The sequence below is a fragment of the Schistocerca americana genome, chromosome 2 (assembly GCF_021461395.2).
Source record: "Schistocerca americana isolate TAMUIC-IGC-003095 chromosome 2, iqSchAmer2.1, whole genome shotgun sequence".
Taxonomy (NCBI): domain Eukaryota; kingdom Metazoa; phylum Arthropoda; class Insecta; order Orthoptera; family Acrididae; genus Schistocerca; species Schistocerca americana.
Window position 1 is genome coordinate 382337362 of NC_060120.1, and position 144179 is coordinate 382481540.

Here is a 144179-nt window from a genome sequence, read left to right on the forward strand (position 1 = left end):
GCAATCCATTTGTCTCGTCTTCCATTAGGTCGATAACATTAATGTTCGTAGGTATTATGCCACAAAGGTTATCAAATGGTTCAAATGGCTCTGAGCACTATGGGACTCAACTGCTGAGGTCATTAGTCCCCTAGAACTTAGAACTAGTTAAACCTAACTAACCTAAGGACATCACAAACATCCATGCCCGAGGCAGGATTCGAACCTGCGACCGTAGCGGTCTTGCGGTTCCAGACTGCAGCGCCTTTAACCGCACGGCCACTTCGGCCGGCCAAAGGTTATCGGCCGTATATCCAGAAGTATCGATCGGTTTGAGTGGCACCTTATTACTTCATATGGATCACATCCATTCACTCAAAAGATAAAACCATCGGGGTCCATATAAAGTATCTTCGGATCTGAGACATGAGTGTTCCCATACTCGTAATGAAACTGGTAGATATGAAGTTTAAGTAAGTCCATTATACACATAAGGATAGACAGGTTTCGTGAAAACTACCGAAATGTTATGTATCTCCAGAGATATTGGCTCATTTAAATATGACCTGACGATCTAACCTCTTATCTCATAACGCCAATACCAGCCGTAAAGTTTGTGAATGTCTCCGTGGCTCCTCAGATTCTCTAGTTGTCCCCAAAATTACGTCATTCATTAATTTAAAAAAAAAAACTTTCTCAAAGTCACATGTTGTGGAAGCTCTCATGCCAACGTTAACATCGATAATTCCTCAAGTAGCGTGAGTGGTTGAAGGAGACAGTGTGCGTGACTATAACCAAATTTCATTCCCAAATTGAAAACTGCTAGAGGTTTCTGTATGGCCTTAGGTATCATTATTTAACCTCAAGCATCGTCATCAGCTTGAAGGTGGAACTACTGCACTCATCAAGTCGCTCCAGATATAGCGTCAAATCTCTGAGCAAAATGTCAGGATATACCCATTGTGCCTCCACGACATATCCTACACCAGACTCAGAATCCAAGAATTTACTAGTCATTCGCAGCCCGCAGTCGGCAGGGATTGTTTACATCCGGGTCTTGGATGTAACTCAAACAAACATTCAGATGTGTTTAACTCCTCACCTGTTTCCGGGTTGTTTGCCTCGGTGTGCCTATGCCCATATCGACAAAGTCCTCTGCATTCGAAAGACAACAGCATGTCAACATCGGTTAGTGGTTGTACGACGGTATGTGGCTTTCTCAACACTGCATGACAAAATCTACTGGCGTGGTGTAATAGGAGGTGCATCTAACATGTATGTTGTCATGCAGATACTGGAACTTCTCTAAAACATCCAAAAGTAAGCGTACATGGGTGTCCATGTAAAGCTGTGCATACTTCCCTAAATTGGAGAGTTGTATTCGTGCAAAAAATTCACCATATGCCCATACTCTGTATCTATTATGTCATCGCCTGTAAGTTTACCGGTGAATGCAGTTATTCTGGACAGTGTGTGGTTTCGTTTAGTCTTTCCATCGAATCCAGATATTGGGATGTGAAGCTCTAGTGAAGTGTGTGTCCTCCTGTGCGTTGTTTCGACAAGTTTCTGAAGCGGTGCATCCATAAATGCGAGTCTAGGAAGCAGAGAGTAAAGTTCTTGTGATTCACTTGGAAAGTAAGATGTATTTTTCAAACTATCCGACAGGGCACTAACCTCATCATTTTTCAAGCCGAAATCAACCAAGTGTTCAACAAGTAAGTGTCCATCATACCCCCACAAATTGTGGAAGAAAATTGGTATGTTCCACAGCAGTTGGTATTTCAAGTTGCACGCAGTGTGCACTGTACCGTGGAACTTCTCCGTTAGGTGACTATGGTCTCTACATGCAGTTTCTGTTGTACAGGATGAAATAATACTCGTCGGTACAGTGGCGGGTTAGCTTTACTGCGAGAGGGACGAAGATGATACTACAAAATATACTAGGGTTACCCAGAAAGAAATGCACCGCATTTTTTTCTCAGCCAAAAATAATGATACGAATGCGAAACGTTACGTACGTATTATTTGAAGTCTCCTGTGTGAGCACGCCAAGTTTCCGTCACTTCCGACAGATAGCGTAACTGCAGGACACTTTCAAAATGGCGTCTGTAGGTGATGTACATTACAAGCAACGTACCGTCATTGAATTTCTCACTGCAGAGAAAGCAACTGTGGGGAATATTCACAAATGCTTGTACAAAGTCTGTGGAGCACCTGCTGTCGACAGAAGTACAGTTAGTCGCTGGGGACGGAGGGTGAGGCCATCAGAAGGCGGTTCGGCGGAGACCATCCACGGCTGTCACACCTGACAGCCCTGAACTAGCTCCCTCGGTCTTCCGCTTGTTTGGGCCATTAAAGAATGCCGTTCTTGGACGACATTTTGAGGACGATGCGGAGGTAATTCACACAGTGAAGCACTGGCTCCGCCACGAGGACAAGGATTGGTACCGACAGGGCATACACGCCCTTGTTTCGCGCTGGAGGAAGGTCTTAGAACGGGATGGAGATTTCGTGGAAAAATAGGGTGTCTAGATAAAACCGTGTGTAATCCTCATTATGTTCAATAAAGACTTGTTGAAGCAAAAAATGCGGTGCATTACTTTCTGGGCAACCCTCGTGGAATACCAGATCACGTTATTACTACTTGAACAAGATGAAATACAGTACTTAACTTTGTGACAATCCTTGACCATAGGAATGTCATAGTATTCATTGCTGTCACTCAGCATTAATCCATCCCTTGATAGAGAACGAATTACTAGTCTCTTCTCACGGAGTACAATTGACGATAAACATTTGTGCTCAGTACAATTAAGGTATTGACACAAGGGGCGGGGGAGTAATTCAAAGAAAATCATTTTTCAGATTTTTTTATTGAAAAGGTAGCAAGACAGGTCGGCAGTGGCGTAGAAGTAGCAGAATGTAAAAGTTGAGAGTCCACGTTCTTACAGTCGACGCAAGATGGCACTTGTAGTAACATCATGTGAGCTGGCATGAATATGGGAATAAGTCAACTTGCAACCGAGTTGCCAACTTTTACTCCGTGGACAACCGTGCATTACTGCGTTTTTGATCCGGTAGTAGCCATATTACGAGTTGTTAGTACGACAAAATGCTTCTGAAACCTGCTCCATACAAACTCCATCTGCAATGAAATTTATTCGATTACATTCATTGGTAACCCGTAGTTTTGTTTTTTATTATGGCCTAACCGATACGTATTCTTCCTTTGTGGAGGCTTCATGTAAATGCAAATACGAGTATAACTGCCGTAGTTATGAGGGGAATGACGTACGAAAGCTGCACTCAGTGTTTTGGAACCAAAACTTGGTTAGCCGAGGTAATTTATTTTTTCGGTTTAATCAAAATTGTGCAGATAAATCAAAGGAGGCTGTGTAATATCGACGATTCTGCTTTGAGCAGAAGACAAATTTCTATCACGCACTGTTTGCTTTCAAAAGTGAGCACGTTCGGGTGTGTGTGAAGACATTCAAATATGTCTTAGCATTAGCACAAAAGCGTGTTTACACTTTTATTGCAAGAAAAAGAAAGGGAGGCATTGTGTTTCAGATCAGAGGGGTAAGAATCCGCGATCACATACCCACAAAATGAAATCACTGAACATCATAGAGAGCTTGTAAAGACTCACAATGCATCATTTCCTACGGAGGAAAGCCACTGTTCACTACACAGATCTTCAGAACTATATCTGAATCTCGATCTTAATGTCCAGAGAATGCCTCACACCTTTATGAAAGCATACCCAGGATCAGCGATTTTATCGAGGAGTTTTTAGGACATCGTTTCCTAAACTCTACCTCGAGCCCTCGAACTGACACTTGCTCGACATGTGAGGTTCTGAAAACTAAAACAAAATGTTCAGTGCGATCAGAAAAAACTGCTTCTTGTTTCTAAAAAAAGATACGTCTCAGGAAGGCTGAGAATGCTATGAAACTTTTAAATGATGATAATGCTGCTTCACGGATGCCATCAAATAATACATGCACCATCAGCATGGGCATGCAGCAGGTGTTATTTACGTCCACGCTCACACAATTCAACATGTTTTACACTCGTCAGCTGTCGAACTTTAACCTTTGCATTCATGCTGGAGATAGTAACAGGAGTTACACGTGCTTGTGGCATGAGGGCATTGCTGGTCGCCGAGGAAATGAGTTGGCCTCTTGTCTTCTGTAGGTGCTCAAGTATGATATAGCGCAAAAGAGAAATCTGGCTGTGGTGGTGTGGCAACTGCTCCGGCTGAAGTAAAAATCGCATGGTTTTAATGACTTTAATCTACATAATGGTAATCAGCATGGTAGATAATAGCAATTGGAAATTTCTAGTACCGGGGCGTTTTTATATACCTTGTGACCGGGATTTAGGCATAACAGAGAAGAGAAAGGAGGTTTTACAACCAGTGACGTCTGACGAAATAGCTGATATGATTAGAGAAACAAAGAATGTACAAACATTCAATGCTGTGAAGATGACAGGGGAAGATTTTTGTCATTATGTGTCATACGCGATAAATTGTTGCATAAAGCACCAGTGAAGATCAGTTCCACTTCTTGGTTTAGAATTATGATGGATAAGCTGCCCATCACAGAAATAGAAAATTCGTTCAAACTGCCAGTCATAGAAATAAAAGATTCTTTCAGTGACATAGAACCGTGGAGGGAGCACAATATCTTGAAAAAGGGTAGCTCTGCCACATAACTGCCACAAGCTGGACGATGGACCGCCATGTTGTTGTTGTTGTGGTCTTCAGTCCTGAGACTGAGCTCTCCATGCAACTCTCTCCTGTGCAAGCTCCTTCATCTCTCAGTACCTACTGCAACCTACAACCTTCTGAATCTGCTTAGTGTATTCATTTCTTGGTCTCCCTCTACGATTTTTACCCTTCACACTGCCCTCCAATACTAAATTTGTGATCCCCTGATGCCTCAGAACATGTCCTACCAACCGCTCCCTTCTTCTAGTCAAGTTGTGCCACAAACTCCTCTTCTCCCTAATTCTATTCAATACCTCCTCATTAGTTATGTGATCTACCCATCTAATCTTCAGCATTCTGCTGTAGCACCACATTTCGAAAGATTCTATTCTCTTCTTGTCCAAACTATTTATCGTCCACGTTTCACTTCCACACATAGCTACACTCCATACAAATACTTTCAGAAACGACTTCCTGACACTTAAATCTATACTCGATGTTAACAAATTTCTCTTCTTCAGAAACGCTTTCCTTGCTATTGCCAGTCTACATTTTATATCCTCTCTACTTCGACCATCATCAGTTATTTTGCCCCCCAAATAGCAAAACTGCTTTACTACTTTAAGTTTATCATTTCCTAATCTAATTCCCTCAGCATCACGCTACATAATTCGACTAGATTCCATTATCCTCGTTTTGCTTCAGTTGATGTTCATCTTATATCCTCCTTTCAAGACAACGTCCATTCCAATCAACTGCTCTTCGAAGTCCTTTGCTGTCTCTGACAATTATAATGTCATCGGCGAACCTCAAAGTTTTTATTTCTTCTCCATTCCTTTCTTTTGTTTCCTTTACTGCTTGCTACAACTCTGTCTCACTCCCTTCCCAACCACAGCTTCCCTTTCATACCCCTCGACTCTTATAACTGCCATCTGGTTTATGTACAAATTGTAAATAGCCTTTCGCTCCCTATATTTTACCCCTGCCACCTTCAGAATTTGAAAGAGAGTATCCCAGTCAACATTGTCAAAAGCTTTCTCTAAGTCTACAAGTGCTAGAAACGTAGGTTTGCCTTTCCTTAATCTAGCATCTAAGATAAGTGGCAGGGTCAGTATTGCCTCACGTGTTCCAATATTTCTACGGAATCGAAACTGATCTTCCCCAAGTTCGGCTTTTACCAGTTTTTCCATTCGTCTGTAAAGAATTCGCGTTAGTATTTTGCAGCTGTGACTTATTAAACTGATCTTCGGTAATTTTCACATCTGTCAACAACTGCTTTCTTTGGGATTGGAATTATTATACTCTTCTTGAAGTCTGAGGGTATTTCGCCTGTCTCATACATCTTGCTCACCAGATGGTAGAGTTTTGTCAAGACTGGCTCTCCCAAGGCTGTCAGTACTTCTAATGGAATGTTGTGTAGTCTCGGGGCCTTGTTTCGCCTCACGTCTTTCAGTGCTGTGTCAAGCTCTTCACGCAGTATCATATCTCCCATTTCATCTTCCTCTACACCCTCTTCCATTTCCATAAGATTGTCCTCAAGTATATCGCCCTTGTATAGACCCTCTATATAATCCTTCTACCTTTCTGCTTTCCCTTCTTTGGTTGGAACTGGGTTTCCATCTTAGCTCTTGATATTCGTACAAGTGGTTCTTTTTTCTCCAAAGGTCTCTTTAATTTTCCTGTAGGCACATCAGTTATGCTAAATAAGGCCTCCTGGCGATATTGGATTACATGGGCATCAAATATGATGCTTTTTACCGCAATCTTTGTACATCACTGTTATATTTCTTATACAGATGTAAAAGCTTGGTTCTGAGGTCATCAGTCCGCTGGAACTTAGAACTTCTTAAACCTAACTAACCTAAGAACATCACACACATCCATGCCCGAGGCAGGATTCGAACCTGCGACCGTAGCGGTCTCGCGGTTCTAGACTGCAGCGCCTAGAACCGCACGACCACTGCGGCCGGCTTATGATTGTTTCCTAGGGGTTAAAAAAGGAGGGAAATGATTCTTAATATGGTAGGTGATCGTCATTGTATGTGCCACCACGCTGGCCACAAGGGTGGTACGGAGTTGTTGTGGAAAGCTTTCCATCCCTCCACCAGCGTGGCTTACAACTGGCAGTCGGTGGATGTGTGGACTTGCTGCAATACATCTCTCCAACGCATCCCACAGGTGTTCGATGCGATTTAAGTCAGAGGAACGGCCAATGTTCGTGAATGCATTACGTGTTCCACTCCTTACCATATGAGGGCACTTCCAGTACTGTCGAAAATGGTAGCTTTGGTGGTCCATTATTATCGTATGGGTAGACATAATGTTGCATGGGCGTACCGACCTTCTAATCTTTGAACACGGTACACTCACGCGTCAATGTCATTGGGACACTATACTCCCTGCCCACGTGCACTTTTTAGGGTTTCATTTGGCCCTGATTTAAATTTTATGGATGACAATGCGCGACTACATCCAACTGCAGGCGGGGAGGAGCTCTTGGAACGAGAGGATATTCGACGAATGGACAGGCCTACCTGGTCTCTCGGATAAAATTCCATAGAACACATACGGGATGCATTGAATAGACGTATTTCAGCACGTCTACATGCAGCAACCACCATCCAGCAACTGTGAACCGTGCTGTTGGAGGAGTGGAACGCCCTATCACCAGAACTCATTACCAACCTTGTGGCCTGCATGGTAGCCCATTGCAGAGCATGCACTGATGTCCGTTGAGATCACACGCACTATCAGCAACCATGTTCCGTCTTTTGTAATGTTCAGCGGACCCTTACAAATTACTGTGACACCGGCGTCTTTGAATAATTTATTTCCGTTTGTCTCGTTGGGTATTTCTTTCAGTTAGCTTCTGTACTACATTGTAGCAACTCCCTCTAAGTATGGGTCATGTTTCACATAGCTATGTTACTCGGCAATGACACATCACGCAAAAATTAGTTTCGTCCTCAAGTTTTATATTGGTATATTTTTGCGGGGTAGTTATCACGAAGTTTCCTCAGTTTACCCAGTTTCAGCTTAGGTGTTTATACATCCTAAATACGGCCATTCTCGGTAAGTCAATGGCATAAAAGCTCTGGTAATGCGAGATAAAATGAATAGATTAATGAAAATTGATGATTACAGCCAGATACAGATTCTGAAAATACGTTTTATTTGTTATAGAGTAATTTATTTATTACCATCAGGTAATGGACAGACACACATGAGTTAACTACAGCATGGTCCATTTACCCAGAAATCTACTCTGGGTTTCCCACCGCAGCTCCTGCGCCGTTTGCTAATCTGCTGTGACAAGTGGCGGCCACAGCGCTGTCAGCCCCTGACGCGGCCTCCCAGGACTAATCCTGGCCAGAGGCTGACGCCGGCCGCAATCTACGTACTCGGGCGACCTGCGCGCAGTACAGGCGTCAGCCGGGCTCTGACACTCCCTCTGCGTCCCATCACTGCGTCATTTTCCTCCTGTCGTTCTGAACTAATCAAGCCACACCATTCCGAACCCCTCTCAGTTTTGTTTCTAGTTGTTTGTCTTTTGCTTTTCGTCTTTTTCCACTCTTCGTGTTAGCCAATATACTCCGACGAAACAATGTTTCGTGTCGACGTAATTTACTACAGTTTGTCTGTTTCTAAGTGTTAAAATTCATTTCCTGCTGTGAGTCCGAATACATTTTATATTTTATATTTCGTCCTTACGATAGTGAAGAAGACTTGAGATGTGCTTCCCTGTCTCTTTTAATGCCTATTCTCGAAAAGCTTCACTTCTACATTTTTACAGGTTCAGTAAATCAGGCGCGCTTGCCGTATCGTGATGTGTAGCCACAGAACTCAGAAATCACGCAGAAAAAGATAAAAAAATCACATAAGTAGTGTTAGGAGATATTTGCGGTCAGCACAAAAGCACAAAGTCTGCTTTCACAACGCGACTTGTCATTTGTGAAAGCAGAGCAATTCATCGAGAAATGAGGATGGAGCGTATAAATGAATGTGACTTCTTTGAGAAAAGCCTTAGTACGTATGCTGGTATCGAGGTTGGCCCCTGTGTGCAACAGCTGACACGCAACGAACGTGAGGAAGTTGGCTGAAAATGTGGCAGCTAACATCAAAAATTCGTAATACGACAGGGTCGGCAGAAGTGTGAAAACTTTGCTGCAGCATGTGATTACATACATGAAAGTTTATTTCATCCACATTAGTGATGCCTGTAGAAAAGAATTAGCATCGGATTCCAAAAGTCAGCATGTCTAATATGGTGCTGGTTTTAATACATGACGCACAGTAATTCTGTATGCAAAGATCTCATAACTATAACGATCATAAATGTATCTTAAGTTTTTCGTGTAGAAATGGGGTTCAATATCACTACCAACTAGTAAGACAGCATACCACTCCGCCTCCTTCTGTCTATTAAGCATGCATGAGAAGTCAAAACAACCATGTAAAGTGCATTATTTGTGGTTTACTTATTCTAGGATTGATGACAACTGTCTAAGTTGAAATGACATGTTTAATGTCGCAATATTAACACAGTAATAGACGCTTTTACACAGTATTCAATGTGACAACAAAAAACTGTTGTCAGGGTAACGCATCTCGCCAACATCATAAAGTGAAATAATCCTAAACACAACAATATTAAACCTTATCCTTCAGAAAGTTAAATAATTCTAAACACAACAATATTAACGTTTAACTAGAAGTTTCTTTACAAAATTGTTCCTACGCTTACGTTATGATGTTGGTCAGTAGGACGAAAATCGTCCGATTCCGGTTCAAAGTTCGATACCATTTATAGGATGACAATAAAATCTTCGATGGATGGTTAGTGATGTGACAAATTGAGCAACGGATTACCTAAGGTCGCTCGAGTTTACAGTGGACGCAAGCTGGTGGACCAACAGTTTTCTGTCTCTGCACGCGGTATTTACCTTAAGCTGCGATGAGCTGTCATCTGCTAGGCCGCTCTCTTCCGCTGAAATTCCAATAAAACTAATTAAACCTTCGCTGAATTTCCCAGCAGAAACTTTCCCTATGTTTCTCATTATGCGATAAAACATGTACTCGTTGTCTTAGAAAGTAGCGGTGTATACGGGCATGACTGGAGCAGTGTGCATATTATAACGCCCTCTCAGTTCTCGCAAGAACAATTAATTAATTTGCTGGTTAGTTTATCCACAGTTGGAGCTAAACGATGCTACAGCTAATATCTAGCTGTACGTCAGCTGCTTCGAATGCAGTGTTCACACAAATTACTCCTCTGCGTCGTACAGAGCATTATGCGCTCCGTTCTGCACTTGACGCCAGGTCAGAGAAGAGTCCTCCAAATTTCCATCTTGTCTTACTCATAGCCGAACTGTCTCCCACCCGGGTTCTTTCGTTCTTCATGTCACGGCTTTCTTCGACCAATAGGAAAGTTCCTCTTATACTGTGGAAAGTCTCTCTACCAATCGCAAGGTCCCTACCATTGCGTCGAAACTTTGGTTCTTTCCTCCTTCCTAGCGCGTTTCCGCCAATCGGACGTTTTGTGCCCGTTCCAGACGCCTAAATACGTACATTGACTAACTCACTTGTGTAGCACTCACTGGACATATGATCGAAAATGCGTCACCGGTTTTGTTCATATCCCTTTGGAATTCCGAAACGCAGTTTTTAAAACATTTATTTCCTGTCCTCCCTCATATGGGCCATTATACTCGTTCTCCCTACCTGAGTCATCTGGTCGGTCGTTGACCTTCTGCCTGGGACTCCCCTTTAAGTGGTTTCCATGGTACCCCCTGTAGTGCGGTCTTGCCTCTGCTCGCCCCTCTGAAATGCCAAACTAAAATGCTGTTGCACCTTCTGCTCACAGACATGCATTATATAGGAACAGTGTGTTAATTACCATCGATTGAGTGTCATCCCTGTTTTGCATTACATACTGACAGGCAAATTTCCTCATTACTGCCAAATTAAGTTAGGTGCAATATTCATCTTCCCATTGCGATGTATAAAGTTCTAATATAAGGTGCGAATCTGACCTCCATTTATTCTGCCACCTTACAACAAACCCCCCATTATAAGCGAACTTTGCCCTATCTCTCAGGGAAGTGAGAGAGATTATCCTGGGAAAATAGTACCATGTTGTTTTAATTAAACTGATAGTGTTGTGAGTGCCGTAGTGCGGGCTGTATGCATGGCAGGATGCTGAAACATCGTAGGTATGTTCATTAATAGGTGAGCTTGCAGAATATACTGAAAAATAATAGTTCTACTTTCAGCCGCCAGATGAAAATATGACACTGTAGGCAGTCAAAACGTGACATGTTTCCTGCTTTGACGTCAGCATGCTGTCTGTCGCTTGACGACGTGTGTCGATTTTTTTTTTTTTGTGAAGTGTCTGTTGGTGTACAGCGTTAAGGAGGGACCGAGCACTTCCTATCATCAGTCGCAGAGTATAATGCACAGGGACTGCAGGTAGGTGGCGCTCGGTGGGAGTGTGGATCGACAGCCGGTCCAGTACACATTTTCGCTCGTCGCCGCTGACTCCGTTAAATGTCCCACAACAGCTGACAGCAGTGATGCCCCTTCAATTTACATATAATGTTTCACAGCTGTGGATTCTGCCTGGTATCTATTCTTTCAAACAGACTCCACGCATTCAGATGATATGGCTGTGCAATGCTTGCAAAGTTATTTTATCAGAACAGCAAATATAACAGTGGTGCACTGCAGGAACATCGTCGATAGAAACAGATGCAAAGAGGCCCAGTGGCAATAAATGAGCTAAATAATACGATCAAAAAAATTTGAAGACAAAGCTGAATTAGGTAGTACAACACGAAGAGAGAGGCGACCCTTTCTCATGTCAGTCGTTGATGAAGTGGACCACATGCCTCAAATTCTTCAGCCAGTGCTTGAGCTACGTCACAAGTATTGTATCTACCCTGGTCAATAGTTCAAAAGATTTTGTGACGCATTTTACACTGGTACCCCTACAATATTCAGCGTGTGCACTAAATGAAGCCCCAAGATAAGCTACAATGTTGTGACTCTGCTCTTCTCTTTTTGGCACGAGTGAAAATGGATCACATGTGGTCACGGGATATTCTGTGGAGGGACGAAGTACATTTTACTCTAAATGGCGACGTAAATGCACAGAACTGTCGAAAACGGGGTTCTACTCTGCCATATATTGTGCAGGAACATCCACTGCACTCAGCTGTGTGGTGTGGTGTCACAAGCTTCTTCATTCTTGGTCCGTCTTTCCTCGTGGAGGACACGTTACGGGTCTGTTAGCTGTACAGTTACTTTTGTACATTGTAAGGACCTCCTTGTTCACGTCATTCCAATTTTGCAAAACGAAGCTGTGTCCACACTACTATTTTCATGCAAGATGTCGCTCGACAGGTGAAAGATTTGCTTTGAGAAACCTTTGGTGACAGCCTCTAGTATGATAAAAAAAATTATTAGGTTAAATATATTTCAATTCTTTCAATTTAGATCTGTGTTTCGTACTAGAATGTCGTGTTCCCAGTTTGGCACAGCTTTGCCACAGGAGACACGAAAGCGGTCGGAGACGTCCGTCTGGTGGTCGGCTCCTGATCGTTGTCAGAAGGAGGCTAGTTTTTTGATTACGCAAAGACTTTCATTATTTGGAAAAGAACAACCCGGATTTCTTTACGTAATCTGTATGAATTTTATAATTACCTAAGGGACCTTTAACAATGAACAGTAAAAAAAAATTGCATTTGCAAATGAAATCATTAATAAATGGGGCAGCTATGAGTTGTATAGAAGACAAGGGGCGGCCTTCTGTACACGACCAGGATGCCGCAGTATTCTCTGCTGTAGTAAAGGCTGTTTGTCATTTATAAAAATAATATGGCTTGGAGGTTAAAAAAGTATAAAGGAAAAGAAAAGAATAAGAAATCTGGTAAACACTAAATATGTTCAAACAATTCTCACTACCAAATTAGGGCTTATTTATAAACAATATAACTTACATAAGTACTTTTCTAACTGTATGGAGCGATCAGATTTCAGCCTGCCCTGTGCTGTCTCCTTGGTTTACGTTTTTGTCACAAATTACAGTCATTACTTTTCTCCTTCGTTAAAGACAATTCTTGCACTGTTCAACACCTTCATAACAATAACTTGCCGATTTACAGTTTCGAACATAAATTACTTGAATTTTATTAATTAATAATGTTGTCTGCACGCTGGCAAGACCGTTCACTTTTCCAGCTTAAAGTCGACCTTCTTTTACGTTTTCACATTACAAGCAGAAGTACATTAAAATCTGAAGATCTACGAGAGTTTTTTACTGTCATCTTTTATTTAGATCGAAGCGGAACGTCAGTTCAGCTTCTGTTAAAATGTTTCTTTGAGTGCGCAATCGATGTATTAGCGTCCGCGATAGATGCGCATCTTTACAGTTACGTAAATTATATAAAACAAATGTCTTTCAAAGAATAGGTCTCATCTCATAGGTTGATCATTTAATATACAGATAGGTGAATGGCTTTCCAAGGGTACTCACAGCTTTCATACTACGGAAATCCCAATAATATTACATCGCTTCCCGCGTGAGGAGTAATGATTCTGAAAGATCGTTACGAATCACGCGCAGTCGTAATATTATTGGATTCACGTACTTAGTGAATGAAGTATTTGAGGATCTCTCCTTGTAGGGAGCAAAACAAACATAACATAAGGCACATAGAATTATATACGTTTCACACTAAGTCGTCAAAGCTACTCACAGTTGCTTGATCATTAACAAACTTGGTTGTTGCATGATGCCATCATAAGTGTTCAAGGATTCCTTTTTTGCGTGTTCTCAAGAATTACTCTCATTCAGTCAATTGAAACATTGAAATACTAACATAGATACAAGTACAAATTAAATACACACACAGATACATATATACATAAATATTGACAAGAAGAAAAAAATTCTATTACAGTATTGGTGCATTTCCGCCAATTGTGAACAGAACATAAAACTTTTATCAGTCTTTCTCGTAGCGACATCACTCTTCACTTTGTAGTTGGGAGTATTTCCCATGAACTCGGATGATTTTCACAGGGGAATTCTTTCATCACCTTTCACTTTTCACTGCACTAAAACTGGGGATCACCTTTTCACATTCTGGTGGAAAACACTGGGAATTTCACTATGTGAAGGGGGGAAGTGATATTTCTTGACTCGACGATCTAACGGGTCATGTCGGGAATCAGGAAAGTTGATGACTGGTTTAATGACGAATGAGTCAGTTTGGTGGCTGTTTTAATCTCATTCCAATTCATGAAAATACAGAAAAAAAATCTGTATTTGGACTTGCTCATTAACTAGCGTCTTAATCTAAGGGAATATAGAGTAAGAATTTAAGACAATAAAAATTACTACATAGACTATGTACATATACATTATATATTATTCATACTTTGTGTCTAGGTTTTATATTCTTTCGTTAGCAAATATTAGCAAAACATGTTTCGTCTTGTACAGGTCTTTCTTAAGCAATGTATTTTGTATTGCCGTAGCAATTTTCATAGTTAAGGAAAAGTCATCATTAGTGTCCTTTTAATGTAAATATACTAAAATCGTGCGTAGTTTATCAACGTTTTATTATTTTTATGTCCATTTTCATCTCAAATCTGGAGCACGCTCGCACCCATTATGGAGAGGAGTGCTTATTGTTGAGTACGGGCCGGCGAGCAGTAATTGAATGTTGCCACAGTGCTTCACAGTCACGTGATAACGAACTGGCGGTTTAACAGCGTTGGCAGTCCGCGTCCTGCACGTGGCAGATAGTTCAGTGGCTACCAATCGTTTTATAACTTGTACATTTTGTTGAATCACGGGTACTGGAGCAGCTCGTCAAGGTAACATGGTCAACCTGGACGGTAAATTGACTGCACCAGCGACGATGAACAGTCATCGATGAAAATGACTACTGTCACCTATTGCAGTGAGTACAATAGCTTGTCTATCCTTTGACTGATAGTCACTGTATCGTCGTTGCAACGTGAGAATACTTGTAATGCTACTTCACACGCGGAACATCACTCGTGTCCGTAAGTTTATTGCAGTTTTGATTCACACAAGAGATAACTAGTTTTTCGTGTCCATACATATGTCAAATTACTATTTTACACACGTGTCCATCATTTTGTCACTGAGTCACACGCATCAATCCATACGTGTCCATTTAGGTGTCTTTATACTACAGAGTAGTACAGGTAATGCTAAAATTACTTACCATGAAAGTATCATTTACAAAATATACATAGTTTTTTTTATTACTGTCCAAGACGTAACGAGAAACGTGTTTTCTATTCTGAATGGTGCTTCTGAAGCACGTTAGATTTTATATACATTTTAAATCTTATTCTTTTCCTTTTATTATTGTTCTACAACAGCGTTTTTTTTTAGTTTCTTTGTTCATTTACTCGCTTACATCAATAATCAGTAAAATATACCCTCTTTGGCGTGCCGAACAGTTCACGTTCAAAACTCCATCTAACAGAAATCGGGAAAATTATTCATATTTCCTGAATGCTTTTGCTCACAGCAAATCAGATCTACATCACGTTTCGATAAGTAACTGCAGATACGCATTAACCAACGAGCCACGATCGTCAATACACACAATATACACACGTCAAGTCTTTTGAACCAATTTCCAAATTTCTTCCCCTACCGGGTAGGGTAGAAAGGTAAGAATGCTAAAGAAGAAAACTACAATAGGATAGTGCAAAGAAATGAAAGATAGGAAGATAGATAATAGGTGAAATAATCGGTTGAGCAAATTCATTCTTCGGCTCCACCGTTTCTAGTGTCATCCACGCGGCATAACTTCAGTATTAAAATGTCGCACAAATCCGCTTCCAAAGCATCTTCAAATGTATCTCAAAATCACGGCATGCGGACATAGCAGAAGAATATAAACAGATTATCTCAGTCCTCAACTAGGTTTCTTAATATCGAAGGTTTCTGTATAATACTCGTGACATAGGAATAGTCTCTCTAAGTTTCTCCAATACAGGACCTAATTATCATTATAAATGCATATTTCTTAACTGGTTGACTCATAGTAACAAATAAATTAAAGTTGCTCTCCAGTTGCGAGTACCATTATTCATTTCTTTGTACACTAACTATATGTTGCTGCTTATACTCGGTGTAATCTACAGATTACAATGTATCAGTTTTGCATCGTACGTGGTTATAGCTACTTAAAATATCAATCCTTTGAAAGCTTAACTTAGGTTATTACTTCACATATACGGACATTTGGGTCTGAATGAGGAATTTAAAGAAAACCTTTAGTACTTGGTTAAAAAGGAGATTTGCCATAACTTAAAACTAAAGCAGCAGGTGGCACTTTGGCACATCCCTTACTCAATTCAACGACTGCGGTATTCTATTGCTCAAGAAACTTAAAACTACCTTAAAACTAAAGCAAATCTTATTTTCCAAATGCGTAGAGTACCTTCTTCAATCACTTCATATCTTTCAAGCTCCATCATTACTTTGTGTCCACCTCACTCAAATGATTACGTCACCTGCAGAATACATGTACATGCTGTTGACTCACATACTTTCTAAACAGATCGCACTCAAGTTGCAGCTTAACATAATAAATTATATTTTTTAAAATGTTTTTCATGGTACTTCTTTAGGTCTACGTGGTGGTAAAGTCCTTTTATTCGTCCACTAACTGGATCTGCCAATACGTAACAACCAATGTGTGGCTTCCTGACTGTAACAAACGGTCCTTCGTATAGGTGTTGCCACTTACGATTTTTACGTAAGATGAGAGATGGTTTGAAGTGTGTCCTCAGAAGAACACGCTCGTTCAAGCGATACGACAGAACTTTATTGACATGCCTGTCAAATGCCTTTTTTCTTAAATTGGCATGAGTTGTGAGAGAGATCAGGGCTTGTCTTAACTTATTATCTAGGTTGACTTCTGGACCTTCTATCTTGGGGATAGGATCAGTCCATTCATTGCTTTCCCTTTGCCTGGAGATTAGTTCTGAAGGTGTGAAACCGGTCGAAGTGTGCGGAAGATTATTTACAATCTGTTCAAATGGAGTAACGAAATCGACCCACCGTGTTTGCTGGTTCGGTACATAGGTGCGAATAAAACGATTAAATTCTTAGAAGACTCGTTCTGTCGGGTTACTTTGCGGTCTAAATCTTGAGATTAAAATCTGTCTAATACCATTATTGGCAAGAAACTGTCTCCACTCTTTTCCAACGAAGTTTGAAGCATTATCAGACAACATGGTTTCCGGCTTACCAAAACGAGGAAAATAATCCTTTTCTATTCGTCTTATTAAAGATTTTGCACTGGAAGACTTCATCGTGTATAAACGCACGTGCTTAGTGAAGAGGTCTAGCAAAACAGCAAGGTACTTAGCACCTCCTCTTCCTCTAGGAAGTGGACCCGCATAGTCGAGACTGACTATTTGGTTAGGACGCTCAGTGTAGATAGGATTCAAAGGTATGACAATCGAAAGATTGAAGGGCTTTGCCTTCTGACAGATTAAACAAGTGCTTAGCAGTTTATGAATTCCCTTATGCAGATTGGGTACGTAGCAATAGGCAGAAATCTTTCTTTTACACTTCTCGGGGACATAATTTACCCAGGATAGGTGAGTGTACCATATGAGATATTCAACGTACTCCTCAGGAATACAACACACCATTGCTCCGTCAACATAGATGTACGATGAAATAAAACACCATTGTGTGATTTATAAAATTTCGACAAACGATGATTGGGGTTGTCTTGTAGAAGCTGTTTGACTCTCTTCCATTTACGGTCACTTTCTTGCAGAGTACCCATCTGTCGGAAAAGACGTAGAAAATAACTACGATTCAAGGGATCTTTCATAAGGAGTATCTTGTAATTGGTAATCTGTTCTACAAGTTCCGTAGGCTCCGGTATACCTTCCGGCATGCGTGACAGTGCATCTGCAACGATGTTGTTCTTGCCTTTCACGTAAACAATTTCGAAATTGTACTCCTGTAGAAATAGGCACCAACGAGGAAGCCTCGGATGATAGAGCTTACACGAAAGGAGAAAGCTAAGAGCTTGATGGTCGGAATACACTTTGATCGGATGGCCATAAATGTAATAATTAAAACGGTGGAACGCCCATACAACTGCCAATCCTTCTAACTCTGTAACAGAGTACGATCTCTCGCACTCCGTCAGCACACGACTGGTGAAACTAACTATCCTAATCTCTTCTTTATCTCCAGTTTTCTTCAGCTGGAACAGACAAGCGCCCAAGCCTTGAAATGAGGCGTCGCAAGAAATGCAGAATTCGGAGTTCATATCCGGATGACTGAGGATATTGCTATTCAGAAGAGCTTGTTTGATTTTGTCAAAGGCTTGCTGACATTCAAAGGTCCATACCCAATGAACGTTTTTCTTTAATAGACTGTGCAACACTGGACTGTTCATGGATTGATTTGGTATAAAGCGACGAAAGAAAGACATTAACCCTAGAAACCCTTTTAATTGTCTTTTGGTGCAGGGCACAGGGAAGTTCCTTATTGCAGACAGTTTGTTAGGATCGGGAGAGATTCCCTCAGAAGAGATAATATGAGCAAGGAATTTTACTTCCTTTTTTACAAACTTTGATTTCTGTAAATTGGCAGTAACGCCAAAGTTAGCAAACCTCACGAAGATTTTCCGAATCAAGTCAAGATGTTCCTCCCATGAAGTCGAGGCTACTAAGATATCATCGACATAGACAGTTATTTTGTCCAGTAAATCATGACCTAAGACATGTTCAAGTGCGGCAATAAAGACACCTGAACTAATATTCAAGCAAAAGGGTACGACACGAAATTGATATGACCGACCCGCAAAGATAAAGGCCGTGTACTTCCTTGAAGAGGGCGACAACTTTACCTGCCAGTAGCTACTTCGAAGGTCGATGGAGGTTAGAAATTTGATACCATAAAACCTTTGCAGTTGCCCCTCCAATGCTTCCGGTCGGGTACACACAGGAACAATAATTTTGTTGATGTTCCTAGCGTCTAGAACAAGCCTAACACTTCCGTCCTGTTTAAATATAGACAATAATGGGCTCGAATATGGAGAGTCAGAGGGCTCAATTATTTTCCAGTTTAACATTTTGCGGATTTCCTGTCGTACTGCTTCCTTGCGGGATTGCGGAACTGCATAGGTGGTTTTACAGTAGGTGCTGTGGGGCTTAACCTTCATGTCGAATACATAGTTGGCTATGATTCCCGGTTTTTTAGAAAACACATTGATAAATTGTGTCAACAGGTTGTATAGTTCCTTTCTTTGTCGGTCACCTAATCCTTCAGATTCATTAGCCTTCGTCAGTAATTCTTCATGTGTCAGTAATAAGTCAAAGTCTTCGTCCGCATCTCCTGACTCATCTAAATAATTGAAATATTGTTGCCGAGATGTGAGCTTGCGGAGCTTTACTTTATGCTCTTGGCTGGACAACTTAACTTTGGTCCTCATAAGACGAATCACTATACTCTTTTCACTTCATCTGAGAGCACATACAAATCTATGATGACACGATTCTTACGTAGAAACTCCATTCCTAGGAGGCAAAGTACTGACAGATTTTTTAACAACTAGAAAAGTACATGGTACGGTGTCTGATGCAAATCTCACTGGTACATGAATTTGTAACGTCACCTTTTGAACTAGAGAGCCTACAGTTCCGGATACGGTACGCCTTTGTACTGGCAATGACAGAACTTTTGTTACAGAACACACTTTCTTATATACACATAAAGACAAAATATTGATATTGGCACCAGTATCTATTATAGCGACAAGTGGTACATCATGAATATGAATCATAGTGGATGCCTGAACCTGATTTTCCCATAAATCCTCACCATTCAAAACGTCATTCTCCTTCAGCAAGACATCTCGTAAGTCACAGTCATATATCGTATAAGGTTGATTTGCCCTCTAATGAAATCGCTCCCAACATGTTCCGCAGCTTCCCCAAGGAGGTAAGAAAAAGAAGCTGCTTTTAGTTTTCCGCATGTTCATTAGATTGAATTTCGCTCACAATTACTTTTGAAGTACCGGGCGGTACGCTCGGTACGAAGTTTGCTTCCGTATTCCACCTAAGTTGCGAGCTATTTGCCGGAATTTCAGTCGAGATGGTGTGTGTTGGCGGGTTTGCTCGGGCATAATAGATGCGAGAATTTTGAGGTTCATGATTTTGACTTTGATAGTTAGTAAAAGGTGGAGGACTATTCCTAAAGTTCGGAGCATACTGTTGTTTGTATTGCTTGGAAGGATCTGGAGCATTTCTCCCTTGAGAACAGTGCTGGAATCTCGGCTGGTTACCATACTGCTGTTTACTGTTGGTGTTAATCCAACGTCCTTTTCCATTGAAATTATTATTATTTTGGCGATCGTTACTGTAGTGATAGCGATCATTGTAATTAACTGGTGAATTCCCGTATTGCTGTTGTGTTGTCTGGTATATGGGGTGGTACCTGGAATTTATGTTTCTGCTTCCCGTTACGGCGATAGTAGTTGTTATTATCACACGGAACGTCGTGTTCTTTACTGTTGTTGGGTTGGTATAACAGACCTGAGTCTGCGCCTACACCGTGCGGCTGTGTAGTGTGCAGGCCAAGATTACAATTACTCCGCGCACTAGCACGCACGTCTTCTTGAATCATGTCAAGGTTGTCAAGTACTGACAGAAAAGCCTCCGTGTCGTCGTCACTGACATTTACTAACTTCTCCCTGATTGATACCGGGAGCTTTGACTTAAGGATCATAATTACGTCCTTCGTGGAAATGGGCGTGTCCCAACATTGTATTTTTCGCTGGTATTTCTCGAAGTACCTACGGAGACCAGCACTCCTCGTGTTAAACGGTTCAGCATTATATACTTCCTTTCTAAGGCGTTGTTGTATACCTGAACTCCAGAATTTGCTCAGAAATAGCTTTTCGAAGTCAGCGTAATTATTACATCTGTCAATTACTTCTGTTCCCCAGACAGAACCCTCTCCTTGAATGTAACCTACTACAAAGCGCATACGTTGCTTGTCATCCCAGCTCTCAGGAAAAACACCATTAAATGACTTCAGAAAAACCATTGGGTGGATGTTGCGTTTCTCTGGCAGAAAAGGCTGGAACACGCGGTGCTTGAGAACGCTTTCTTCTATCATGAGCTCGACAAGAGTTACTTGATCATTCTGGTTGCGTACTAACGGGTTCTTACTGCTGTAACCATGTACAAGTGGAGAGAATTTTACACGAGACACGGGATTATTATTGTGTTCATGTTCTGAAGAAAGCAAGTGTGAATACTCACTTCTATTGTCATTAGGAAAATCATTGACTTGTTGTTTCAACTGCTCGATTTCCTCAGTGAGGTGTCGTTTCCACTCGGGAAGATCTCGGTAAAAAACTCTACGAATCTCTCCTAATTCAGTGAGAATCGTATCTCCTGATGTACCTGGAGCAGCTAAAACTTCAACTGTGGCCGACTTAACGGCTTCTTTTAAGTCGTGTTGAACCTTGTTTTCTATGTACTGTTCCTTAGTCTCGACCCATTCTACAAATTCTTTTCCTATCGTGGAACGTACGTTTGCTGCAGCATCATTCACCCTCTTTTTCAATGTTAATTTCGGATAGCGCCTGTGTCAGGTCATTGACTGGCCTTGCAGAGTGATGTCATTGTCTGCAAGCTTATTTACTTTAGCTCCGACCTCACCGGACTTTTTTGAAACTTCGGTTGTAACTGCCTGGCAACTTTCTATTTGTACTTTGATGTCTTTGCGCACGTTACCTATTGTGCTCTCACATGCATCTACCTTCTGCAGAACACCTTCTATCCTGTCATTAACTTTAGTACTTAATTCCGCGATATATTCCACCGTGACTGTCCCTATTCTTGCCTCTAAGTTGGCATCAATACTATCTAACCTATTTTTTATTGTACCAATCTTGGTATTCAGGTCAAACCATTTTCGCTCTGTCTCCCGTTCCTTTTCCCTTTCTTTTTGTTCCCTTTCTTGTCTATCTCGTTGTTTTTGTAATTTATAAGCTTCCCGTTCCCGTTTCTCCTGTTCTCTATCACGTTGTTCTTGTAATTTATAAGCTTCCCTTTCCAGTTTCTCCTGTTCTCTTTCTTGAAAAAAAATTCTCATCATGTCAACCATCGAATTTTCTCCCGTTTGCTGTGACGATGATTGCTGTGACGATATGTCACGCACACCATCATCGTCTACCGTTCTCTCCATTCGCGAATCGGGTCTGCCTGTTCCCGTTCGCGAACGTAGTGGATATGACTTGACAACCGTGTCATCACCGTCATCCACACTGTTTGTCGGTTTTCCTTTGTTATCTACCATGTTTATTTTCAAGTTTGTGACGTAACTGCTCAAAGAAATATTTCGCGGCACGCCGATCGTCAACTCTCAGATGCGCACGCTGATAGTCAAACGTCACACCACGGTAGGTGACAATTGCAGAGCTATACCGGGTAGAAGACAAGATGGCACCCAACTTTGAAAATAAGTGACAAACACCTACTAGACACTGAATCCTGCTATTATGGCAACCATCTTGTGTTCTTAACCGTAGCAACAATGAAGATGCTGATAATACTAACAAATAAACTTTGCATGAAGAGATGATCAGAAATGAATTCTAACTACGTAAATAAGCAACTCTGCAAGGAAATAACAGCGATAGGATAAAATGAAGCAGTAAGGAAAGAAATTCTGGAAATCAGTTTTTTTTATACAAGACGCGAGATTTTATGCGTAATGAAAACCTTACTTACATCAGTCGTTTTGCGCACTTTTGTTATTTTTCGATTTTTTTTAATGCTTCCTCGGTTTCGTTCAGTACTTCCTTTACGGCTTCCCGATGTCCACCGGATGATGTCATGAAACAATAACAGAACAGATTAAAAAATTTTTATCAAGTCCCTGTTCGGGCGCCACATCTAGTATGATAAAAAAATTATTAGGTTAAATATATTTCAATTCTTTCAATTTAAATCTGTGTTTCATACTAGAATGTCGTGTTCCCAGTTTGGCACAGCTTTGCCACAGGAGACACGAAAGCGGTCGAAGACGTCCGTCTTCTGGTCGGCTCCTGATCGTTGTCAGAAGGAGGCTAGTTTTTTGATTACGCAAAGACTTCCATTATTTGGAAAAGAACAACCCGGATTTCTTTACGTAATCTGTATGAATTTTATAATTACCTAAGGGACCTTTAACAATGAACAGTAAAAAAAATTGCATTTGCAAATGAAATCATTAATAAATGGGGCAGCTATGAGTTGTATAGAAGACAAGGGGCGCCCTTCTGTACACGACCAGGATGCCGCAGTAGTCTCTGCTGTAGTAAAGACTGTTTGAAATTTATAAAAATAATATGGCATGGAGGTTAAAAAAGTATAAAGGAAAAGAAAAGAATAAGAAATCTGGTAAACACTAAATATGTTCAAACAATTCTCACTAGCAAATTAGGGCTTATTTATAAACAATATAGCTTACATAAGTACTTTTCTAACTGTATGGTGCGATCAGATTTCAGCCTGCCCTGTGCTGTCTCCTTGGTTTACGTTTTTGTCACAAATTACAGTCATTACTTTTCTCCTTCGTTAAAGACAATTCTTGCACTGTTGAACACCTTCATAACAATAACTTGCCGATTTACAGTTTCGAACATAAATTACTTGAATTTTATTAATTAATAATGTTGTCTGCACGCTGGCAAGACCGCTCACTTTTCCAGCTTAAAGTCGACCTTCTTTTACGTTTTCACATTACAAGCAGAAGTACATTAAAATCTGAAGATCTACAAACGTTTTTTACTGTAATCTTTTATTTAGATCGAAGCGGAACGTCAGTTCAGCTTCTGTTAAAATGTTTCTTTGAGTGCGCAATCGATGTATTAGCGTCCGCGCTAGATGCGCATCTTTACAGTTACGTGAATTATATAAAACAAATGTCTTTCAAAGAATATGTCTCATCTCATAGGTTGATCATTTAATATACAGATAGGTGAATGGCTTTCCAAGGGTACTCACAGCTTTCATACTACGGAAATCCCAATGATATTACAAGCCGCATCATCGGTAGGCAATTTCAAGATGTATGGCCTCTCAGATCCCTCAACCTAAGGGCATGTGAATTCTGGTTGTGTGGATATTTGAAGGACAGTGTCTATCAGGGCTGTGTACGGGCTCTTCCTTATCTGAAGTATAGCGTACAATGACATATCGCTCTGCTTACACCGGGTATGCTGCGAGAAACTGTCGGTCACGTTGTGTTACGGATGCAGTACGTTGCTGAGTCGGGAGACCATATTGAACACATGTTTTAACTTGTTCTTACCGTATCATAATAAAAGCGCCAGAGCCACCGTCATCATGTATTTGATCGTTCTACCCATTTTTCTGCGCCCATGCCACATTACCACTGCTTACAGGGCCATATTTTTACCCGATGGCAGAAATTGGAACTTACGTTTCTCAGTATATTCCACGATGGCACTATTAATGAACGTACCTACAATGTTTCAGCGCCCAGTAATGTATATAACCCGCACTGCAGTTCCCAGAACACCGTCAGTTTAGTTATACCCAACCGGTGCGTAGTGCTACCAACCACATCACGCCCATGCCCCTATACCCGACCAACACGCTCCGGTACATTAATGACAAATATGATCTAATGTTCTGTATCTTTCAGAAAAGGCGTCTTTTCCGAAAGATAATTTGATCAAAAGGATTGCGCCGAGTCTACTCCTGATCTTTAAAGCACAGACAATTATACACTACTGGCCATTAAAATTGCTACACCACGAAGATGACGCGCTACAGACGCGAAATTTAACCGACAGGAAGAAGGTGCTATGATATGCAAATGATTAGCTTTTCAGAGCATTCACACAAGGTTGGCGCCGGTGGCGACACCTACAACGCGCTGACATGAGGAAAGTTTCCAACCGATTTCTCATACACAAACAGCAGTTGAGAGGCGTTGCCTGGTGAAACGTTGTTGTGATACTTCGTGTAAGGAGGAGAAATGCGTACCATCACGTTCCGACTTTGATAGAGGTCGGATTGTAACCTATCGCGATTGCGGTTTATCGTATCGTGACATTGCTGCTCGCGTTGGTCGAGATCCAATGACTGTTATCAGAATATGGAATCATTGGGTTCAGGAGGGTAGTACCGAACTCCGTGCTGGATCCCGACGGCCTCGTATCACTAGCAGTCGAGATGACAGGCGTCTTATCCGCATGGCTGTAAAGGATCGTGCAGCCACGCCTCGATCCCTGAGTCAACAGATGGGGACGTTTGCAAGTCAACAACCATCTGCACGAACAGTTCGACGACGTTTGCAGCAGCATGGACTATCAGCTCGGAGACCATGGCTGCGGTTACCCATGACACTGTATCACAGACATGAGCGCCTGGGATGGTGTACTCAACGACGAACCTGGGTGCACGAATGGCAAAACGTCATTTTGTCGGATGAATCCAGGTTCTGCATACAGCATCATGATGGTCGCATTCGTGTTTGGCGACATCGCGGTGAACGCACGTTGGAAGCGTGTATTCGTCATCGCCATACTAGCGTATCACCTGGCGTGATGGTATGGGGTGCCATTGGTTACATGTCTCTGGCAGCTCTTGTTCGCATTGACGGCACTTTGAACAGTGGACGTTACATTTCAGATGTGTTACGACCCGTGGCCCTACTCATCATTCGATCCCTGCGAAAAACTACATTTCAGCAGGATAATGCACGACCGCGTGTTGCAGGTCCTGTACTGGCCTTTCTGGATACAGAAAATATTCGACTGCGGCCCTGGCCAGCACATTCTCCAGATCTCTCACCAACTGAAAACGTCTGCTCAATGGTGGCCGAACAACTGGCTCGTCACAATACGCCAGTTACAACTCTTGATGAACTGTGGTATCGTGTTGAAGCTGCATGGGTAGCTGTACCTGTACGCGCCATCCAAGCTCTGTTTGACTCAATGCCCTGGCGTATCAAGGCCGTTATTACGGCCAGAGGTGGTTGTTCTGGGTACTGATTTCTCAGGATCTATGCACCCAAATTGCGTGAAAATGTAATCACATGTCAGTTTTATTATAATGTATTTGTCCAATGAATACCCGTTTATCATCAGCATTTCTCCTTGGTGTAACAATTTTAATGGCCAGTAGTGTACTTCATCATAACGATCAAAAACAAATTGAGAAATCAAGTTAATTACTTGTGTGTAGTTAGTCAAGCTTCTAATTAGTTACGTGACTATAAAATACTGAAATATTAATTGCTGAAAGAAGACATGGGAGAGCGATAGGCGTTTATATAGATTGCGGTAGTATCGCGTACACAAGGTATAAAAGGACAGTGCATTGGCGGGGCTGTCATTTGTACTCAGGTGATTCATGTGAAAAGGTGTCCGATGTGATTATGGCCGCATGCCGGGAATTATGAGACTTTGAATGAGGCACGGTTATTGAAGCTAGACGCAGGGGTATTCCGTTTCGGAAATCGTTAAGGAACTCAATATTCCGAGATCCACAGTGTCAAGAGTGTGACCAGAATACCAAATTTCAGGCATTACCTTTCACCATGGACAAGCAGTGGCTGAAAGCCTTCACTTCACGACCGGCAGCAGTGGCGTTTGCATGTAGTTGTCAGTGCTAACAGACAAGCAGCACTGAGATAAGTAACTGCATAAATCAATGTGAGACGTGCGTCGAACGTATCAGTTAGGACAGTGCGGCGAAATTTGGCTTTAGTGGCCTATGGAAACTGACGACCGAGGTGAATGCTTTTGCTAACAGTACGCCATCACCTGCAGCGTCTCTCCTAGGCTCGTGATCGTATTGGTTCTACCTTAGCTATTTGGAAAACCGTGGCCTGGTCAGAGAAGTCCCGATTTCAGTTGGCTTCGAGTCTGACGTAGACCCCACGAAGCCACGTATCCAAGTTGTCAACAAGGCACGGTACAAGGCGGTGGCTTCACAATGTTATGGGCGGGACTATGTCCTCTGGATGTTCTACTACTTGGAGACCGTTTTGAAGCCATTCATGGACTTCATAGTTCAAAACAACGATGGTATTTTTATGTTTGACAGTGCGCCATGTCACCGGCCTAACATTTTTCGCGATTGGTTTGAAGAACATTCCGGTCATTTCGAGCGAATGATTTGGCGTCCCAGATCGCCTGACATGAATCTAATCGAACATTTATGGGACAGTTCGTCCACAAAATCCTGCACCGGCAAACACTTTCGCAGTTATAGACGGCTATAGAGGTAGCAAGACACAGTATGAAACTTCCTCGCAGATTAAAACTGTCCGCTGGACCGAGACTCGAGCTCGGGACCTATTCCTTTCGAAGGCAAGTGGTAGAGCACTTGCCCGCGAAAGGCAAAGGTCCCGAGTTAGAGTCTCGGTCCGGCACACAGATTTAATCTGCCAGGAAGTTTTATATCAGCGCACACTCCGCTGCAGAGTGAAAATTTTACTCTGCAAACAAGACTAAGTATTTCTGCAGAGGCATTCCAATGACTTCTTGTGTCCATGCCACGTCGAACTGCTGCACTGCGGCGAGCAAAATGATGTCCGACACGATATTAGGAGGTATCCCAACATTTTTAGCCCCAGGCTATACCGTCTCCAGCTCGTTTTTGAGAATAGGTTACGAATTTATGTTTGTTTGTTTGAAACTGTACTTACGTAAAAATTACTGAATGCGCTTCGATGGCAACGGTAAATGCATAAGTGGAAGTTCAGATAAAAATGTCGCGGTAATGACATGAACGAAGTTTAGTTATCACTGTGATGAACACTTTAGAACCATTGAAAACCAGTACTAATTAATTACTAGCAATACGTAAAGCTGTATAGACTGAGCAATGTTATTCACAATAATGTTGACTGTCGCTATGATCAATCAATATCCCATACCAGGCTTCACAACAACTAAACCAACATGATTTCACAAAGCAGCTGCAATCAATTTAGACAACACCGAAATTATGAGAGCGAACATTACACAACATTTTTATAGAACACGTAAGTTACAATCACTTTTGTTAATCATATCATTACACTTCGCCAGTATTTTTCAGTTACTTTTAATATGCTCTGAACTTCTCACTGAAATAATTATAGAATAAAGTTAATATACTACAATGAATTAATTACTTCACTCACTTATTACTGCTCCTCTTTTCATGAAGTAGCGAACAATTAAGTTTTACTGACTAGGACATTCAAGTTTTTTTAGGTTGATTTGGCAAAATAATCAACACTGAATGCTATTTATTGCTTACCAGAAAGCGCCATAATGTTTGCAAACATTGTTTCTTCGACAAGTCTTTTACCATACTATACTGCTAAAATGCCGCAGTATTACATTGCGGTGAAGTTGAAATTTACAATACCACACTGCTAAAACGGCACATTATTACTTTGTGGTGAAGCTAAAGTTGGGGCAATTTAATACTTTTGGGGCAACAGTAATTGGTAAGAGGCTCTTCTCCAGTAACGAGCAATTTGTATTAACTTTGGGCACACAGTAGTCATTTTCCAATAATCCATTTTTCCGGTTCTCCTTGACTGAATATTGTACTGTGACCCATTTATCTATGTAACTGCCCGCCAGTAAATTCAGACTGCCTTGCCACAATTTGGACCCACATCGACAATGCCTTTAGTTGTGCACGCCAGCACAGCCACCTTACACCTGTGCTCAACCACAATTAGCTTGCAACTATCTCTGACTGCAGGCGCTTGCATCTTAGTGCATGTTATTACTATGCTCTTAACAATGACTTTGGATTATACATAATACAAGGTCCCTGACATTGCCAGCGTTTTTACTGCAATCCTTTACTAACTTGATTTCAAATGATTTGTAACAAATCTATGTTACAGAATTTCAAATAATTATCGTAGGCAATGAAATAATCAAATCTATACATTTATACTCTTAAATAAAATCGATATTGCAAAGATAAATAGAGTATTAATTTCGAGCTGCTCTGTTGCAGTGTTATACATTTTTTAAATTTTGCTATTACTTTTTAATGTTTTCTTACATTAAATTCTTGTTTTCTTGTCTCGTTCAAAGCTGTCTGTGTGACCTACTATTTCTCTCTTCTAAAAGTTAGTTTTCATTATTAATGTATTACTCAAATTATCCCTGTTCTGTGATTTTTGGAGGCACCATTTGGTGCGCTGCGTTCGCTACCCTATCTCTGGCAGGACGGTTAGGTTTTCTGCTGCTCGCGCAAAACCCACCTACAGCAGTGATTTGAGGTTCATAGAGGTCATTTCCGAGAACTTACGGTGTGGTTGATCTGAAAGTTCCACAGTTAGGCGCTCGCGGCACCCCTTCTGCACAGCACAGAAAAACCAACGCATAGAAACCTAGCTGGACGGGAAGACTGTACCGTTACAAGCGTCGTACTGTTGGAAAATTATGTTCTGTAGATGCTCCATTATTTGAGGAAGAAACGTCTTCTACAGCATTTCGAAACGCATTACGTGTAATACGTTACAATAAAGAAAATAAATTTATGTGACTGTCTCCTGATATGTGGCATTACCGGAAGAAATTGGAATGATTCGAGGAAGAGCTGCAGCCTTCGTCAGAAGTTTGTGTAGTCCGCTTAATAGTTTCATAGAAATGCCTAACACTACAAGAAAATCTTCATGCATCGCAGAGAGCAACAATGGTTCAAATGGCTCTGAGAACTATGTGATTTAACTTCTGAGGTCATCAGTCGCCTAGAACTTAGAACTAATTAAACCTAACTAACCTAAAGACATCACACACATCCATGCCCGAGGCAGGATTCGAACCTGCCACCGTAGCGGTCGCTCGGTTCCAGACTGTAGCGCCTAGAACCGCACGGCCACTCCGGCCGGCCGCAGAGAGCATTAGCCACACAACTCCTACATTCTAAAATTCACTGGACGGTTCAGAGTCGCGCAACGGTTCAAAGGCGCGTACGGCCACCTAGATTTAGGTTTTCCGGGCAAAAACCGGGATGGTTCCTATGAAAGTACACGGCCGATTTCCTTCCCCGTCCTTGACACAATCTGGACTTGAGCTCCGGGTCTAATGACCCAGTGTCATTCTTCCTTCTTTGCATTCTAAAATTAACTAATAAACATGCTATTTCCTACTACGTGAGAGCGTACAAACTGTGTCAGGAGATTAGAGCGGCAGTTTCCTGCCGCAGACCATGTGGCTGGCGGTTGCTACTGGGCCGTGGCAAGCGCCTAGCGTGTACGTGGCGTTGGAAAAACCAGAGTGGGCCTTGGCAGGGGCGCTTATGGCCGTGTTTGCGCTCTTGGAGAAATTTATATGCCACAGAAAAATTGACAAAAACAGAACTAAGAGTGACACGGAGATGCGAGTTGGCACTCACGGACAGAAAAATATGTAAAGCTAAATTGTCAAGACGTGCCACAAAAATATGTAATGTTTTAAAAGTTATTGTTGTCTAAGAAATTGTAAATTTACAAATGTTCAGAAGCTAATATTTCGGCAGTGCTTAGGCCGATTAATATGAACAAAATGTCTACGGAAGCGGCTAGTATAGCTGCATCGAGCAATCATAGCCGATTTGGCATAATCTGTACCAATTTTGAACGAGAGGTCGGAATATGGGACTACTGAGAGAAACTGTGTTTTTGGTAGTAAATAAATTTAAAGAGACGAAACTAGTGGCAGCATTCTAAAGTTTAAGGAGGAAGATGAGTAATTAAGTATGAATTTTTATTTGTTTATTTATGTTAAGTATCAAAAATCCTGGAAAAGCAATATCACGCCACAAAAACATTATTTGTGGAAAAACGGTGGCAGATACAGACAACTGGACCTTAAATTGTTATTGCCCGGAAAATTTCTATATTTTTTAATACATCATTTACGTTTATGTGTTTGGTTTTAGAATATTCGTAATTTTTGTCAAACATTGTTTTGAGTTAGGCAGTCGTTTCGAGGGTGCTTAGGACGGTCATCTTTGATGAATGGACAGTGAGTTTTGAGCGACGCTAAGAGACGGAAGTGCCGCCCATCTGGGGGTAGCAGTGGGTTGGTAGCCACGTTTCGGGGACAAGTATGTATATACTTGTATGTGTGTATGTGGTAGCTCATTGAGTTGTTAACATTACTATGTCCTCTTCACGTCATATAAATAAGATGTCACTATTATAACATGTAAATAAGGTTTATAGCACCAAGATTACAGCCATATGTATCAATACCACGGTGCACTCACGTTTGTAATTGTATCTCATCAACCATTAACAAATACTAGGATATCCCTACTCTTTATATTATGTTAAATCTGCTGTTTAAAATGACATCTTTTGATTATTTTACTCGTATTTGCTTAAATGCTTTTATGTACATGACATGTTTCACATACCTGTGTTACTTGCACTTATTCCTAAGTAATGTTACAACACATACAACAGGATTTACATGCCTGATGATACGTACATCACAAATGTCGCTTCAGACCTCACTGGTTCATTATTGAGTGAGTAGAATAAGTAATTGCACTGTATTGTATTAATTCTGAATTGAGGCAAAATTACACAACTTAGAGTTGGTCATGTGTCAATTTCACGTACAAAGCTGTATATTTACCTATTAAAATGTACCTTAAACAAAGTCAATGACTAGCTGGACTTTAATATTTATGGATGCAGTGAATATTATCGAGAGGTTTGTTACTGTTTATGTTTATGAGCAGGCGACTTCATTGTATACTAAGATAAACAGGTACTGCAAAGATGTAACAACTACCAAAGAAAATAAATTGCTCCTAACTTTTCCTATCCTACCGGACACTGAGTCCAAAGACTAAGAAAAGGTCACCTGCTTGTAACAGAAATTGCTTTGACCAAGACTATTTGACACTTAGACAACTGTCATTCAGTCAAGATGGTGTACTCAGTCATGAAACAAAACAGTAGGCTCTGCCAGAAATATCAACTCTTACACAACGTGTCTAATAGTGTATTTTAATACGACAGTATGCCATCTTAGGCAGTTTATAACACTTGTAAGTAAGCATTACAAAATATGGATTGTTATACGGTTATATTGCTTGTTATGCATTTCACTGTTATTGTCTTGTTTTCAGAAAACATTTAATAATGGCACTTTGAAGCCGAAATCATGATTGTGTAAGTGTAAATGTAACACGGTAAATAAACAACAGTCCGATGGCGTACTTATTTTAAAGAAATATATTATGACTGTGGCCCCACAGTATGAAAAAGGATTATTAAGTATATATGAAGCTACGTTCGAAAGCGTTCAAGTGCAGCGCAATATAGTGGATTAGGACAGCAGACAATAGTGTATTTTGTGAACTGTCAACAGACTATCGAGTGTCGTGATCGCGACAAATGAATTTTATAGTGAACTGTTGTAGCATCAGTTATTAACGGCTGCCCTTATGTAAAAGTTCCTCAGACTGCATTTTAAGTGTTTGCTCAACATATCGAAGAAAAATAAACTACTTGTTCATATTATAAATCAACGCGAGTGATTCAATATTTTGTATTTCACCGCAATACCTGCCTGCATTGTATATTTTATTCCATCTTAAAAATTGAGTTTACGACAGGTGTGAGCTGACACCCTATGTCGAAAAATGTAGCCAAACATTGAGACCAGCCACATTTCTGGGCTGCTCAATTAAGCTGAGTGTAACAAATATATACATTTATTTTCGTGCCATAGCACGTGGGGGCTCGAACCAAACTATTCAAACTTCAATGTGTTGTGCCGATTACAGTCGTAAAGGCACAGTGAATTCGATGCAAAACTTGGATAAATTGGGTTGTATATGTAGGATTACCTATAGTTTTTCTGTGTAACGTAAATTCCGTCCATAAGTCCTGGGAGCCCATATTTATGACCGACTGTCCGTGTCATCGTCTGCCAATGGTGTTACTGTGTACAGTACGGAGGGGACTGGGGTCAGCGCACTCCTCTCCAGGCCGTTGTCAGTTTTCGCTACCTGGAGCCGCTGCTACTCGGTCAAGTAGCTCCTCAGCAGGCATCACGAGGCTGATTGCACCCCATTCCAGTTCTGCCACCAAGGCAAAATCTCTGGCATGACCGTGAATCAAAGCCAGTGTACTACACAAGACGGTCAGCCACGCAGATCACTAAGCTTTCTGTGTTTCATGTGCAAATGAGAAATTCAATAAGTAGAGTCTCATGAAGTTCCTATACTCTGAAAGAGATGGAGGAGATGGAGGAGTAGCTTTTGCCATACAGATATAGATGCGGCCGCAGTTGTAGGTACATACTGGCTTTTTCATCTACAGAGTGAAGCCGAACTTTACCGGCGATATTGCCAAGGTTGTTCAGTGATATTTTCTTAGTAATTTGGTTTGAGGGTGTGAGCCGTGCGCCGCTCGTGTTCATGACATTTACAGTTTGGCAACTGCTATTACAGAACTGCTGCCTCGTTTAAGAAAATTTCATTTACTGGCGTCACTAACTGCCAGCCTTACTTGTCCGTGAGCGGCAGCAGCAGCACGTATCGATAAGTGCACTGTTCTGCCGTCTCTGGAGCGACCGATAGTATTTCCGGGTCGTCGTGAGTCTGGCAGTCAGTTGGAGACGGACCAACAGTGCAGTCGGGACGCAGCAGCAGTGAAGTCGGGGACGGAGCGCCGGTGAGGCGCCGACAGCCAGTGCTTACCGACCGCTGGCGACACACATGAACTGTCCGACGGAGGGAGATTGGAGTGGGACGACCGTTAGTTGGTCGTCTCATCGGCCGACGTATATTTGGTCCTTTCACCATTTCCGGGACTGCAGTTGGTCTGTTGGCTTGGAGCAGCGAGGAAATCTTCGCGGCGCGTGGTTTGACTGGGTCCACTGGCAGCATCTATGCGGTGTTGGAATGTGTGGTGCTGTTCTCATTGCTTCGAGGTACGTGGCTCACCGATGCTGGACGCGAAAGTTGAGTTTTGACTTAATCTACCAGCAAGTCACGATTGTTCACATTGTGTCGTTTGGAGTTCTTTGTTGACTGTTGAGATATTCCCGCGAGCAACAACGTGTGTTTTCAAGTTGACAAATTTTAGCCACCCTCCGGTGGTGTTTAACTGTACTTGGTTATTTGAACTGAAGTGCACCAGCGGAATCTTCTCCCTTGCGGCCGTTAACGTTCCGGTTACCTGCCGTGGCCGTTGACGTAAATTCAGGCAGTGTATTTTCCTCATCGTGTTGTCGCTGTCCAGCACGGTGTGTTGTTTGACAGCTCAATATGTAATTGGTTGTGAGCTCCAATACCTTATACGTTGTTTCACTGAACTCCCTGTTGTGTGCTGGTCGGGTAAAGCGCAGGTTATCTTGTAGGTTGGTCCGTTGACTGTCTGTCGGTTGGGTTGTCGTCGGATCGAAAGTGGTACAGCCGACTGCCCGTCTCACCTAAGCGAGCGTTAGTGTTTGAATTCCGGGCCGACCCTCGGAACTTTTTTCTTGTTTGTTCTAGTTGTTTTTACTTGCATGGCTTCTAGCCGATTTTACATTAAGGTTGTTTTGCTCTTAAGGCGTCAGATGGTTTGGGCCTTCAGCCTAATTTAAGAACTGTCTTGCGTAGAGCCTTTAACATTTTTTTAAAATTAATGTTATTGATTCTTAAGTGTTGGGCCTTCAGCCGATTTTGAATTTGTTTTGCCCTTAGTGTCATATTCTTGGGGCCTTCAACCGATTTTGGGTTAAAGTTGTTCTGCTCTTAAGGTGTTAGATGGTTTGGGGTAGATGGTGTGAGCCTTCAGCCTAATGTAAGAACATTTTTACGTAAAGCTTTTGGCGTTTTTAAAATTAATGTTATTTAGTCGTAAGTGTTGGGCCTTCAGCCGATTTTGAATTTAAGTTGTTTGCTTTTAGTGTCAGATTCTTTGAGCCTTCAGCCTAATTAAGGAACTGTTTTAAGATAAGGCTTTGTCTTTTAAATTTCTGATTTTGGTTGAGCTTTAAGTTATTGGCTTTCAGCCGTTTTTAAATTAAAGTGGTCCTGCCCTTGAAGCATGAGATCGTACGGTGCATTCAGCCGGTAGTTAAGTTCCAAAACTAAAGCTGTTTTTTCTCGGCTCTTGTAATGTTTGATCAAGTTAAAAGTTGTATGTTCGAGTGTAACTGACAGCCACATGTTTTGGGTCCTTTCCACAGCTTAAATTATCCGTCCTGTCTTGCGGGTTTAGCAGGACGTCTCAGGGTGCCTTCGGTAGGCGTTACGCCTAACCATCCGGCAACCCAAACTACATCTAGTTACGCGGGCAGCCTGCTTTCTTTCACTAGAAATTCCGGGGCTATTACGGCACACACTACCACCAGACGGCGACCAAACTGCCCGCAGAATTCGCTGGCGCAGCGGACCTCTTTCCCTCTTAGCCAGGCACGTGACAGACAGCAAGACAGAATGTATCCTTGCGCCGAGGGTTGTACTCAGGCCGGTACGCGCACGCTCGGCAGTCAGTTCACTCCTTGCCCAACGCCGTACACTTATGTAGTCATCAACTAGGAACTCACTTTGGAGCCGCCGCAACGACGACGCCGTGATTTGTGCCAGTGATCATCCAGTAGCATTGTACGGTTTATTGTCTTTGTTTGTACCCTGGACTTGACTCTGTCAGTTTATGCCGGAACTTCGAAAGTGAATTGTCCTTTTGGGACTTAACTCGTATGGCTTCTAAGTGTACAGAACTTCAGTTGAATTGGCTACCACTGTGCATTGTGTATATACTACTCAGGGATATTTTCTAGCAGTGTATGTATTCTACTAAGGGCCTTCAGTCTTGGACAATAATTACGTTTATTCGTTACGTCCAGGTCTTCGGAACTACTCGAGAAGAGACTTTTTCAGTATTGTTTCTACCATATTCAAGAATCAGTTCTCTTTGGCGAGTGATAAATTCTTACGTTGTATGAAACCACTCTTCGGAGTAGACATATTATCCCTTGTTAAATAGACTTTGTTCTACCGTATCTATACAAAAAATTGTCTGCCAAACCAGGCGGACACAACAGAGGGACCCGTGCTCTTCAGTGGCTTCCACGTATAAAGTAATTTCATTTCATTTTTTACCAACTCTGATCTTTGCATCCCATAATATATCTGCAAAACAATACAAACGTCAATGGTAGCCACACCTCAGTCACTTATTGTACTTGTTGTTGGCAACTTTAATGCTCACTCTCGGCCTCAAGACGATTCTGACTCTTATTTTTTTTTCTATCCAGTAGCGTTAGTTGAACGTTAGTAATGGTACATAGCAGCATAGATACTGTCGAAGAACTGGTCGATGTGCACCTCGTATGTGTTTACTGGTTGCAATGAAAGAGCGGCACCATGATGCTTAGCTAAGTCCGCAGTGACAGTAACCTCACCATTGTAGTTTTGAATATGAGGGTTGTTTCATCACTCTGTGTTTCGTGTTGTGTGTTTTGGTGATTGCAAAATGGTTCAAATGGCTCTGAGCACTATGGGACTTAACATGTATGGTCATCAGTCCCCTAGAACTTAGAACTACTTAAACCTAACTAACCTAAGGACATCACACAACACCCAGTCATCACGAGGTAGAGAAAATCCCTGACCCCGCCGGGAATCAAACCCGGGAAACCCGGGCGCGGGAAGCGAGAACGCTACCGCACGACCACGAGCGGTGATTGCAAGTAACTGTTGTGGTCTTCAGTCCGCAAACCGATATGATGCAGCTCTCCACGCTCACGTTTCCTGTGTAAGCATCTTCGTCCCCGCCAACTACTACAGTCCACATCCATTTGAACCTTCTTACTGTATTCACGTGTAGGTCTCCCTCTACAATTTTTACCCCTTCAGGCTTCTCTCACTGACAAACTGCGTATTCTTCGAGGTTTCAATATGTTCCCTAGGAACAGATCCGTTTTTTAATCAAGCTGTGCCATAATTTTTTCTACAATGTGTTTCAATACCTCCTCGTTAGTTATCCCATCTACCAATCTTTTCAATATTCATGTATTGCACCACATTTCCAAAGTTTCTGTTTTCTTCTTATCTGAGCTGCCTATAGTCCACGTTTCACTTGCGTATAATGTTACGCTCAAAGAAAATGTTTTCATAAATGATTTAAATTTACATGTTAACAAATTTTTCTTCTACAGAAACGCTTTTACAGCTATTGCCTGTGTGCATTTTATATTCTCTCTGCATATGACGTCACTTTAGTGGTTAAACAACAAAACTCATATACTATTTTAGTATCTCATTCACTTATCTAACAGCGTCGGCTGATTTAATTCTACTAAATTCTATTACCCTTGGTATATTTTTGTTGATGTTCATTTTATAACCACTTTTCCAGAGACCATACGTTCCGTTCAACTGCTATTCCAAGTTCTTTGTCGTCTGTGACAGAATTGCAATGTCGTGGCCAAACCTTAGTTTTTATTTCTTGACCCTGAATTTTAATTCATTTTTTTCAAATTTCTCCTGGGTTTTGTTTTCTGCTTACTCACTATACAGATTGAACAATGTGAACAGGCAACGATCCCGTCTCAATCCAAACTATCACGATTTCTTCCAAACGCTTTTTCTTTCAATCCCTCTGACTCTTATAACTGCAGTCTGGGTTCTGTTTTAGATTTCCTTTCGTTTTCTGTATTTTATAGTTCATACCTTCAAAATTTCTGAGAATATAGTATAGTTAGCATTGTCTAAGACTTTCTTTAACTCTGGAGATGCTGTAAAAGTGTCTGATTTCCTTCCACCTATCTTCTAAGATAAATCGTACGACCAGGTTTTCCTACATTTCTTCAGAACTCACACAGATTTTCGCCGAGATCGGCTTTTACCAGTTTTTCCATTCTTGTGTGAGAATTGTAGCCCTATATCGATGACGTCAATCTGTTTTAGAATTATGAAGCATGTTTTATGGTCAAGAATTATGACGTTTGTGGACAACATAAATCTCCTCTACAATCATGAACATGAATTCAGCAAACAGAGATCTTGTTAAACTCAGCTCGCTCTGTTCCTCCATGACATCCATAGCGCTGTAGACAACGGCGCTCACGTTGACGCCATATTCTTTGACGCCAGGAATGCACTTGACCGCGTCCCATACTGCCGTTTAGTGAAAAATAATACGAGCTTACAGAATAGCAGATTTGCGACTGGATTCAAGACCCTTGCAAATATAACTCAATATTTCGCTCTTAATGCAACAAAATCGACACATATAAACGTAATTTTTGTAGTACCACGAGGAAGTGTGATACAACCGTTACTATTCACAATTTATATAAATGTTCTATTAGAAAGTGTCTGAAGCTCTTTAAGATTGTTCGCATATGATGCGGTTGTCTATAAGAAAGTGGTAACGTCAAAGGACGGTATCGGTTTGCAGAATGACCTGCAGAGTATTGTAGAATGGTGTAGGCTCTGGCAGTTGACTCTGAACGTAAATAAATGTACCACACTGCCCATTCATGGGAAAAATCATCCACTACTATACGACTACGCTATTCATGAAAAATTGTTGGAATGAGTATCTACCGTAAAAAAAAGTCTGGGAGTACCTATCCAGAGCGATCTTAAGTGTGAGATTCATAGGAAGAATCGGAAGGAAATGTTGCTCATCCACGATGGAGGTGGCTTGTGAGGCACCTGTTAGCCAGTTCTTGAGTATTGCTCATCAATATGATATCCTTACCAGGTGGAGAGAGAGAAATAGGGGGGGGGGGGGGATCCAATGAAGAGCGGCGCGCTCCATCACGTGATCGTTTAGTCGGCGCGATAGAGTTACTGAGATGCGCAACAAATTCCAGAGGCAGACGTTACAAGAGATGCAATGTGCGTCACGGAGAGGGTTCTTACTGAAAATACGAGAGAGCACTTTTCGTGAAGAGTCGGACAACATATTACTTCCTCCCACATAGATCTCGCGAAAAGATCACGACGAGAAAATTCGAGATATTAGAGCTGATACAGAGGCTTACCGAAATCTTTATTCCCGCCGCGAGCTATTCGCGAGTGGAACATGGAAGAGGGATCAGTTTTACCGGAAGTATCCCCCACCATACAACATTAGGTAGCTTGCGGAGTATGGTGTGGATAATTCGTGCAAGTATTTTAAAAGTATAAGTTATTAAACAGATGGTTCAGTACTACACACACGTGTCAACACCTGCGTAATTTTGAATTAGAATTATCACTTTCTTCTTGAAGCCTAAGAATATTTCACCTTTCTCATAAATGTGTAGCACACGATTAGTATTTTCGTGTTTGGCTCTACCAAGGATCTCAGAAATTGTGAGGCTTTGTTTCCACTTACGTCTTTCAGTATTCTGTCGAGTTTTTTTCACAGTATGATGTCGCCCACTCCATTTTCATTTACTTCTTCTTACCTTTATACAGGATTGCCTTAAAGTTAATTTCCCTTGTAAGCTATATATCTTCCAGGTTTCCGTTCTTTGCTCAGTACTGGTCTGCCATCTGACTCTTAATATTCATACAGGGATGCTCTTTTCACCAAAACTTCCTTTAATTTTCCTACAGACGGCATCTATCTCTCGTAGCCATGCACGCTTCTATAGCCTTGAATCTGTCCTCTAGCCATTTCTCCTTAGCCATTTTGAACTTTCTGCCAATCTCATTTTTAGACATCTCTCCTCAGTTTTGTCAGCTTAATTTGCTGCATTTTCCTATTTTCTCCTTTCGGTGATTGCGGGTTACTAATTTTTCCACTACTGAGAAGGAAAGGCATCTTTACGTAAATAAAGCTAAGTGCTGTAACAAATTCAGTAAGTCATAATTACGCGATAGCTCTGTAACGAGCCACCAGGACCTACGGGGCACGGTAGAGTTGGGTTCATCCAGCGTGTTGGTGATACGAAATAATCATCCGTTTCAACCCACACCCGTATCCGAGTCAGATAGAAGCCTTCTTCTGCCATTTATAATCTAACAAAGCTACCTCGAAATCAAGGAGGCCTGTACGGTGTATAATGGGCCAAGAAGGTATCTTGAGATGGGTAGATGGGATTCACAGACGTGGGGACGAGGCGATAACACAAATGGATAGACGGGCTGAAAGTATCAACTTCCTCAAGGACAGATGAAGATGGCTAGTAGAGACTGCAAGCGCAAGCCCAGTCCACATGGTGTTCATTAGCTGACCACGGTATTACTGCACCCGGGAGTGAAGGAACTTCGTCAGTTTCTACCGTGATGTCTCAAGAGGACACTCTGAAACACTTCATAGTATATTCACAACTGTATCCATTCACCGTGTCATAGGTATTCCTTAGTCACTGCGCGTTTCAGATAACGACCATGGGAGACCAAGTGCAGTAATGTAGTGGTGTGGTAGTGTTCTGCTGCGGTGTGCAACAGAGAAAACAAATAGACTTCGCACAACTTGGCAGAAGTTGCCAAAGGTGATCAACACCACCTAGCCCAATGACACAGCCTCCAGCGCGGCTTGCATAGCGATGCCGCAGCCACGTGATAGCGCATGAGGCGCGAAGTTGTAATGACCTTCCTCTGCTGCTGCTATTCACCTGAAATCGACCGATTAAACGTGGCGCGAACGTAAACATGAGGCTACACTACAGATCAATTTGGTACCACAACTTTTATTTGGCATTCAAATTCCTTGGTTACGCCAATTCACAATCAAATTGTAACTCTTCAGGCTTTCCCGGCGATCTAATGCCATCTTGGGTTGTCGGGTGTTCTGCCGGATATCAGCGTCGTACTTGCACGATATTTCGGTCACGTAGCTCGAGACCTTCATCAGGTGCGACCTGAGACTGCTCCTCGAGTGGACCTGGTCCAGTATTTATGCCTGTGGCCTTCCCCCTCCACCAACGGCTGCAGGCGCTTCCTCTGTGGTCAGCGCCCATTCCCTGCGACCTGCTGGAGCGTTGCTGCTCCGTTTTCCGTCTGCTGCGGTTCTAGGTGTTCTCTCTGCCGTCCGCGCCCAGCATACCCGCTCCTGGGGGTTTCATCTACGGTCTGGGGTACCAAGCGTTCCCCCTGCGGTCCTCGCCCGCTCACCACGACCTGTTGGAGCGTTGCCGCTCCGTTTTTCGTCCGCTGCGGCTCTGGATGTTCCCTCTGCGGTCCGCGCCCACCAGTCCCACTTCTGGGTGTTCCATCTTCGGGCTGGTGCGCCTGGCAGTCCGTCAGGGGCTCGTTTTCCATCTCCATGTCTCTGGTTCTTCTGTTTGTGTAGTGTTGCAGCTGGCCTCGTAACTCCTTTAACAATTTCAGAGCCGGATCCCAGGCTCTGCTTAGCTGGTACCCTGTGTCACGGTCCATAAGATCGTCAGCCATTTTAATTTCTATCGATTCTCTGATAACACTGTCCCAAAATCTGGGTGTTTGTGCTAGAATCTTGGTATCCGCATACTTCATGATCTAGTTCTTGACAGTGTTCAGCAATGGCTGACTTAGTCACCTGTCTTAATCTAGTGTGCCTTGATGTTCTTTGCACCTGATCTCCACAGTTCTTGTCGTCTGGCCAATATATCTGCAGGCCAGCAGCTGTCACCACCCTGCACAGAAGAATGGGGTTCTGAAGACTTTGTTCCACAGAGCACGTGCCCTGTCAGACCAAGAGAATCTTCCTATAGAGATAGAACGTCTCAAAACAGTTCTCTCCAAGAATGGATACACGGACAGACAAATTGAGATGGCACTCCAACCGGCCACGATACCACAGGTTCCTGAAGAAGACCAAGATGAAGCAAAGAAGGTGGCATATCTGCCCTATGCTGGCTCTATTTCTGCCAGAATCAGTAGGATCCTCCGTAAACACAATATCAAGTGTGTTTTCTGTCCATCCAACAAGATCGGGGGACTGCTGGGGAGTGTCAAAGACGACCTGGGGTTACAAAAACCAGGGATTTACAATATACCTTGTCAATGTGGCATGTCCTACATTGGCCAGACGACAAGAACTGTGGAGATCAGGTGCAAAGAACATCAAGGCACACTAGATTAAGACAGGTGATTAAGCCAGCCATTGATGAACACTGTATAGAACTAGATCATGCCATGAAGTATGAGGATACCAAGATTCTAGCACAAACACCCAGATTTTGGGACAGTGTTATAAGAGAATCGATAGAAATTAAAATGGCTGATGATATTATGAACCATGACACAGGGTACCAGCTAAGCAGAGCCTGGGATTCGGCTCTGGAATTGTTAAAGGAGTTACGAGGCCAGCTGCAACACTACACAAACAGAAGAACCAGAGACATGGAGATGGAAAACGAGCCCCTGACGGATTTCCAGGCGCACCAGACCGAAGATGGAACACCCAGAAGTGGGACTGGTGGGCGCGGACCGCAGAGGGAACATCCAGAGCCGCAGCAGACGAAAAACGGAGCGGCAACGCTCCAACAGGTCGTGGTTAGCGGGCGAGGACCGCAGGGGGAACGCTTGGTACCCCAGACCGTAGATGAAACCCCCAGGAGCGGGTTTGGTGGGCGCGGACGGCAGAGGGAACACCTAGAGCCGCAGCGGACGGAAAACGGAGCAGCAACGCTCCAGCAGGTCGCAGGGAATGGGTGCGGACCACAGAGGAAGCGCCTGCAGCCGTTGGTGGAGGGGGAAGGCCACAGGCATAAATACTGGATCAGGTCCACTCGAGGAGCAGTCTCAGGTCGCACCTGATGAAGGTCGCGAGCTACGTGACCGAAATATCGTGCAAGTACGACGCTGATATCCGGCAGAACACCCGTCAACCCAAGATGTCATTAGATCGCCAGGAAAGGCTGAAGAGTTACATCAAAAGTCTCTACGGGGGGGAGATGTATCAGAATATCAAGAAGCTGGACGAGCTATGGCAGAAGAAAGGGAAGATGCCGAGTTCTCTCAGTTTTTTGCTGAGGTGTCGAGATTGAGAAGTGGTACTAGTATTTGCCAGAATTAAACATCACATCAACTCCAGAGCGGCGAACAAGATAAAACGCAGAGCCAGCATGGCACTGGTGAGAGAGAGGATTCGAGATATGCGCCACAAGTTAGATGTTGTGGTCACGGAGCTTTTACACATTCTTCTGTACATGGCCGCCTCCTTAACAAGAGAAGATTGGGATTGGGTAGACCGTGCCTCCTGGTCTTTAGCTGAGTGTGCTAGAAGGAATGCCTCATCTTGCCAATCTGCAAAGTTTGACTGCAGGAGTAAGAAAGCACAGCAGATGGAAGAGACACGCACTGTGACGAATCTGAGTGGCATACAGTTTGATGATACAACCTTAAAGGTACTCAGCAAGGGTCTCAACTTTGCTACGACCCCTAGAAACGTACCCATTTCAGGTTTCGTCAGTGCAGTAGAGCAAGTTGCAGCCACACTTCCACCTAATGTGGCAGAGGAAGTCCGCCGCGAGACCTGCAGGGCCTTCACCAAGGCCAGGCCGCCGAAATCGAACATCACAACCGAGGAGAGGCTTGCACTCAAGAAACTACAGGAAGACAACAGCATTGTGGTACTGCCAGCAGACAAAGGGAACTCCACTGTCGTCTTGCAGCGGGTGGATTATGATGAGAAAGTACGCCAACTTCTGGAGGACCCTACATTCAGAATTCTGGAGTGTGACCCCACGGACAAGGTGGCCAAGAAGACTAGTGCTCTCTTGAAGGAAACAGGGATGCCCGATAAGATCATCAGATAACTGCGGGAAAAAGCGCCAGTGCCACCTAGACTGTATGGTCTGCCTAAAATACACAAGGAGGGCGTGCCCCTACGTCCTATTGTCAGTAATATTGGGGCACCTACGTACACAACAGCCAAGTACTTGAAAGGTCTCCTGTCTCCATATGTGGGGAATGTATTCACCACATCCGAAACTCAGAAGATTTCCTGCAACGCCTCAAGCAACTGCACATCACAGATTCGGACATCATGGTTAGTTTTGATGTGGTATCGCTGTTCACCAGGGTCCCACTGAAGGACTCACTAGAACTGATTGCAGAGAAATTTGGCGGTGCTCTGTTGGACCTGTTCAGTCATACACTGACATCCACGTACTTCCTGTACAGAAAACAATATTACGAGCAAATTGAAGGTGTAGCTATGGGCAGCCCACTGTCCCCTGTGGTTGCCAACATGTTTATGGAGAGTTTTGAGGAGAGGGCATTGGAGACAGCCACATTTAAACCCACATGCTTCTTTAGGCATGTGGATGACACCTTCGTGATCTGGCCACATGGGATGGACAGGCTCAATGACTTTCTTGAACATCTTAATTCATGCCACCCTAATATCAAGTTCACCATGGAACTGGAGAAGAATGGCCAGCTGCCATTTCTGGATGTACTAGTTCAGAGGAAAGCAGATGGATCAATTGGCCACAGTGTGTACCGAAAACCAACACACACTGATTTATATCTGCAGGCCAGCAGCTGTCACCACCCTGCACAGAAGAATGGGGTTCTGAAGACTTTGGTCCACAGAGCACGTGCCCTGTCAGACCAAGAGAATCTACCTATAGAGATATAACGTCTCAAAACAGTTTTCTCCAAGAATGGATACACGGACAGACAAATTGAGATGGCACTCCAACCGGCCACTGTTATATCCTAGCCAGTAATGCCACCCGAGCCCGCTGCCAAAAGGTTGGCAGCATCAAAGTCCGGACGCCGTCCGCATAAGCAGCGCCAGCGAGACAGGAAATCGCCGCAAGTCTGCGCGCGCCACCGCTGGCTTCTGGTTTCTTAAGCGCTGGAGTCGCGAGCGCTAGTTCAGTTCTGTATTCGCCGCTCAGTTGTATACTCGCCACCGATTTGTGTACTTGCTAGTCAGTTGTGTGTTCATCGCAGCAGAGTTGTTGTTTGTCGTCAGCCGACGCTGACCTAGCCGCTCCGACTCGAACTAGACAGATCTCTGTAGACACGGTGTTCACTACTGTTTCTGTATCTTCGTTAATAAAGATAAGTACCGACTTTTATTTAATCAGAGTGTTTGGGTTTTCATCTTTCTGTTCACTGTTCCAGCGGACCGGTCGGCCCGCTATTAAAAGTGTGGCGGTGACTTCGTAAGCCGTTTCTACAGCGAATTGCTTGTCGCTACGAACACCGCCACAGAACTGGCGACGAGGACTTCCGAACTCGTGTGCAGGGCTGGTTCAACTTGTTTCTGGTTATACTATTATAGCGATAAAATTTTGGGGGCTGGTTTAATTTGTGTTTACTATGTCTGCCGACTTACAACAGTTGATCTTTTTACAGAGTCAGCAAATACAAAGTCTGGTGGAAGCAATCGCCAAACAAGCGGCTAATCCTCCAACACAAAAGGAACAAGCACAGGCATTTCCGTGCTTTTGATGCATCACGAGAAGAATGGCGAGAATATTTCGCGCAGTTGCAGGCGCACATGAGTCTACAAAATCACGGGTACTGAGCGGCAGCTTTATTTAATTGCCACTGCAGGCGTGGAAGTCTATCGACTCCTTTGTAAGTTGTTCCCGGAATCCCAGCCAGAAGCTTTAGACGATGACGTTATTGTTCACAAGCTTGCTGAGTATTTCGAGTCGCGAGTTCATGTGGCAGCAGCCAGATTCAAGTTCTTCAGATTAAAGAAACTGCCACATCAATCTAATAAACAGTGGTTAACAGATTTACGGGGCCTCACCCGTCAGTGCCGATTTAATTGTGTGTGTGGAGCTTCCTACAGTGATGTCATGTTACGAGACGCTATTACTCAAAACATTGCAGATTCACGTATTCGTGCTGCTATCTTAAAGTTGCCTGACCCGTCATTAGAGACTGTGATGAACATCATCGAAGCCCAAGATACTTTTGACTACGCTGAGTGTGAGTTAGATCAGCCATGTATTTCTCAAATTGCCTGTGCTAAGCAAGTTATGTCTCGCCCGCGGCCACACCGGCAGAGTCAGACTGTAAACACTAGCCGGCCGCGTCATGTTAAACACATTCGTCAGCCGCGTGTGCAAAATTATAGAGTTAAGTCTTGCCCTAAGTGTGTTCTTGCTCATCCTCGTGAACGTTGCCCGTTGAGAAACGCGGTTTGTCACTTTTGTCAAAGGAAAGGACACATCCAGACTGTTTGTTTGCGTAAACGCAAGAACAATTCTAGTGCTGCCCAGCCCATGGATATTCATGTTCTTCAAAGCTAGCCCGCCCAGAAGGTCGCGTTTAAAGACTCTTCCACGGTTCGTGTGGGTAATAAACTTGTTCGCAATAAGCCACCCACCCAGCCCTCTGCTACGCGACCCAAGCGTAATTCAAACGCTGTAAAACGTAATGTACAGACTGCAAGTGAAGCGGGAGTTGTTGTTCCATCCGCCCAACCCGCGAGTTGTCGTAAGCAGCGAACACGCGCTAAACGCGCTGATTTTGTGTCTTTCGCCTCCACTGCACCGATCCAGAGACAGTGTAATAAACTATTTGTGAAGCTACGCATCCAGGATAAGACCTTCAATTTTCAATTAGACACTGGCGCGTCTGTGACTCTCATAAATAGTGCTACGTATGCGGCTATCGGCCGCCCTAAACTTTCAGCGGCAAAACATTCTTTGGCTACTTATAGTGGAGAACAAATTCCTGTGTTAGGTGTATGTAGCGTGCCAGCCACATTCCGTGGCAATACAAAAACAGTTTCATTCACAGTGCTCCGCGCTACAGACAGTGTAAACATTTTCGGATTAGACTGTTTTGACTTGTTTGGCCTGTCTATCCAAGACAATGTGTTGCAAATTAATTCTGTTGTTGTTCTTCAAGACAGCATAACCGATTTGTGTAAACGATACAGTGACATATTTAAAGACGAACTAGGTTGTGCTGTGAACTTTGCCGCTCATATTACGTTAAAAGATAATGCTCAGCCTCGATTTTGTCGTGCTCGTCCAGTGCCTCACGCCCTCCGGGCACCTGTAGAAGATGAACTTCGTCGTTTGCAAAACAACGGTGTTATTCAACCCGTTTCAGCGAGCCAGTGGGCTTCTCCCCTAGTTATTATAAAGAAACCGTCTGGAAAGTTACGTTTGTGTGCTGATTTTAAGTCGACAGTTAATCCTCAGACTGTCATTGATTCTTTTCCTTTGCCTAGACCGGACGAGCTGATGGATAAGTTAGGGGAAGCTCGTTTCTTTTCCAAAATTGATCTCCGTGAAGCATATTTGCAATTGCCCCTCGACGAGCAATCACAACAGTATTTTGTCATAAACACGTCGTTGGGGTTGTTCCGTTTTCTGCGTTTGCCTTTTGGTTGTGCGTCAGCTCCAGCTGTTTTTCAGCGTTTTTTGTCACAACTTCTGGCTAATGTGCCATCGTGTTGCAACTATTTAGACGATATTGTTGTGTCCGGTCGGACGCCTGCTGAACATTTCCGTAATTTGGAGTGTTTGTTTAAAGTGTTGTCTCAGGCAGGCCTACGTTGCAACATCGATAAATGTTCATTTTTCCTTACGGAGATGGAGTATCTGGGACATGTTATTAATGCTCAAGGCATTCATCCCTCCCAGTCACATTTAGCAGCTATTCGTGATTTGCCCGCCCCTCGCAATCTGCATGAATTGCAAGCAGTTCTTGGCAAATTGACGTATTATATTAGGTTTATACCTAATGCATCACAGATTGCTGCACCGTTGCATCGTCTCCGCCGTAAGAATGTTCCGTTTGTGTGGTCAGCTGATTGCCAATCAGCCTTTCAGCAGCTTAAAGAGGCTTTATTGAATGATCGTTGTCTGGTCCATTACGACCCTAACAAGCCTCTAGTGTTAGCTTGTGATGCCTCTTCTTTCGGCCTCGGTGCTGTGTTGTCTCACCGAGTCGGTAACACCGAACGTCCTATTGCGTTCGCATCTAAATTGCTAAACAAAGCTCAGTGTAATTATAGCCAATTGGACAAGGAAGCGTTGGCTATTGTGTTCGGTGTCACAAAATTCCATCACTACCTCTATGGTAGACCATTCTCTTTAGTAACAGATCACAAGCCCCCTGACGTCACTGTTTCATCCGTCTAAACCAGTTCCTCAGCGGACAGCTCAGAGACTACAACGTTGGGCTCTTTTGTTATCACAATACCAGTATGAGATACTGTATCGCCCTACAGCTCAGCATGCAAACGCTGACGCGCTTTCTAGATTGCCGATTGCTGCGGATGATGTCTTCGATTCCTCTGACGACTCTTGCCATCAGATTGACGCCGATGAGCATCAATCCCTCCGGGATTTTCCGATTGATTATCGTCAGGTGGCACGTGAGACAGCTACGGATCCTCATCTGAGTTTACTATTACGTTTTGTTCAACGTGGTTGGCCGTCCAAGGCAAAGGACATATCGGATCCTGTGGTTCGTCGCTATTATCCGCAACGTCATCTGTTGTCTGTTTCGCACGGAGTTTAGCTGTTACGCACCGAGAATGACCAGCTTCGTGTAGTGGTTCCCCAAGTGCTGCAATCCAAGGTCTTCGACTTGTTGCATCAAGGTCATTGGGGAGTGGTCCGCACCAAGCAGCTTGCCCGCCGTCATTGTACATGGATCGGCATTGATAAGCAGATTACGCAGATGTCTACAGATTGTTCGACGTGTGCCGAACACCAAGCTGCTCCGCCTCAACGCTATTTTGAGTGGGCACGCCCTGCCGGTCCCTGGCAGCGAGTACATATTGATTTCGCTGGTCCATATTGGCATTCTCGTTGGCTCATCGTGATAGATGCATTTAGTAATTTTCCGTTTGTTGTGCCCATGCAGTCTACAACGTCTGCACAAACTATACAGGCGTTGACTTCAATTTTTTGTATTGAGGGTCTTCCAGAAGTTTTAGTGTCTGACAATGGTCCACAATTTACCTCTGCTGAATTTGAAAGTTTTTGTTCTGCCAATGGCATTCGCCATGTTCTTACTCCGCCGTTCCACCCTCAATCGAATGGTGCAGCGGAACGTTTTGTACGCACATTAAAGGATCATATGGACCGCCTTCGTGCTACGCACTCTCGTCAGCAGGCCCTCATCACGTTCCTGTCGTCGTACCGGACCACGCCACGCGACGGCCCTTCGCCTGCGGAGCTTCTCCACTGCCGTCGTCATCGCACCCTACTACGGTTGTTGCACCCCCCGGATCGACCCGCCGCTTCTGAGCATCGCACGCGTTTTCAGCGCAACGACGCCGTTTCTTTCAGAGTTTATCACGGTCGCCGTCGTTGGGAACGTGGTACCGTGATAAGTGTCCAGGGTCGCGGTTTTTATACTGTTCAAGGTGCTACTGGGGTGCACCGGAGGCATCAGAACCAGTTGCGCCGCGCTGGCCGTCCGGATTCTGCCGCTCGTTCTTTGTCCACAGATTTGGTCCGCGGCGGGTTCCAGCCGCGCCTTCCGACTTCGCTGCCGCCCCCAGGGCAGCAGCAGCAGCCGTCGCCGCTACCACGCCGACAGCCCGTCCCGTTGATGCCTCCCGCGCAGCTTCATCCGGGAGCGCCCCGGGTGGTCGCTCCGGCGCCTGTGGTCCCTCTTCAGTCGCCACCGCCTTCGGAGCTGATGGACGTCGACCCCTCAGCCGGGCCGCCTTCCCAAGCGGTGGCTGTGCAACCTGTCCTGCAGCCGCTTTCCTTGGGCTCCCCCAAGGAGTCTGACACCGCAGCGCCTTGTCCGGCGCCCACTCAGCAGCCGTCGCCGCAGCGTCAGGAGACGCTGCCTCTCTTCGTGGGTCCCGACGCCCCGTCGCGTCCAGTACCAGAAGCTGCGCCCGTGGTCACAGGCGTGCACCCTGACCTCGGTTTTCAGTCGGTGTTTCCCGAGGCCCCGCGCACCCAATGCTGGAGTGCGGACCGGGGACTGCCACCGACAACAGTCTCCGCCCCGGTCTCGTCCGCTACGCCTGCGGCCAGATCCCTCCCCCGCCGTCGACGCTCGCCACGTCATTATTCAACGACGGTGCGGCGATTTGGGGGAGGAGGAGTGTTATATCCTAGCCAGTAATGCCACCCGAGCCCGCTGCCAAAAGGTTGGCAGCATCAAAGTCCGGACGCCGTCCGCATAAGCAGCGCCAGCGAGACAGGAAATCGCCGCAAGTCTGTGCGCGCCACCGCTGGCTTCTGGTTTCTTAAGCGCTGGAGTCGCGAGCGCTAGTTCAGTTCTGTATTCGCCGCTCAGTTGTATACTCGCCACCGATTTGTGTACTTGCTAGTCAGTTGTGTGTTCATCGCAGCAGAGTTGTTGTTTGTCGTCAGCCGACGCTGATCTAGCCGCTCCGACTCGAACTAGACAGATCTCTGTAGACACGGAGTTCACTACTGTTTCTGTATCTTCGTTAATAAAGATAAGTACCGACTTTTATTTAATCAGAGTGTTTGGGTTTTCATCTTTCTGTTCACTGTTCCAGCGGACCGGTCGGCCCGCTATTAAAAGTGTGGCGGTGACTTCGTAAGCCGTTTCTACAGCGAATTGCTTGTCGCTACGAACACCGCCACAAAAGCCACTATACCACAGGTTCCTGAAGAAGACCAAGATGAAGCAAAGAAGGTGGCATATCTGCCCTATGCTGGCTCTATTTCTGCCAGAATCAGTAGGATCCTCCGTAAACACAATATCAAGAGTGTTTTCTGTCCATCCAATAAGATCGGGGGACTGCTGGGGAGTGTCAAAGGCGACCTGGGGTTACAAAAACCAGGGATTTACAATATACCTTGTCAATGTGGCATATCCTACATTGGCCAGACGACAAGAACTGTGGAGATCAGGTGCAAAGAACATCAAGGCACACTAGATTAAGACAGGTGACTAAGTCAGCCATTGCTGAACACTGTCAAGAACTAGATCATGAAGTATGCGGATACCAAGATTCTAGCACAAACACCCAGATTTTGGGACAGTGTTATAAGAGAATCGATAGAAATTAAAATGGCTGACGATCTTATGGACCGTGACACAGGGTACCAGCTAAGCAGAGCCTGGGATCCGGCTCTGAAATTGTTAAAGGAGTTACGAGGCCAGCTGCAACACTACACAAACAGAAGAACCAGAGACATGGAGATGGAAAACGAGCCCCTGACGGACTGCCAGGCGCACCAGACCGAAGATGGAACACCCAGAAGTGGGACTGGTGGGCGCGGACCGCAGAGGGAACATCCAGAGCCGCAGCGGACGAAAAACGGAGCGGCAACGCTCCAACAGGTCGTGGTGAGCGGGCGAGGACCGCAGGGGGAACGCTTGGTACCCCAGACCGTAGATGAAACCCCCACGAGCGGGTATGGTAGGCGCGGACGGCAGAGGGAACACCTAGAACCGCAGCGGACGGAAAACGGAGCAGCAACGCTCCAGCAGGTCGCAGGGAATGGGTGCGGACCACAGAGGAAGCGCCCGCAGCCGTTGGTGGAGGGAGAAGGCCACAGGCATAAATACTGGACCAGGTCCACTCGAGGAGCAGTCTCAGGTCGCACCTGATGAAGGTCTCGAGCTACGTGACCGAAATATCGTGCAAGTACGACGCTGATATCCGGCAGAACACCCGTCAACCCAAGATGTCACAATCAAATTATTACCTTTCAATTTAACATAGACCTCGGGCTACACTACGGATCAGACTTACACCACAATCAACTCGACCGGGCGCCCGTTGCATCGTATTAATGTTAGTGACTTATGATGTATCTAGACGCCATATCTCCTAAGCCATCTGGAAAGGGGCGAAGAACCTGTTGAGTCGCAGCTGGCGAGTACCCACCCACGTGATAATGAGTGATCCCAACCGCGTGGGTAGGTAATGATAAGGAACGACTCAATCGGCTTCGCCATGTAGCTGCAATGGTCTAATGGATACAAGGAAGACGTCATATACAAGGTGTCCCACGAGAAATCGTCAATAGTCACGGATATGACAGGAAAGATCACTCGAAGCAAACAATCTAGCAAACGTGGGCTCTAAAGTGCATACGTTAAGGCTATGAGCATTTCATCTTCGATACTTTGAAACAAATCTATAGGGTGGTCATAAACGGACTGAAAAGCTTGTAAGGTTGTTGCAGGGTAAATAGAGCTGGGAAAAAACTGTTAGGACAAAATTCGATACATTTCAACGTTTCCGGTTTAATTAGCATGGAAGTTAGCCGATATGGTCGTTTTGAATCCAAATTCTAGCAACCTGCTAGAGACAGTGTCGCCAAGCGTGTTCTTTGTTCGGTTTCCTAAGTTAAATTTAACACTTCCGATAAAGGCACGTTTTAGTTGGTAATGAGGAGCTGAGCGAGTGGCAGCTCACGAAACCAGATGTCTGTGCATTACCACGTTTCAGCGTGTGCAAGTGCATGAATTTGCACTCTTGGTGATCTGATTAGCTTACTTCAATGCTTAGTAACTCGGAAACGTCGCTGTATATTGAATTTTTTCTGAACGATTATTTGTCAGCAAAACCTCCCGTACAACAACAGCCTCACAAGCTTTTCAGACCGTTTTTGACGCCCTACATTCTATTACAAGTTCTTTGCTTCTCATATTTTGACAGGTGGTAGCATGGACGAAAACATGAAAAAATGTTCAGAAATCATGGGCTCTGAAGAGCACATATGCCTATATGGCTACTCTGCAAATCACACTTATGTTCCTGTCAGGATTCATCGAACCGCCTGCACAATACTTCTGTTACTCCACTCTCTAACAGCGCACGGACAAAATGAACACATATGTCTTTCCGCGCTAACTCTGATTTCATTTATTTCGTTATGATGATAGTTTCTCTCTATGTAGGTCAACAAAATATTTTCGCATTCGGGGGAGAAAGTTGGTAATTGGAATTTCGTGAGAAGATTCCACCGCAGCGAGAAACGCCTTTGTTTTAATAGTGTCCACTCCAAATCCTGTATCACGTCTGTGACACTCTTCCTCCAATACAAAACATGTTGCTCTTCTTTGAAATTTTTTGATGTACTGCCGGCCGGGGTGGCCAAGCGGTTAAAGGCGCTACAGTCTGGAACCGCGCGACCGCTACGGTGATGTCCTTAGGTTAGTTAGGTTTAAGTAGTTCTAAGTTCTAGGGGACTGATGACCTTAGAAGTTATGTCCCATAGTGCTCAGAGCCATTTGAACCATTTGTTGATGTACTCCGTTAATTCAGCAGGACTCCGAAAGAGGACGGACAAGCGTAGTGTAGGCAGCCTCTTTAGTAGATCTGTTGCACATTCTACGTGTTCTGCCGGTAAGACGCAGTTTTTCTGTGTGCTATTTCAATTTAAGTTGTTCGTAATTGTGATTCCTTGGCATTTAGTTGAATTTACAGCTTTTAGATTTGACTGATTTATCGTGTAACCGAAGTTTAACGGATTCCTTTTAGCACTCCTGTGGACAACCTCACACTTTTCATTATTTAGGGTGAACTGACAATTTTCGCACCATTACAGATACATTATACATATGCAATTGGTGTTGATTTTCTGATGACTTTACTAGACGATAAACGACATCATCATCTGCAAACAACATATGACGATTGCTCAGATTGTCTGCTAAATTGTTTATATAGATAAGGAGCAACAGAGCACCTGTAACACTACCTCGTGGAACGACAGAAATCACTTCTGTTTTCTAGATGACTTTCGGGCAATTACTCTGAACTGTTGTCTTCTATTACAGTAAATTACGAATTAATTCGCATAACAGACGAATGCCATACGCACGCAATTTGTTTATAAGCCGCTTGTGAGGGACGGTTTCAAATGCCTTCTGGAAATCTAGGAATAGGAAATCAATTTGAAATCCCTTCTTGTGAGTAAAGAGCTAATTGTGTTTCACAAGAATGATTATTTCTAAATCCGTGTCGACTATGTGTCAATAGACCGTTTCCTTCGAGGTAATTCGTAATGCTCGAACACAATATACGTTCCAAAATCCTGCTGTATGTCGAAGTTAGTGACATGGGAATGTAATTTAGTGGATTACTCCTGCTGCCTTTCTTACGTTAACTTACCTTACCCTAACAGCTACGATCTCTTGTTCATCTTTAGTGCTGTGAAACCCATGTCTTATACTGAAAAAGTGCTCACAACTTCCAAGGTATTCATTTTAGAGTCGATATTCGCTTTATCGTAGAGGGAGACCAAGAGATTAATACAATAAACAGATTCAGAAGCATGTAGGTTGCAGTAGATACTGGGAGATGAAGAACCTTGCACAGGATAGAGTAGCATGGAGAGCTACATCAAACCAGTCTCTGGACTGAAGACCACCACAACAACAACATCATTTGCTTTACATTTTTTCTTGTTTTTGTCCGTTATACCTCCTTCCAAACCATGGAAAGCAAAGAGCTCGTAGTAGAAGAGATTTGTTTCACAGTATCGAAAATACAGAGGTAGTCACAGTTCTTAAGGTATTCATTTTAGAGACCATGTTTTCTAAAATTTTTGGTTTGGATGATTGTCCCTCTCTGAACAAGTTGTTGAGAGCAAGGCTTCCCGCACTGCAACGAACGACCGTCGCAGGTAGCAAGAGGAGAACCGCACCGGAAATGACCGCGGAGAAGTCCTCGGACGTTGGCGCGTCAGGTACATATATCTGTGGCCGCGAGCTCGGCTCCAGTTCACCACCGGCAATGGAGGGTGAAGCTTTGAGAATGCCAGCCACTCGTGTTGGCGAAATGTCAATAAAATCATCAGATGAACGTCGGTCAAAGAAGCCGAGACAAAAGCCAATAGGCAGTTTGTCAGAGCGTTGTTAATTAGCCTGACAAGGTAAAGAATAAGAAGGCTCAGAATCGGCGAGGAAACGAATATATGAGAAACACTGACAAGAGGAAGAGACAGGATGACAGGACATCTGTTAAGACATTAGGGAATAACTTCCATAATACTTGAGGGAGCTGCAGAGGGTAAAAACTGTAGAGGAAGAGAGAGGTTGGAATACATCCAGCAAATAGTTGAGGACGTAGGTTGCAAGTAGCACTCTGAAATGAATAAGTTGTCACAGGAGAGGAATTCGTGGCGGGCCGCATCAAACGAGTCAGAAGACTGTAGACATAAAAGTTTTGAGAGTATCGTACCGCGTTATAATGTAATCAGTAGACCCACAAGAAGATCATTGTAACTGTGGCCAAAACGTTGATTTCTCTAGTATAGTTTTTTTCATTATGACACGTTACGATACGCAGAAAACTTTTGTGTCAACTGACCGTGGTCACGAAGGCTGCTGCTCGGATAGCCGAGGTGGTTGATGCGATGGCTTGCGATAAGGGGAAACCGTGTTCGAACCCCGATCCACCACAAATTTTCAGATTTCGCAAAAGGGTGACGTAGATTCATAGTCGCAGAACGCGAATATGCACTGACGGAAAAAAATCGCAACGCCAAGAAGGTGCTGTGCGGCATAAACGAAAATTGGAAGGCGTTTTTCTACATCTGTAAGATGATGTGTACTAAAACTTCGAGCCAGTCGCATAATGGTGGCGCTAGTTGCGCTACTATGAGGGTAAATATCAGGTTTGCTCTAAATACACGCTGTAACGGTTGTGAACGTTGGCTACCTTTGGGATCCGACGTGGTGAGTCGATGCTAGTCAAGAATGCCTTCAAGGGGACTAGTGCGTGATTATGAACACATCTCTGTTTTTGAACGAGGTTGTGTAATAGGGCTACGAGTAGCTGAATGTTCCTTCTGTGATACTTCAGAAAGAGTTGGCAGGAATGTAGCACAGTTGCTGGAAGTGGTGGTCACGAAAAAGTACGGTCGCAAGAAAATTGGGCTCCGGACGGCCACGTGGCACTACCAAGAGGGAAGACCGTCGAGTTCGGCGTAAGGCTCTGGCACATCGTACTGCAGCTGCAGCAGCTATCTGAGCAATGGCTGGCACCACTGTGACACAACGAACAGTTAACAATTGATTACTTCAAGGACAACTCCGGGTCAGGGACCTTGCAGCGAGCGTTTCGCTGAGTCTAAACCACCGCCATTTACTTCACTGATATCAAGCGACAGCTAATCAGAGGACAGGGTGGGGATGTATTCTGATGACAGCTGGTTCTGCCTCGGTGCCAGTGACTGTAGTGTTTTGGTTAGGAGGCCAGTTGTTGGCCTGCAGCCAACTTGTCTGCGTATTAGACACACTGGACTTACACCTGGAGTTATAGTCTGCGGTGCGATTTCTTATGATAGCAGGGGCACTCTCGCTATTTCGTATGACAGCAGGAGCGCGCTCATGGGTATCCCACGCACTCTTTCTGCAAACTGGTACGTCAGTCTGGTTATTCGACTTGTTTTGTTGCCATTCATGAACAGCATTCCAGGGGATGTTTTGCAACAGGATAACGCTCGCCCACATACCGCTGTCATAATCCAGAGTGTCGACATGTTGTCTTCGCCTTCTCGATCACCAGATCTGTCTCCAGTTGGGGGGGTCACCGTCGAACGACAAATCCTGTGTCTTACGCAAACAGCATTAATCATTCCTGTACTGAATGACCAATTGCAAGAGGCGTGGAACTCCCACAAACTGTATCCGGCACCTGCACAACACGGTGAATGCACGTTTGCATGCTTGCATTCAACGTTTTGGCGATTACACCTGTTATTGATGTACCAGCTGCTATGCCGGAGCCAAGGTAGCCCATGAGGGCCGGCAACCCATATTACACCACAGAGGCTGAGGTTGTCTATGTCCAAGGCGTACCAAAGGCACCATGGTATACACCAGGTATTTACATACAAGATGATGGAAACACATTCCGAGCACTACTTCCTGCAGGGAGAGCTCGAGACACGGCCTGCAGGAAGTATCACTACGCCAAAACCTGTTTGGCTGGAGACAGCTATTCAGTTTATTCCGGATGCCGACCTCTACATCTACATTTACGAGATTACTCTGCTATTCACAATAAAGAGCCTGGCAGAGGGTTCAATGAACCACCTTCATGCTGTCTCTCTACCATTCCACTCTCGAACGGCACGAGGGAAAAACGAGCACTTAAATTCTTCTGTGGGAGCCCTGATTTCTCTTATTTTATCGTGATGATCATTTCGCCCTATGTATGTCGGTGCCAACAGAATGTTTTCGCAATCCGAGGAGAAAACTGGTGATTGAAATTTCATGAGAAGATCCCGTCGCAACGTTAAAAACCTTTGTTTTAATGATTGCCATTCCAATTCACGTACCATGTCCCCTATTTCGCGATAATACAAAACGAGCTGCCCATCTTTGCTTACTTTTTCGAAGTCATCCGTCAGTCCCACCCGATGCGGATCCCAAAACGCACAGCAATACTCCAGAATAGGGCGGACAAGCGTGGTGTAAGCAGTCTCTTTAGTAGACCTGTTGCACCTTCTAAGTGTTCTGCTAATGAATCGAAGTCTTTGCTTTGCTCTACCCGCAATATTATCTGTGTGATCGTTCCAGTTTAGGTTATTTGTAATTGTAATCCCTAAGTATTTAGTTGAATTTACAGTCCTCAGATTTGTGTGACTTATCGCGTAATCGAAATTTAGCTTTCTTTTAGTACTCATGTGAATAACTTCACACTTTTCTTTATTCAGAGTCAATTGCCACTTTTCGCACCACACAGATATCTAAATCATTTTGTCGTCGTTTTGATCATCTGATGGCTTTACAAGACGGTAAATGACGACAACATCATCTGCACACAATCTAAGACGGCTGCTCAGATTGTCTCCTATGTCGTTAATATAGATCAGGAATAGTAGAGGGCCTATAACACTTCCTTGGGGAACGCCGGATATTACTTCTGTTTTATTCGATGACTCTCCGTCTATTACTACGAACTGTGACCTTTCTGACAGGAGATCACGAATCCAGTCGCACAACTGAGGCGATAATCCGTAGGCACGCAGTTTGATTAGAAGACGCTTGTGAGGAACGGTGTCGAAAGCCTTCTGGAAATCAAAAAAAAAAAAATCAAATTGACATCCCCTGTCGCTAGCACTTATTGCTTCATGAGTATAAAGTTTCACAAGAACGATATTTTCTGAATCCGTGCTGACTGTATGTCAATCATTATCTTAGAGGTATTTAATAATGTACTTCGACCGCTGAAGATTACGTCTCCGTCTCTGAATTGGGCTTTACTAGGGTGTGTGTGTTACCACGAAGCTTTGTGGAAAATTCGAAGTGAACTTTTGTTTGCCTCAATTAGGGGACTTTTACTGGCATCGTTATTGTTACCTTTCGTTTGTTGTTCAGTCACCAACCTTGTGAACTTACATCAATAAAAGTTGTGTTTGTGAAAGATTGCGGATTGTCAGTCATAACACCAGTATTTGAAATCTGTAATGGCTTATCGCTTGCATACAGTTACCTGTGATCTTGCAATATTAATCACTTAAATATATCACCTACACAAATGTGTTTCCGCAATTTCATTACTCCACATTCTTTAATTTTTGGTTTCGCGTTTTTTTCCTGAGTGTGCTTCTGTCGGTAGACTGATGACTCAAAAACAAAAAACGAAAAAAAAGTGGTTTGTGGCTACGTGACAAGTTTGGATCGGTCCTGGAGACGTACCCGAACAGCCAAAGTGGTTAAGGCGACCAGGCATCCGGGTTCGACTCCAAGTCAGGTAAGGATTTTCTTGTGTCGCAGACAGGTGAAATCAGTGCATAGTAACAGAATGCGAATCTATTTCATTAGGGCGCCCAGCAAGATGTCATAGCCGGCCGGTGTGGCCGTGCGGTTCTAGGCGCCACAGTCTGGAACCACGTGACCGCTACGGTCGCAGGTTCGAATCCTGCCTTGGGCATGGATGTGTGTGTTGTCCTTAGGTTAGTTAGGTTTAAGTGGTTCTAAGTTCTAGGGGACTGATGACCTAAGATGTTAAGTCCCATAGTGCTCAGAGCCATTTGAACCATTTGCACCAAGATGTCACATACACAGACTACGCAGATGAAAGATTGGCGTAATGTACTCGGCTACACTGAACTTTGATCATCAGCGAGAGAAACGCTCTGGGGGATACACCCATCTAGGCCGTAGGCTTCCCGCCCTGGGGTGTTGCTTAAAGCAGCATGGGTCACTGTTTATGCGGCGAGCCCGCATTTCAGTAGCGGTGCAGGAAACTGCCGGGCAGGTCGCCGTTCCTTATAGCATCGAGACCGGCGGCGAACCGCTTCTGCGATAACCCGGCAGGCCGGCCAAAGCCACGACCCGTTCTATAAATTTGGGCCGGGCCGTTCCTCTCTCCATTCCTAGTCTCGCCGGCAGCGTGCATTAAGCGGCTGCGTTTGTACAGCGCTCTCTAAATATTATATCGTCCCGCTAATTTTCATTTGGGGATTTCCGCAAATAACGCCCTGTTTGCCCCCATAATTGCGAGAGACGGCCGGAGAGCAAAGTCGCTCCACCGACGGACTAACTTCTGCCCTAAGTGCACTTTAACGTGCAAACACCAAATTTTCAGTGTCCTCTCTCCCCAGCTGAGACGGCAGAGTAAGACTGTCCCCTCAGTACCTCTTTAATCAACTTACTTTGGTTTTTAATGGGTAATGGTTGATACATAATCATCCTGCGACTCTAAGAACCGTAGCAAACATTTCTACCAGATTAAGTGTTCTGCCGCTCTCCTATGGGGTTACCACAGCAATTCTGAGAATAAGATGCCAGCTTCCATCTGTATTTAGGTGCAGTTCCCACGCGATAGCTCAAACGACTCTCGCTGTGCCTGCCCCATCCTTAGACAGCACTCCCCGTTCTCCTCCCTAGTGGTGGCACAACCGAGTGACACAACACTAGCGCAGTCATCATGCTATGAGGCGCAACCTGATCGTCAATGGATGGTCTTCAAGGCACAATCATCTCCGGAATTTTCAGTCTGCAGTTGCCTCAAGTGAATAGTATAGGATGGCCCATGGGAAGTAATGGGTGTCCGAGCCGTAAGAGTCCCCGGAAAAAGTGTTATAAAAATCTTAATAAAACAGGATACGAAACCAAATTTGCAAATGACGTATGTTCATGATGGAGAAATGGAGTTACACTCTAGAGGTGCTGTATGTAACCTCCCCCAACATGTATACAGGGTGTTTGCAAAATGAGATTTTCATTTTGCAGCGGAGTGTGCACTGATACGAAACTTCCTGTGAGATTGAATCTGTGTCCCGAACCCAGACTCGAACTCGGGAACTTTGCCTTTCTCGAACAAGTACTTTACCCTCTGAGCTACCCAAGCACAACTCACAACCCGTCCTCACAGCTTCAATTCCACCAGTATCTCGTCTCCTACCTTCCAAACATTACAGAAGCTCTCCTGCAGGTCTGCAGGACATCCTGTTGCTGAAGTTAAGAAATTACGGAATATAAGGCCTATCAAACAGGTGGATCCATTCCTATCTGCATGATCGTCAGCAGATCACTAAAATAAAGAATAAAGATATAAAAATGCACAAAATACCTAATTTTTATAGTAATGCTAAAAAAAAACAGGTATTGAATCTCTTAAGGGTCCGTTTGCGGACCCATCGTTTTTGTTCTTTATGTTAATGATCTATCAGAAAAATGAACTGAAGGAACATCAGTACCTGCAGACTTGTGGAACTTGTGTAGTTCAGGTTGTAGAGCACTTGCCCGCGAAAGGCAAACCTTCCGAGCTCGAATCTCGGTCCTGCACACAGTTTTAATGTGCCAGGAAGTTTCTGTATACAAGACATTTATATATCAGTTGTATGAAATAAACTTTAACAGTGAAAAAGGTAAATACTTTAAGGAAAGTTTTGGTACAGCATTGAGTGCAGTGTATTTTCAAGTATTATTTACAAATTTTCAATGTGGCTACCTTTTGTAACACGACGATCAGTCTCCTGAGAAACCCTACGAAGCAAGTCTTGGTGAATGGTGGCAACAGCTTGTGTTGTCTGTTGTCACAGCTCTTCGACGTTTCCCAGACGCGGAGGAATAAACACTCTATCTTTAAGATAGATTATCTTATTATCTCTATGTTTAAGATAGATTAAGATACATAGAAGTCCATCCGGGTAAAATCAGGTGATCAGGTGGTTAGGATATTGTTTCATCACGTCAAGTCCTACAGAGTCAACTTCATGATAGTGATGCGATGATGCGCCATCTTTCTGAAAAAAAAAAACCTTTGCCCGTATCCTGTTGTAACTGAGTACTATATAGTGTTCGAGCATGTGCAGTTACGATGTGCCAGTTACAGTTGACTCGGTAAAAACGAGACTGCTCGCCGATGCTTTGTGATACACAGCCAGTTTCGGTGAAACGACTGTACAAATTAACAATACTTTGTCATTGAGGTGGCGGCTTGCGATATTTAGTCCTGAATTATCTCTGAACTGTAGCAGCGGATTCGGATTCATGAAATCCTAAACAACACTACGCACGCTCTGCACCGCTGTTTGAATAACTCATTCACGCTTGGCTTCTAGAGGGAACACATACAAGTAACAGTGCTACGCAGGAATAAAACTTGAAGATATACTGCAATTAAGCTGCATCAAACGTATCTGTAAGTTATTTAATCTTTTCACAATTACAGGTTACTTTTGTGTAATTAATTTATAAACCCACTGTACACAGTTCGACACGACGCTCCACGTTCGTGCATGATGCTGCCAGAGTGATGGGGTGACTATTGGGTTTCACGGAACAACTGTAAACTAGTAGGAATACACACCAGCCTGGTCAGCACCTATATGACGCATACTACGCTATAGTCCACATTCTTGTAGTAAACGGCGAAGACTTTGCGGTCGACTCCAACAATCGTGCCAATGCACCTCTGACAACGCCACGCTACCTTGAAACACTAGATAACACTAGATCCACACACAGTTCGTGGAACCCCACTATTGCCACAATTCACAAATGCTGCCACGCCGACAAGTTACGTGAGAACATCCTCCGTGAAACCCTATATTCTGGTAGCAAGATTCACGGACACGCAGCGTTGTGTTGAATTGAATATTAAGGTGGAGGGGGGTAAGTTACTGCACCTCATCTAATGTATTTTAATTTTCCAACCATAAAGGAATACCATTTACAAATTTGGTTTTGTATTCTATTTAAGATTCTTATAACACTTTTCCCGGCGCCCCTTAGAAATGGGAATCCCGATAGTACATTTTCATTTGGTTATCAGTTTCAGCGTATATTTAAACCAATATAATCTACGTATGATTGTTCCATACACATCGATAACACTGAATAGTTAAACAAAAGCTTATTTATTAATAAATACTCCATACACATGGCTGAAAACGTTCGCGGGGGCTCCGCATTACCTTCTCAATCCTTTATTGGGAAATAGCATCAATCTCTTCCCGGATTGCTCTCCTCAGCTCATCAGTTTTGCGGAGTGACAATGAAAATACTTTGTTCTTGATATAACCCTAAAAAAAAAAGTGACCCGCTAAAACGTCATGTGTTCTCACCGGCCGTGGGATATCGCCAAATCTTGATAGTAATCGATGTGGAAAGTGACACCTCATTGTAACGTTATTTTGCTGAAACCATATCGAATTTACACGTCACTGTCTCTGCAGCTGTGAAATGAAGAAGTCGTTAACAGGGGCCGCATATCGCGCGAAACTGATACTGACTGGCCAAATGAGGCGCGGGTTTGTAACCGCGTATTATCGGAACTTTTGTTTATTGACGAACCTATTCAGATGAAAGCTTGCCACGTCAAACTTGGTTTGTCAGAAATGCGTCATCCTGGTCAGTTCCATCAGGTAATGTTGTGCACAAATTGCACCTACTCACTTAAGATCCCAGCAGTAAATTTTGAGCCGGTTGCAGCTTATAATGATGAAATTTTCATTCCTGTTTCTCAGTCATCTGCAAAGACGTGCAAGGGATTTATGATGCTCTAGAATGGCGACGGACAGATCACTGTGGGCTTCGTTGCAGAGCTTTAGAAACTCGTCGGGTATTTGCCGGCGTTCGAATATTTATTTTATTTATGCTTCACGTTGCTCACAGAACTCATCTCACGCCATTGTTTTATCCAGTTGGTTGAAGTTGTTCTGCCTGGAACACGGAAATACCAGCCTATTCTACGATGCTTGCCCGTTGGACATCTGTAACACTCTGCACATCGCACAACTCCGCCACTGCCTCAACACACCCCTGCAGTTGCCGTTGGATGCGGTATATCACGCAAAAAAATGTTCCCCTTTAGGAGGGTGGCCGAATAAAAATGTAAATAAAACGTTTTACTGCATCAGTCACGTGTTTATTTTCCTCTTTACTTCTCGATGGTTGATACCAAGACGATGGTGTGAATCACTGAAACACGTAGTGGGAAAATAAATCGGTAACTGACTCAGTAAAGTGTTTTATTTATATAGGGTGATTAAGGTGCCCTTACTGCTGCAAGCCGCAATTTTATATCTGGCCTTTAAAAACCAGGCGCTAGATTTTCGTATTCTCTCGCTTGCTACGCGCAAACTATTATTCCTATAATAAATATCAACAGGGCCTTTTCTGTAGGAAATAAAATATAGTTAAAGCTTACAAATGTGACCTTCAAACGCCCATCTACCCCCACACTCATCCCTCACCAGGCACGCTTTCTAGTGTGTTGTTCGTGGCACTCCCCCTATCACCGCACAAAAATTTCCTATGACGCGTACTGTTCCCGATTTTCGACATTTTTTTGTCTCTATTGATAGGGCTATTACGCCACCAGCATAGTCAACTATTATAATTTAAACGTGCCCTTGAGAGCAATGGAAGAAAAACGACTTTTGTGAAACTTATTCCAAAACTAATTACAATTGTTGACCATTCGAACCAAACTTAATCCTAACAAACACAGTAGTTTCGTAGCCAAAAGGCCTGACAAATATAGCGGTGTAAATTTTAGATAAACAATTACAACTGTTAAAATTCACAATACTGCTATGTAAAATTTACACAAATTTCACTTTTACGATTTGTAAGTGCTCGACTAAGCCGGTGCCCTAAAGACCAAAGAAAGTGAAAGTGAATTCGTGCAGTAGTAAATTTTTGTACAATGGTAGGAGAGAGTGCCACAAACAACATTCTAGAAATCTTGACCCTTGGGGCTGAGTGTGGGGGTGGGGATGCGTCTGAAGGTCACTTTTGTATGTTTTTGTGTAATAACTCGAAAACTAAGGCGTCTAGCAAAATTTAACTGCATTAAATTTCCTATAAAAAAGGTTCAGTTCTTTTTTCTGTAGGACTGTCGCGCTTAGCGAGCGAGAGAATATGAAAATCTCTCACGTGGTTTTTGAAGGCCATATAACATTTCGGGCTGTTTACAGCTGAACACTCCCACATTTATCAAGAGTCACAGGCCTCATGATATCGTCTCTTATGGATTAAATATTCGACTGAAAGCGCCCTATTTTCCGAGGGGCTGTTCTGTGTAACAGATATGCGGGACACTGCAATTACGTCGGCTATTTTCCTAGACTTGACTGGGCTTCATTTCGGCCGGTAGTATCGTGATCACGTTAACATAACCTCGCGTGGACGTGGTCTCATCATGTGCGTGTCTACTAACTGTAACTTACCTTGTGTCAAAGGTGTACAAAGTAACAACCTTTTGCAGTGGCAAGGGAAACTGGATCCACTTTATTGACACGATAAGTTACACGGTGTAGGCACATGGTAAGTCCATGTCGCTGACACAAGGTAAGGCGGTTACAGCAGTGCTAGCTGAACGGTTATAGCCTCGCGTCTTTTTAATGTGACACCTTTCAAGTAAACAAATGGAGCTCTTTTCCAATACAGTAGCATGGTTTCAATGAGACGACGCGAATCGTACGACCCCACTGCTGTGTAGAACAGCGCAGGCCTTGAACAGCCAAGCAAACTAAAACGTTATTATTCGAGGGTCATTACAGAACTAACGCCTCCCATTTATTTTCATGGTAACTACAACAGTTACATACAGAAAGATTTCAGCTACACGCTGTCATTTTTTCACATTGTCACAACCATTCTTTACACACTTTGCCAACGATGAACGAGAGCCTGCATGCCACGTTCGTAAAACCCCCCTGCGGGTCCGGGGATTAGAATAGGCCCGAGGTATTCCTGCCTGTCGTAAGAGGCGACTAAAAGGAGTCCATCCCCCTCACGGGGGTAGTTAGCGCCTGCGTCCGGAGACGGACGGTTTCACGACCTATAATCGTGGTCTTTTTGGTTTTTCACTTCTCGTTTCTTCCTTCCTTTTGTTGGTTCCTTTCTTTGCTCTTCTCCACTTCACTGTCTTCCATACTCTTTCCCTTGACTTCTCCTTGCCTTCTCATTGCCTTCTTCTCCTTGCCTTCTCATTGCCTCCTTCTCCTTGCTTTTCATTGCCTTCTTCCCCTTGCCTTCTCTGGTCTCCGCCTCGGCGTTTGAGACAGTCTGTCCTCTTTCTCCCTCTCTCTTCTTTTTCCTCTTCTTCCTTCCTCCCTGTGCGTGTCTGAAGGCCGACCCACGCGTTCGCACGCGTAGCCGGTGACGGGGTAACGCGTAAGTCCCCGCCCTGGGTAGACATGTAAGGCACGCGCGTACCCCCTGGTAAAGGCCAGGCCCGGGGAGGGGTGATTGCTTGAGCTGATACCTTCTGACCATGCCGATTGGTCCCTCCGTCTGTTTCTCGGGAGGTGTGACCTGAGGTGTAAACATTCACCTAAGGCGGGAATGCCCTCTGAGAGGGTCCCCACAAGGAAGGAGCGCGCCATCGGAGACGCTGGCAATCATGGGGGATTCCTCCGCAATGGATTCTACTCCATCGCTTTCGACTTCGACCCACAAACGGAAACGTGACCAGCCAACAGTGACAAAAGTACTACCGCCTGCCCCACAGTTCCTCGTAGTTTCTCGATCTGAGGACGGAAAGGATTTTTCCTCTGTCAACCCTTTCGTTATTCAGAAGGGCGTAGATGCCATAGCCGGATCTGTCAAATCTTGTACCAGGTTGCATAACGGTACGTTATTACTAGAAACTGAGAGTGCCTTTCAGGCACAAAAACTGCTTCGGGCCACACTCTTGTACACGTTCCCTGTCCGGGTGGAGGCCCACCGCACTTTGAATTCGTCTCGTGGTGTAGTCTATAGTAGCTCTCTCGACGGATTGACTGACGAGGAGCTTCAATCTTTCCTCGCTGAGCAGGGCGTGACAGCTGTCCATCGGGTCATGAAAAAGGTCAATAATGACCTTGTACCGACCCGGACACTATTCTTAACCTTCGATAGTGTTAAGCTGCCATCGCGCATCAAGGCGGGCTACGAGGTTATTTCTGTTCGCCCCTATGTCCCGACACCTACGCGCTGCTACCAGTGTCAGCGTTTCAATCACACTCGACAGTCTTGCTCCAATGCGGCTAAATGTGTCATTTGTGGCAGGGATGCCCATGAGGGTGACTGTCCACCTCCGTCTCCTCGTTGTGTGAACTGTCAGGGTGACCATGCCGCATCCTCCCGCGACTGTCCTGTCTATAAGGAAGAACGCTGTATCCAGGAAATTCGAGTCAAAGAGAAAGTGTCCACCTCGGCTGCTCGCAAGCTATTGGCTAGTAGGAAGCCCACGCTGCTCCCAGCGGGGAAATACAGCACTGTCCTCGCCTCTCCTCGGACTACCCGGGAGGTAGCAACCCAGACATGCGATCTGACCTTCAGCACCACGGTCGTCCGTTCGGCCAGTGCTAAGATCGCACGGTCGACGTCTCCTCTTCCTCCCATCACCCCACAGACACCAGCCACTTCCTCAGCTTCTGCTCAGTCGAAGACCCCGAAGTCAGATGCACGGGCCTTCAAGAAGGAACCATCCCGTGCAGACTTCCTCCGTCCCTCGACCTCCCAGCCTTCGACCGGTACTTCCACCAAACGTCCTTCTAAAAAGGCGCATAGGAAGCACAGTTCTCCTTCTCCGCCGCGGCGCCTTTCTTCTCCTGCGCCACCCAGCGGTTGCCGCCCCAGGCCGTCATCCGTTTCGCCTGGCCGCACCGCTGGTAGCCGAACATCTGGCCGTTCACCGGCGGAGGAAGCTCCCCCTCCCGGCCATCCTCCCGAGATGGCCGATGACCCTATAGACCCCATGGACGATGACTGTCCGCCTCCTGCTAGCGGCGGCAGTGCTCGCTCGAAGCCAGGCCCTAAGCGGCCTTCGAGGTGACCCCTTCTCTCATCTTCCTTTTCTTACGATGGCACTTATTAACTGGAATATTCGCAGCATTCGCTCCAACCGAGAGGACTTGAAGTTGCTGCTCCGCTTGCATCGTCCGCTCGTCGTAGCCCTCCAGGAAACGAAGCTACGCCCATGCGATCAAATTGCCTTGGCACACTACACCTCTGTGCGTTTTGACCTACCCCCTGTGGTAGGTATCCCCGCTCATGGAGGGGTTATGTTGCTGGTCCGGGATGATATTTACTACGATCCCATCACGTTGCACACCGGCCTGCAGGCAGTTGCCATCCGCATTACTCTCCCCACTTTTACGTTTTCCTTTTGTACCGTTTACGCTCCATCGTCATCTGCCGTTACCAGGGCAGACATGACGCAACTTATTGCTCAGCTACCTGCACCATTTTTGTTAACTGGAGACTTCAATGCCCACCATCCTCTTTGGGGCTCTCCAGCATCCTGCCCGAGGGGCTCCTTGTTAGCAGACCTTTTCAACCAGCTCAATCTTGTCTGCCTCAATACTGGCGCCCCTACTTTTCTTTCGGACACATCTCATACCTATTCCCATTTAGACCTCTCTATATGTACTCCCCAACTTGCACGCCGGTTTGAGTGGTATGCACTTGCTGATACATATTCGAGCGACCACTTCCCGTGTGTTATCCATCTCCTGCAGCATACTCCCTCTCCGTGCTCCTCTCGTTGGACCATCTCCAAGGCAGACTGGGGGCTCTTCTCTTCCAGGGCGACCTTTCAGGATCAAACCTTCACAAGCTGCGATCGTCAGGTCGCACACCTCACGGAAGTCATTCTCGCTGCTGCTGAATATTCCATCCCTCACCCTACTTCTTCTCCACGTCGCGTACCGGTCCCCTGGTGGACCGCAGCATGTAGAGACGCTTTACGTGCTCGTCGACGTGCTTTACGCACCTTTAAACGCCACCCTACAGTGGCGAATTGTATTAATTATAAACGATTACGTGCTCAGTGTCGTCGTATTATTAAAGAAAGCAAGAAAGCCAGCTGGGCTGCTTTCACAAGCACCTTCAACAGTTCTACTCCTTCTTCTGTTGTCTGGGGTAGCCTGCGCCGGCTATCTGGCACTAAGGTCCACTCCCCAGTTTCTGGCTTGAAGGTCGCGAATGAAGTCCTTGTGGCCCCTGAGGCTGTCTCCAATGCCTTCGGCCGCTTTTTCGCCGAGGTTTCGAGCTCCGCTCATTACCACCCTGCCTTCCTCCCCCGCAAACAGGCAGAGGAGGCTAGGCCACCTGACTTCCGCTCCTCGAATTGTGAAAGTTATAATGCCCCATTCACCATGCGGGAACTCGAAACCGCACTTGGCCGATCACGGTCCTCCGCTCCAGGGCCTGATTCTATTCATATTCAGATGCTGAAGAACCTTTCTCCTGCGGGTAAAGGTTTTCTTCTTCGTACATACAATCGCATCTGGATTGAGGAACATGTTCCCGCATGCTGGCGCGAGTCTATTGTTGTCCCGATTCCTAAGCCGGGGAAGGACAAGCACTTGCCTTCCAGTTATCGACCCATCTCGCTTACCAGCTGTGTCTGTAAAGTGATGGAGCGAATGGTTAACTCTAGATTGGTTTGGCTGCTCGAGTCTCGACGCCTACTTACCAATGTACAATGTGGATTTCGTAGGCGCCGCTCTGCTGTTGACCATCTGGTTACCTTGTCGACCTTCATTATGAATAACTTCTTGCGGAAGCGCCCGACCGCGGTTGTGTTCTTTGATTTGGAGAAAGCTTACGACACCTGTTCGAGGGCGGGCATTCTCCGCACCATGCATACATGGGGCTTTCGCGGTCGCCTCCCTCTTTTTATTCGTTCCTTTTTAATGGATCGACAGTTTCGGGTACGTGTGGGTTCTGTCCTGTCCGACACCTTTCGCCAGGAGAATGGGGTGCCACAGGGCTCAGTTTTGAGCGTCGCTCTCTTCGCCATCGCGATCAATCCAATAATGGATTGCCTCCCAGCTGATGTATCAGGCTCCCTTTTCGTGGACGATTTTACCATCTATTGCAGCGCGCAGTGTGCACGTGTCCTGGAGCGCTGTCTTCAGCGTTCTCTTGACCGTCTTTACTCCTGGAGTGTCGCCAATGGCTTTCGTTTTTCTGCCGAGAAGACGGTCTGTATTAACTTCTGGCGCTACAAAGAGTTTCTCCCACCGTCCTTACGACTCGGTCCCGTTGCTCTCCCACTCGTGGAGACAATCAAATTTTTAGGCCTTACCTTTGACAGGAAACTTAGCTGGTCTCCACATGTGTCATATTTGGCCGCCCGTTGTACCCGTTCTTTAAATGTCCTCCGTGTTCTCAGTGGTATGTCGTGGGGAGCGGATCGAACCGTCCTACTTCGTCTATATCGGTCGATCGTCCGCTCCAAGCTGGATTATGGGAGCTTCGTATACTCCTCTGCACGGCCATCCATCTTACGCCGCCTCAACTCCATACAACATCGGGGTTTACGACTTGCGATCGGAGCATTTTATACCAGTCCCGTAGAGAGTCTTCATGCTGACGCTGGCGAATTGCCCCTCACCTACCGGCGCGATATACTGCTTTGTCGGTATGCCTGTCGGCTACTGTCAATGCCCGACCATCCGTCTTATCGTTCCTTTTTTGACGACTCTCTTGACCTTCAATACGGGTTGTATGTCTCTGCCTTGCTACCCCCTGGAGTTCGCTTTCGTCGCCTCCTTCAACACCTTCATTTTTCACTCCCTGCAACCTTTCAAGTGGGCGAGAGCCGCACGCCACCTTGGCTCCAGGCTCAGGTCCGCGTTCACCTCGACCTCAGCTCGCTCCCAAAAGAGGTCACCCCCGGTTCGGTCTACCACTCCCGTTTTTTGGAACTTCGTTCGAAGTTCAACAACATGACTTTCATTTATACAGATGGCTCTAAGACCAATGACGGGGTCGGGTGTTCCTTTATTGTCGGGGCACAAAGTTTCCAATACCGGCTCCATGGCCATTGTTCGGTCTTCACAGCTGAGCTCTTTGCCCTCTACCAGGCTGTTCTTTACATCTGCCGCCACCGACATTCTGCTTATGTCATCTGCTCCGATTCCCTGAGCGCTATCCAGAGCCTCAGTGATCCGTACCCGGTTCACCCTTTCGTACACCGGATCCAACGCTCTCTTCAGCAGCTGGTGGACGTCGGTACGCCGGTTAGCTTTATGTGGGTTCCTGGCCATGTCGGTATCCCTGGGAACGAAGCTGCAGATGCCGCGGCCAAGGCTGCGGTCCTCCAGCCTCGGACAGCTTCTTGTTGTGTCCCTTCGTCCGATTTTAGCAGGGTCATTTGTCGGCGCGTTGTGTCGCTGTGGCATGCCGATTGGGCTGCACTTACCGACAACAAGCTTCGGGCCTTAAAACCTCTTCCCGTGGCTTGGACGTCCTCCTCACGCCCTTCTCGGCGGGAGGAGGTCGTTTTAGCAAGGTTAAGAATTGGACACTGCCGGTTCAGCCATCGCCATCTGCTGACGGCTGAGCCGGCGCCGTTCTGCCCATGTGGGCACTTGCTGACGGTTAGACACATTTTAATGTCCTGTCCAGATCTTAACACACTGCGCCTCGATCTTAACCTGCCTAATACTTCAGATGCCATTTTAGCGGATGACCCACGAGCAGCTGCTCGTGTTCTTTGTTTTATCAATTTGACAAACCTCGCTAAGGACATTTGATGATGTTTTTTAATCCTATGCCTGTCAGTCTGTCTTTTATTGTGTTTTCCCTTTTAGTTGTTGTTGTCAACTTGTGCCTCGCGGTGCATTCTTAGAGTAGTCAGGGCGCTAATGACCATTGAAGTTGTGCGCCCGAAAACCACAAAAAAAAAAAAAAACGTTCGTAAAAGCTGAAAGATATGAGACTGGTCACTCTCTTACAGCTTCGACGACAGCATCTGGGTCTGGAAAATTCTGGACACACAGTCCATCATTCATACGCCTAAAGAGATGAAAGTCTAAAGGTCCTACATCAGGGCCGTACGGCGGATGTGGTAGCCAAAGTGGACATTACTTCCATGGTCGCCAAGCAGTTGTGGGGCATGGTGTCAGCGGGTTTTTCTCTGGCCTGGCTCTGAAAATTTGGACTTTCAGCGTATTCAGTGTCGTCTCGTAGCGTTCTGAGTTGGCAGTTTCTTTAGCTCTAAGATATACTGAAGAACCTTATTTTGGCTTTTCCCATAAGGCTGAGAGCATCACTCTGCCTGCAGGTGGTTGGGACTTCTCCTTCATTAATTGGCCTTTGGATTCCAGCTCATAGTGGTGATACCACATCTCAACTCCAGTAGTGATGGTGTTCAGAATTGTCATTCTCAGCGTCTCTGGGTGAGAAAAAAATTACAGGATACCTCCTAATATCGTGTCGGACCTACTTTTGCCCGGCGAAGCTTAGTGCAGCAATTCAGCTTGGCATGGACTCAATAAGTCGTTGAAAGTGTCCCGCAGAAATGCTGAGCCATGCTGTCTCTATGGCCGTCCATAATTGCGAAAGTGTTGTCGGTGCAGGATTTTGTACGCAAACTGACCTTTCACTTATGTCCCATAAATGTTCGATGGGATTCACGTCGAGAGATCTGGGTGGCCAGATCTTTCACTTTAATCGTCGAGCAGATGCGCAAAACTATAGGCTTATATCTATGACATCGATCTGTTTTAGAATTTTAGAACATCGTTTTTGCTCACGTATCATGTAATTTCTGGAAACCCAGAATCTACTCTGTAGAAGTCAACATGGATTCCGGAAACAGCGATCGTGTGACGCCCAACTCGCTTTATTTGTTCATGAGACCCAGAAAATATTAAATACAGGTTCCCAGATAGATGCAATTTTCCTTGACTTCCGGAAGGCGTTCGATACAGTTCCGCACTGTCGCCTGATAAACAAAGTAAGAACCTACGGAATATCAGACCAGCTGTGTGGCTGGATTGAAGAGTTTTTAGCAAACAGAACACAGCTTGTTGTTATCAATGGAGAGACGTCTACAGATGTTAAAGTAACCTCTGGTGTGCCACAGAGGAGTGTTATGGGGCCATTGCTTTTTACAATATATGTAAATGACATAGTAGATAGTGTCGGAAGTTCCATACGGCTTTTCGGGGATGATGCTATAGTGTACAGAGAAGTCGCAGCATTAGAAAATTGCAGCGAAATGCAGGAAAATCTGCAGCGAATAGGCACTTGGTGCAGGGAGTGGCAACTGACCCTTAACATGGACAAATGTAATGTACTGCGAATACATAGAAAGAAGGATCCTTTATTGTACGATTATATGATAGCGGAACAAACACTGGAAGCTGTTACTTCTGTTAAATATCTGGGAGTATGCGTGCGGAACGATTTGAAGTGGAATGAACATACAAAATTAATTTTTGGTAAGGCGGGTGCCAGGTTGAGATTCATTGGGAGAGTCCTTAGAAAATGTAGTCCATCAACAAAGGAGGTGGCTTACAAAACACTCGTTCGACCTATACTTGAGTATTGCTCATCAGTGTGGGATCCGTACCAGTTCGGGTTGACAGAGGAGATAGAGAGGATCCAAAGAAGAGCGGCGCGTTTCGTCACAGGGTTATTTGGTAAGCGTGATAGCGTTACGGAGATGTTTAACAAACTGGAGTCCCAGACTCTGCAAGAGAGGCGCTCTGCATCGCGGTGTAGCTTGCTGTCCAGGTTTAGAGAGGGTGCGTTCCTCTATGAGGTATCGAATATATTGCTTCCCCCTACCTATACCTCCCGAGGAGATCACGACTGTAAAATTAGAGAGATTCGAGCGTTCACGAAGGCTTTCCGGCAGTCGTTCTTCCCGCGAACCATACGCGACTGGAACAGGAAAGGGAGGTAATGACAGTGGCACGTAAAGTGCCCTCCGCCGCACACCGTTTGGCGGATTGCGGAGTAGAAATGTAGATGTAGAATGTTCTCAAAGCCAATCGCGAGCAGTCGTGGCCCGGCCCGGTGACTTGGCTTCGTTGTTTGGGAACTTGAAGTCCATGAGTGGCCAGCGAGAGCATTTCCATATAAACACAGCCGACACTATTGTGGAGCCACCACCAGCATGCGCAGCGCCTTGCTGATAGCTTGGATCGATGGCTTCGTGGGGTCAGTGCCAAACTCGAATCGTACCACGAGCTCTTACCAACTGAAATCGCGATTTATCTGGTCAGGTCATGGTGTGCCAGTAGTCTAGATTCCAACCAATATTGTCACGAGCACAGAAGAGGTGCTGCTGGCGATCTCGTGCTGTTAGCAAAGACTCTCGCGTTGGTCGTCTGCTGACATAGCCCAGATTTCGCCGCACTGTCGTAACGGATACGATCGTCGTACGTCCCACATTGATTTCTGCTGTTATTTCAGGCAATGTTGCTTGTCTCTTAGAACTGACAACTCTACGCAAAAGCTCTGCTCTCGGTCGTTAAGTGAAGGCCGTCGGCCACTGTGTTGTCTATGGTGAGAAGTAATGCCTGAGATTTGGTATTCTTGTCGCACTATTGACAGTGTGGATCTCGGAATATTGAATTTCCTAACGATTTTCAAAAAGGAATGACTCATGCGTCCAGCCCTATCTACCATTCTGCGATCAAAGTCTGTTATTCCCGTTATGCGGCCATAATCACGTTGGACAACTTTTCACTTAAATCACCCGAGTAAAAGTGACAGGTCAGCCACTGTATTGCCCTTTGACACATTATGTGCGTGATATGAACGCCACCTGTACATGTGCATATCGCTATCCCATGAATTTCATCACCTCGGTGTATTTGTGACAGCTAAGGTTGCCTGACATACAGTTTAAAAAATTACAGCCGTGACAAAATTCCTCGATCGTAATGCGTCGATAATTATGGATGAGTTTCGACAACTAAACCACTAGGACGTAGTAGTAAGATTGAAAAACATTATGGTAGTGAAGCGTTTCTCTCTAGAATTTATGGTCCAAGAGAAAATCATGAGATATTGCTATTACAAAAACTTTTCCCGGTACGTCACGGCAAATGAAAATACTAATTATTATTAATTTCCATGATGGGCGAGGGAAACGTTTAAAGACGGCACACCTGGCCAAAAAATATAGATAAACGAAATTAATGATTACCGTCGAGAGATGTAAATTATGTATTCAATTAATTACCAGGTTACCATCTACTGTTACCGTGAGGTATGATACATCAAGCCATTGAAGCTACTGCCGAAGTCCTTGTTAGAAAGAAATTGACTGTTTAATATAACATGATTCTTAGGTAAAAAATATACGCAATGAATGAAAGGAAATGATCTGCAACTCGATCCTGGGGTGATTCTGGTTCGTGACATTGAATAGGTAAAAAGAGAACTCGTAATAGGCTCTGTCGTTGTATTCTCGAACAGTTCATTAGTCCTTCTGTACTACCTCTGAAGAGAAAGAGGCAAATACTCATACCCAGTTTGTAACACCATAGCTCTAATACTCTACTGATTTATTTTTCTTTTGTTTTATTTAAAATTACATCGTTGAGTTTCTGTAAATGTGTTTGATTGAATAGATAACACAAAATTATATACTGCTTTCTTTATACAAACTTTGATATCATGGTTTGGTCCTATGCTGTGTAGCATATCTTTCATTTAAACTCTTTGTCCCATTTGGAGGGAACAAAACTTACTGTATATAAGTGTAATTTTGTGTGAATAATTTTTTGTAGAGATGTCAAAATGCGTAAATATTTTGTTTTATTTAATGTATTTGGTTACTGTTATGTAAATTGCTGATCCTCACTTAGGGTTCTTAGTTAGTTTGTATGTAAATGGTGTAGTGGTTCCCCTCGGGAACGGAACTGTGTAGCGCGCGCAAATTGTGGTTGGCCTATGTAGGAAAGGTGGAACAAGAGTCAGTCGGGGACGAGCCACCGGTCGGAGACGAGCTACGAGTCCGTGCACTGCCATGTAAAAGATGCATATTGTGCTGGTTCTGAGAGAGGCTTTTCCTGCTACTTTCCAATGCCTCGGATGGATGGATAAATAGCTGGAACTATTCTGGAATTTGTATCTATCATCGCCACCAAGAAATGACAGAGTCCAGCAATTCTGTCTGCGAATCCACCTACCAACGCGCAGTTGCCACCACATTGCGCAATCATTGCATCGTAATGCTATAATGATGTACAGTGAAGGATCAGCTTAATGGATGTGTTATTGTGCTCAAATATAAGGTAACTTATATCTCAATTTATGTACCTACCTTGATTTTTCTCCTTATCATAACACCTCTCAGGTTCCTCTCCGATTGAACTAAAATGATATCCGAGTGTCCTTACTAAAAGAAATTAAAGCCTAGAGTTTTGCTAATTAATGCCTCTTGAACTTAGTAAAAAGAAAGTTAAAGTTAATGTGGCAAGAGAGTGAGGAGTGAGTTAAAGTAAATGTTGTTTGCTGAAAATAATTTTCCTATTAAAACTGCTTATTAAAGTGCTGTTGCTAACTTCAAAATTAAAAGTTCTTAAGGCTGAGGCTTATAAAGCAAATGATCACATTGTTGTCTGTAGTAAATTCTAAAAGGTGAGTCAGTTTCCTGCAATTTTGTCAACATTGTTTTTCGCTGTAGTAAAAGTGAGAAAGCTGCAGTTGTGAAACGTTATATACTCATGTTTGCTAAGTGTTTGTCTCTCTTGTGTATTGGAGGTGCATATTAATAGTAATGTTATAAAGACCATTCACTTTGTGTAAGCCCTAAAAGTAATAGTGTGTTTCGGTATCTGTTATAATTTTGCAAATAGTTTCTGGTGCTCTAACTGCTAGCTTCATTCTTAACGTAAACAAATGTATGTGTCAGAGTTCACTGCACTCCCGTGTGACAAAGTATAGGTTGTGTTTATCCACTAAAATTACTAATAACTATTTTCTTGAACGAGAATGTTAATCATTCTCTTGCCTAGTTAGGCTGGCGACCGTTTTCTTTATCCATTAAACAGTGCAGATAAACAAAATTTCGTTTGTTACTGTTTAAATATTTACGTACTTCTGACTGTCATTTCCGATAAGCCACTTCCGTTAGGTACAACACGGTCAACATAACAAAATTCCTCTCAGAGGGTAACACTGCTCTGTTGCTTTATACCATAATTGCTTTAACAAAATAATTATATTTCACGACCTGCCTCCTACTTTAAGGCTATGGTATAGCAGTAGCAGACAGAGGAGTTATACCTGGCTTTTCCGTGGCAGGACTACTTGTTCTGTTGGTACATAGAACGTAATCCAAATTTGGTATTTCATAATACAAGCTACGTTAATGCTGTTGTAGAGTTATAAGTTGTGGTTATTATCGCGGGATATGATCAGGTCTGATACTGCAACTAAATTCCACAGAAACATTAAAAAGAAACTAACAATTTGTCTAAAGTTCCGGTACATAGAAACATGTGTGCTTACTCCACAACAGCTAGACGATAAAAGACGCCACAGAACGGCGAGAATAATTACATTACAGTCTCATTTGTTTTACAGCAAAAGATGTACAGAGTTCGTTTCCGTTTGGTCTCTTTAGCAAGTCTCTGACCAAACGATTTTATTATGAATTTAATTACAGTAAAAACGTATTTTACACAGAAAAACAAAAACAAAAATTCACAACACATCACAGTTTTAATATTTCTATTGGTATATTTTCATCACACACTTTCGACTGTTATGAATTTACATGGTGCAATACATGTATGTATTTCGTGGCTAGCACATATGACGCTACACTACAAATATTATCTGGCTCGGACAGCCAAAGCAAAAAAACAAGTATTAATTTCTAATTACAATAATTACATACGGCTCAACGGCCAGACACCAATTTTTCAATTGGACGTCATTAGGGTGACGTGCTAGTCCCTTAATACCACAGTAATTCTGCTGGGGAAAGGAGACCAATAGTCGTTCCCGGGGAATCTTCACATCAGTGAATGGACAAAAACCACACTGAAATATTCTGGCTTTCATCTTGCGAGTTTTCAGTTTCCATGTAAGCGATTTTCCACTAGACCACCAAGCCAAGACAATTCCCGAATGGCACTCACAGTTCGTCTTTTACTCTTACAGTTGTTCGGCTCTAACTGGATGATTCACAGCTCATCGAATTAGTATGAGAATATATAAATTTTGGGCGGCTCTGAACATCATCAATGCAAGGTTGCTTACGTCGGTGGTAATTTGTGAGTGGTATTTGTGGAAGTGCTGAAACGACCGAGTATGGAAAAAGCCATATTTGTTACGACGTTTTAAGTACAATTTAAAAATATGAAACTATCATTGGCGTCTATCCGTTAGGATTATTTCATTTGCTCTGGTACCGAGGAAAAGCTATCGCTAAGTAATCGGCGAAACCTCTTACTTCAAAGCCTTCAATATTTAAAAGCATACCGTTGCCCACTAAATATGTCAGACTTTTTTGCTTTTTATCAGATTATCACTTGGACAAAAGATCCTCTTTCATTTCACAGGCCGGGCCAGATCAATAGAACTGTGACAAAGCTGAATGGGAAGTTATTGAACACCTGTAAAAGAGGAAATGAACAATTTGTAAGTGCACCATTGCTTTTTTGTAGATTCTGTCTATCTGAGATTTGGTTTAACCTCTGCAGTGTAGGCGGAAAACTTTTATTTTATTCTGACCTCCCTAGCTGCCATATACCCACGGACTTTGGCACTTGCCCCAGACAAATGAAGGGAGGAAACAGGTAATTTATGTAAATTTTGTTTCACTATTGTTCACCGTTCTTGCAATGTCGACCGTTCGGGACGCTTTACAAACTTCAGCAAAACCCTGTCATTTTATCATATAATAGATAACTCCTTTTGATACGACTAAATATTATTTTGAATCTAAAAGGGTTTATCATAAAGGTTTTCTGAGTATTGTTGTTCTCCTGACAGTTAAAGAACTCACGCCCTTTTGTAATTGGGTAGTCTCCTGCGGCCAGAGTTAGTAGAGGTAAAAGTTCTTAGAGTATCGTTCCGCGTTATAATGTAATGAACTATTCTGGAGGAACCAACGTTTCGGCCACGGTTACAGTGGCCTTCTAAGAAGGACATTGTAACTGTGGCCAAATCGTTGGTTTCTCCAGTATAGTTCTTTACATGAAGTGGTATCAAACCAATTGTAAAATTATGCAGCCAAGATCGAATAAAATGTTTTTTAGGACAACCGATTTCAACAGATTATGCTGTCGTTTTCAGGTCTGTAAGAAAGTGCGTATACATGGAATATGCCTCATAACTTAAGATGTAACATTTCATACAAAAGTTTTAGATTGGTATTATAAAAACCGGAAGTGGACATGTACATTTATATATCTTAAAATATTTTGTAGTAAAGCATGTTTATTTTACGTTGACCTCATGCACAAGATACCAAGTGGATAACAATAACACATTATAAAAGGTTTGACATCGCTAAATGTTTAAAAACTTAAAGTATGTTGCGTGACAATGTCCATATACATATTGCTCGCAGCTGGCCGCCGTGGCCGAGCGGTTCTAGGCGCTTCAGTCCGGAACCGCGTGACTGCTACTGTCGCAGGTTCGAATCCTGCCTCGGGCATGGATATGTGTGATGTCCTTAGGTTAGTTAGGTTTAAGTAGTTCTAAGTTCTAGGGGACTGATGACCTCAGATGTTAATTCCCAGAGTGCTCAGAGCCACTTGAACCATATTGCTCGCAGTTGCTTGTTTCTCCATACAAACATGGTACAGAGTGGCACAACTTTTTACATGTAATGGACTTTTCTAAACAGTGCGAATCACTTTAAATGGCATATAAGATACAATACATAGGTATTATTGCAAAGATAACTTTTGTATAGCGTGTTGCAGCCAATAGATGGCTCTCGTATCGGAACCATATAAGAGATCGTAAATAGTTTTCTTTCCATATTTAAAATTAACTACTTTAGCGGGCAGCCTTTAAGAATAATAAAGATTACAAAATCTTTCTTTACTAACAATTGCAAAACATGTTTACTTCTCGCAATACCCTTTACACGTTCTGATATTGGATGGAGATTAGGAAAATTAAGGTATTTACTCTGCAGCGTTGTTGTGGTCACCCGCTTAACGCCACAGGTAGACAAGCAGGCGGGAGAGAGGCTCCGGGAAACACACACTCCGGACAAGAAAGCAAAACTTACAGCGCCCAGGCCCAGCAATACCAACAAACCACAAAGCCCACACAACCTCTCCCAAGCAGACTATTAAAGCCTTGGGGCATTATGCAGGCAGAAACAAGACTGCTGCCTGAATTTTCTCATTTTGAGATAACTCAATGGCGATGTGTTTAAATGGTAAAAACCGTTCAACAGCAAAAATCGCATAAAATATTTTTTATTTAAAACAACCGGATTCAGCCGACTATGCTGTCTTCTTCAGGTCTGTAAGAAAGTGCATGTACACTCGACAGCAAAAAAAAGGGGTCACGCCTCAATTCTAAGGTGTAGGCTGCACCAGAATCTATGCAACCAACATAGCATACCTGTGTTGCAGATCGTCGCAACCCTCCACAGTACAGTCGTTGTAAGATACACAATGGGTACCACTAGAGAACACCGGTCTCTGACAGTCCGTCTAGATGTAAAGTAACACCACGATAGTACAGAAGAGATCAGACAGTCCTTAACGTTTGTAAACTAAACTTAATTATAATAAGTGACATTTAAAATGTTATGGGACAACTAATTTTGTCACATAAATCGTTCAGTAATCCTTAGGCACAATTAAATATTTGAGACAATATATGGTTTTATAAAGTTGTATGGCAATTGGAAACAAGTTCTTTGCTGTCTAAAAGGTTTTGCCAACACATGCTGAACGTCGTTCAAAGTTCAACGGGGAGTGGTTTCGCATCAACTTTATGAAATACTAAGCAGTTAAAAGAAAACGTGGTTAACGGTGGCAAACACTCTACGGAAATCCAAACATTAACAGCGAATCACAAGTAATAGCATTGGTCACATTACTCAACAACAGTTACGTGTACACAAAGTTTTACTTTAAATGGCATGACCAACGTCTTCGTTCTGGATACGGATGCAAACCCAGAACGTAAAGCCATTGTTAACCAAGCAAAGCTTTGTGCCTTATCGAGACTCTATCAGTAGGCAGAAAGAGACGTTAAATATTGACGTTTGCACCAGTATCACTTATCAGTTCTCATCTTGAACGTAAATGACGATAATGTTTGTACGAAACCAGGAACCCTAACATGACAATTACGTTCTTGGTAATTAACTTCGAAACACTTAGTATATTGTTGCATTGTCAAGGAACAAAGGATGCACATGTTTAAAAATGAAATGTCATCAAGTAATGCCGGTGACAAGGATGCGAACCCAGCACCTAATCGGATTGTTGAATAAGTACGTAAAATCAGAATGTAGATATCACAGTTTGTCACCAGTAGTGAGGTTGGAACCTTAAATGACGACTGAAGTTGTTTGTATTTCCTGACCGAGATTCGAACCCGGCGCCTACCGCCGTCGTTGTCTAACCAGGAACAGACGAGAAATGTCCAATATTGGTCCACCATTAGCGAGATGTGCGCACGTTTAACTAGAAATAAGGCGACGAAAACGTCTATGCTGACTGAGATTCGAACGCCGCACACATGGTAATGAAGACACGTTAATAATCAAATTCTTATTCAGTAGTAGCTACGAGTAGCACGTTTAGTTGCAAACCTTAAGGCCTTTCTCATCCCTTGTAACGTTTTGCCTAATATCTGCGATATCATGGTGTTAATTTACAAGTGGATTGACTGCCGTAAAGAGCATTGTTCTCTAGTAGTCATGTGTCATTGAGATGTAAATGAAGTGCCTCAGCAGAAAGTAATTTCCGTCGTGCAGCACGTATTGTTTCAGAGACACTGAGTACGTGTTATAAGTGCACAAAACGTGTATTATATGCTATTATTTGGAGAAGCTGCCGCCAAACGTGTTTACTTTTACATTCCGCTTAGTTGTCATGGTTGAATACACGCTTTCTTAAGGCTACATCTAATGCAGAAGGCTTACAAGAAAGAATAGTTTCCTGCGTCATGCTATTGCTAGCTAGGTGAAATATTTTGTGGTAGCTATGTTTAAAATGAATGTATTTTTGAACGCATTGTTCGTCAAATATTTGAATGAATCGTCAACTGTAGGTGTGCCTGCACATGTTATAGCATAATAGCTGTAGCTGCGTTAGTTTATACTACAGACCTGGGTAGGTTAGGTGTAACTTGTTATCCTTCAAGGGGTGGTCGTGGCCTTGCGGCCCGGGTCTGTACTAGCCGCGGCTCGCGAGCTACGGGCCAGCCAGGCTGCCCGAGGCGAGACGGAAGTGAGCGAGCTGGCGGTGGCGTTGGTGGGCCAACAGCCCGGGACGAGCCAGCTCGGCTGCGCCGCATGCCTCTGCCTCTGCCGCTCTGTTTGACGTAGATATGTATACCTCATCTCCTGGCATCAGCATAAGAGCGGCAAGCACAAATACACATCAGGCTGTCCGCCGTAATGGCTCACTGGGAGAGGTCTATTCGAGATAGAGTCGTCGCTCTCACTGATGAAGGACGATGTTCCATCAGAGAAGCTGGCAGACGGTATGGCGTACCACATACCACTGCAACAAGATGGTGGAGGATCTGCCTTGAAAGAGGCACCACCAACAGGGCTCCTGGCTCAGGTAGGAAGAGAGTGAGCTCACAGCAGGAAGACAGGGACCTGGTGTCTAGGAGCAGAGAAAATCCCTTTCTGAACGCGAACCAGTACGGCGGGAGACCAACTTCCTCGACTCCAATGACACGATTTTCCGAAGGCCGAGGGACGCTGGACTGCATGCACGACGATCCGCCGTGAAACAAGAGCTCAGCGAAGACAACGTTTTATACCGGCTAGCATTTGCTGAGCTCCATCTGAGGGCATCGTGGGACAATGTCATTTTCACTGATGAGAAGGTGTTCTCCGCCAGTAACGACGGTCCACGAATCGTTTACAGGCCGCAAGGGCCTCGCAATCGACGCGAATATGTAACCACGACGAGAAGAAGTGGCCGGCGGCTATCTGTTACCCGTTGGGGTTGTATTTCTGCGAGAGGGGCGGGAATTCTTCACAGGATAGAAGGAACTCTGGACAACCGGCCGGGGTGGCCGAGATGTTCTAAGCGCTACAGTCTGGAACCGCGCGATCGCTACGGTCGCAGGTTCGAATCCTGCCTCGGGCATGGATGTGTGTGATGTCCTTAGGTTCGTTAGGTTTAAGTAGTTCTAAGTTCTAGGGGACTGATGACCTCAGATGCTAAGTCCCATAGTGCTCAGAGCCATTTGAATTCTGGACAGCGTGTAGTATGCCCACATGTTGGAAAATGTGATGCTTACGTCAGAGCGAATGCTGTACGCAGAACGGGACGTCACATTGAAAGAGCACCATTCTCCCATTCACAAGTCTGCATTTGTTCAGCAGCGGCTCTCCACGATTGGCGTCCACGTCATGAACTGGCCGCCACGAGTGGCTGATTTGAACCCCATGGAAAACATGTGGGCTGAGGTCGCCAGAACATTAACAGAGAACTGGCCACGAAACCAACCAACTACTGCGGACGCTCTTTGGGACTGCGTCCTGGAAGCCTGGGAGGAAGTTGCTTCTTCAGGCCGTTACGTCCGACGGCTTATACATTCTATGCCAAGACGCATGATAGAAGTACAAAATAATGAAGGATTCTGGATAAAATATTAGAGTCCTTAAAATGTTTTGTTATGTCTTCCTTTTCGTCATTTTTCCTCATTGGGAGCTAGTGGAAGATCGCGTGGCAACAGAAAAGATACAATATGGTTTAGTTTTCCTTTGAGTTGCCTTTTTAATTCAAGTGGGTTTCTTTTGAATATACAGTTTGTTAAATTTTCTATTTTGATTTCATTTATACCCTGTCTAGATACTTACAAACTAATCAGCATAGATGGACTCTGTCACAGTAGTTTTTATTGTTTCAAATACATCTCTCTCTTCCGCTCCATCCATGTATACACCCTCCGTCCTCCACACAATACGCAAACGATTTCATATTATGTTTACTCGTTGTTAATATCTCCTCTATTCTCTCTCACACTATCTCTCTCTGACACTATCGCCGCAAGTGCCCTTCTATTCCATTCCCCCTAAACTTTATAAAAAATCTAGCGGTTTCCATTGACGCTACATTTTCTCTTTTAATTGTTGTTGTCTTTACTCTCTATCATTCCTCTCAACACCTGAGAAACCGTATTATTTGACCTCTCCTTCCCTATAACCCATTCTTCGTTCTGAAAACAGTCCTTCCCTATCTCTCGGTCCTAAGATAAAACGAACTGTGGCACACAGCTAAGTAAGCAATACTTTGCAAGCATTTCACGCTTATATTTGGCACTTCTGCACTTCTATCCATTTCCAATACCGCCCTCCTTCCTGTTGCCCGTCCCTTGACATCTGCATCTACATCTAAATGAATACTCTGCAATTCATAATTATGTGCTTGGCAGGGGGTTCTGTGGTCTGGTGGATTAATCTTGTATTGATGTGTAAAACGTGTAGGTTCACATCTCACGCCAGGCGTAGATTTTTAACACACACAAGTAACTCTCCTCCACCTCTAGTAACACCAAGTGCAGAACGCCAGTAAGCTCCGTAGTTCAATATCCGCAGTAAAGATAACATCCCTTCACTGCCGACTGGGGCAGAGAGGCATTCGTTTGAGCTGTGACAGATGGAGAAGCCCCGGAAGGCAGAGATTCTGTCACCAGTAACTCGTCGTAAACTAGAAAACGTATTTCATTTAATGAACCAATGGCCATGTAAGTTCACAAAGCTCTTACTTTATTTGAAACTGAGACGTTGAAAATTGTGGAGCTGGACTGGGATTCGAATTCAAAAAAATGGTTCAAATGGCTCTGAGCACTATGGGACTTAACAGCTGTGGTCATCAGTCCCCTAGAACTTAGAACTACTTAAACCTAACTAACCTAAGGACATCACACACATCCATGCCCGAGGCAGGATTCGAACCTGCGACCGTAGCAGTCGCACGGTTCCGGACTGCGCGCCTAGAACCGCGAGACCACCGCGGCCGGCGATTCGAATTCAATTTCACTGTGTTCCCCAAGATTGCAAACTCTTCTAGGCCTCCTAGAAAGGCACCTATCTGGCTTCGAACCCTGATCAGCACAAAATAATCATTATTTCATTTCACAACATTACAAGATCAAACGTTTCCTTGGATCTCTTCAAGTTCAAGCATTCCTCTCCATCCTACTGGCGAAAACGGATTTGGGTTTGACGTTGTGATCGTTGTGATTGCCAACGACGATATGTTGTGGATTCAACTTCTAGCCAGCAGAGTATTTTCCATTACATCATTGAAAGTACAAACATGCCACTCCCAGCTGTTATTGGAAAAGAATTTGATAGTTAGTGTCTTCATGACCACGTGTGCGGGGTTTGAACTCCATTCAGTACAGAACTTTTCATCGCCTGATGTCTAGCTAAACATGAGCACATCTCGCTACTGGTGAACCAACAATAGCTATTTATCGTCTGTTCCTGGCTAAAAAACGACGGCGCTAGATGCTGGGTTCGATTCCCAGTCAGGCAAAGACAATTCTATCGTTATTTAAGCTTCCAACATCTCGCTATTGGTGAAAACATTTCATATTTAACTTCTGATTTTACGTACTTCGTTAACAACCCGATTAGGTGCTGGGTTCGCATCCCTGTCACAAGCTTTACATGATGGCATTTCAATTTTAAACATGAGCATACATTGTTCCTTATGAATGACACCATATTAAACGTCGTTGGGGGTAGTTCCCAGGAAGGTAACTGTTATGACAGGATTCCCAGTTCAGTACAAACATTTTAGTCATTTATTTTCAGGATCTGAATTGATAACTGATACTGGTGCAAATGTCTATACTTCACGTCTCTTTATGCCTAGTGATCGGGTCTCAATAAGGCACAAACAAAGCTTAGCTTAGTTAGCAATGGCTATAAGTGCTGGGTTTGAATTCAGGTCCAGAACGTCGACGTTGGTCATGTCATTTAAAGTTCCAATTTGTGTACACGTAGCTGTTGATGTGTTACGAGTACAATGATATTACTGGTGATTCGCTGTTAATGTTGAGATTTCCATTGAGTGCTTGTTGCCGTTAATCGCGTGTTTTTTTACTGGTTCGTCCAATACCCAGTTTCCATAGCCACTCGCCGTTGAGCGACGTTCAGCACATGGATGGAAAACTTTTTCGAGAGCGAAAAAATGTTTCCAGTTGCCGTACACCTTTGTAACTCCATATATTGTCTCAAGTATTTAATTTTTACCAGGGATTACTGTACGATGTATGTAAAATAATCCGTTTTCTCAGAACTTTTGGAATGTCACTTCTTGTAATCAAGGTTAGTTTATGAGTGTTATGGAGTGTCTCTGTTGTGAACTGGCAGCAGCCAATTAACGGAGTTTGGAGGAAGCCGAAAGGCACGCGTTTAAGCTCACGCAGGCTGGCGTGAGGTCTGGAAAATGACAAGGAATTATAGTAGCCAAAAATAGTACATAGCTTCTGGAATACTTAACTTTAATCCATAATTGGAGAACATCGCTCTTGTTGATACATTAATAACAATCTCAATATAAACTGGTAATGGCGCCTTGCTAGGTCGTAGCAAATGACGTAGCTGAAGGCTATGCTGACTATCGTCGCTGCAAATGAGAGCGTATTTGTCAGTGTAGCATCGCTAGAAAAGTCGTCTGTACAACTGGGGCGAGTGCTAGGAAGTCTCTTTAGACCTGCCGTGTGGTGGCACTCGGTCTGCAATCACTGACAGTGGCGACACGCGGGTCCGACGTATACTAACGGAGCGCGGCCGATTTAAAGGCTACCACCTAGCAAGTGCGGTGTGTGGCGGTGACACCACAGTCTCATCGCTAAGAACGTGTTTTCTAATATGTTTTGTATGACGATATTAGTTGACGCTTAGACTGACTGCCATAAAGACCTTTGGTCTCTATTAGTCTCTTGCAGTACCCATTGTGTGTAGTCAAACGACTGTACGCAACGGGGTTTCGGTGTTTAGGGGACCTGCAACACAACTACGTTATGTTGGTTGTATTCGGCAGTGACCCACTTTTTTTGCTGTCAAGTGTACATGGAATCCATCTCGTATGTTGTAGACTGGTATTATAAAAACCGGAAGTGGACCTATTTATTTCATTCTGAAGTGAATAGTATTTCTGTATTCCTGAATTTCCCTGAACGTTTTTGAACTTCCTTCTTTCGTCGATCACTTGAAATATTTCTTTACTGCCCACGGTTTCTAAGCAGTTAGGTTCCTTGTACCTACATTTTTCTTTCCAACTGCTGTAATTACCATATTTAGGGATGTCTTTTCCTATTCGAATGAACTGACTGCTGAGCTATTTTCCATCGCATATAGCCTCTAACAACTTCAAGCGCATCTCTTCATTCCTTAGTAATTCAGTATCCCACTTCTTTGCGCTTTGATTCTTCCTGACTAGTCTCTTAACCTTCAGCCTACTCTTCATCATCACCAAATTGTAATCTGTGCCTGTATCTGCCACTGGGCACGCCTTACAAGTCGATATCTGATTTCAGAATCTCTGCTTCAGTGTGATGTAATCTAACTGAAATCTTCCTGTACCTCCCGGCCTTTTCCAAGTGTACCTCATCATCTTGTAATTCTAGAACAGAGTATTCACTATTATCATCTGAAATTTATTGCACAACTCAGTTAATGTTTCTCCTCTCTCTTTCCAATTACCAAAATTATATTCTCCCATAACCCTTCTACTCCTTGCCCTCCAACCACATTCCAGACCCCCATTAAATTTTCATTTCCCTTCACGTACTGAACTATCCGTTTAATATCGTCATATACTTCCTCTATTTCTTCATCTTCTGCATGTGACGTCGGCATGCATACCTGAACTATTGTAGTCGGTGCTGGTTCGCTTCGATTCTGATGATAGTAATTGCCCGCATCTCGTGGTCGTGCGGTAGCGTTCTCGCTTCCCACGCCCGGGTTCCCGGGTTCGATTCCCGGCGGGGTCAGGGATTTTCTCTGCCTCGTGATGGCTGGGTGTTGTGTGATGTCCTTAGGTTAGTTAGGTTTAAGTAGTTCTAAGTTCTAGGGGACTGATGACCATAGATGTTAAGTCCCATAGTGCTCAGAGCCATTTGAGAGTAATCGTATCACTGAATTGTTCACAGTAACACACTCTCTTCCCTATCCTCCTGTTCATAACAAATCCTACTCCCGTTATACCATTTTCTGCTGTTGCTGCTGCTGCTGATATTATCCCATACTCATCTGACCAGAAATCCTCTTCTTTGCATTTCACTATACTGACGCCCACTACGTCTAGATTAAACCTTAGCGTTTCCGTTTTCAGATTTTTTAGCTTCCCTACCACTTTCATACTTCTGATATTTCACACTCCTACACTTAGAACTTTATCCTTTCGTTAGTTTTTCAATCTTTTTCTCAGTCACCTCCCCCTTGGCAGTCCTCTCCCAGAGATCGGAATGGAAGACTAGTCTGGAATCTTTTGCCAATGGAGAGATCATAATGACACTTTTCCAATTACAGGCTACATCTCCTGTTGGTACACGTTATGTGTCTTTAATACATCCTCATACCATTGATCATTGCTGATTCTTCCGCCGATTAGGGGCAGTTTCTCACCCCTGGAGCAAGATAGCACCCTGAACCTCTGCCCACTCCTCTGTCCTTAACGAGGCCGTTGGCAGAATGAAGGTGATTTCTTATGCCGGAAGTCTTTATCATCAATCAATATCAGTCATCATCAATATGATGATTTTTATTCATAATTTAAGTAGTGGTGGTATTCCAACCCGGGACCGAGGACGTATGGAGTAATAATCAAAGTCGCTACCTATAGACCATAGGTGGCAACGACTCCGCTAGATGGTCACCGTTCTCCCTTTGGTTAGGCGCCATTAATCATTATACATTAGCCATTAGCCACTAGATCTTAGTCGTTAGCCATTAGTCGTCAGCTGTTAGGTGTCTGTAATTAGGCGTATTTGATGCCTCATTGTGGTTGCAAAGGGTGTGAAATCTCACATGTAATAGAGCACAATTTTTGATCGAATTTTCATAGAGGTCTGACGTGCAAACTGTGTGTATTTTGACAAGCTATACAGGCACTTAAGAAACGGAAAAATATTTAGTTTGAAGTTCCTTAGAGCCTGCAAGCGTTGCACACGTACCGCACTTTCGTCGTAAACGAGTGCTGCTTAGCCTAAAAGTTCCTATCAGTCGTGTCAGTATGCAAACTGCGAATGTTGTAATAAGTAATACAGACAATTTAAATAGCACAGTATTTAATTTGAAGCTTCATTGTGCTGCAATGTGAGAGAAATCTTACATATATCGATACAAGTTTTATTTTGCTTGTATTTTCGTACAGATCTTCCATTCTGTACGATATGCATGCATTTCAGTGTGTAAGACAGACAGTGCTGAAGATGGTGAAAATATTTGATTTTTGAAGCTTCATGGCGACTGCAAAGTTTGAGAAATGCCACAATAAATGATAAATAATTTTATTTATTTCCGAAATGTCGACTCTGACATTGTCTTTCGACAAGATACGCTTACCAATGTTATCATCTTTGGTCGTATATCTGATGAGTATGTGTTTATAAGCAGTCCATCTCCTGCAATAGTGGAAGTGATATATCGTAATAAAATAATATATTCTTTCCTAAAATCGAACAACTTATTCCTTCCTTCCATAAATAAAACGGCGTTGTGCATGAGATGGTACATTCTGTTAGATGTTGATGCAGCTGATCACAGGTTTAATTTAGTGTGGCGTAGTTTCCCGAAATGTGTATGTACTTTGTTTTAATAATACTTTTCACCTACTGTATTTTTTGTGATGCATTATGTTCGCTCCCTATCTCCTAAACTGGTGACGAAACGACATAGCCTAAGGTGATGACAGTATACACACATTATCAGATTGAATTCACTTTCCATATTTAGGTACTGCAGCAGCGTGAATATTACATTTTCTGACAAATTTTGGAATATATTGTGGAATAATTAATTTGTGCGTCTCTTGTGCCTTGAATCAAGTGTGGTTAACACATCGAACTTTCAACGACTTTACCCAGTACGGACACCTGTTGATGACAATGAAAACACCATGTGTTACAGAGAGAGAAATTTTGTCGCTCTTTGACAGTGGAGACATCTGTTGGTGATAGTAAGCAACTGGAATATGAAGCAGCAGTTTACTTTATTACGCGTTTACTGGATTTACATATACAATGCAATCTGACACTATTTTTGTGCCAGAGGTAAATGTCTTACAGAAATAATGAATATATTTGACTTTAATCTGAGGGTTTCATAATTTTTACTGCATATTTGACGCTGTTTTTAATTCTACACTCTAATGTCAGAAATGTCGTTATTTGCCCCCATTTAAAAACTATGTTCTCAGTGATTGGGAAGAGGAGGAGGCATGGATAGAAAGCGCAACTGAACCGTTTCCATGTAAGAGGAGAGGGTTTTAAATATTCAATTAACACTATTGGATATTTTAATAGTGTACTATGATTGGCCTGAAATAAGGATTATTGCAATGTGTGACTCGTTGGAAAAAGGGAGGAGGGGAGGGTTCTTTTTCACTTACGCAACTGGTCTATTTTCGCTATCTTGGATTTTTTATACTTCACTGTGATCAGCTGGAGATAAGGAGTGGTGGAGAGGGGGCAGGGAGACGTGTCTTCACACTAATAAGGATGTTGACATCACTGATAACAGTGATGTCTCTGATAAGGGTGACGTCACTTGGTCACATGACATCACAAATGCAAACAAAGTCCATCAGCATACGCGTAATAATAAAGAAGTTAAGCATAAAGTAGCTGGGCCCCTCTGCTTTTCAAAAGTAGTGAGTCAGTACCCCAAACACGTCCGTATCGAAAGCATGACCTGCCTATGTTCCTCCCAATTATCAAAGAAAATGTGGCATAGACACGTTTGTTGCAGATGCCTTAATTCTGTAACAAATATACAAATATACCTAGGAAGACATCTCATTGACTGCTCAAGCCAGGAATGGTGCAAGTGGAAATGTCTATTGATGATGAAAACTTGTTAACGTCTAAGAGCGTCCAACACCAGAAAGGATGTCACTTCATCGTGTATGCTGATTTCAAACGCCTCCTAACTCCTATGGTGCCTTCTGAAGACAACTCCACAGCCTTCCACAAAAACTTTACAGAACGACATGTATCGTACGTGACAGTATATCAGTGAGTACGGATTGTATCTCTCCATTCACAGCAAATTCGAATCCCATGTATGTTGTGGATAACCTTGAAAGATGGTTGCTTGCTAAGCTCGAAAAACATGAACTGGAAGTTGATTATCACAATAATATGCCCGCGACCGACTCACAGGAGAATGATATCTTGTGCTAGCAGGGATCTGAGTGTAATATTTGTGGGCTGCCGCTGGATAGGGCAGTGTAAGCTCCACATAGAAGACACTATAATCTACTGGGGAAGTTGCGCAGTGCAGCTCACAACGTATGCAACTTGAAGTATAAAATGCCACTTTACTTAGTCATCTTCGTTCACAATTTGAGTGGATATTATGATCACTCCCTTGTTGAGTATTTGGATGATTTCGTCTGACGCCGTTGAAAAGTAATACATTTCTTTATCCAAGCTAATGATGCCAAGAACATCGCTCTGCTGGCTGCTTTCGCTTCGCTCTTTGCAGACGTCTCTTCAATAACTTGGTGAGACAATGTGTCAGGAGGATATGCATATCCCCAGAGCCAGATATCCCCATGATGCAGAGTTCCAGTTTGTGATAAGAAAGGGAGTCTTCCAGGCAAATAAGGGTTACTGCAATGTATGATTGTTTGGAGATTGTGGGAGAGAAGTGTTTTCTTAATTCTGCGCTTATGCAGTTGGACTGTTTCCGCTAGCTTGGACTATGACTGGCTGGACATAAGGACGGTGAGGGGAGGGTGGAGAGGGGCATGGCTTCCCACTGATAATGATGATGATGCCACTTATAACAGAAATGGCGACGCAGATGATGTGACTGACAGGGATGATGACATCGCTCACTGGAAGTCACAAATGCAAAAAAAGTAGATTAGAATCGGCATAGACATACTTCTTCCTTTGTTCTGAACCGTGTACTAATGCTCATCTTCTCCTGTCTCGCTATCAGCATCAACATCCACGGTGTGTACACAAATTGAATAATCAGAATTCAGCTTCTCGAATTTTGTTAGGTTGTGGTGTTTTATGATGGACTGCGATACCTCGAAAATTTCAGTGCCCACGGACATTGAGTGCATCGTAAGTACTCAGAAGCACTGAATGTGAAGGTAATTTACCGCTAGCCAGAAGTAACTGAAAACGCCAGCGAGGATTTGGGTGAGTGGAAGGTACTGGGCCCCATAAAACTAATTTCACAAACCTTTATTTCAGTTTTAATTGAGCAAAATTTGCAAGTACTAGCAAAGATCGTTAAACTTTTATCAGTTACACAAGTTAAAGCAACTTGACCAAGCTGTCTCGTAAAGTTGAAATCAATAAGCATAACAGAAAAGAATTTAATTCGAATGCTTGCATAATACTGAATTCAGCAATTATAACAGACTTTTATTATCGCAGTTTGGGAGCCAATTCCGTCCTCACCTCTGCTCATGGGCACAAATGTTCAAATGGTTGGATACAGTTCGATAATACAAGTAAAACAGCGAAAAGATTACACTTTAAAATAGTCACAAGACACAATTTGCAAACGCAGGCGGACATGGAACAGAACAGTCCTGACTCTAAAATCAGTCAGTTGACGACAGAGTAATTACCCAAGCAGAAAAGTGATTTCATTTTAATGAGTCTTCTCTCATCAGCATGTGACAAGCCATAAACCTTTAAACAAATACCCCAAAATATTATTAAAACCACTCTAGTCCTGTAGCATAAATGTTTAAAGAATTCACAATAAAACTGGTAAAACTAACTGGCAGCTGAACATACGTAATTGTTTTATACATATTTCCGTTTCTTTGCTGTCACAACAGGGAGTACAACAGATAGCTAGCAGATAGTGACTGTGCGATGCACTTTTCTAGTTAAATGATAATGCCTTATAACCACTTGTAAGAGAAATCATAACAATATAATGATTTTTCGGCATTTGTCGTAAAAAAACAGCTTTTTTTTTAAAAAAAAAGCTTAAAGCAAATACGTACAGAGGTATCTGACTCGGTTAAAATATTAACCTTAGGTTACACTACAGCTGAGTGACTCCTCCAGCAGTGCCAATCATCAATAGCCAGCGTGCTGCAGATTGTAGATCGCGTCAGATCGCTGCACACAGATCCAGGTACAGCCTGTGCTTACCTGAACTTGCTTCGCTCCACTAGACCTCAGTCGTGTTACATAACTCATCAAATGATGGTGGATAAACGTTTCTATACGGTACTTACAACAGATTAACCCTGTGAAGGTAGTAGTGTGCAGAAGCTGACCACAACATCTTAACAGAGCTGTGTCAGTGTCACTATGCAACTTCCACGCATGAGGTGTCACTGACGCAACGCTAAACACACACAGATACTTCGAATAACAGTGTTAAGTCAATGGGGCTTAGGAATCTGACCGACTGCCGGCGGAGACTACAGGCGCTGTTGACTGGGAATCGTAATATCTTTGCAGGGCCACTGGCACGTCACCTAGTGGACGCTGCGACGCATGTTGGCCCGCGATAGCGTGCAAAGATGAACATAATCGAACCATTGCGCTAGAGACAGTAACAATCTAACTCAGTGACCATGTAAAGCAATATTCGCCCCTCTAGCCATCTAGATTCTGGACATTAATACTTGCTTATTTTATGGGAGTACCTTTAGGAACGATGAAACTGGACACCGCATTAAGACACAGCATCGAGGTGCAGTAACTTAACTGAATCTCTCCCTGCATTTCGGAAAGATGCAGAGTATGGCTTGGTGATTCGTAAAAAAGCGGGCAGGCCTACTGCTGCTGTTAGTTCCGGAATGATGTCAAAGCGATGTTCCATGCCCTGAAGGTCTATAACGATTGCGAAATTGTCCAGAGCGTGCCTGAGGGTGCAACCCAACTGATGTCATCAGCCCGTACCGCGGTGATGATGACGGACCTGGCTGCAGTGGAGTTGCGCGCGCTGCGAATACATCGTCGACGAACCGGGCTGGGGTGAATAAAGCTTCAACTCGTGAGGTCGCGGAGCAACTCGAATCCACACACGTGCATCACATCTGCAACAGAAGAAGAAATTAATCATCAGACTGCAGCTATAACGACCGCACATCAGGAAAAAAAGCGTCTTAAGTACAAAGCTGCAGTACACTGGAGTAAAATATGCGTTACTTATTAGTACCTGATCCATCACGATTTCTACTATGGTGCTTCATCTCTGCTGATGCTACCGGCACTGTTCATGTTTCTGTTAGCAGGTCTCAGACTGAATGAATTCTCATACCGTAACGACTCATACTAAGAGACGAAAACCACATCTACATCTACATTTATAGTCCGCAAGCCACCCGACGGCGTGTGGCGGAAGGCACTTTACGTGCCACTGCATTACCTCCCCCTTTCCTGTTCCAGTCGCGTATGGTTTGCAGGAAGAACGATTGCCGGAAACCATTCGTGCGCGCTCGAATATCTCTAATTTTACATTCGTGATCTCCTCGGGAGGTATAAGTAGGGGGAAGCAATATATTCGATACCTCATCCAGAAACGCACCCTCTCGAAACCTGGCGAGCAAGCTACACCGCGATGCAGAGCGCCTCTCTTGCAGAGTCTGCCACTTGAGTTTGCTAAACATCTCCGTAACGCTATCACGCTTATAAAATAACCCTGTGACGAAACGCGCCGCTCTTCTTTGGATCTTCTCTATCTCCTCTGTCAACCCGACCTGGTACGGATCCCACACTGATGAGCAATACTCAAGTATAGATCGAACGAGTGTTTTGTAAGCCACCTCCTTTGTTGGTGGACTACATTTTCTAAGGACTCTCCTAATGAGTCTCAACCTGACACCCGCCTTACTGACAATTAATTTTATATGACCATTCCACTTCAAATTGTTCCGCACGCATACTCACAGATATTTTACAGAAGTAACTGCTACCAGTGTTTGTTCCGCTATCATATAATCATACAATAAAAAATCCTTCTTTCTATGTATTCGCAATACATCCCTGTGCTTATTTCAACCAATTTTCTAGGCGAATTAAATGTTCGAAGAGAGTTCGGAATTGCCACCGGTCGTCGTAAACTTCATGATATTTCGACTGTACACCCGCCAGTCATCGTCAGGTGAGCCACAGAAGACTGACGAAGACGTTCTCCGCTCCCCCCTACATAGCACGCTGAGAGTATTGCCGCTTTTGCGTCACTCACCGCTACAGATGGACCACACCGCTCACCGGCAGCGTCCTCGCTGTTGGAACTGCGAAGATGAGCTGTCTTCGGCGTTGTCGCTCGCTGCAGCCGTCGGTGTTTCTGGCTTCTTCGTCTGGAGCAAATGTGGTTTTAGGCAGGATAGCAATGTCTCCTGACTGTTGCTTAGGCATCACTTACAACGTTTTGGCCAATGTTCTTGATTGCAGGATTATATTTCAGTGTAGGTACGAGCACTGGTCCGTCACGTGGACGGAGAATCCGCTGTTGAAAGAGAAGAATTTAAAAGGAGAGAACTTAAAATGTCTGCCAAAACTTTTGTAAAGCTTGAAAGACGGCAAAATTAATACAATATTGACAGTAACATTTTTACTTTTTTAAGATACAAATGATAAGGCGGGCGTTTTAGATGAAATGCTGTCCCATGAGCAAAGTATCCAGAAGATTGTAAAGCAGACGACTTTGTGTGAACCTTGTATTATGCATGCCTTTTTTGTTTACACTTGTCAGACAGTGTAAATGTGTCGAAGCACATAAATCGTCAAATCTTCACTGACCTATGTATTTCGTTTTATGTAAGCAGCACGCCCTGTTGTAGCAGTACAGAGGGGCCGAGCGAAGACTCATCTGTTTGAAGTCATAGCAGCCGCTGGGTACCTGTGAAGGGTCTCTGATGCAAGTAAAACATTATCAGAGTTCAATTATTTATTAATTATGTTTACAATCCCACTTTTCGACAACGACCTTTAGCCGATGCCTCATTTAGCAGCGTGTTGGATTCTCGCTGATGGCTGCCGAGTCAGCTCCTAGTCTGCAGGCCCAGGCAAAGAGTGAGTGACCTCGCGCTGTGGCGCGTTGCCGGCACGACTGTGGTCCAGTATGGATGGTCTCGTACTGGCTGCTGCAGTTTTCTCTGTCTCACTGCGAATTCTAGTTACTGTAGGGACCGTACAGTCATATATTCAAGATGTTTTTTTCCCCGTGATTGTGTGCACTCGTTACAAATGCAGTCTGATGATTTATTTATTCTTCTTCTTCTTCTTCTTCTGTTGCAGATATCATGGACCTGTGCAGACTCGGTGTTGCGCCCGCAACAACTGCACCACAACATGATAATATGATGATGAGTTCGTCGCTCCAGCCTGGTTCGGCGATGATCTATTTGCCGTGTGTGTGTGTGTGTGTGTGTGTGTAAGGGGGCGGGGGCTGGGACTCTCAACGACGAGGTTATCAGAAAATGTATTCGCCACACCTGTAAAGACCTCCACAGCCTGGTTCGTCATCATCACCGTGGTATGGGCTGACGACACGAGCTCGTTTACCAATGCATCCGTGCCCTGGACCATATCGCAGTCATCGGAGACCACTGTTTCTACATGCACTCGATGATATTATTGTAATGGGTCGGCTTGATATTTCTTTCCAAATGGTGATATGTGTGCCGAGTACTCGGGTGCAACTGGTACGCGGCACGTTATCGACTCCGCTTTGGTCATGAGTTCATATTTGGAGGAGCCACGGCGCTTCTGAGGACAGGAAAGCCGTTGGGACAATGTAGTTAAGAGGTAAGTGCGCTTGCCTGAAGGAGTTGCTGTTCTCGTATGAGCGAAGTGTTGAGGCCAGAGGACACATTTACGCGGCCGTTATTGATGGGCGAAGTGCCACTCTGCCACAGCAGGCTTTTTTTTTTCTTCAATTTATTGTCTTTCAGGAAGTGCCAATTCAGACAGCTCAACAGTATAATGTCAATTATCACGATACGAATTTAAGGGCAACACAACAGCCAGTCTCCGAGCTGTGAAAATCTCCGACCTGGCCGGGTATTGAAACCGGCCCCTTCGCTTGGCAGCTACCGAGCCGGACCTGCAGAACGTTGAATATTGGCATTGGTGGCAGCTGTTGGAGACAGTTACACGGAGTAGCTAAATGTACCGGACTTATAAGGAAGAGACGGATTGTTATTTTGCTAGCGGGCTAAACACATCATTTCCGGTGAGGACTTTTCTATGTTAGCTTGTGTTTAGGACGTGCTAAAGCTTGGCGGTTTCTTGAATTTGTGCTGACTCTGTGTGGTCTGAGCGTACCTTTAGAACTAGATAGTCTGTGCCATATTGCTGTTTAATTGGTAATTCTGTTGTACCTTATTCGTTTTTTCTCATGATCGCTTGCCTTGAGTTAATTGTATGACAAGTCATAAGACCGTTTTGGGTACCTCCTCTCTAGGTGGGAGTGTTCAGAGTTAAACAAGCGTGACTGTGCACTTCTTTTCACGTGCCTTACCAGTTTTACTAGTGATCTAGTGATACTACTGCGCCCTGTGTCAGCTCCCTATTTAAAGTTATTTATGATCGATTGTCTTGAGCAAATTGTTTGGCACGTTGTAACTCCTTTATTCTGCTGACTGTTTGGAGTCGAACGTCAAGCGGCTGTGTGCCTCTTTTCCTTGTTTATTAACTAGTTTCTTGCATATCTGTTGAGTAGATTTACCGTGCTATTGGCTGAAAGATAATGTCTGTGTGACATTGAAGTCTTCGGTTTAAACGGAGCGATTGATGCACATTACTGGCTATAGATTTTCTTACGAACTGTGTTTTAGCTGGCCGCTAGAGACTAGGAGTTTTCCTTCTTAGTATTTGGTTTTGGCAGATTTACGTTGTAGGTTATGATATACCATTGTGTAACTTATCTTTGTTAATGTTTCAGTTTCTTCAGTTTGATGTGCAATAATATCAAAGACGGGGTATTGTTGTGGCCTCAACGACTGAATAAAGGTGAGGCACTGGACACTGATAATTTTGTGAACTGTAAGGATTCACACCAGGAAGAACTCGCCCACGGTAAAGCATTCCGTCTTCAGGCCACGAGTGGCCTACCGGGACCATCTGACCGCCGTGTCATCCTCAGGGGAGGATGCAGATAGGACGGGCGTGGGGTCAGCACACCGCTCTCCCGGCCGTTATAATGGTATTCTTGACCGAAGCCGCTACTATTCGGTCGAGTAGCTCCTCAATTGGCATCACGAGGCCGAGTGCACCCCGAAAAATGGCAACAGTGCATGGCGGCTGGATGGCCACCCATCCCTATGCCGGCCCGCCCAACAGCGCTTAACTTCGGTGATCCCATGGGTACCGGTGTATCCACTGCGGCAAGGCCGTTGCCCGCCCATGGTAAAGGGTGATATATTATGTCCTCTATTCAAGTTGCCGAATGAGTTGACTTTTTGTTTCAGTTGTGATTTATTTTGGAACGCGACTTGCTGTATAGAGGTTATTATGCGGATATTGGTATGTCGCTAGAGTGCTTATTTTAAACTAGTACTTATTCTTCGGCACTTTATCGTCGCAATATTAAAAGTGTGGACGCTTGTTTGTTCATGTTTTGGAACACAGACTGCTGTTTACGTGCTTTGAAATTTTCTGCATATGTGCATTGATTTAAAGCTTTTGGTTTGCGTTCGTAATATTGTTGATTTGAGCCCCTTCTTATTGCTAGGTATTAGTCTTGGCGTCTGTGTACACTGAGCTGATAAGTCACGGGATACCTCCTAATATCGAGCCGGACCTCCTTTTGCCTAGTGTAGGGCAGCAACTCGACGTAGCGTGGACACATCAAGTCGTTGGAACTTCCTAGTAGAAGTATTGAGAGATGATGCCTCGCCGGCCGCTGGTGGCCGAGCGGTTGTGGCGCTACAGTCTGGAACCGCGCGTCCGCTATGGTCGCAGGTTCGAATCCTGCCTCGGGCATGGATGTGTGTGTTGTCCTTAGGTTAGTTAGGTTTAAGTAGTTCTAAGTTCTAGGGGACTTATGACCTCAGCAGTTGAGTCCCATAGTGCTCAGAGCCATTTGAACCATTTTGATGATGCCTCTGTAGCCGTCTATAACTGCGAAAGCGTTTCCGATGCAAGGGTATGTCCCACAAATTTTCGATGGGATTCATGTCGGATGATAGGGATGGCCAAATCATTCGCATTGTCTACCACAAAAATTCCATCGTTATTTGGGAACATGAACGCCATGAATGGCGGGAAATGATCTCCAAGTAGCCGAACATAACCGTTTCCAGTCAGTGATCGATTCAGATGGCCCACAAGGACCTAGTCCATTCCATGTAAGCACTTCCCACACCATTATGGAGTCACCACTATGTTGTACAGTGCCTTGTTGGTATCTGGGATACATGGCTTCGGGGGTCTGTGTCACACTCGAACCCTACCATTAGCTCTTACCGACTATAATCGGGATTCGTCTGACCAGGCCACAGTTTTCCAATCGTCTAGGATCCAACCGTTATAGTTACGAGCCCAGGGGAGGCGCTGCAAGCGATGTTGTGCTGTTAGCAAATATACTAGCGTCGGTCGTCTGCTGCCATAGACCATTAATGCCACAACTCGGCGCACTGTCCTAACGGACACGTTCGTCTTACGTCCCACATTGATTTCAAATGTTCAGATCTGTGTGGAATCCTAAGGGACCAAACTGCTGAGGTCATCGCTCCCTAGACTTACACACTAGCTACACCGACTTACGGTAAGGACAACACACAAACACACCCATGGCCGACGGAGGACTCGAACCTCTGGCGGGAGGGGCCGCGCGGTTCGTGAATGGCGCCTCTAACGGCGCAGCCACTCCAAGCAACCACATTCCGCAGTTATTTCACACAATGTAGCTTGTGTGCTTGTACTGACAACTTTTATGCAAATGCTGCTGCTCACAGTCGTTAAGTGTAGGCTGTCGGCCACAGCGTTGTCTGTAGTGAGAGTTAATGCGTGAAATTTGATATTCCCAGCACACTCTTGTCACTGTGGATCCTTGAATACTGAATTTCCGAAATGGAATGTCCCACGCGTCCTGCCCCGACTACCATACCGCGCTCAAATTGTGTTAACACCCGTCGTGCGGTCATAATCACATCGGAAACCTTTTCACATGAACCACTGAGCCGTGCGTGGCTCGTGTTAGCGCCATATCTCATTTGAGATCCTGTTTTTACTGTACTACCACCTCTTTATGTTAATTTCAATTACTGGTGTCACTGAGTTGCCACCTTGCCTGCCCGTGAGCGGCAGCAGCGATGCTAATCGATATAAGCCCTGGCGTATTATCTTTGCTGACTGCTATTAATTCCTGGTTGTCGTGTGTTCGGTATGAGTTCGGATCTGCCAGTGAGTTGGGAGGCAGTAGCAGTGCAGTTCGGACTTCACGGTGTTTGACTTAGAACGCCACAGAAGTTCAGTCGGGGCGCGGCTGCTGTGAGGTCCGGACAGCCGTGACTCGCCCGACGGTTGCTGGTACATACAGGGTGTTTCAAAAATGACCGGTATATTTGAAACGGCAATAAAAACTAAACGAGCAGCGATAGAAATACACCGTTTGTTGCAATATGCTTGGGACAACAGTACATTTTCAGGCGGACAAACTTTCGAAATTACAGTAGTTGCAATTTTCAACAGCAGATGGCGCTGCATGTGATGTGAAAGATATAGAAGACAACGCAGTCTGTGGGTGCGCCATTCTGTACGTCGTCTTTCTGCTGTAAGCGTGTGCTGTTCACAACGTGCAAGTCTGCTGTAGACAACATGGTTTATTCCTTAGAACAGAGGATTTTTCTGGTGTTGGAATTCCACCGCCTAGAACACAGTGTTGTTGCAACAAGACGAAGTTTTCAACGGAGGTTTAATGTAACCAAAGGACCGAAAAGCGATACAATAAAGAATCTGTTTGAAAAATTTCAACGGACTGGGAACGTGACGGATGAACGTGCTGGAAAGGTAGGGCGACCGCGTACGGCAACCACAGAGGGCAACGCGCAGCTAGTGCAGCAGGTGATCCAACAGCGGCCTCGGGTTTCCGTTCGCCGTGTTGCAGCTGCGGTCCAAATGACGCCAACGTCCACGTATCGTCTCATGCGCCAGAGTTTACACCTCTATCCATACAAAATTCAAACGCGGCAACCCCTCAGCGCCGCTACCGTTGCTGCACGAGAGACATTCGCTAACGATATAGTGCACAGGATTGATGACGGCGATATGCATGTGGGCAGCATTTGGTTTACTGACGAAGCTTATTTTTACATGGACGGCTTCGTCAATAAACAAAACTGGCGCATATGGGGAACCAAAAAGCCCCATATTGCAGTCCCATCGTCCCTGCATCCTCAAAAGTACTGGTCTGGGCCGCCATTTCTTCCAAAGGAATCATTGGCCCATTTTTCAGATCCGAAACGATTACTGCATCGCGCTATCTGGACATTCTTCGTGAATTTGTGGCGGTATAAACTGCCTTAGACGACACTGCGAACACCTCGTGGTTTATGCAAGATGGTGCCCGGCCACATCGCACGGCCGACGTCTTTAATTTCCTGAATGAATATTTCGATGATCGTGTGATTGCTTTGGGCTATCTGAAACATACAGGAGGCGGCGTGGATTGGCCTCCCTATTCGCCAGACATGAACCCCTGTGACTTCTTTCTGTGGGGAGTGTTGTGGCGTAACAAGACAGCTACGCCACACTGAAGTAGCCGAAAGGCACGCGTAATCTCACGTAGGCTAGATAGAGGTCTGAAACAGGATACGTAATGAATGGTAGCGAGAAAAGTACGTAGCTGCTATAATACTTAACTTTTAATCCTTCATTTGAATACAGCATTCCTTGATGATACAAGTGAGACTCTATCTTAAAATGGTTAATGGCGCCTTGCTAGGTCGTAGCCATGAACTTAGCTGAAGGCTATTCTAACTGTCTGCTCGGCTAATGAGCGATGCTTCGTCCGTGTCGTCGCTAGCAAAGTCGTCCTACAACTGGGGCGAGTGCTATTCCGTATCTCGAGACCTGCCTTGTGATGGCGCTCGGTCTGCGATCACACAGTGGCGACACGCGGGTCCTACATGTACTAATGGACCGCGGCCGATTTAAGCTACCACCTAGCAAGTGTGGTGTCTGGCGGTGACACCACATTCCTCCCCCGCAAATCGGCGAACGGTCGTGTTATAAGGCTTCCGCCCGCCGTGGAGAGGACCCCATGTTGACGTATGCGATGAGGTGGGGAGCCTAACAACAGGCGAGGCTGTGCCACCCGCACCCGGCCATTCGATCCGAGGGGAGCTAGGAACCACCTGAAAACCTAGTCCAGGGTGCACGTCAACATGCGGTGTATGCGCCCGTAAAGAGACTGGAGGGTCCGAAGGGTCGACCTCCATTGCGTCGGGTAATCCGACGCGCGATGACGTCACGTGGTCCAGAGCGGTCAAGAGTTCCATGGCGGAGGACAGCTGGTCACGGGAAGCGATCGGCGGCGCGTGACCCAGGGAGGCGCTTGGCGGCTGCAGCGAAGCGTCCACTGCGGGCGACACCGGCTGGAGGACAGGCGGCAGCGGCGCGTCGCCATGGGGCAAAATGGAAGGCATCGTCGGTAACACCTGGGGATGAGGCGAGCCAGTAGATGGGTCCCCAGGGCGCTGACCGGACGGCACCGTCGCTGAAAGCAGACGGGGAGCGGCAGAACCCGTGCGACGCCAGAGGCGCAGCTGATTGAGATGCCGACGCACCTCACCAGAGGCCCCCAAAACCAAATACATCGCGCGGCCGAGGCAGCGAAGAATGCGCCCTGCGAGCCAATGCCGTGAACCTCGATAGTTGCGATAGAATACAACGTCGCCCGGAGCAAAAGCAGGAGTCTGCCGCAGCACAGGAACCTGATGCGGCGGGTGCAGCAAAGACATCAAGGTTCGATGAGGACGACCGTGGAGCAACTCAGCCGGCGAGCGACCATCTCGGGGCTGAGAGCGATACGATGACAAAAAGAGCAACAAGGCGTCCTCCCGAGAATGCGACTCTTTCAACTTCAACATCTGTGACTTGAAAGTGCGGACCAATCGTTCAGCGGCACCGTTTGACTGAGGCGAAAACGGTGCGGATGTCAGATGTTGAATACCATTGGCCTGGCAGAATGACTGAAATTCTGCGGACATGAATTGTGGGCCATTGTCGGAAACAATAGTCTGCGGAAGACCTTCAATGCAAAAGATAGCAGACAACGCTTGGATGGTGGCGGAGGACGTCGTGGAAGACATCCGGACAACAAAAGGAAAATTACAGAAGGCATCTACCAGAACCAACCATCGAGCATTCCAGAATGGACCAGCAAAATCGATGTGCAAGCGTTGTGAAGGGGAAGTGGCGTTTGGCCATGCAAAGACTTTCCGCGGCGGTGCGGATTGTTGTTCGGCACACGCCATGCAAGAAGAACACATATTCGTAATCGCAGCATCGATTCCGAACCAAATACAGTGCTGACGAGCAAGTTGTTTCGTTCGCACTATACCCCAATGTCCTTGGTGAAGAAGCCGTAAAACAGAGGACTGTAACGAACGTGGGACCACGACTCTGGACTGATCATTATCAGAACGCAACAACAAAACACCACGTCGAACAAAAAGTCTCTCCTTGTGAGCAAAAAATCGGCGAACCAACGGATCCACGATCCGAGACTTGGACAAAGGCCATTGCGTAGCAACAAAACGCAAAACGGTAGCAAGGACAGGGCCCGCAGCTGTGGCTGTAGCTACACGACGAAAATCAATCGGAAACGATTCGACCACTTCATCGGTTTCCGCATCAATGAACATGCAAGCAAGTTCGGAAGAATCGAATGCTTTATCCTCAGCAACAGGCAAACGGGACAACGCATCGGCGTTTCCGTGCTTAGCAGTGGACCGATACAAGATATCGTAGCGGTACTGCGAGAGGAAAATAGACCAGCGAATGAATTTCTGCGCTGTACGCGGAGGTACAGGCTTGTTCGGATGAAAAAGCGACGTCAAAGGTTTGTGGTCTGTGATGATGGTAAAGTGACGACCATACAAGAAATCATGGAACTTAGTAACACCAAACACGAGAGCCAAAGCTTCTTTCTCTATCTGGGAATAATTTCTTTGCGCAGACGAGAGCAATTTTGACGCAAAGGCAATAGGGCGATCATGCGAGCCAACTTTGTGCGCAAGCACTGCACCGATCCCGAAATCCGATGCATCTACCATCAACAAAAGGGGCTTCTGGGGATCGAATGGCGTAAGGCAAGTACTAGAAAGCAACGCCGATTTCAACTGGCGAAAGGCGCGTTCGCATTCCGTCGTCCAGACGAACGGAACACCCTTACGGCGTAAGCTATGAAGCGGAGCTGAAATGGAAGAGGCATTGCGCAGAAAGCGATGATAATAGTTAATTTTACCCAACACACTCTGTAGCTGCTTCACATTCTGTGGCGAAGGCAAATCTTGTATGGCACGGAGGTGCTCTGGACTCGGATGTATGCCTTGGGCATTGATGACATGTCCCAGGTATGGTAAGTCACGAGCAAAAAACACACATTTGTCCTTCCGCAAGCGAAAACCATTTTGTCGCAATACCTGAAATAATGTTCGTAGGTGTGCTAAATGCTCGTCTGCTGTCTTTCCGGAGATCACAAAATCGTCCAGATAGTTCGCAGCAGTAGGGACCGACGCACAAACAGTTTGTAAATATTGCTAATCCAATGTGCTTTGCACGCGTGGGTTCGAATCCCATCCTCGTCGCCAACTGTTGTGGCATAACAAGACAGCTACGCCACACTGAAGTAGCCGAAAGGCACGCGTAATCTCACGTAGGCTAGATAGAGGTCTGAAACAGGATACGTAATGAATGGTAGCAAGAAAAGTACGTAGCTGCTATAATACTTAACTTTTAATCCTTCATTTGAATACAGCATTCCTTGATGATACAAGTGAGACTCTATCTTAAAATGGTTAATGGCGCCTTGCTAGGTCGTAGCCATGAACTTAGCTGAAGGCTATTCTGTCTGCTCGGCTAATGAGCGATGCTTCGTCCGTGTCGTCGCTAGCAAAGTCGTCCTACAACTGGGGCGAGTGCTATTCCGTATCTCGAGACCTGCCTTGTGATGGCGCTCGGTCTGCGATCACACAGTGGCGACACGCGGGTCCTACATGTACTAATGGACCGCGGCCGATTTAAGCTACCACCTAGCAAGTGTGGTGTCTGGCGGTGACACCACAGGGACACTTGAAAGACCAGGTGTACCGCCAGAATCCAGAAACAATTGAACAGCTGAAGCAGTACATCTCATCTGCATGTGAAGCCATTCCGCCAGACACGTTGTCAAAGGTTTCGGGTAATTTCATTCTGAGACTACGCCATATTATTGCTACGCATGGTGAATATGTGGAAAATATCGTACTATAGTGTTTCCCAGATCGCAGCGCCATCTGTTGTTGAAAATTGTAACTACTGTAATTTCGAAAGTTTGTCCGCCTGAAAATGTACTGTTGTCCCAAGCATATTGCAACAAACGGTGTATTTCTATCGCTGCTCGTTTAGTTTTTATTGCCGTTTCAAATATACCGGTCATTTTTGAAACACCCTGTATCACTTGAGTGCGGACCACCATGGTTGGTCGTCGGTCGGTCGTCTTGTCGTACGACGTGTATGTTGGCCGGCGATCGCTTATGGGTTGCCTGCGTGTGCCGACTCGTGATTCGCCCTTGTTATTGCACAGCCGCTGCCGTTAGTATTGTCTAGTCCTTCGTGCAAGTGCTCGTGAAACTGTGCGTAACTTGTGATGACGACTGCTCATTTATTTTAGTGCTGTCTCCGTGCTGGTGTGCGACAGTCGGTCGGTTGGTGTGGATCAACCAGGAAATCTCCGAGCGGCACAATTGACTGGGCCCACTGGCGGGCCCTTCGCAGTGTCGGAGTGTGTGGGAGCTGTTACGATTGCTACGAGGTTCGTGGCTCACCGACCCAGGACATCAAAGTTGAGTGGTGATTTAAATACCGAAGCCAGTCTGTTCACATTGTGCCGTTGGTTTTCATCGGTGGAGTTTAACTGTATTTTGGTCTTTTGAAATCCAAGTGCGCCAGCGGACTTTTCTGGCTTGTGGTCGGTAGCGTTCCGGTTACCTGCCCTGGCCGCTGACGTAAAATTCAGGCAGTGTCCTTTCCTCACCGTGTTGTCGCTGTCCAACACGTGTGTGTAGTTTTGACAGCTTATGCATACTTTGTTGTGGGCGGCTACGCCTTTTACGTTTTGACTTTGGAGTTCCTTGTGTACTTGTCGGATGGAAAGCAAGTCGTCTTGTCGGTGGGTCCGTTGACTGTCTCTTGGTTGGGTTGCCGGCGGATCGGATATAGTTGGTCCGACTACCTGTCTCCCCTAAACGAATGTTAATATTTCAAGTGCAGACCGACCCCCGCAAACTTCTGAGTGCCGCTGGCTGCACTGCCTTTTCTTATTGGTGTAATGGGCTTTCAGTTGCCTTGAAATTAAAATTCCTTACTTGTTAAGTCTTAGATTGTTTGGGCCTTCAGCCTCATTTTAAATTTTTTTTCCGGATAAAGCTTTGGACCTTCTGGCTTTGAAAATCTAGTGTACACTACTGAACATTAAAATTGCTACACCAAGAAGAAATGCAGATGACAAATGGGTATTCATTGCACAGATATATTACATTAGAAATGACATGTGATTAAATTTTCACGCAATTTGGGTGCACAGATACCGAGAAATCAGTACCCAGAACAATCACCTCTGGCCGTAATAACGACCTTGATACGCCTGGGCATTGAGTCAAACAGAGCTTGCATGGCGTGCAGAGGTACAGCTGCCCATGCAGCTTCAACACGATACCACAGTTCATCAAGAGTAGTGGCTGGGGTTTTGTGACGAGCCAGTCGCTCGGCCACCATTGACCAGACATTTTCAGTTGGTGAGAGGAGAATGTGCTGGCCAGGGCAGCAGTCGAACATTTCCTGTATCCAGAAAGGCCCGTACAGGACCTGCAACATGCGGTCGTGCATTATCCTGCTGAAGTGTAGGGTTTAGCAGGGATCGAATGAACGGTAGAGCCACGAGTCGTAACACATCTGATATGTAACGTCCACGGTTCAAAGTGAACAAGAGGTGACAGAGACGTGTAATCAATGGCACCCCATACCATCACGCTGGGTGATACGCCAGTATGGCTACGACGAATACACGCTTCCAATGTGCGTTCACCGCAATGTCGCCAAACACGGATGCGACCATCATGACGCTGTAAACAGAACCTGGATTCTTCCGAAAAAATGACACTTTGCCATTCGTGACCCCAGGTTCGTCGTTGAGTACACCACTGCAGTCGCTCCTGTCCGTGATGCAGCATCAAGGGTAACCGCATCCATGGTCTCCGAGCTGATAGTCCATGCTGCTGCTAACGTCGTCGAACTGTTCGTGTAGATGGTTGTTGTCTTGCAAACCTCCCCATCTGTTGACTCGGGGATCGAGACGTGGCTGCACGATCCGTTACAGCCATGCGGATAATATGCCTGTCATCTCGACTGCTAGTGATACGAGGCCGTTGGGATCCAGCACGGCGTTCCGTATTACCCTCCTGAACCCACTGATTCCATATTCTGCTAACAGTCATTGGATTTCGACCAACGCGAGCAGCAATGTCGCGATACGATAAACCGCAATCGCGATAGGCTACAATCCGACTTTTATCAAAGTCGGAAACGTGATGGTACGCATTTCTCCTTTCAGGAGGCATCTCAACATCATTTCACCAGGGAACGGCGGTCAACTGCTGTTTGTGTATGATAAATCGGTTGGAAACTTTCTTCATGTCAGCTCATTGTAGGTGTTGCCACCGGCGCCAACCTTGTGTGAATGCTCTGAAAAGCTAATCATTTGCATATCACAGCATCTTCTTCCCGTCAGTTAAATTTCACGTCTGTAGCACGCCATCTTCGTGGTGTAGCAATTTTAATGGCCAGTAGTGTAGTTGTGTTTTCAAATCATGGGCCTTCAGCCGTTTAAAAATTAAAATTCCTTCCTTGTCAAGTCTTAGATTGTTTGGGCCTTCAGCCTCATTTGAAATATTATTTAAGGGTAAAACCTTGCGCTTTCTGCCTTTTTGAAAATTTATTGTAGTTGTGTTTTAAATGAGAGGCTTTCAGCCGTTTCAAAAATTAACGAGGTTGTGCCCTTAAACCGTAAGATTGTGTAAGATATTCAGTTGATAGTTAAGCTCGGAAATTTGCGCTGTAATGTTTGGGCAACTAAATAAGGTTATATGTGTTCGAGTGTAACTGACAGCCGCTCATTTCTGGCCCCTTTCCACAATTACAACTACCTTTTCTGTCCTGCGGATTTAATCAGGCGTTTCAGTCACCTGAGTACAAACGGCACTTTTGCCAAGGCAATGTCCTTTTACACTCTGTGTGGGCGATACTACCGCCATCTGTGTATGTACGTTTCGCTATCCATGACTTTTGTCACCTCAGTGTAAATTCTTTGAGCATTTTCTTCTTTCTGAAATATCGGCTAGTGTAGTCACTTGAAAGAATCTTTACACGTGCAATCAATAGCAGTTTATTATAAGCACCTTAGTGAATGGAAACTCGACCATTAATCAGGTTAGTTCGAGTCCTGTGCTGGTCGGAGTTACTTTAAAGGTTGTCTTACTGAAATTCTTGTTACGCACTCCGACGCCAGCGTCAAATATAGATTGTCATTTATTCTTATTGATTAGTAGTTAAGCTGTCATCATTGTTTTTGTACTGTATGTTATTTATGTTGAGTCTTGTTGCTTTGTGTTTCAGATTACGAATACTTCGGTTTGTTGGTTGATTTGAGGGATGGGACCAAACAGTGAGGTCGTCGGTCCCAGGGATATTTCGGACTTGTGTCAGTCGGCCTTGAGCCCGCGAAGGGACCTTTTCTTATTGCAATTTCTATGGTGTGGTAAAGTTCTATTGAGATTTATTTTGGCTGTCCGTTTTTCATCGAGTAGAAATGGGTGATCTGTAATTTTTGGACCTCTGGAAAGAATTAGTTCTTTTTCTGAAATTGTTAACAACTTCATTATTCGTTTTAGGCTGTGTTTATTTCGGGATCAGCCCCTTTGCCGCTCCAAACCTAGTTCCTCCCGCCGCAATGTGTGTACCAAGTTTGGTTGGTATCAAACCTGTGGTGTAAGAGGAAATGTGCAACATACATCCATTCTTTCCATTCTTATACATGAATACTAACTGAATAACTAACGTTGCTAGCGTATTTATTTATTCCAACCATAAAATACAAATAAACTCCTGATATTGTAATAGAAAATAAATTTCGTTTACTTGTATTCATGTAAACAGAATACAAATTGTTAACATTCAAACAAAGAAACATACATATACACAAACAAATTGATAAGTACAGCAGCCAAATTAAGAAATATAATTTGCAAGTCATATAATATACTTGCCGCTTCTATTCCTCTTGACATCTTCCACCTGCTTCATCACACCCCGTTCCTCTTCCGCCTGCCTCCTCACATCCAGTCACTAATACACGTTCCCCCTCATGCCCTGTGCCTTACCTACCCACCTTCTCACAACTTACCCATCTTCCCTTGCCTCCTCACAGCGTGACCCTCTTCCACCTGCCGCCCAAACCCCCTCGAACTTCAGATTGCCGGCTCCCAACTTCTATATAACATCCTCTCCCTCTTCAACCTGTCTATTACACCTCTCCATCTTCTGCATGCTTCCTGCGCCTTCTCCTCCTCCTCCTCCTCCTCCTCCTCCTCCTGCTCCCCCTCCCCTTCCCTCTCTGTCAATCTCCTCATCCATACTCACTCTCTCTGACCACCCTCTTCTGCCCACTCTCTGTTCCCACATCCTCCTCCACGCTGTGTCCGTCTATATCCAATGTCATTCCATTCTCACTTTCATCCGCCCGCCCTTCCACCCTAGTGGGAGGTTGCTGTTATCCTCACAGCACTTCTTTGCAGACTATAAATGGTACATGTGAAGTGAGTCTCTTTGAAATCGACCCAGTGGTTTTGGAGATGTGGAACAACCACAAACTCATCCATTTTTATAACATACTGGCTATGAAACGTGACGTCATTTTCCTTACCCTTCCTCTCTTTGGCGTCTCCTCCCCCGCCCTCTTTGTCCATCACCTCTTCTTCCCTCTCTATCTCCTCCTCCGCATTCTCCCATCTCTGTTCATCTCCTCATCCCCAGTCTCTCTCTGTTCGTCTTGACATCACCTTCTCCGTCTATCACGCCATTAGCACCCCCACCTCAATGGGAAATTGACGGTCTCTACCCCCACAGTATTTAGTTCCAGATATTAAGGATCATGTTTGGTTGGCATCATTCCAGAGGCTTAGAAGATGTTGAATATATGCACACAGGGCATATACTGCACATATTTACATTTGATTCTTTGTTTTACAGTATATAACTCCAGAGAGAGTGTTACATTTATTTGTGTTGTTTAGCTATATGGCTTGATCTTAAGTCCTGAAACACGCTGCCAACATTATTGGTTGGCAGCAGTGCTCATTTTCGCTCCCTCCAGCACAAATAAGAATCAAATTCCACTTCATATTTTAAAAGTATTCCAAGTCAACCAAGTACAGGAAATAAATACCCAAATGATCATTTTTGAATATTTTTGCGTCACTCGTTCTCATTAATACCTCTATCGATGGTGCTAGTGACGAATCTCACTCCTACAGCAGTTTTATACAAATAATAACTTCTCTACCTGTCAAATTTGATTGAAATTGCTCCATGTGTTCCTGAATTGCGGTTCAATTTTACGCCTTTTCGTTCCCACCTGTATGGGTTCTTAATACAACAACGCTTCTTTGCGGACTGAAAAAAATCAGTAAACTCCAGAGCTTTTAAGGAAATAAACACCTCTACCTAAAACAGCTTCAAATCTATGATTATTTTACAAATAAGGTAATGAGGTCAGTATTTGATTACATGAAACATGATGTGAGAAAATGTTCAGAAACAATTTGAAGTTATGTTACAGTTTGATGGAAATCGCTGATTGTTCTCATTATCAAATAATGGATAAGTGCAGTCGAGATAACTAGTGCTTCGTTTTAAGGAAACCTAGTTTTTCATGCATGTCAGTGTTTATGATGTCATATCTCCTGACCTAGATGTTGTACAATCATATAATTTTGAAGGCACATTCAGTGGTATGTGTTAACACTGTCTGCAAAGTGTATTGTTAATAGATTTAATAGTAAAGAAGTAAAAATTAAAACGTCATGCCTGATGCGGCAGGTTTACTGCATAAACAGCAACAATTTTGCTTTCGTCATTTATGGAGAGCATCTACTAGAAAAAGCTTCATTAAGATTTGAACTTGTATGTAAAATTTGTTTCCAGCTGCTAAGTGTTCTCATTCTCAACTACTGGATGAATATAGTGCAGATATTTGCACAGTGATAGAGCACGTCATGGGGAATAGCTTCAAATGTTTCAAATGGCTCTGAGCACTATGCGGCTTAACTTCTGAGGTCATCAGTCGCCTAGAACTTAGAACTAATTAAACCTAACTAACCTAAGGACATCACACACATCCAGGCCCGAGGCAGGATTCGAACCTGCGACCGTAGCGGTAGCTCGGTTCCAGACTGTAGCGCCTAGAACCGCACGGCCACTCCGGCCGGCGGAATAGCTTCCATTAGAGACGAAATGTTTACTTGCTGTTCCTGACAATGCTAGGTTGTCCGTTTATCGTTGCTTTTGTCCCAGGAAGACAGTGTCCACTAACCAGGTGTACTGCATCTACATTAGTCTAGTGCAGTATTCATTTTATCGGTATGTATGAACAAGAACAGTGATGCTGCGACAGCACTGCCTTGGGACCCGCTGACTGCTACTGCCGTGCAAAACGGTGCTCAATCGCTGTTGGAGTTCTGGTTATTCTTTGTGTTTTACTGTTCCTATTAATATTTACCCAAAAACAAATATCACAGTACACGAATTTTGGGCCACTCTACCGAATGGGCACACAAAATTCCACTTTAAAAATTACATAGCGGGTGTCCTAGAAATGTTGCTACAAACTTCGAAAGGTTGTAGAGAGCGTCTTGAGGAAGAAATCGAGGATAGGAACCTGTGTCCGAAAAACGTCATCCAACCACGCTACAGAGCGTCGAAGTTACAGACACTGGAGCCTGCTGCTAGGCCACCCCACGGCAGGAAACGTGACTTGATTGTTGACGGACCATAGACAGAACGTCTCGCAAACTTGTTATTCAGTGATCGCAACTGATCGCCACGATCGCCCTTAGAGACGATGGAGGTAGCTGCTGCATAGAAAGGCTTACGAATTCGACGTTCTATTGCCATTGAGGATGATGGTTTCAGACATGGGTTTCCATCTGCAGTTTATTTTTCTCCTGTATACCGAAAACCATTGGAGATTCTAGAGGATTACAGAGGAAAAATAAACTGAGGTAACAGAGCAGGGCATTTGTAGAAGACAAGGCGTGTCTACACAGCAGCTAGCTTCATCTTCTCCACTGGCGATCGTGGCGATCAGTCGCAGCATTTCTGGAACACCCTTTTTGTATGTATACATATCTGGTGTCCCTTCTAAGAGTCGCCAGGCGCACTTTATTTGGTGTTTTGGCAGATATTTTCAGTTTTGTATTTGCAGTGAGTAACTGGAGTCGGCCTTAACAAACACTGCTCATCACATCTTTCACGCCGCGTTGGGACAATTCACTAGACTTGTCAGTACTTGATATGTGACACACACTTGCAGTGTAGTACTGTGTCCAAGCAACACGCAATGTGCCAGCCGTAGGCGTGAGTTTCTAGATCTATGACTCAGTCCTAGTTACGGAAAGGTGACCATAAATCTTCTACGGCAATGGTGTTCGAAATGGATTAGGACTTGTTTGTAATTTTGCTTCTTGATTAGACAGCTGGCCGCCAGCTGTAGAAATATGTGTCTCCGCAACTCTCGTCTCGTCTTCACGACGACGTAGCTTTTTAAAAGAATGTATTCAATTAAAGCTTGCAGATTCTTTTATCTCAAATAAAGACAACCTGGAGATCTTCCTACTGCTGGTCACGTAAAATCAGTATAGCCCCAAAAGTTGCAGTTTTGTGAAACAAAACGCGATCACTATTATACTGATCATTAAATGCTCTCTCTGGGATTAATAACTGTTTATTTCACTTTTCGCACAATTCTTGATTATAGTGACAGGATAATTCATCTTCTGAATTTAAAATAAATATCTTCGAATAACAAGATCCTTGCCATAGAACGATTCAGATTATCTGCAGTCATAACATTACTTAATTACGAGTCGTAGTCAGAGATATTAATAGTCGTAGAAGTTCAGAATCCCCAAGTAATGCTATTTTCTTCTTAAATTGATTATAACGACCACTGGTATCTACTATTGCTGAAAAGTCTTTCGACCTTACGTAACTACCAGTGAAGTCTTTTATTAACAGTGATAAGCGACACAAACTGAATGAAATACACACATTTTAATGTTCACACCCTGAGCACCTCTACGGAAGTGGTTACGACATTATATTACAACAGTTTAACAGAGTGATAAGAGAATGGACAAATCTTCCCAGGTGTCCTCCCGTCGAATGGATGTCGGCTGGACTTCAGTATCGACCGGCTCTGGACAGTGTCGCGACGGCAGCATACGTCTGGAATAATTTGCCGCCTTTGTGATTGTCACATGCAACAAAATGAAACAAATACACGTTTTTAGGTGCAACTACATGTAAAATATTACAACTGCAAGTGGCATTAATATCCTACCTAATATCACACTACAGAAATAACCATATAGGGTTTCACGGATTGATGACTGGGTGTTGTGTGCTGTCCTTAGGTTAGTTAGGTTTAAGTAGTTCTAAGTTCTAGGGGACTGATGACCATAGATGATAAGTCCCATAGTGCTCAGAGTTAATTAATTAAAGTTTCACGGATCTTTCTGAAACGCTACATCGCGACACCAAGCGTTGACAGGAAGCGTCAGTTTTCTTCCAGTTACAAACAATTATTTTTAAAGCGGAATTTTACGAGTTTACTCCACAGAGCGGTCCCATATTAGTCCGGTGCGATATTCTTTTTATCGGCGTGTATTAAAAAGAATATTAAAAAGCTACGAATAACGAGTACCCCAGGAGTGACTCGGATGCCGCCATGACCCTCGCTGACTGCCACCTCTCACGTGGAGAACACGGCAAGTGCCATAACCTGGTTTTCCAGAAACTTCGCTCAGTGGAAGAGTGGTCAAATTAAGTGAACTCATGTCTCGGCTTGTCCGTAGATAACCGACCGTTTTTGGTCAAAATTTTCGAGGTAATTTGTGTGCCTTTTAGCAAGAAAGTAGTTCAGTCTAGGCGGTGGCATAGTGGCTAGCGTTCCGGCTTCACGCCCCGTGTTCAAACCCAATTTTTGTTTTGTTTTCCACTTATCTGCCCATACTCATAGAAGATTACCAGACGAGTGTTTCGTAATGTACCATACGAGATTACTAGACAAGTGTCTTGTAATATATATGGAAATAACGTTGTGCTTATTTGTCTACTAACTGTATGTCCGGTGAATGAATTTAAACAAACTGAGGAAACAAATAAATGAAAAAAATATATGAAATTGTCAGTGAAATTGCTGTATTGTATCTTGATTCATGATGAATTTCAAGCGTCAGTTTTCGGTAAAGTGATCTGTTATGCGTGGTTTGCCGCGAAATTTCCAACGTGTGAAATCTTCAGGAGTGCTAAGGTCAATACGAAGGAATGCCACTGTGGCAAACCTGCCTTCGTGCGATGCTTCCGGTGTTCGGAATTTCTTTGTTTCGAATGTTTCTACTATCGGTTTTCATCAAAGGGAATGCACCAAATCTTCCTGGAGAATAAATATAAGAATTCATACAAGCATGAAATATAAGAGTATAAGAGTGTAAAAAGATTTTAACCCTCGAAAATACTACGCACACTTATATCATGTAATAAATGTATAACACTTTTGAGAAAACCAGTTGTAATTGTGCCACCGGCCTTGCCGTAGTGGTAACACCGGTTCCCGTCAGATCACCGAAGTTAAGCGCTGTCGGGCTGGGCTAGCACTTGGACGGGTGACATCCGGTCTGCCGAGCGTTGTTGGCCAGCGGGGTGCACTCAGCCCTTGTGAGGCAAACTGAGGAGCTACTTGATTGAGAAGTAGCGGCTCCGGTCTCGTGAACTGACATACGGCCGGGGGAGCGGCGTGCTCACCACATGCACCTCCATATCCGCATCCAGTGATGCCTACGGGCTAAGGATGACACGGCGGCCGATCAGTACCTTTGAGCCTTCATAGCCTGTTCGGGAGGAGAGTTGTAATTGTACAGTTAACGCTCTTGTGTTTTCTAATTGGATAAGAAACATTTGTGTGGCAAGTTTTGAGGACATGGATAGATAAACGAAAAGAATAAAAACAGTATTAGAGTTTCGGTCACGGGGTGCAGTATCCACTGTGCCATCACTTCGACTGAGATTAGCGGACGCCAAAAGCATCTAAATTACTTCGAGAACTTTGACAGTCGTTCTATCAGAAACGGTCGAGTATCGAGTACCTACGGATGAGCCGAGAAACCTGTTCGCACATTTTGACTTCTCTTTCACTGTTCTGGGAAATGTATTATGGCACTTGCTGTGTCCTGCTCGCCAGTCGCATCTGAAATAGTGATTGATCATCGTGTATTAATATTCGTATTAATATGTACTGATAAAAGCTATACCGCACTAGACTAATAACCGAACGGGGAATAGATAATTTCGCTCTGAAAATCTGTATAGAATATAAAAAAGAGTGGAGACTTGTGCGGGCACTGTGAGTAATACTCGCAAACTCGGGCAGGAAATAGAGCGCTGAACAGCTGTCCTGGCTGGATTTTGCGCTCCAGCGCTGTGCTTTGCTGGCGGCGGGGTGTTTGAGCCGGAGCCGTGGGTGGAGCTGGTGCGGTAGCGGCTGCGCCCTGTGTCAGAGGGAGCGCGGCGGCAGTTCGGCGGGCAAATTGCCGGCCGGCGCTGGACGTAATGGCGGGCCGGCCGCCTGCCTAATATTTCCGGCCGCTCCTAATGGACTTCCAATAGCTGCGCCGTGCCGCGCCGCTGACACTGAAAAACGCCCGCCACCTCGCGCCTGTGACGGCCCCTGCGCACAGAGTGTAATCTGGAGAGCTCACGTGTCAGAGGGTGGCGCGTTCACAGGCGCGCATGCCCATCAAACGGATAGCGGCAGTCCGTCCGTGACTCCGGCGGTGGAAGGAGACAGGGAAACTGTCACGGCGAAAGCTGGTAGCAATTTCCGCCTCTTTCCGAGTTTTCTACATCACTGTGCAGCGCCGCAGGAATATTCTCCCACAAAGTCCTCAATATACGCAGTATACACACAACATACTGAGGCGTAGCGCCGTATACCGATCCTCCCTTGGAGGCGGTTAAGTGGGAGATGTGTCTCACAAGGGAACCTCCCCATCGCACCCCCCTCAGATTTAGTTATAAGTTGGCATAGTGGATAGGCCTTGAAAAACGGAACACAGATCAATCGAGAAAACAGAAAGAAATTGTGTGGAACTATGAAAATAATAAGCAAAATATACAAACTGAGTAGTCCATGCGGAAGATACGCAACATCAAGGAGAGTGTGACCTAAAGAGCGCCGTGGTTCTGTGGGCAGCGTGAGCGGCTGCGGAACGAGAGGTCTTTGGTTCAAGTCCTCCCTCGAGTGAAAATCCTACTGTTTTTATCTTCGCAAAGTTATGATCTGTCCGTTCGTTCATTGACGTCTCTATTCACTGTAATAAGTTTAGTGTCTGTGTTTTGCGACCGCACCACAAAACCGTGCGATTAGTAGACGAAAGGAGGTGCCTCTCCAATGGGAACTGAAAACATTTGATCTCAAGGTCATAGGTCAACCGATTGCTCCACAGGAAAACACGTCTGAAATATTCTATACGACACTGGTGACGGCATGTGCGTCACAAGACAGGAATATGTTGTTGACCCACCTAATTTGTACACTTTGCTAATGGGTAAAAAGATTCTTCTACCTTTCCCGATTTAGGTTTTCTTGTGGATGTGATAATCACTCCCTAAAAAGTGATGAAAACATAACGGACGGACAGATAATAAAAAAAATTAAACTTTTACTCGAGGGAAGACTTGAACCAACGAGCTCGCTTTCCGCAGCCGCTCACGCTAACCACGGGACCACGGCGCTGCATGGCTCACACTTTCGTTGATGTTACATATCTTGCGCATTTACTACTCAGTTTGTATATTTTGCTTATTTTTTCATAGTTCCACACAACTTTTTCCTGTTTTCTCGATTGATCTGTGTTCAGTTTTTCAGGGCCTATCCACTGTGCCAACTTACAACTAAATCTGAGGGGAGTGCGATGGGGAGGTTCCCTTGTCAGAGCTGGATAGTGACAGACGGTAACACGAGACTGGACGCCCACGTAGTTTATGTATCAGCCGATAGAGGACAGTATTAGATAGGGGACTGTGATTTGGTTTCGATTGTGCACATTAGAGTGCACTAATGTAATAGAATGTTTTTCATAAACTGTTCTAGTATTTTCACAAAGTGTTATTATGTCTTTTTGTGTACGTAAAATGTTATAAATGTGTGTTAGCAGTATGAATGATACGTGAGTGTGGTTTAAGGTTAATATGAAGATAATCGTTTAACGAGTTATGTAGTGGGATTTAGTGTGGGAACATTTCGAAGAAGTATGTATGTGGACAAAGGGGATTTTTGTAGAATAGTTTTGTAAAGTAAGTTTATGGTATAGGGAAAGTTAATTCACATATAAATAACAATAGTAAATAACTTTATGTGTAAACAAAACTTCAGCATATTAGATAATTACGTCGGTAAAAAGTGCAGTCGTTAGGTTTACTATTTTGCGATTGGCTATTTATGAAAAGCGCGGAGTGACGCAGGAGAATGTTGTTTTGCTATTGGCTGTTGAGTAAACTGACCATCGTAAAGCAGTACTCTTCGCGCGCCTTTCTCTGTTGGTAGAGAAGACTTAGAGTATTCTAGAGAGGAGTCGGAGCCTAGCCATGAAACAGTTCGGACGTGTCTAGTAGTAGTAGTTCCGATGGAAATGATAAGTTGCCGGATCTAGCAGTGTTTCATACATCAAAAGTGTTGTAAAGTGACGGCATAATTATTCCAATGGGTGTGTAGAAATTTCGGAATTTATAAATGAATTTTGTGACGAGAAAATACATAAATTACGCGTGGCGTATTGAGCAGGTCGGGGGCTAAAAACTGTGACTGCATTAGGTACCGACAGAATTAATATTTGGCGAGCATCCTCAATGAAAAACAATCCTATTTTTGTAACTATTACGTTTTAGGGAAATGCAACACCATAATCTTGCTAACGTGAGGGAAAGGTATTGTGAGTGACTGTGTTAAGACTAGCACGGGCTTGGCAGTGATACTTGTTCACCTAAGTTTCAGAATATATTAATTAAGGATAAAATTTCCAACCTTTCATTTCGTGTGAAAACTTTCTCCCGAATCTTTAATTAGTGGCTTTAATTGCAGCTTGGTTCACGTCAAAGTACAATAGGTTTCGCTCTGCTTCCCTAGTGATGATCTGCTGAGACAATGTTCACAGGTAGGTGCAGTTTCATCGTAAATGGACGGAAGGAACCGCGCCGCCGCAATACCTCAATTACTATGTGCGTTCAATAAGTAACACAACACTTTTTTTCTGAAGACAGGTAGCATAATGCACTTCAGAGTTGATCATTGCATCATGAGGTGGGACATCAAACAGCATAACCCCTTCAGAGTACCAGAAGACCTGCAATATGACTTTATTGGCTAGGGGTGTGGCTTTGAATTTTTCCTCGGAAGAGAGGTGGTGTGGCGTCACTCCATGGATTGCCGTTTTGCATCCGGGTCGAAATGATGAAGCCATGTTTCATCACTTGTCACGATATTCGTTACAAAAAAAATTCACAATCAGCCTCGTAACGCCCTTTATGGTCTTTTGCTGGGCGGCGAGGAACCCAGCGGGTACACACCTTTGAGTACCCCAAATGGTGAACGAGTACGTCGGTATTACCAACAGAGATATCCAGCTGAGCAGCGAGGTGTTAGACTGTTCCTTCGATCACCTCGAATGGAAGCGTCCACAAGTTCCAACATTGCAGGAGTCACCGCTGTGTGTAACCGGCCAGCACGCGGGAGATTCGATAGGTTTGCGCGACCTTGTTGCGATGATAACAGACGCCTCGCCCAAAGACTCACCGTGCTTCTGATCTCTTCCAGGTCTCCTTAGATAGTCTGCAAGCGCCTATGAATATTTGTGATTTTGTGGTTTACAGCCAAAAGAAACTCAGTGACCGCTCTCTTCTTGGAGAGCACCTCCGTTGCAGACATTTTGAACACTACGTACAGCGCCGCCACTACTGGGAACTTTATGAAACTATGTTGGCTGAAGCAACAGCATTCCACCAAGTGCCATAACAAATTCCGCATTTTTTCAACCGAAACGGGCCGAGAAAGAGAATCTGTAGTATTACTTATTGAACACACATCGTACTTTCGTCACAACCTTGCCAGATATGACATTTGTCATTTCCATGGTTAGCACACTGGACTCGCTTTCGAGACGACGACGGTTCAAAGCCGCGACTGGCCATCCTGATTTATGTTTTCCGTAATTTCATTATTTTCACCATGGCAGCGACTACAGCAGCCTACAGCAGCCGTTACGAAATTGTCTCCAATGAAAAACAGCCCACAGTTGCACTACATTATGTTTAATTTAAAACTTGACCATGGTTTCTGCTACAATATTATAGCCTTCTTCAGAAGTCCTTACAATGATCGAATAACATCTATACCAGTGATACAATCAACACATAATCTTCAAAATTAGGTAAATGATAACATATTACTTACATACACACTAATAAATGAAAAAGTCTTAGCCCAGCGGCTGCTTCAAGACCAATAAAACAACTTCAACAGACATAAGACTGTTTCGAACATAAGTAAAATTACATATGGCATCATATGTCCTCCTCCACTACATCTGGTATACTGAGCGCACGGTTGTCAAATGTGATGCACTCCGCGCACCATAAACGGTGCGACGTAGCTCACTGTGAGCGCCACCTATAGTTCATGGGGTGCAGCACATTTGACAACCGTGCGCTCAGAATAATAGATGTAGTGGTGGAGGACATACGGTGCCATACGTAATTTTACTTATGTTCCAAACAGGCTTATGACTGTTGAGGTTATTTTATTGGTCTTGACGCAGCCGCTGGGCTAAGACATTTTTCATTTATCAGTGTGTATGTAAGTAATATGTTATCATTTACCTAATTTTGAAGTTTATGTGTAGATTATATCACTGGTCTAGATGTTATTTTGATCATTTTTAGGACTTCTGAAGAAGGCTATAATATTATAGCAGAAACCACGTTCAAGGTTTAAAATAAACTGTGGGCTATTTTTCATTGGAGACAATTTCGTAACGGCTGCTGTAGTCGCTGCCATGATGAAAATAATGAAATTACGGAAAACGTAAATCAGGATTGCCAGACGTGGCTTTGAACCGTCGTCGTCTCGAAAGCGAGTCCAGTGTGCTAACCATGGAAATGACAAATATCATATCTGGAAAGGTTGTGACGAAAGTACGATGTGCGTTCAATAAGTAATACTACAAATTTTCTTTCTCGGCCAATTTCGGTTGAGAAAATGCGGAATTTGTTGTGGCACATGGTGGAATATTGTTGCTTCAGCCAGCATAGATTCATGAAGTTCCGATTAGTGGCGCCGCTATACGTAGTGTTCACAATGTCAGCAACAAGGTGCTTTCCAAGTAGAGAGCGGTCACTGAGTTTCTTTTGGCTGTAAACCACAATATCACAAATATTCAAGTACACCACAAAGCATCAATAATACTGCGATCTGGTTAAAGTCATGGTCAGGGGAGATGCGACAATTCATCGTCGTGTTCACTAAACCTGTCCTGGACAAAGCGAGCTGCGTGAACAGGGGGCCTGCCATCTTGTGCCACAGCACCACCATTGGGATAGAAACAACTTACCATTGAATGGACCTGATCAGCCAAAACGTTCATATAATCCTTAGCAGTAATGTGACCTTGCAAGATAACCGTGGAACTCTTTGAATACCATGATGTGGCTGCCCAAATCACCAAACCCTCCGCCACCTGGTCCGATTAATCATACCGTCTTCATCCTATAGAAAACCTATGGGACTACTGAGAACAGTGCATGAAACATAACAATCAAGGTTACCATAATTTGCTGTTTGGCAGATCTAACTGCACTAATCATCGATGAATGGCTTGTGCAGCATACGGTACAGCAGAAGAAACTTATGGACTTTCTTTCCCTCAGAACTGTATTACTGAGGCTAGAAACGATCGTTCGCTTTATTAGCGTCATGTCTTCCGAGCGTTTTCTGTTCGATGTGCTCATTAAGGTCATTGGCTAGACGAAGTGTCAGAAAAGCTATTTGTTTTCATCATCACAATTTCTGATTAGGTAAAGACCGTTCTGATTTTTCTTCGCCTGAGTAACAATACTATATGGTGCAAAACTGAGAGAACTATCGCTTACGTGTGAAGAAAACTGCAGTGTAAAGATATATATATAATGGATTTTTTCTGCTGCTCTTACGATAGCTTGAATGGTAAACCAATCACACGTGAGTTAATTTTCTATACCCAAATGGCTAATAACAATCCCACTATCGATGGCTGCTCCATTTCTTCTAATTACAGCCTCTTCCGTTTCCAAACTTGTATATAGATACAGGGTGTCCCGGTATTTGGGGATATGACTGGAATGTTCATTTCAGGCAAAAGCCAGATATGGAGATATGCCCTATTACGGTTTCCCAGCTAGAACACATTTAATGTACACTGATTTCTGGGCAAGTGGCGCATGCTTATGTGTTTTACCCAACCAACCTGTTTGACGTTTTATTCTAGCCGAATCAACCTCATTGCTTTTAGTCTCTGCACTCGGGGTGTCTTTCTGCCAGCAAACTAGCCCGTTGAACTTGCAGTTGTCCATTGTGTGTCATAAGTGAAGCAGTGCAAGGGAATGAGAGTGTATCAGAAAATTGTGTTTCTACACGCGCTGGTTAAAATGCCACACATCTACACTGGTTAGGATATACAGATATGGTGTATGTATATGTTGTGGATTGGCAAGAGAGCCAACCCGTTTTTGAGAGGAAGCCGAAAGGCACGCGTTTTAGCTCACGCAGGCTGGCGTGAGGTCTGGAACAGGTAAAGGAAATGAAACTAGCAAAAAAGGACGTAGCTGTGGAATACTTAACTTTAATCCATAAATGGTGAACATCGCTCTTGACGGTACATGTTTTACAGCATCAACAGTAACTGGTAATGGCGCCTTGCTAGGTCGTAGCAAATGACGTAGCTGAAGGCTATGCTAACTATCGTCTCGGCAAATGAGAGCGTATTTTGTCAGTGAACCATCGCTAGCAAAGTCGGTTGTACAACTGGGGCGAGTGCTAGGAAGTCTCTCTAGACCTGCCGTGTGACGGCGCTCGGTCTGCAATCACTGATAGTGGCGACATGCGGGTCCGGCGTATACTAACGGACCGCGGCCGATTTAAAGGCTACCACCTAGCAAGTGTGGTGTCTGGCGGTGACACCACAGTATATAGCTTCTGCGTTGGTAGTGTTCCTGCTATCGAAAAATACCTCCGTGCTTTCCGACTAGAATTCTTTATCGTAGAGTGTTTACCAGAGTTTGCACCACGTTACGGAAAACAGATATTTTCCCAGTTTACCATTTTTCTTCTGAACGTGTAATTCAGCAACCTGTGCAGAAACAGCAACACACAGTTTATATGATGCAGCGTAGTCCAGGTATCAGCAAACGCGACTTTCTGCACGTATCAAAATCCTACGGACACAAGTATATCGTAAACTAAATGTGGGAAACTTGTACCCCATTTGACATACAGCGTGTGCACCATCTTCACATTGACGGCAGTGCCACAAGACTTGAATTTTGTCACTGGTAAAACGACAATCGTCATTTGCCTCGATTAATACTATTCACTGATGAAGTCACGTTTACGTGGAATGGAAACTGCGACACTTATAATAAACGTCGATAGTCATAGGAAAATGGAGACGCTAAGGTGGAAACGAATTTTCAAGTTCATTTTTCGATCAGCGTTTGGTACGGCGTGGTCGGTAAAATGTTAATAGGTCCAGTGATTTTAGAAGAGCGAATGACGGAACAGAATTACTTCCTTTTTTTGAAAAATTCGTTTCCTGAACACCTTAAGGACCTTCCTTTGGCCATGCGAACTGCAGTTTATTTACAGAAATTATGGAACTCCTCCGCATTTTACGAAACGTGTGAGGGAAGATTTCTATCTCACTTTCGCTAATGGCTGGATTGATCGTGGTATTACAATTAACTGGCCACCAACATCGCGAGACGTTACGCCACAAGACTTTTGTTTATGGGGTTGATGAAGTATGAAGTGTACAAACGAAATGGGGGTATGTGAGATGAACTGCTTGGTCGCAACAGGGACGCTGCTGTCCTCGTTAGGGAACGTGCAGAGGTACTCAGACAAGTAACGCACCATGTTCTCTCAAGAGTGCACAAAATGTTTAAGTGTGTGTGAAATCTTATGGGACTTAACTGCTAAGGTCATCAGTCCCTAAGCTTACACATTACTTAACCTAAATTATCCTAAGGACAAACAGACACACCCATGCCCGAGGGAGGACTCGAACCTCCGCCGGGACCAGCCGCACAGTCCATGACTGCACCTCCTTACACCGCACGGCTAATCCCGTGCGGCAAGAGTGCACAAATGCACTGAAGTTGATGGTGAGATATTCGAACATTTATTGTTAACTGTACAACGGCTGTAATGTGACGTGCGCGGTGATGCTTTGAGGTAAATACGGTAATATCCGTATTTTTCAATTGACACTTTCCAAAATGCATGTTGTGATGTTTACTATTTGTTTCACATGCGTAAAGTTGACAATGTACTGAACAGTATAGAAAACAAATAACAATAGAAATTAAATGTATTTTATATCGGAAACCATTCGGAATAAGGCATACGAGCATTTGATGTTATTTTACTACAAATGTTCGTTCCTGTCATATCCCCAAATATTGGCCATTCCTTCTGGGACACTCTTCATGGTACAAGTCCGTTCCAGTGAAGTATAGCATACTTTTGATTACATGTCTGTTTGGATCTTCTTTATATCAGCCGTTAGTGTTGACAGTCAAATACCGGTATGATACTTGGGAGTCATTACAGTCTGTAATGCTATATTATGTCAGAGTTAATATGTTGTTTTGTAAGCAATATCGATTGTATCAGGCAGTATACGAGTACTATGGTCTAAAAAACTGCTTGATAAAACTAACACAAAACATGTATTGTAGAAGGGATCACGTAAAAATATCAGTCTCTTTACTTAATGCATCTTAATATAAATTGCAAACATTCCTGATGTGAGTACTATAATACAATGATTGTACAGGTATTTTATGGATATTGTGTAATAATATTAGCATTTGGAGCATGAAATTTTTGGAGTATATGGCTTACTATTCTTACAAGATACTTTATTTATATATTTTATTTAGTAACTAATGTATTTGGTGTATTACAATAGTCTAATTTCTGTTTTGGTAGAGTATAGTGTAAAAATGTACATAATACAGACATCTAAATAGTATCGTAGTACTTCACCGGCCAGGACAAAAGAGATCCACTTAAGCCGCTAATTGACATAGGCAGACTTTTCTGAAAGCCAGAAGTTACAGAAGCATTTGCTACAGTCTGACAGGTTCGTCCTGACTGTAGCGGGCCATCACTGAGCGTGGGGCCATTTAGCAAAGGTTTACACGTCAATTAGTTTCACTTCCTGTGGATCATTTTGCCTGATAAATCGCAATGATGTGGAACGAGACATTTTACATTCACATCGCAAATTAATTTGTAAGTATGGCTACATGCTGAACATTTGTAAGTTTTAAACAACTTCGATTTCATCAGGAACCGATGTGCACAGCGACCGTAGACTGTGAGGAAGGAGAGGCACACACCAGTCACTCGAAATCCCGTTAGTTTTTTATTAGTCTTGCTAATCTATGTTTCGGCTATAAATGGCTACTTATAGCCGAAATCTAGATTTGCAAAAAATAAAAAAACTAATGAGATTGAGTTTGTCTGTTGTGTGCCTCTCCTTCCAATTGTATGTTTTATTTTTCAGAGATTCCCATTACAAACAAAGGGGCCTCTTGTTTGATTACTACTTCCTTGACAGCTCACGAATGCAGTAAAACACATTCAGGGTCTGAATGCGGCGCGGGAGTTTCCATGCGACACTCCTAACAACGCCGTAGGACTTACCGGCTTACAAAGGCTAAATTTCGTCAGCCTGTACGTAGACTAGTAAGGGTGATTATGGAGTGTCTATCGTTCATTGTGTGAAATTGCGAACAAAGCCCACCATTAACAAAGACGATACAATGGGAAATTCATTGTTCTGAAGGAGAGAGTGGGAGAAAATGAATTAAACTGCTGACCAGTCTATCAGAGATCATATGGTCAGGGAGTGTGGAGAGGTCGGACTGTGAACGTTTGATCGGTGCAAGGGGGACCCAGAGATACCCGACGAGAAGTGATTTGTGTGCTGCTTTACACGAAGCGTTCCAACTTTGTCTACTGGAAGCAAGGCAGCCTGTTGTCGATTCACTTTTCAGCAACTGAGTCCTATCCCTGATGGCTACTGTCACTTTGTGACATCCTCATCTTCCGCTTCCAGGTCAGATAGATTTTCTTCCTGTCCAATGCTTGACTCTTTAAGCACCCTACTGTGTTATCAACCCACACATACCAAACTGACAGTAATTCTGCGAGGTAATCACAGCTGAGGCACCGGGCACACAGACAGGAACACCGCACTGGCTGCTGAGCAGTGATTCACCTGAAGACAGATTAAACAGGAGGTACAGAGCAGCCCGGATCGTCGCCTCAGAGCCACAGGGCATGGGAGATGAAGGCCACTGGCTCTCAACCTACAGCAACATGACACAAAGGCAGATCGACACATCGACAGTTCGTGCCAACATCGCGTCCGCTGCACACGCCAACAATAAACGCCGACTCTGGCGACTGATGAGATGAAGTGGTTTAATCCCACCCCCCTTCTTGATGTGTCGCGTCTACGTCCATTCAAATCGGTCCTGAGATTCACTTTGGTCATCTGTGAATTATATTAATAATAAACCGGCATGTATTCATGTCGGGTCATCAGGCGGAACATATTGTCATCTGGACACAATATTTCGGCGGTCCAATTGGCCGCTGGCGAGTAAGTGCGATGGCCTACTCACCTGAAGATAGAGGACAGGTGGACACGAAATATTGTGCCCAGATAAATCGCCGGCGAGTTAGCACGACGGCCTACTCATCTGAAGATGGCGGCCAGGCGGACGACCCAAATGTTATGTCCAAATGACGATATGTTCCGGCTGGAGACCCGACATGAATACAACCAATTATTACGCCAGGAAAGTTTACCACAATAAACCGGCATTTTTCCATGTGTTTATCATGAATCAGTTTCAATTCATTACATTTTTTGCAGCCATTGTGGGTTTATATCGTAACGAAGCTGATCAATCTTTTTCCAAAAAAATGGTTCAAATGGCTCTGAGCACTATGGGACTTAACATCTATGGTCATCAGTCCCCTAGAACTTAGAACTACTTAAACCTAACTAACCTAAGGACATCACACACATCCATGCCCGAGGCAGGATTCGAACCTGCGACTGTAGCAGCAGCGCAGTTAGGGACCGAGGCGCCTAGAACTGCACAGCCACAATGGCCGGCAAAACATTTACGTTTTGTATAATAATCATACTTATTATTTTCTATAGTTGTTAAAAAGAGATAAAATCGGTAGAAGTCTTTATTTCATTTTTGATTCAGCAACTGCTTAGAAATTCGATTAATTGGCAACATTACAATTAAATTCTGATATATTTAATGGTTGTAAAGATAGTAGAGGTGTCAGAATATCAACCCTCAGCCGTTTGTGTTTTATTACGGTGCTGACCCTGTGTAATTCAATGCTACATGTTATATACATCGATACAGTGATGTACTCTGGCATATGTGGAGACAGAAAATATTACCAACTGACTTATGTTTGGATATCGGATGATCTCGTACCTTACACCAGGCGCGTTACCTTCCTCAATCTATGTACTTAATACACATTGCATCAGGTACGTGTGGTTTATACTCTTACGAGCAGTAAAGTCGGCCAGACTCTGATGAGAAGTCTATACTAGTTCAGCAAAACAAAGCTCTATTTAATGATGGAAATCAAAAGTATCTGGACCGGTCAATGTAATGCAGCACTCATCACTAAATGTTACGAGGGAGTAACACGCTAGTGTAAAACGAGACGGTAGCTATTTTGTTGTCAGCAGAGATGCAGTAAAAGCAGAATGGGTCAGTTAGGAAGAGCCCAGTGAATGTGGACTAGTCATTAAATGTCTCATGAATAACAAATATGCCGGCCAAGGTGGCCGAGCGGTTCTAGGCGCTTCAGACTGGAACCGCGCGACCACTATGGCCGCAGGTTCGAATCCTGCCTCGAGCATGGATGTGTGTGATGTCCTTAGGTTAGTTAGGTTTAAGTAGTTCTAAGTTCTAGGCGACTGATGACCTCAGAGAGTTCCATAGTGCTCAGAGCCATTTGAACCATTTGAACCAATAACAAGTATCTCAGGGGCATTTCAATCCTTTAAGGTTGGCAATGCCCACGTGGTTGTAAACTGGAAATGTGACGGAACAACAGCAGCCCAACCAGGGCCAGGCAGACATCATGTACTGACGGCGAGGGGCCGTTGAGCCTTGCGGAGGGTGGGTGTAAAAAGTCACATGAAACCAGGGGAAGAAATCATTCGTGAGTTACAAAGTCCTACCAGGAAGCCCAGGTAGCACAATGCTTCAGTGTAAGGATTTAAAAAGAATGAGGTACAATGGTCGACAGCTCCCCATAAGCCACATATTTCTGGAGTGACTTCTTAGCGGCACATGAGGTGGTGCAAAGAACGATGATACTGGACGGTGGATGACTGGAAGTGAGTGATTTGGAGTGATGAATCATTGTGTGGCAATCCGATGAATGGGTGAATGCGAGCAGCATCACCTGCTCTCATGTGTTGTGTCACTATTGAAGGACCGGGGAAGACAATGTTAAGGTATGGGTATATTTTTCGTAGTTAGGCTGTGGTTCCCTTGTTGCGCTTAAGAAAAACGCTTTTCACAAGAGGTGGAACCCCTCCAAGCCCACACCGGCATGATGGCCAACTCAAAAGGTCTACTGCCATCCCTGCATAAGGGTTAGTTGTCACTAAAGTGACGTCTCACAGGATGTAGGTACTGCGATATTTGCGTACGTCTGGTTAAGGTTAACCAATAGTACGCACTCGTCTAGAGATAGATTGGTTCGAAAGTCGAACGAAGGGTAGCGGTTTGAAGGGCAGAGGGAAAGAAGTGCCAAGACAGGAGCCGAGGGAAAAACACCTCGGCGGCCGCTGTGGCCTAGCGGTTCTAGGCGCCTCAGTCGGGAACCTCACTGCTGCTGCGGTCTCAGGTTCGAATCCTGCCACGGGCATGGATCTGTGGATATCCTTAGGTTAGTTAGGTTTAAGTAGTTCTAACTTCTAGGGGACTGATGACCTCAGATGTTAAGTCCCATAGTGCTTAGAGCCATTTGAACCATTTTTTGAAAAACACCTCTGCGATAGTTAAGTCGGGTAGTAAGAGCAGTAGCGAATGTCTTGCTGCCTGCGACAGCTCATGCAAGGGTAGGCTTCGTTAGTAGTGGGTATCATGTATGTCGATACCTTTGATGTTGTACCTGCCGCTGGGTGCCGGTGTTGGTCTCTCGGTCAGCGTCAGCAAACTGTAACAGTTAGGTTCATCATCGTTTTGTGTCCGACGGGTCATATGTCAGATGCACTGTGTAAGGTGATGTTTGTGATTTGGCTGTGCGTCAGTGGGCGAACTCGTCGGTTTCCCTGCTGTAGTCTGTTGGTCGGCTTTAATAGCAGCTGGTATATCCAGTCAACATTGCTGATATGCAGGGGCTTGCCGACGTTCGTCACTTGTTGGTGAATGTTAGCTTGCCATAGGTGGTTATGCCCTAGCTAGTAGTGTCTTTGGCCGCTTATGCTTCTACCTATGGTTGAGATCATAGTTTCCCAGAGTAAGGATGAAAGAACTGTACGAGTGTCTCGAGTTCTTGTGTAGTGGTGTGGCGTGTTTTTTGAATACTTCCTTGACGGTTTCAAGGCGGTATTCATTGTGATGATCCAAGGAGCGTGTGTAGCGTGGAGCGTTGTTAATGATTCGTAGCACCTTGTTCTGTATGGTCTGCAGGCGGCGCAGGCGTGTAGGAGCTGCATATCCCCAGACGGGAGCTGCGTACGTCATCAGAGGTCTAATCAGTGTCATGTATATGTACCTCGACACCCTCCGATTTAGAGTGATTTCTCTGTTGAGCATTGGGTAGAGTTGTTTGAGCGTCGCGTGCGCTCTGTTGGCAACGTATTCGATGTGTTGTCCCCCCCCCCCCCCCCTCCCCTCATGTAAGTTTCCGGTCCAGCCAGACTCCGAGATATCTGACTTTCTATCGGGAACGTATTGGTTATTGGACGTGTGTGTAGTGCTTTCTGTCTACTGTGCTGATTTTTGAGCAGTAATTTCGGCCTGCTGTAAACAGAACTGCTTCGCTCTTTTCGACGTTTACTTTAATAAGCCATCGCTCCAACCAAGCCTCGGCAGTTCTGGGTGCCGTCTGTATTCGTGAATCAATGTTCTACGGTTTCCAGTCTTGCGCAAGGATGGCTGTGTCATCCGCGTAGATGGCTAACGTCGTGTTGGTGCGTCTTCTGTTGCCTGTGGTGGGCTGCAGTCCACAACGCTAAATGCGGAAGGATATGAAAACATTTTACAGCACTGCACACTGTGTTCAGCACAGAAACGTTTCAGAATTGATGACTATTGGTGTCAGAATCCCATTAATCAGCATCTGTCAGGTAACTGTTTGTGGACAATAACATTCCTGAAATGGGCTGGCCTGCCCAGAGACCCGACCTGAACCCAATGGAGCATCTTTGGAATGAGTTACGTCGACTTTGCTCCAGCTTGAGGAAGAATGGGCTACCGTTGCTCCATAGGCTTTCAGAAACCTCTCTGAAATTGACCTCAGCCGTCAGAAAGGCGAATACTTTGTATCAGATAGTGTCTACCTGAGACCAGACACATAGTTTCCATCAATAGACTACGTGAGTCACTTTTCTCTGGCAATGAAGTATAATTCTTTGAGAATATCGTGCTGGAGAAACATCGGCTTATATCATCAAACAGCCGTCGGCCGAAGAACACAAAACAGACGTCTCTAGGTAGTATGAGGATAAGAGGCAGCCAAAGTATCAATAATTACATAATATGAATTAATTACAGCATTAACGTGAAAACGTTAATTACTAATACACGCTGCCTAAACTAAATCCTACTTCAGGTCTACGCTGTTTGAAGTAATTCTAACAGCTCAAGTACACATAAACAACGTTTTACTTAGTTTAAAAATTCATAAAAGTGCTAAATATTTTAACTTAGTAATGCTGGTTATACCAAGCAGTTCGGTTCAGTTTTTATTTCATAAATTAGATTTGCATTTCTAAAGTATCAGTAACGTGTGAGGAGTACCCTTCACTTACCTTATTTATTTTTGTTAAATTTTGGCCTTAACGCTGTAAAAAGTTAATAAAATCACTGATTCAGTAGAAAGACTTATAATATTACTTGAGGTATAAGGGAATACATGCTGTATCTCGCGAACAGGGAAATTTTCATGTAGGACAAAAGGGAGATGTGCATTGTTTCAGTATAAATATGAAACGCCCCAAAGCCCAATATTGCCACTTATCTGTCGAAATAGTTAGTAATGTTCAAGTTGGCAGTAAGAATAAGCTACTATTTTTTGTCACTGACCTAAGGTTGTCATTTGAACGTTAGTTCACACGTGCAGCAAATCGTATTGAGAAAGACCTCGTATTCTTCTAGAATTTCGGACCGGAATTTATCCCACAACCGTCTATTACGAACAGCATCAAAAAATGCGAGCATTTGATCCTCTCCACAACTAAAGTAAGAGCCATCACACAAAGTGGGTTTAAGTGTCCAAAACGGTTATGCTGACTGTGAGCTGTACCTACGCCTCTCGTTTTAGACAGTGAAATTCTGTAGCGGGGATAGAATTACCTCATCAGATGTATACTCCCGTTTGGACAATACCTATGAAATTCACTGCACTCAGTGTCTGCGTACATACATGCATTACAGCAAGTTGCGCGTAATGCATCCACATCTGCATTTGCATTAGCGGCAGCTAGAATACGGCTTTATTGCAGTGGCTGCACAAACCGGCGCTTCTAGTGATTCGTTGGTCCCATTCTTATTCTGTTTTCTCTATGAATAACTGTCAGTCATGCGAAACCTTCCAGTCTTGATAAAGCTGACACAAGTTGGGAACCATTTATTTGGAAACCGTTATTTATTTTGTTGTGCTTCTGTTGATGCACTTTCAAGACATTCCCCATCAGTTAATACGAGTTATTCATTATTTAAAATAACTGTAAACTTAAAATATCAGCAGATTAATATCTCTTCGGCAATGTCAATATAGCGTAAATGCTATTAAAATAACAGTGGAGTCATCTACACAGATATTGATAACATGCAAATGATAGGGAACTCGACACTTGATCGAGTATCTCCTACCTATGTGATTTATGAGGGGCGCTCAACAAGTTATGCAACACATCTTTTCTTCTCGGCCAAGTTCGGTTGAAAAATGCGGAATAATGGAATGTCCCCGCTTCACCCCCTGTAGATACATAAAGGTGCGAAAAGTGGTGGCGTCATACGTAGCCTTCGAAGTGGCGTATGTAATGAAGGTCCATTCCAAGAAGAGACGTGTCATTGAATTTCTTTTGTTGGAAAACCAGACTATCAAAGATGTTCATAAGTGATTAGCCGCGCGGGATTAGCAGAGCGGCCTGAGGCGGTACAGTCATGGACTGTGCGGCTGATCCCGGCGGAGGTTCGAGTCCTCCCTCGGGCATGGACGTGTTTGTTCGTCTTTAGGATAATTTAGTTTAAGTAGTATGTAAGCTTAGTGACTTATGACCTTAGCAGTTAATTCCCATAAGATTTCACACACATTTGAACATAAGTGCTTACAGAATGTCTACCGAGAACTGGCAGTGAATAAAAGCACGGCGAGTTGTTGAGAGATGCGTCTGTCATTATCGCAACAAGAACGCGCAAACCTGTCAGATCTCCACATGCCGCACACAGCTGACTCCTGCAGTGTTGGAACGTGCGGACACTCTCATTCGACCTGGTCGACGGATCACAACTAAACACCTCGCTGCACAGCTGAACGTCTGTGCTGGCAGGGGTTTTCAAAGTTGTCCACCTTCTGAGTTCCTCGTGGCCTAACAGACGATAAAGACCATCTCTACGGATTTGCTTGCTCGCTACGAGGCTGATCGTGACAATTTTCTGTCGAACTTTGTCACAGGCGATGAAACACGGGAAGCAAAACGGTAATCCATGGAGTGGGGTCACACTACCTGCCCTCCGAAGAAAAAGTTCAAAGCCGCATCCTCAGCCCCCTTTTTGGAATCGGGGGCTGTGTGGAAAGGACTGGGCGGATTTTTAGGTTAGAGGGTCTCAGGGAACCACAGAAAGAGGATCCGTCTGAAACGGGACAGGGAAAACACAGTAAGTTAGTTGTAGAAACGATCGGTATTGTAGTTGTAAATTGTCGTAGCTGTGTTGGGAAAGAACCAGAGCTTCAAGCCCTAACAGAAAACACTGAAGCAAATAGTTATAGGTACAGAAAGTCGGAAATAAGTTCAGCCGAAATTTTTTCAAACGATCTAACAGTGTTCAGAAAGGATAGATTAAATACAGTTGGTGGTGGAGTATTTATTCCTCTCAGAAGTAGTTTGCCTTGTACTGAAATTGAAGTACATAGTTCCTGCGAAATAGTATGGGCAGAGGTTAAACCTGACAGTCGGACTAAACTATTAATTGGATCGTTATACCGACTCCCGAATCAGAAGATATAATTGCTAAACAGTTCAAAGAAAACTTGCGCTTCATTTCAAATATGTACCCCACTCATACAATTATAGTCGGTGGTGACTTCAATCTACCCTCGATATGCTGGAAAAATGATACGTTTAAAGCCAGCGGCAGGCATAAAACTTCATCCGAAATTGTACTGAATGTTCTCTCAGAAAATTATTTTGAACAATTAGTTCATGAGCCCATTCGAGCCGTGCGGAGTGGCCGAGCGGTTAGAGGCGCCATGTCACTGACTGCCAGAGGTTCGAGTCCTCTCTCGGGCATGAGTGTGTGTGTGTGTGTGTTGTTCAAGCATAGGCTAGTTTAAGTAGTGTGTAAGTCTAGAGTCCGATGACCTCAGCAGTTTAGTTCCTTAGAAATTCACACACATTTGAACATTTGAGCCAATTCGAAACATTAGTGGTTGCGAAAGCATACTTGACCTCTTAGCAACAAATGATCCTGGACAAATAGTGAGTATCGTGACGAATACAGTGATTAGCGACCACAAGGCAGTTACTGCTAGGCTGATACCGTAACACTTACAACCATCAAAAAGAAACGCAAAGTATATTTATTTAAAAAAAAGTGATAAAAGTGCTCTTAACGCCGTTTTAAGAGACAGTCTTCACTCCTTCCGATCTGATCATGTAAGTGTAGAAAAGTTATGGAATGATTTTAAAGAGTAGTATCGACAGCAATTGCGAGATGTATACCATATAAATTAATAAGTGATGGTACTGATCCCCCATGGTACACAAAACGGGTCATATCGCTGTCGCAGAAGCAGCGAAAAAAGCATGCTAAATTTAAAAGATCCCAAAACCCCAAAGTTTTACAGAAGTTCGAAAAATAGCGCGTACTTCAATGCGGGATGCTTTTAATAATTTCCACAATGAAACTCTGTTTCGAAATCTGGCAGGAAACCTAAAGAGATTCTGGTCAAACATAAAGCACACCACTGGCAAGACGCAATCAATACCTTCACTGCGCGATTTCAACGGTGAAGTCACTGATTCCATTAAAGCAGAGTTGTTAAACACGGTTTTCCGAAACTCCTTCACCAAAGAAGACGAAGTATGTATTCCAGAATTCCAATCAAGCACAACTGCCAAGATGAGAAACATAGAATTAGATATCCTCGTTGTAGCAAAGCAACTTACAACACTTCATAAAGGCAAGGGCTCCTGTCCAGATTGTTTACCAGTCAGCTTCCTTTCAGAGTATGCTGATGCAATAGCTCCATATTTAGCAATTGTATACAACCGCTCGCTCACAGAAAGATCCGTACCTAATGACTGGAAAATTGTTGAAGTCAAATCAGTACCCAAAAAGGGATGTAGGAATAATCCGCTGAGTTACAGGCCCATAACACTAACGTTGATTTACGGTAGGGTTTTGAAACATATACTGTATTCGAACATTATGAAGTACATCGAAGAAAACGATTTATTGACACATAGTCAGCACTGATTCAGAAAATATCGTTCTTGCGAAACACAACAGGCTCTATATGAAGTAATGAATGCTATCGACAGAGGATGTCAGATTGATTGCATATTTTTAGATTTCCAAAAGGCTTTCGACACCGTTCCTCACTAGTGTCTTCTAACCAAACTGCGTGCCTATGGAATATCGCCTCAGTTGTGCGACTGGATTCGTGATTTCCTGTCAGAGAGATCACTGTTTGTAGTAATATACGGAAAGTCATCGGGTAAAACGGAAGTAATATCCGGCGTTCCCCAAGGAAGTGTTATAGGCCCTCTGTTGTTTCTGATGTATATTGACGACATAGGAGACAATCTCAGTAGCCGTCTTAGATTGTGGCAGATGATGCTGTCATTTACCGTCTTGTAAAGTACTGCAAAATGATTTAGATAAGATATCTGTATGGGGAGAAAAGTGGCAATTGATCCTGGATAAAGAAAAGTGCGAAGTTAATCACATGAGTACTAAAAGAAATCCGCTAAATTTCGATTACGCGATAACTCACACAATTCTGAAGGCTGTAAATTCAGCTAAATACTCAGGGATTACAATTACAAATACCCTAAATTCGAACGATCACATGGATGATGTTGTGGGTAGAGGAAACCAAAGACTGCGATTCATTGACAGAACACTTAGAAGGTGCAACAGATCTACTAAAGAGACTGTTTACACCACGCTTCTCCGCCCTATTCTGGATTATTGTTGTGCGGTGTGGGATCAGCATTAGGTGGTACTGAAGGATGACATCGAAAAAGTACAAAGGAAGGCAGCTCGTTTTGTATTTTCCCGAAACAGGGGAAATAGTTCCACAGACTTTTCAACTCTGTATGTGCAGAACAGGGAATCAGTGATCATAAGGCCGTTGCAGCATTCCTGAATATGGAAGTTAATAGGAATATAAAAAAAGGGAGGAAGGTTTATCTGTTTAGCAAGAGTAATAGAAGGCAGATTTCAGACTACCTAACAGATCAAAACGAAAATTTCTGTTCCGACACTGACAATGTTGAGTGTTTATGGAAAAAGCTCAAGGCAATCGTAAAATGCGTTTTAGACAGGTACGTGCCGAGTAAAACTGTGAGGGACGGGAAAAACCCACCACGGTACAACAACAAAGTTAGGAAACTACTGCGAAATCAAAGAGAGCTTCACTCTAAGTTTAAACGCAGCCAAAACCTCTCAGACAAACAGAAGCTAAACGATGTCAAAGTTAGCGTAAGGAGGGCTATGCGTGAAGCGTTAAGTGAATTCGAAAGTAAAATTCTATGTACCGACTTGACAGAAAATCCTAGGAAGTTCTGGTCTTACGTTAAATCAGTAAGTGGCTCGAAACAGCATATCCAGACACTCCGGGATGATGATGGCATTGAAACAGAGGATGACACTCGTAAAGCTCAAATACTAAACACCTTTTTCCAAAGCTGTTTCACAGAGGAAGACCGCACTGCAGTTCCTTCTCTAAATCCTCGCACAAACGAAAAAATGGCTGACATCGAAATAAGTGTCCAAGGAATAGAAAAGCAATTGGAATCACTCAACAGAGGAAAGTCCACTGGACCTGACGGGATACCATTTCGATTCTACACAGAGTACGCGAAAGAACTTGCCCCCCTTCTAACAGCCGTGTACCGCAAGTCTCTAGAGGAACGGAGGGTTCCAAATGATTGGAAACGAGCACAGGTAGTCCCAGTCTTCAAGAAGAGTCGTCGAACAGATGCGGAAAACTATAGACCTATATCTCTGACGTCGATCTGTTGTAGAATTTTAGAACATGATTTTTGCTCGAGTATCATGTCGTTTTTGGAAACCCAGATTCTACTCTGTAGGAATCAACATGGATTCCGGAAACAGCGATCGTGTGAGACCCAACTCGCTTTATTTGTTCATGAGACCCAGAAAATATTAGATACATGCTCCCAGGTAGATGCTATTTTCCTTGACTTCCGGAAGGCGTTCGATACAGTTCCGCACTGTCGCCTGATAGACAAAGTAAGAGCCTACGGAATATCAGACCAGCTGTGTGGCTGGATTGAAGAGTTTTTAGCAAACAGAACACAGCATGTTGTTCTCAATGGAGAGACGTCTACAGACGTTAAAGTAACTTCTGGCGTGCCACGGGGGAGTGTTATGGGACCATTGCTTTTCACAATACAGGGTGATTCAAAAAGAATACCACAACTTTAAAAATGTGTATTTAATGAAAGAAACATAATATAACCTTCTGTTATACATAATTACAAAGAGTATTTAAAAAGGTTTTTTTTCACTCAAAAACAAGTTCAGAGATGTTCAATATGGCCCCCTCCAGACACTCGAGCAATATCAACCCGATACTCCAACTCGTTCCACACTCTCTGTAGCATATCAGGCGTAACAGTTTGGATAGCTGCTGTTATTTCTCGTTTCAAATCATCAATGGTGGCTGGGAGAGGTGGCCGAAACACCATATCCTTAACATACCCCCATAAGAAAAAATCGCAGGGGGTAAGATCAGGGCTTCTTGGAGGCCAGTGATGAAGTACTCTGTCACGGGCTGCCTGGCGGCCGATCCATCGCCTCGGGTAGTTGACGTTCAGGTAGTTACGGACAGATAAGTGCCAATGTGGTGGCGCTCCTGAAATATGAATTGTTGTGCTTCTTGTTCGAGCTGAGGGAACAGCCAATTCTCTAACATCTCCAGAGAGTGTGGAACGAGTTGGAGTATCGGGTTGATATTGCTCGAGTGTCTGGAGGGGGCCATATTGAACATCTCTGAACTTGTTTTTGAGGGAAAAAAAAACCTTTTTAAATACTCTTTGTAATGATGTGTAACAGAAGGTTATATCATGTTTCTTTCATTAAATACACATTTTTAAAGTTGTGGTATTCTTTTTGAATCACCCTGTATATGTAAATGACCTAGTAGATAGTGTCGGAAGTTCCATGCGGCTTTTCGCGGATGATGCTGTAGTATACAGAGAGGTTGCAGCATTAGAAAATTGTAGCGAAATGCAGGAAGATCTGCAGCGGATAGGCACTTGGTGCAGGGAGTGGCAACTGACCCTTAACATAGACAAATGTAATGTATTGCGAATACATAGAAAGAAGGATCCTTTATTGTATGATTATATGATAGCGGAACAAACACTGGTAGCAGTTACTTCTGTAAACTATCTGGGAGCATGCGTGCTGAACGATTTGAAGTGGAATGATCATATAAAATTAATTGTTGGTAAGGCGGGTACCAGGTTGAGATTCATTGGGAGAGTCATTAGAAAATGTAGTCCATCAACAAAGGAGGTGGCTTACAAAACACTCGTTCGACCTATACTTGAGTATTGCTCATCAGTGTGGGATCCGTACCAGATCGAGTTGACGGAGGAGATAGAGAAGATCCAAAGAAGAGCGGCGCGTTTCGTCACAGGGTTATTTGGTAACCGTGATAGCGTTACGGATATGTTTAACAAACTCAAGTGGCAGACTCTGCAAGAGAGGCGCTCTGCATCGCGGTGTAGCTTGCTCGCCAGGTTTCGGGAGGGTGCGTTTCTGGATGAGGTATCGAATATATTGCTTCCCCCTACTTATACCTCCCGAGGAGATCACAAATGTAAAATTGGAGAGATTAGAGCGCGCACGGAGGCTTTCAGACAGTCGTTCTTCCCGCGAACCATACGCGACTGGAACAGGAAAGGGAGGTAATGACAGTGGCACGTAGAGTGCCCTCCGCCACACACCGTTGGGTGGCTTGCGGAGTATAAATGTAGATGTAGATGTAGATGTAGACACGATACGTGAATTGGAGTGGCAAACATTAAAACAAAAGGCGTTTTTCGTTGCGACGGGATCTTCTCATGAAATTTCAATCACCAGTTTCCTCCTCCGATTGCAAAAACATTCTGTTGGCACCCACCTACATAGGGAGGAATGATCATCTCGATAAAATAAAAGAAATCAGGGTGCGCACAGAAAAATTTAAGTGCTCGCTTTCCCGCGCGGCGTTCGAAAGTGGAACGGTAGAGAGACAGCTTGAAGGTGGTTCATTGAACCCTCTGTCATGCATTTTATTGTGAATAGCAGAGTAATCATGTAGATGTAGACGTAGTTTTAGAAATAGCCATGTGTGAGGATTTGTTACTTGTGGTAATTATGTGTCTTCGGTGACAGTAGTCGACTGACGATTGCAAGTTATACCTAGTGAAAATGTGCTGGATGCTCTGTGCGTGTGAGTTACTCCATGGTAGGGGGTCGATCGTTGCTCACGTCCGTAGGTATAACCTAAATTACCCTACACGTGACCCCTGGGTGGTGCTAAACGAGAAACAGTGTCATAGGTGATATATATCCGGAAACATAACTAATAACCGTCCTTTTCAGGATCATCCAACTAGGGACGAGAAACACCTAGTTCGTATTATGCTCTGTCAAATGTATCTACAGAAACAGCTGCATGAACTTAACATTGATGTTGTCAACATTCAAGAAACACATACCAAAAATGAGCAAGGTCTTCAGCGTAAAGGACGAATACCTGGTTATACACTGGTCGAAGCTATCCACCATCCACATTATGGAATAGCCACTTATGTGAAGTCAAGCCTAAATGGAGTGCATGTAATTGATTCTACAGACGTTAACCGCATCTACACAATAGTAATCAAGATAAACGACTTAAAAATTGTCAACCTGTACAAGCCTCCAAGTATGAATTGGACCTTCACAGTACTGCCGGCTTTCGATCACCCTTGTATATACACTGGAGACCATAACAGCCATCACGGATTGGCGGTACGACACCGTCGATGTCAATGGGGAGTTACTAGCTCAATGGGCAGAAACTACCAGCATGCACTTGGTCTTTAATGTGAAAGACAAGGGAACCTTCCACTCTGCAGGCTGGAATAAGGATTACAACCCAGACTTGGTATTTGTATCCAAAGATCAGCTAGATCAACCACTTAACGCCACTCGTACTGTTCTGTCTAACTTCCCAAACTGCGAACACCGTCCTATTATAACAGAAATTGGTTTAAAAATTCCCCTTGTAAACTCAATGCCCCTACCCAGATGGAATTTTCAACGAGCTAACTGGGATGGATTCTCAAAAGACCTTGACTCCAACGTAGCTGTGAAGAACGTACAGACAACAGCAAACAACTACAATGAATTCGTTAGCCTAATTATCAAAGCTGCTAAGTCAAACATTCTTAGCGGTTACAGAAAGGAATATGTGCCTGGCTGGAACCAAGTAAGTGAGGCTATCTGTCAAGAATACCAAAGTTCTAGAAATCAAACAGCAGACGAGAGAAATGGGAAGCAACACTCAAAGAAATGAACTTTGCCAAGTCAAGTAGGAAAGCATGGAGGGTCTTGAATGGGCTAACTGGCAAGCAACACCTCAAAAAGCCGTATCCTAAATTGAGTCCTGACCTCATTGCCAACCAGATCGCAGACCTCACAAGGGCAAAGAGAGACAAGAATCATACCAGAGCAGTAAAATGCAAACTCTCTAACCTCAAGGGCACTGCCCCCAGAAACGAGCCGCTTTCCAGGCCCTCCTCCATAGCGGAAGTAGAAAATGCTGTAAAACGACTGAAACTCGGTAAGGCTGCTGGCCCCGACATCTATAATGAATTTATTAAGAACATGGACCCACACTGCATACACTGGCTCACTTCGCTCTTTACTTACATACTCAAAGAGAACAAACTTTCCAGACAATTCAAACTGTCGAAAGTTATAGCCACTCTCAAACCTGGCAAGCCTGAAGACAGCCCTGAAAGCTACCGCTCTATAGCACTGCTTAGTTGTATACTCAAACTTTTGGAACGAGTCCTCCTGACCAGAATAGCATCGTTCATCGAAGCTGCTACCCCTCATGAACAAGCTGGCTTCAGACAAGGACGCAGCTGCACTGATCAAGTTCTTGCCCTAACTATCCATATTGAAGCAGGTTTTCAAGGCCATCTGAAATCAACAGCTGTATTCATCGACCTGACAGCCGCCTATGACACTGTCTGGCGACAGTGACTGATCTACAAACTACTGCAAGCTGTACCAAGTCGAGAAATTATGGATCTAATATCCAGCATCCTTAGTGAAAGGCAATTTGAAGTGTTTCTAGGCAGCTCAAAAAGTCACAAACAGAAACAAAATAATGGACTACCACAGGGATCTGTTTTAGCCACATCACATTATCAACCACAATATCAACAAAATTCATCTATGCTGATGACATCGCACTGGTAGCACAGAACAGTAATTTCGAAGATGGCTAACGGATTCTTTCGGAGGATCTGGAGATGATGTCAAAAAAATACGAACCAAGACTTCTGCTCAATGGACAAACGTTGAGGTACAATCCTTTACCAAAATACCTCGGAATCACTCTAGGTAGAACCTTGAGCTACAAAGAGCACATGACCAAGCTTTCTCATAAATTTGCTGCAAAGAACAATATACTGCATAAGGTCAGTGGTACCACCTGGGGAACCTCTGCTGACTGTCTGCGTTTAACTGACATTAGGTTTGTGTACTCTGCTGCCAAGTACTGTGCACCTGTCTGGTTGGAAAGTGTACATGTGAAGAAGGTAGACACAGAACTTAACGACACAATGCACTGCATTACTGGTTCTATCAAATCAACCCCATGCCACTGGTTACCTGTACTGAGTCACATCCCTCCACCTCACTTAAGGCGGAAACAAGCTCTACTGAGGGAGGCCAAGAAAATCTCTGCATCACCCTCTCTACCACTGCACCAGGAATCTTGTCATCCGCCACAGCAACGATTGCGATTAAGAAGACCAGCAAGTGTTACTGCAGAACAACTCCACGCAGATGGTTTTGATCTAAATGAAAGCTGGAATCATGAATGGTCAACAAAAACATTGGGAACCAGAGCCCATCGCCTTGATCCCACAAAGAAGCCAAAAGGTTTTGACCTACCGAGGAACCTCTAGTGCCACCTCAGCAGGTTAAGGACTGGACATGGTTGTTGTAGCTACTTCAGGTACAAATGGGGCTGGATCAGTTCACCAAAGTGTGATTGTAATCATGAACATTTAGTCCAACGCTGTCTACTTCATTCATACCCTGGAATTCCCGATGATTTGTTCACTCTCACACCCAGCTTAATTAATTGGTTGAAAAACATGGACTTTAAGGTTTAATCTAGTCTTATATCATATGTACATTCTATAAAATCACTTGCCTTGTATCAACGTTCGGCATTATTAAAAATCATTCATGTAATTCTCTACAGAAACTGGCAAGTGTTCCAACACTGTAACGTGGAAATGAATGCACTAGTGCTTCCCCTACTAGTGAATGTCGGATGTCCAAGTATGTATGCTTATGTATAAGACAGCCAGAACATTCACGACTACATAATAAATTTCCAGATGTAGAGTAAAGCTTGTGCACTCCTGGAAATTGAAATAAGAACACCGTGAATTCATTGTCCCAGGAAGGGGAAACTTTATTGACACATTCCTGGGGTCAGATACATCACATGATCACACTGACAGAACCACAGGCACATAGACACAGGCAACAGAGCATGCACAATGTCGGCACTAGTACAGTGTATATCCACCTTTCGCAGCAATGCAGGCTGCTATTCTCCCATGGAGACGATCGTAGAGATGCTGGATGTAGTCCTGTGGAACGGCTTGCCATGCCATTTCCACCTGGCGCCTCAGTTGGACCAGCGTTCGTGCTGGACGTGCAGACCGCGTGAGACGACGCTTCATCCAGTCCCAAACATGCTCAATGGGGGACAGATCCGGAGATCTTGCTGGCCAGGGTAGTTGACTTACACCTTCTAGAGCACGTTGGGTGGCACGGGATACATGCGGACGTGCATTGTCCTGTTGGAACAGCAAGTTCCCTTGCCGGTCTAGGAATGGTAGAACGATGGGTTCGATGACGGTTTGGATGTACCGTACACTATTCAGTGTCCCCTCGACGATCACCAGTGGTGTACGGCCAGTGTAGGAGATCACTCCCCACACCATGATGCCGGGTGTTGGTCCTATGTGCCTCGGTCGTATGCAGTCCTGATTGTGGCGCTCACCTGCACGGCGCCAAACACGCATACGACCATCATTGTCACCAAGGCAGAAGCGACTCTCATCGCTGAAGACGACACGTCTCCATTCGTCCCTCCATTCACGCCTGTCGCGACACCACTGGAGGCGGGCTGCACGATGTTGGGGCGTGAGCGGAAGACGGCCTAACGGTGTGCAGGACCGTAGCCCAGCTTCATGGAGACGGTTGCGAATGGTCCTCGCCGATACGCCAGGAGCAACAGTGTCCCTAATTTGCTGGGAAGTGGCGGTGCGGTCCCCTACGGCACTGCGTAGGATCCTACGGTCTTGGCGTGCATCCGTGCGTCGCTGCGGTCCAGTCCCAGGTCGACGGGCACGTGCACCTTCCGCCGACCACTGGCGACAACATAGATGTACTGTGGAGACCTCACGCCCCACGTGTTGAGCAATTCGGCGGTACGTCCACCCGGCCTCCCGCATGCCCACTATACGCCCTCGCTCAAAGTCCGTCAACTGCACATACGGTTCACGTCCACGCTGTCGCGGCATGGTACCAGTGTTAAAGATTGGGATGGAGCTCCGTATGCCACGGCAAACTGGCTGACACTGACGGCGGCGGTGCACAAATGCTGCGCAGCTAGCGCCATTCGACGGCCAACACCGCGATTCCTGGTGTGTCCACTGTGCCGTGCGTGTGATGATTGCTTGTACAGCCCTCTCGCAGTGTCCGGAGCAAGTATGGTGGGTCTGACACACCGGTGTCAATGTGTTCTTTTTCCCATTTCCAGGAGTGTAGTTGATTTTGTTTTGTTTATTTAATTAGAGAGTTTTGTGTTACTTTATTTGATGGCGTCAATGAGCCTAGAGAAGTGGTTGGTGCTTGCTAGATTTTGGTGCGAGCCACGCCCTAGAAGTGAGTTCTCACTGGTCGTAAGTGCTGACAGTCAATGAGAAGCGAGACGGTTGGCCGCCTAGCGAGGAGATAGAGTTTTGAGTGTGGGAGAGTGAGAGGAGAGTCGCGAGCTAGCTTTTGATTGGAGGCGGTTATGCTGGATGTGACTTTTCGCATTATATGTAAGATGAAGTCTTGGGATGACTTCTGCATTATGGTCCAGTGTTAATGGTATCTGGTAGTGACCAGAAACTGTTTATGAAAACTTTGGAGTGTTGTGATAATTCGTTCCGACGAAAATCGCGAGTGAACTTCGAATTATATAGCGTGGCGGTACTGAGTATATTCTTACTGAGTATTTTATGGCGAGCATAAATTTTTACTAAAGACAACCACTGAATATCGTGTGCAGAAGTAATTGGCCGATCATTGACTGTGTTACAAGTAATTGGTTTCGGAATTTGGGAAGGTAAAAGTTCTGGCTGTTTTAGGTATGGTGATAAATGTGAGCAGAAACTTTAGTAATTTTCGTAAATTTGGGCTGATGATCTTACTTAACGGCAATAAAGATCTATTGAAGGTTTGAATTTGAACTTCATGTTTAAAGTACGAGTGACATCCCCTTTCCTTTCTTTAAAGTACATAGAAAATTTTCAGCAAATTTTACTGATAGCGGCCTTCGGCGTGTAGCTATGAGGTTACAGTTTCCTCAACACTGCTTTTCTGTGATCTCGTAAGTAGCTGCAGTCAGGAGTTTACGTGCGAAGATCTACCGCCGTAAAGAGGTAGGTGAACAAAAATTATAAGAGAAATTGCATTGCAGCAGCAATGTATAATCCGTCGCAATTGGTGCATCGCATGCACGCACATAAAAAATCCGTCGCAGTGTGTAAGCTTAGGGACTGATGACCTTAGCAGTTAAGTCCCATAAGATTTCACACACATTTCAACATTTTAAAACAACCTGCTTTTACAAAAGATATGTTGTATTACTTATTGAATGCCATCGTATTTTACCATCGAGAGTGGGATAAATGTTGTGTGGTTCGACTTTCAGCCAACTGAAAGAAGAATGTATATACAGGGTGTTACAAAAAGGTACGGCCAAACTTTCAGGAAACATTCCTCACACACAAAGAAAGAAAATATGTTATGTGGACATGTGTCCGGAAACGCTTACTTTCCATGTTGAGCTCATTTTATTACTTCTCTTCAAATCACATTAATCATGGAATGGAAACACACAGCAACAGAACGTACCAGCGTGACTTCAAACACTTTGTTACAGGAAATGTTCAAAATGTCCTCCGTTAGCAAGAATACA

General features: G+C 44.2%; 1 protein-coding gene across 1 annotated transcript; it reads left to right on the forward strand.

Moving 5' to 3' along the window:
• Nucleotides 1-14580: 14580 nt before the first annotated feature.
• Nucleotides 14581-115154, forward strand: LOC124594038 (proline-rich protein 2-like). The gene is made up of 3 exons (XM_047132389.1): nt 14581-14596; nt 49074-49487; nt 115093-115154. The coding sequence occupies exons 1-3, from the start codon at nt 14581-14583 to the stop codon at nt 115152-115154; spliced, it is 492 nt and encodes a 163-aa protein (XP_046988345.1).
• The last annotated feature ends 29025 nt before the right edge of the window (nt 115155-144179 follow it).

What these genes read in the sequence shown, in the direction of transcription:
- LOC124594038 (XM_047132389.1), top strand. An exon ending in AGCTGCGCCCGTGGTCACAG is followed by an intron (nt 49,488 to 115,092) that starts GCGTGCACCCTG and finishes TTTGCGCTCCAG; the next exon opens with CGCTGTGCTTTGCTGGCGGC.